Genomic DNA, 101,918 nt, shown 5'->3' on the forward strand with positions numbered 1-101,918 from the left:
TACAAAAGGAGAATTTGGCCCATATTGACTAATGGCTTGCTTTAATTCCTTTAACGACTTAAAAGGAAAGTTGGCCCAATTAACTATATTCTGTCCTCCTTGCTGGATTATAGTAATGGGAAATTGCCATGCTTCTAGGTCTCCTTCAGCTCTTACCTTCTGAATATAATTTTGTATAGCATCACCACTTCCTCCAGGTTTTAATGTTGCAGCTACCAGAGTGGTAAGTTTTGCAGCTAATTCATCTTCTTGCCCATTAGAGGGAGAGGAAGGAGATGGCCATTCACTTAATGTAGCAGGTGGAACCAACGGGCTACTAAAATATACCTGTTTTAGTTTCCTTTCTTTTCTTTTCTTTTTTTTTTTTTTTTATTGAGATGGAGTCTTGCTCTGTGGCCCAGGATGGAGTGCAGTGGCGCGATCTCGGCTCACTGCAAGCTCCACCTCCCGGATTTACGCCATTCTCCTGCCTCAGCCTCCCGAGTAGCTGGGACTACAGACGCCCACCACATCGCCCGGCTAATTTTTTGTATATTTAGTAGAGACGGGGTTTCACCGTGTTGGCCAGGATGGTCTCGATCGCCTGACCTCGTGATCCGCCCGTCTCAGCCTCCCAAAGTGCTGGGATTACAGGCTTGAGCCACCGCGCCCGGCCTCCTTTCTTTTCTTTAATTTCCTCTGGTCACTGTTCCTCACATTCAGAATCTGAAGTTAATTTTTCACACTTGTCTGCCTCTTCCTCATCTGAATCTGCCTCGTCATCTGTTTGAAATGGCTCAAGACCTGCCTTTATTAACGACAACACTGACCAAACAGAAACTGGAATTTTGGCTCCTTCTTTATGCACCTATTTTAGACCTCTGCCAATTCTTTCCTATTCATCTAACTCCATTGTCCCTTGTTCTGAGAACCATGGGCAAAACTGCTACACTGTATTAAAGAGTGTTAATAAATTCTGAGTACTAACTTTCACACCCCCTCTCAGTAATAAATGCCTTAGAAAGTTTAAATAAGCAGAATGTTTACTTTCTTTTTATCCCATTGTTACCCTGGTTCTTCAGAGTGCCCAGCTTACCCATGAAGCTTCTTTCAGTCATCCTTGGGTGTCCTTTGTTGATGTGTCCTCCACTTCCACACACTCTAGTGTTCCTTTACTGGGGTCTTCTTAGCCCCATGTTGGGTGCCAGAAATGTTGGGGTGATCAGGCCCAACACCAGGCTGTGGGGACTACAAAGTCCAGCGGGGTCAAAGAAATGAGAAAAGACAAGTTAAAAGTGCGTAAAGTGGGTCCAGGTGGCCAACGCTAGATTGGAGGCTGTCAAGGCCCCAAGCTCTGGGAGCCCACACTATTTATTGGTGACCAAGAAAAGAGGCAGGTGGTGAGGATGTGCGGATGTGGGAGTAAACAGGTGAGGGCATGAGGACATGGGGGTAGAAAGGTAGTGGTGCATTAAGCATAGCTGTGATGGTTTAGCATTTTCTTTGACACATATAGAATATGCTCTGCTGCTAGAGATAATGGAGGACATGTTTACAAGTAAGAAGCAAGGAACCAACAAGTCTGTGCACATTCCAGAGGCTACAAGGGGGTTTATGCCCTGAGCCCCGGATTCCATACAAGCCACAAGAGGTTTTATGCCCTGGGCTTAGAGTTTGGCATGTCAGGGCAGACTTCCACTCTTTGGCATAGAGCTTGGTGTTCCAAAGGCCACGAGGGGTTTTAGACCCCGGACCCCGGACATCTTCCAAGACTCTTTTCCGTTATGACAGACAAGTTAGTCCTGCTTCAGTCTGGTAATGTGATGCTTCCAGATTTCTTCTTTTCATTTAGTCTTGCTTTGGCTATGTAGGCTCATTTTTGGTTCCATGTGAATTTTAATATTTGTTTTAGTTCTGTGAAGAATGATGATGGTATTTTGATGGGAATTGCATTGAATTTGTAGATTGCTTTTGGTAGTATGCTCATTTTCATAATATTGTTTCTACCCATTTGTGAGCATAGAATATGTTTCCATTTGTTTGCGTCATCTATGATTTCTTTCAAGAGTTTTTTTGTAGTTTCCCTTGTAGAGATCTTCCACCTCCTTGGTTAGGTGTATTCCTAAGTATTTAATTTTGTTGCAGCTGTTGTAAAAGGGGTTGAGTTCTTTATTTGATTATTAGTTTGGTTGTTGGTGTTGTCTAGCAGTACTGCTGATTTGTATACATTGATTTTGTATCCTGAAACTTTACTGAATTCGTTTATCACATCTAGGAGCTTTACAGATGGGTCTTTAGGGTTTTCTAGGTATACAATTATGTCATCATATCATGTCATTATATCAGTGAATAGTGACAATTTGACTTTCTATTTTGCAATTTGGATGTCCTTTATTTCTTTCTCTTGTCTGATTACTCTGGCTAGGACTTCCAGTACAATACTGAATAGCATTGGTGAAAGTAGGCATCCTTTTCTTGTTCCAGTTCTTACAGGGAATGCTTTCAACTTTTCCTCATTCGCTGTAACATCAGCTGTGGGTTTTTCATAGATGGCTTTTATTGCCTTGAGTCATGTCCCTTCTATGCTGACTTTGCTGATGGTTTTCATCATAAAGTGATGCTGGATTTTGTCACATGCTTTTTCTGCATCCATTGAGATGATTATATAATTTTTGTTCTTAATTCTGCTTGTGTGATGTATTACATTTATTGACTTGTGTATGTTAAACCATCCCTGCATTCCTGGCACGAAACCCACTTGATCATGGTGTATTATCTTTTTGATATGTTGTTGGATTCAGTTAGCTAGTATTTTGTTGAGGATTTTCACATCTATGTTCATCAGGGATATTGGTCTGTAGTTTTCTTTTTTTGTTATGTCCTTTTCTTGTTTTGGTATTAGGGTGATACTGACTTCGTAGAACGATTTAGGAAGGATTCCGTCTTTCTCTATCTTATGGAATAGTTTCAGTAAGATTGGTACCAATTCTTCTTTGAATGCCTGATAGAATGCAGTTGTGAATCCATCTGATCCTGGGCTTTGTTTTGTTGGCAAATTTTTAATTACCATTTCAATCTCACTACTTGTTATTGGTCTGTTCAGAGTTTCTGTTTATTCCCAGTTTAACCTAGGAGGGTTGTATATTCCCAGGAATTTATCCATCTCCTCTAGATTTTCTAGTTTGTATGCATAAAAGTGTTCATAGTAGCCTTGAATGATCTTTTGTATTTCTATGGTATCAGTTGTAATATCTTCTGTTTCATTTCTAATTGAGCTTATTAGGATCTTCTCTCTATTCTTGGTTAATCTCACTAATGGTCTATCAATTTTGTTTATCTTTTCAAAGAGCCATCTTTTTGTTTCATTTATCTTTTGTATCTTTTTTGTTTGTTTGTTTCAATTTCATTTAGTTCTGCTCTGACTTTTGCTATTTCTTATCTTCTGCTGGGTTTGGGTTTGGTTTGTTCTTGTTTCTCTAGTTCCTTGAGGTGTAATCTTAGGTTGTCTATTTGTGTTCTTTCACATTTTTGATGTAGGCATTTAATGCTATGAACTTTCCTCTTAGAATCGCTTTTGCTGTATCCAAGAGGTTTTAACATGTTCTGTCACTCTTATCATTCAGTTCAAAGAATTTTTTAATTTCCATTTTTATTTCATTGTTGATCCAAAGATCATTCAGGAGCAGATTATTTAATTTCCACATATTTGTATAGTTTTGGGGGTTCCTTTTAGAGCTAATTTCCAATTTTATTCCATGTAGCCTGAGAGAGTATTTGATATAATTTTGACTTTCTTAAATTTATTGAGATTTGTTTTGTGGCCAATCAAATGGTGTATCTTGGAGAATGTTCCATGTGCTGATGAAAAAAAAATGTATATTCTGAATTGTTAGGTAGAATGGTCTGTAAACACCAGTTAAGTCCATTTATTCTAGGGTATACTTTAAGTTCATTGCACTCCAGGGTGGGTGAAAAGAGCAAAACTCCATCTCAAAAAAAAAAGACTCACTATTAAGATGGTCAATATCTCAAGCTCAGGCTTGGTCAGACCTATAACATGCTATCACAAGTATGTGTTAAAGGGCTATGCAGATGAGGGATGCATTAAATTTTGACCATAAGAGGCCTCATTAACCAAATTATATTAAATTATTATGTTAAATTAGTAGGCCCCATTAACCAAATTATATTTAAATATTATATTTAAAAATTCAGAGACATTTTTCATTTTAAAAACCCACACATCTACTGTATGTGTTACGTGAACATAAAGATTATTCTGTTTAGCACAAGGTCATACTTCTATGTGCAGGTATAGATGTTCCTAGGGTCAATTATTGAAGCGACCTTAGCTACGTAGGAGAAATAAATTTTATCTCTCTCTGGGCTTTTTGGAAGAATTCACATATACTTCTGTGGATACCCAAAAACTGAAGAAGAATATGGTTTTATCTTGTCACCTAGCTTATCTAGTTTACTGTCACTATACTTTTATTTTCCTATATTTATCTCCTATTTAGTAAAGACTTCCAGCCTTTCCAGCCTGGCCTCAGCTTGGCTACTGGGCATTAATCCCTGAGCCACTCATTTTTGTTTTTTCCTTCTTCTTCTTTTTTTTTTTTTTTTTTTTCAGAGACAAGGTCTTGAACTCTCACTTATGCTTGAGCACAGTGGCACATTCATAGCTCACTGTAGCCTTGAACTCCTGGACTCAAGTGATCCTCCCACCTCAGCCTCCTGTAACTAGGACTATAGGTGCGAGTGACCATGCATGGCTAATCCCAGAGCCATTTGTCTCAGGGTGTTAGAGAGGGGGCTACTTACTGCTCCTAGACCAGCGTCTCCCACCTCCAACAACTTCGGAGGGGTTGTTTTTAATTAGATTTAGGAAGGTAATCTCACTACTTTCCATGAGATTTTCACAAGGAGAGGGAGGAGTTCCAAGAATCCTTTTTTCCTCTGACCCATCCTTCCTCAGTTCTGTACTCAATGGGTGGTAGGGATGAGGGAAAAGGACTGATGTTATAGCTCAAAGTTGTTGACTGCCTAGAAGCCTAGAAATGTGTTAGTAATGAATCTGGAGTAGGGCTGAGTACATGGAGTGTATGTGTACAGGTGTGTGGGGGTGTGTAAGGAGGTAGGGGTAGGAGGAGCATGGAACATAGTTCTGGGCAGTTGCACAAGTAGAAGGAAACCCTAGTTCTACCTTTTGATGATTTAGCATTTATTGAATGACACATACGTAGGGCAAAGTTTGAGAGAGTTTCTACTCTCATGCAATGGCTGGATGAACTCTCAATCTTTGCCCTACATATGGTGGCTTAGTTTTTCCAAGAGCAAATCTACAGTCTCTACTCTGTCCATGGGAATTAGATTGTCCTCTGATCAGTCACAAAATGAACTCGTTATCACTTTGTAAAAGAACTGTGTCTCCATTGCTATTTCTACCACCCACCCTTTGCCCCTGATTCGCAGCTAACCTTTATAAATGTATTTTCCAAACTCAACCAGGGTTGTGGTATTGGACTTCTCAGAGCCAAAAGACACTGTTGGAATCTGGATGGCCCCTGTCAGAGTCAAATAGTGAGAGATGAAAGATTAAAAATGAATTGACCATTTTTTTCAACAGTTCTCTGTGCATAAAAAACTCTTTTGCATTTATTATCATATTGCAGAGGGCAAAACACTAATGTGAGGTAGGCGCTACTGTTTCCTCTAATTCGAAGATGAGGGAAAAGCTTGAGTCCAGGAGTTCAAGAGCAGCCTGGGCAAAATAATGAGACCCTATCTCTAAAAAATTAATAATAATTTTAAAAGATAATAAACACAAAAAAATAAAAAGTCTCTTTTTAAAAAATTTTAAAGTTTGGTAGAGATTAAGTTACTTTTTACTAAAAATTCATATATATATATATATATATATGACCTTGGACTAGATTTATTAAGATTTATTGAGCAAGAAAACATCACTAATTATAAAATAATGTAATAATAAATTCAACTATATTATTAAGACTTCAACTCATCAAAAGGCCATTAAAAAAGTAAAAACACAAGACACAAATGAAGAGAAATATTTGTAATTTAAATATAACTCACAAAATTTTAGTCTCCACAATATATAGAAACCCTTAAAATTCAGGAAGAAGACAACTCAAAACAAAAATGGGCAATGGATATGAACAGTCACTCTACTAGAGAAACATGAATGGCAAATAAGCATATTTAAAGATGTTTAGGCCTGGCATGGTGGGTCAGCCTGTCATGGAAGCACTTTGGGAGACCAAGGCAGGAGGATCACTTGAGGCCAGGAATTCAAGACCAATCTGGGCAACATAGAGAGACACTGTCTCTATAAAAAAAACTTCTAAAAATTAGCTGAAGGTGTTGGTGTGCACCTGCAGTCTTAGCTACTCTGAAGGCTGAGGCAAGAGGATTCTTTGAGTTCAGGAGTTGGAGGCTGCAGTGAACTACCCTTGGGCCACTGAACTCCAGCCTGGGTGACAGAGCAAGAGCCTATAATAAATAAATAAATAAATAAATAAATAAATAAATAAATAAATAAATAAAAATAAATAAATAAAGCTTAAACTTCTCAACAAGCTAGGGAGTAGAAAGTAATACCACAAGGAGATATTTTCCAGCCACTAAATGGGCAAAATGAAGATATTGGAAATGCCAATGCCAAGAGCTAGTGAGAAAGTGAAGCAACAGGAACTTATGTACTATGCACTTCCTTGCTGATTAGTATAAATTGTTCCAATCACTTTGGAAAGTAATTCAGCCCTCTCTTGTAAAATAGAACATACAGTACAACACAGCATTTTCACTCCTAGATATATATTCAAGAGAATCTCTTTTACCTGTGGCCCAGGAGACATGTACAATAACGTGAATAGACTGTAGCAAGATATAACAGCATGCATAAATCCCACAAACAGTGTTGGGTAAAAAGAGCAAATTGCAGAAGATCATACACAACATGATGTCATTTTTATAAAATATATACACACACTATACATAGATGTATATCATACATATGTTGTAGAACTATTTAACACACACAACATGATCATACAATCACCTTTGGCAGGGAGTTGGAAAATAAAGGCAATAGAACATATGCACCTTCAATGCTATTGATAATTTAGCATGATTGGCTAGATATGGGAATAGTGTGGGAATTAGACAGATTGCAAGAATTGGAGCAGTGACAGGAGAAAAAATGCAGTTTGGCCAGTTAGGTCTAAATTCCAAATCACAGGTGTTCCTGTTATTATTTACTTTACATACACATTTTACATACTCTTAATTATCAAATATTATGTGATAATTTAAAGAATATTTAAGGACCAGGAAGTGTTTATGACATAATGCTAAAGGAAAAAAGCAGAACATAGAAATTTGGATGCGGTATATGCATCTGTTTCATTTTAAAACAGGAACACACTTCATTTGTGGGTATCTGTGTGCAGAGAAAAAAGATTGGATAACATCAAAATATTATGAGCGAATGTCTCTGGATATTGGGATAGCATGTGATTTTTTTCTTTATACTTTTCTTAATATTTCAAATATTTCACAAGGGCATAAATATACATGAATTTTACAATCATAAAAATTGTGCTGGGTGTGGTGGCTCATTCCTGTAAACCTAGCACTTTGGGAGGCTTAAATGGAAGGGTTGCTTGAATACAGGAGTTCAAGAGCAGCCTGGGCAAAATAGTGAAACCCTATCTCTACAAAAATAATAATAATTTTTAAAAATAATAAATACATAAATAAAAAGTCTCTTTTAAAAAATTTTTAAAGTTTGGTAGAGATTAAGCTACTTTTTACTAAAAATTCTGTCAATGTTCATGTTTAAATTTCAACTCTATTTTTAACATTCTAAATCTTAAACTAGGTGGTGAATCCAGAAATGTTAATTATGTTATTCTTTATATCTTTATAATATGTGAAGTATTTAATGATACTATTTTAAAGTTGCTATTAAAAAGTAACTAGGCAGGGCGAGGTGGCTGACGCCTGTAATCCCAGCACTTTGGGAGGTCCAGGCGGGCAGATCACCTGAGGTCGGGAATCCCAGACCAGCCTGACCAACATGGAGAAACCCCATCTCTACTAAAAATACAAAATTAGCCAGGCGTGGTGGTGCATGCCTGTAATCCCAGCTACTCGGGAGCCTGAGGCCAGAGAATTGCTTGAAACTGGGAGGCGGAGGTTGCGGTGAGCCGAGATCGCCCCATTGCACTCCAGCCTGGGCAACAGGAGAGAAAACTCCGTCTCAAAAAAAAAAAAAAGAAAAGAAAAAAGAAAAGTAACTACATGGCTGAAGTTTTTTGTGTTTTAAGCAAATCTTAAATGAAATGCAAACGCCAGGAGTGTGAATTTGTAGCTTCGGTCACAGGTAGCAATACGACCTTACTGACTATATAGCACTTACTGTATTTTTCTTGAGAATTCTAAAATTTGAGAGTGGTGCCAGATAAAATTGCATCAAGAAATCTGGAAGGAACAGTTTCTTCTGGCTTCAAGAAATCTAATTTTATATTTCTGTGACATAAGACAGGTCTTCTTTTTTCCAGAAGGATCCTCCACTCCGAATAACCATAAAATTTCACTTGGTTGAATACATCAAAATTATTTATTCATCAAAATTCTCTTAAATATTTTATAGTAATCTTTCTAAAAAATCCTTCAGTCTTACTGTACCTGTTTAGAGTTGCAAAAATGTCATGTTAACATTAATATTAAAAGCACTTTCAATAAAATTTCTAAACAGGAGCCAACCCTCTGAGCTGGTATTTCAAAGCAGTATCCACAAACAGAGCAATTTGTTCCAATATGAGATGAAATCAAGCTGGGAACCTAGAGAGCTCCCCCCCAGAATCTAGGGAATGGTGGTCAGGTCCTAAGCTTCAGAAAAAGGGAGCGGCAGAGTATGGTCTGATAAGCTTCGTGCATTTTATTTTGCTTTTCCTTCTTTATTTGATTTGTTGTCATACAGGAAGGAATTTATGGGTGAGAGATCAAGTGCGGACCAGACCTGACTCTAGCCTGGAGCCCGACCTCACCTGTGCTCTACTGTATCTGCTGGCCTCAGCACGAAAAACCACAACCCCCGAAAGGCCTTAAGGGTCCTGGGCGGGGTCATTCTGTCGATGGGTGTTCCGCAGTCCTAGCGAATCGATGACTGGTCAGATCTGGAGATGGGGTGTGGCTAAGGCTGTTTGCGGGAATAAGAGCAGAACCAGGGCCAAGAAACGCTAGTCCGGGTGTTTAGGTCAGAACTCCTCCGGCAGCCTGACAGCAGGAGCTCGAGAGAAGCATGGCTCAGCGGTGCGTTTGCGTGCTGGCCCTGGCGGCTATGCTGCTCCTAGTTTTCGCCACCGTCTCCAGATCGATGGGCCTGAGGAGCGACGAGCATCAGAGGGCGTCGCGAATCCCTTCTGAGTTCAGCAAAGAGGAGCGCGTCGCGATGAAAGAGGCGCTGAAAGGTGAACCCTGCTCCCCTTCACCCATCTATACGCAGATGTCGGCCCCTCCCTCCCCAGGTCAACCCGTGACTCCCCGCTTCCGCCGCAAAGCATCCGCTACTGCAGCCGGAGCCCTGACACGCACCCCAGCCCGGTCCCAGCACCCTTCCCAGTACATCGTGCCCCGGCCTGGGGACGCCACACTTCCCCCATCCCTGCCTCCTGGAACTCTGGTGTGCCCTGCCTAACCTGGAAACTCCAACTTCACCCCTCTTGGGGTGACCACCATCCACTCTTTCCCCTGCTTGCCTCGAGTATTACACGAACTTTCATTTGTACATCACTTTTAACCTTTGAAAGTTTGCATGCCTGATAAATTACTGCGGTGTCGTAAAATAAGACAAATGATACTAGTCTTATCTACAAAGCAGAGAAATTGAGGCTTAGGTCAGCTAAATTATCTTCCCTAAGGCCCCACAGCAAAGAGTGGGCAGTGGGTCTCAGCATCTAGTGCCTATCGGACTCGCTGGGATCAGATGGCTCTAAAGAAAGGGAGTGGAGGCCGGGCGCGGTGGCTCAAGCCTGTAATCCCAGCACTTTGGGAGGCCGAGACGGGCGGATCACGAGGTCAGGAGATCGAGACCATCCTGGCGAACACGGTGAAACCCCGTCTCTACTAAAAAAATACAAAAAACTAACCGGGCGAGGTGGCGGGCGCCTGTAATCCCAGCTACTCGGGAGGCTGAGGCAGGAGAATGGCGTAAACCCGGGAGGCGGAGCTGGCAGTGAGCTGAGATCCGGCCACTGCACTCCAGCCTGGGCCACAGAGCGAGACTCCGTCTCAAAAAAAAAAAAAAGAAAGGGAGTGGAGTGTTCCTGGGGTGTGGGATGTTCCTAATTCTCAGTCCTAATTGAAGAATATGGCTCCCCTAGATCTCTAATCCAGACCAAAAACTCATTCCCATTCTGAATCTGCATTTTCCAGGAAACAGGAAACTCTGTTCAGAGTGCTAGATCCTATGGGATGAAATCGTTCTTTACCATTCAGCTTAGCTCCAGTCTTTTCCCTTTCATTAAGTAATGGATTAAGAGAGACTGCCTGCATAAACATATAGAAGCAGATGCAGGGACCAAAAGCTAACCCCAATGGTTGGACATAGATTGTTCATATGCTAGACTGACAGGCCTGGGAGGCAGAGCAGGGTTTTCCCAAAGCATAAATAGTCCTCTAAAAGGCATTAGACAGCCACTCCCAGTCTGCACAGAAGAGAACAAAAGCTATGTAAGAACCTAGAATAGGGACCTTATAGCAACACAGCTTAGAACTCTGAGCAGGGGACAGAACACCTGAGCTTAGATCCTTGAGTCTGCCCTTGAGTAGGCACTTGAATCTTTCTGAACCTCGGCTTCCCCAACTATCTGGTGGGCTGTGCTATTGTAGGGTTGATCCTTAGCAAAACTGATGAAGTTTGTCTTTCAGAGACCCTTCCTGCCTCAGGTGAATTTGTTCTCACTGTGTTCTTGGAGAGCAGTCTACTTCAATATTCTCATGACTCATGCTTTCCCTCCCAGTGGTGTTTGTCTTTGATCATGGAACTCTTTAAAACTGTAAAGCCTTGAAGACTCAAAGAGAGGAGCCCAGGGAAGGTTCAGGAATTGAGACAACTGAGTAAGGAGGATGAGATTATTTTAGGACTGAGGAGTTTGTTTGGGGGCTTCTAAATCCACCCCTTCCCGGGCATTATATGCCCAAAAAGCTGGTCTTGGTTGACAGACTAGTGAGACTCCATATTAGGAATAAGCCTTTACACACAAAAACAAAAACACACAAGCCTCATTGATATAGGGACCCAGGACAGTGGGTCCCTTGAGAACGATGAAAGCTTGGATTCATCAAAGGAAGCGGTGATTTCAGAGGTAGTGAGGCCTTAGAAAGCAATTTATAGTAGCTTCCCTTCAAGACCATGGTCCAAAAATCCACGTCCCCCCAATCTTAGACTGTATTTGCCTTTAAGAACCATATCAGCCTAACAAACCCAGAAGACATGGGTTTAAATCTCTAGTCTGCCTGTTGCTCATACAGCTCACCTAACCTCTCCAAGCTTTTTCCCTCATCTTCAAATTAAGGGAAACAATAGCGCCTACCTCACATTAGTGTTTTGCCCTCTGCAATATGATAATGAATGCAAAAGAACTTTTTGTGCACAGAGGATTGCAGGAAAAAAACAATGATTAATTCATTTTTAATCTTTCATCTCTCACTATTTGACTCTGACAGGTGCCATCCAGATTCCAACAGTGACTTTTAGCTATGAGAAGGCCAATACCACAGCCCTGGTTGAGTTTGGAAAATACATTTATAAAGGTCAGCTGCAAATCAGGGGCAAGAGGTGGGTGGTAGAAATAGCAATGGAGACACAATTCTTTTACAAAGTGATGACGAGTTTATTTTGTGACTGATCAGAGGACAATCTAATTCCCATGGACAGAGTAGAGACTGTAGATTTGCTCTTGGAAAAACTAAGCCACCATATGTAGGGCAAAGATTGAGAGTTCATCCAGCCATTGCATGAGAGTAGAAACTCTCTCAAACTTTGCCCTACGTATGTGTCATTCAATAAATGCTAAATCATCAAAAGGTAGAACTAGGGTTTCCTTCTACTTGTGCAACTGCCCAGAACTATGTTCCATGCTCCTCCTACCCCTACCTCCTTACACACCCCCACACACCTGTACACATACACTCCATGTACTCAGACCTACTCCAGATACATTACTAACACATTTCTAGGCTTCTAGGCAGTCAACTTTGAGCTATAACATCAGTCCTTTTCCCTCATCCCTACCACCCATTGCGTACAGAACTGAGGAAGGATGGGTCAGAGGAAAAAAGGATTCTTGGAACTCCTCCCTCTCCTTGTGAAAATCTCATGGAAAGTAGTGAGATTACCTTCCTAAATCTAATTAAAAACAACCCCTCTGAAGTTGTTGGAGGTGGGAGACGCTGGTCTAGGAGCAGCAAGTAGCCCCCTCTCTAACACCCTGAGACAAATGGCTCTGGGATTAGCCATGCATGGTCGCTCGCACCTGTAGTCCTAGTTACAGGAGGCTGAGGTGGGAGGATCGCTTGAGTCCAGGAGTTCAAGGCTACAGTGAGCTATGAATGTGCCACTGTGCTCAAGCATAAGTGAGAGTTCAAGACCTTGTCTCTGAAAAAAAAAAAAAGAAGAAGAAGAAGGAAAAAACAAAAATGAGTGGCTCAGGGATTAATGCCCAGTAGCCAAGCTGAGGCCAGGCTGGAAAGGCTGGAAGTCTTTACTAAATAGGAGATAAATATAGGAAAATAAAAGTATAGTGACAGTAAACTAGATAAGCTAGGTGACAAGATAAAACCATATTCTTCTTCAGTTTTTGGGTATCCACAGAAGTATATGTGAATTCTTCCAAAAAGCCCAGAGAGAGATAAAATTTATTTCTCCTATGTAGTTAAGGTCGCTTGAATAATTGACCCTAGGAACATCTATACCTGCACACAGAAGTATGACCTTGTGCTAAACAGAATAATCTTTATGTTCACATAACACATACACTAGATGTGTGACTTTTTAAAATGAAAAATGTCTCTGGATTTTTAATATAATATTTAAATATAATTTGGTTAATGGGGCCTACTAATTTAACATAATAATTTAATATAATTTGGTTAATGAGGCCTCTTATGGTCAAAATTTAATGCATCCCTCATCTGCATAGCCCTTTAACACATACTTGTGATAGCATGTTATAGCTCTGACCAAGCCTGAGCTTGAGATATTGACCATCTTAATAGTGAGTCTTTTTTTTTTTGAGATGGAGTCTTGCTGTGTCAGCTAGGCTGGAGTACAGTGGTGTGATCTCAGCTCACTGCAACCTCCACCTCCTGGATTCAAGCAGTTCTCCTGCCTCAGCCTACCAAGTTGCTGGGATTATGAGCAAGCGCCACCACGCCCGGCTATTTTTTGTATTTTTACAAAAAAACAGAGACAGAGTTTCACCATGTGGGCCAGGCTGGTTTCAAACTCCTGACCTCTAGTGATCCACCTGCCTCGGCCTCCCAAAGTGCTGGGATTAGGGGCATGAGCCACCAGGCCTGGCCGAGTCTCTTTTTTTTTTTTTTGAGATGGAGTTTTGCTCTTATCACCCACGCTGGAGTGCAATGGCGCAACCTCAGCTCACTGCAAACTCTGCCTCCCAGGTTCAAGTGATTCTCCTGTTTCAGCCTCCTGGGTAGCTGGGATTACAGGCATGAGCCACCACACCTGGCTGATTTTTGTATTTTTAGTAGAGACGGAGTTTTGCCATGTTGGCCAGGCCAATCTCAAACTCCTGACCTCAGGTGATCCACCTGCCTCGGCCTCCCAAAGTGCTGGGATTACAGACATGAGCCACCGCGCCTGGCCTTAATGGTGGGTCTTGATTTGCATGTTATTATATAGTAATAGCACATTGAAATATGGGGAAGATGAATTTCAAAGATTGTCCAGGTAGATCAGGAATCAGACTGGCTTTGTCCTAGAAGGCTTCCTAAAGAGGGATACATGTTTAAAAAAATAAGTAAATAAAGGAACAGACAGCACAACATGGTAGGAAAACCTAAGGAAACTGTTAACCCTGGTTCTCTCTCCCTGCCGTTTTGCCTCTAGTCTTTCCTACAGTGCTCAGCACCAGCTTTATCCAGCATGAAGTTGTGGAAGAGTATAGCCACCTGTTCACTATCCAAGGCTCAGACCCCAGCTTGCAGCCCTACCTGCTGATGGCTCACTTTGATGTGGTGCCTGCCCCTGAGGAAGGCTGGGAGGTGCCCCCATTCTCTGGGTTGGAGCGTGATGGTGCCATCTATGGTCGGGGCACACTGGACGACAAGAACTCTGTGATGGTCTGAGATGCAATGTTCCCTCTGCCTTGGGGCCCTAAAGATCAATTCAGGATGGGGGTGCTTGACTGACCCTGGGAAGTGGATGATAAAAAGAACCTTGGCTCCAGGAGACCTGGGTTCCAGCCATCAGTTTGTCACTTCCCTTCTCTGGGCCTTGATTTCTCAGCTGTAAATGGGATTAAATGGTCCCCAGGGACCCTTTCAGTCCTGTCATTGATATGTTTATGCTCTTCTCCAGGTGGTAAAGGTTATGTTTCTCCACATCAGGTCCCCTGTACTATTTGAATCTGTTCTCTTTCAAGAGAATCTGTCAGATCCTTATCCCACCATCCCTGATAACAGGCAACTGAGTGTCTCTGATACCCTGGTACTCCCACCTAAATAACGTCTTTTTCCTCTTCCATTGTGCTTCTGAACCCCAGGCATTACTGCAGGCTTTGGAGCTCCTGCTGATCAGGAAGTACATCCCCCGAAGATCTTTCTTCATTTCTCTGGGCCATGATGAGGAGGTAGAACCTCTTCATCTTATACCTATCTCTGTCCTCTGTTGAGGGTAGGGGAGTGGGCGCTTAACCCTAATCCAGTTTGGCCACAGTGGCAAGGTCTCCATGATATGGTAGTTTACCACCTTCTCTGTGTGTCTGTATGCCAGGACTATCTAAGGACCTTGACCAAAATTCAGATTCCTGGGCCTTGTGCCATAGATCTGAATTTTTAACAAACTCCTTCATAATATCTGAGGCAGGCAGGGGGTCCATCACCTATACCCTGAGAAACATAGGTGTGATGGAAAAAGAACTGAAAAGGGAGAGCGATAACTGCATTTTATTTCCAGTGATGCTACTTAATTAGACCCTGGGCAAGTCACTTCACTCTTTTGGCTCCAGTTTCTTCATTTGTGAAATAAGGGAGGGTGGACCTTTCCAGCTCTGACATTCCAGGATTCTGTGAGGCAGAATTCTCTAGGGCCCTGGCTCCCAAGAAGGAGACTAGGTAGAAAGGTTCTGGAACCCCTAGCTAGGCTGAATGGGTCCCCATTAGCTATGTCTGGAGGTCTGTCTCTGACTGAGAAGGACTATAGCTCTGTGTTCCATGTCTGCAGTCGTCAGGGACAGGGGCTCAGAGGGTCTCAGCCCTGCTACAGTCAAGGGGCGTCCAGCTGGCCTTTGTTGTGGATGAGGGGGGCTTCATCTTGGATGATGTAATTCCCGACTTCAAGAAGCCCATCGCCTTGTGAGTAAAGCACCCCACTCCCCACCTTGGAAGGAATTCTCACCCCATTTGAGATGACCCCAGCCTGGTATCTGTGAGCCATGCTGAGACAACTCTTTGTTGACACCTCTCGCATTAATAGCCCCGATCTTTAACCTCTCCTAGGCTTCCCCTTCCATTCTTCCTCCAGTATAAAATTTTTAAAACTGCATGAAGCTACCTCCTTGCCCACTAGACTATTGCACAGATGGATCTATGGGCCTATGGGAGAATTCAGAGAGGCAAGAAGTCAAGAGGGTAGTTTCCGATCCTCTTCTACAGAATTGGTGTCTCAGAGAAGGGTTCCATGAACCTCTTGCTGCAAGTAAACATGTCTTCAGGCCACTCTTCAGCTCCTCCAAAGGAGACAAGCATTGGCATCCTCGCAGCTGCTGTCAGCCGGTAAGCAACTCCTGGCTCTGCTCCCATGCCGGACTTGAGATGGAAGACCTGGCACTTTCCCACTTTAAATTTGAGGAGGCTCAGCTTCCTGCCCTAAAGTTGGGCTGGGAACCTATGCTTTAAAAAATCGACACTAGAGGAAGAACAGAAGGGGAAACCCAGGACAGACTAAAGATACAGGCGATTAATACAAGAGGTGTAAACAAAGAGTTATTTCAGCGTGGCTCACAGATACCAGACTGGGGTTATCTCAAATGGAGTGAGAATTCCTTCCAAGGTGGGGGTTGAGGGAGCCACAGGAGAGACAGAGCCACCAGTATCCTGCAAGGGCTGGAGTCAGAAGAGGATCTATCAGTATATACATATGGAAAGCAAGAACCTACAGGCAGAAGCTAGGTCAGACAGCTAGAGTAGTCCAGAGTCCAGACATTTAGAATCACAAATTGGCAATGACTGGTAGAGCTGTCGAAATTCTCCACCTGTCCTGGCAGGAGGACAAAAATAAGAGCCGCTGGCTATGAATGAGGACAGCAGAATCTGTAACAGCAGAACTTACCCCTGGCTGGGTTTTCTTAGCAAAGTGGGAAGGAGTGCTATATTCATTCAGACTGTCAGGAGACTGACAATTCTGCTGTAGTATGGGATGGACTATGAGAGTGGACACACAAGATTCTAGAGAACAGCAGAGGGAGGAAAGAAGGACCCTAATGCCGACTTGGTAGACAGGGAAAGCTTCTGCAGGTGTTTTGAGATCTTCAGAATGTTGAGTTGGTGGAGGTGGGAGGGAGGTGAACGGGAGACCTCTTGGCCAGGAGTGTTGAAACTTCCTCCTATTTCCCTTCTTCTCCTCTTCAAGCCACTGATTTTTGGCTGGGGTTCGCTAAGTCTTGAGGACTCTGTTTCTCTTCCAGACTGGAGCAGACACAAATGCCTATCATATTTGGAAGCGGGACACTGGTGACGGTATTGCGGCAACTGGCAGATGAGGTATAGGAAGAAGAATCACATACTACTGGTCAGCTAGGAAAAACAAAAAAGGTGACAGAAAAGTAACCTTCAGAGTAAGAAAAGGACCCTAGTGCTGCCCAGTGCTCTGGCTATTCTCATCTGTTCCCAGCCAGTGGCTGAGCCAAAACAGAGGGACCTGACTTGTTCTCTATGGCTGTTAGTGTGTTTCTGAGACCCTAAAACCTAATATACCTTTGGGAACTGGTTCTCACTTATCCTTGAGGCTGCTGAGCAATTGTTCTAACCAATCAGATAAGCCCAGCCAGAGGGTAATTGCCTCCCCATTCCTGACCCTCTAGCAGGGATTGAGCTAACTGAATTTAGCAGGCACTCCTGACTGCTAAGGGCTCCTGAGGCAGTTCTAAAGTAGAGAGAGATCCAGGTCTCAGAGACCCAGGCTAAAGTAGAGGTGACCCTGTGGTGCTGACCCCTCTGAAATCCTGCTGACCTTGTTCTTTCCCAGTTTCCCTTCCCTGTCGATAAAATCCTGAGCAACCCATGGCTATTTGAACCCCTTATAACCAGGTAAAGTATTATCTTTCCTTCTTTCATATCCCTCACCTCAAACCTACCCACCCCCCAGGCTCCTCTCTTTGGCTTAACTGGGCCTGACTAATCGTCCCTCGGCCACCAGACATTGCATCTCTAAGTATGTGTATTTAAGACATCTCTAAGATGTCTCTCTCAGTCTTAAAGATCTCCAAGGTTCAGGAAAGTGGGTAATGTTTCTGCCCTTTCCTTCACCCCATTGGTTCTTTCTAACATCTGACCTTGGTCCTTTTGTTTTAGGTTTATGGAGAGAAATCCCTTAACCAATGCAATAATCAGGACCACCAAGGCACTCACCATATTCGAAGCAGGGATCAAGGTAACATCTCTGGTTCCTCCCCATACAGCTTTTCCCTACCACCCTCCACTCCTCCCTTCCTTGGCTCTATCTACTGGCTCTTCCTTCCTTCTCTGTGTGTCAGCTGGATCCAAGCCTAGCCATGCAAAGACACAGGCCTTTCTGAAATCTTGAAGGGAGTTAGACCATTCTTGTAACTGCTGGTACCACCAGCACAACTTCAGGGGGCACCATTCACCTAGAGTACAATGTGACCTTGAAGCACTCTAGTAATCAGGTATATAAGTGAATGATGCCTCTGAATTAATTCCTGGCATAACTTACTGAAGTGCCCAGTGTGTCAGCTGTAGTGTTCATCAGAATAATAGCACTGTGTCCTGACATTTGAGTGGTGTTTTCATCCCCCCAGGATACTTTGTTACTCCATCTGACCCTTCTAAGAGCCCTATGAGTATTACCCCAATGACCAGTTGAGAAAACAGATGCACAAAGAAGTTGCAACAGCTAATTTTCAACAGCCCAGTTCTGTCCCTAACAACTTAGTGCTTTTTTGCACCATACGAGTTCAAAGAAACATATGCACTTGGGGAGTCTCCCGGCCTCCAAGGAACAATTCCTCCATAGCCTAATTATTTTCTCCAGTTAGTCCAGGATTCCTCCTGGTCAGGCAAAAAAGTCAGATTTTACAACAGGACCTGGGAAACCACCAATCCCTGCTAGAGGATCAGGAATGGGGAGGCAATTACTGCCTGACTGGCTTATCTGATTGGTTAGAACAATTGCTCAGGAGCCTCAAGGATAAGTGGGAACCAGCTCCCAAAGGGTATATTAGGTCTTAGGGTCTCAGAAACACACTAACAGCCCGAGAGAACAAGCCAGATCCCTCTGTCTTGGCTCAGCCACTGGCTGGGAATAGGTGAGAATAGGCAGAGCACTGGGCAGCACTAGGGTCCTTTTCTTACTCTGAAGGTTACTTTTCTGTCACTCTTTTGTTCCTGCCTGACCCGGAATATGTGAGGAGTATGTGTTCTTCTCATCCCCCTCAAGCATCAAACCTGATGTGAGCCCCGTGCTATGACATGATGGGGGCCAACAGAGGCTCTGGCTGCCCCATTGTGAGTAAGCACTAATGTTAACAGCTGCAGAAATGTCCTGGGTGTGCTGGGAAAGAAAGTGCATGCAGAAGGCTTCTAATGGCACAGCATGGGGCCAAGACAGAGATATCTGGGTGATCAGAGAAAGCAGCCTTGCTCTGAACATGTCTGTGACCCCCTCCAGCCCCAAGAAGCACGAAGGTCTGGCTTAAAGCAGAGATACCCCTTCAGCTCTGAATATAACCACATGTCACTTAGCTCAGAGAAGACAAGAGGCAAACTAGAAAAGCTAAGCCTTGGGTCCTTAAGTCAAATCAGCCAGCTCTGCCTGAGCTGAGGAAATTAGCATTTCCTGGGCAGGAAGATGTAGAAGATTTGAGGTTGACTTAGGCCAGGGTTTTGTGCTTCTCTCTCTAGGTGAATGTCATCCCCTCAGTGGCCAAGGCCACAGTCAACTTCCGGATTCACTCTGGACAGACAGTCCAAGAGGTATGTACCACATGTTCCAGACAGTTCATGCAGCATCAGGGAGATGTGGCCCTCAGGGCCCGGGTTTAACTACAGTCCTAGGGCTGGTCCAGTGTCCCATTTATTCAGCCAACATTTTTCAAAGACAACCTATGCACCAGTTACTTCGCTAGGATTGGAGATCCTGAGTTTGGATACACATGGGGTCTGGAGTGGAAGATAAGTATGAATAAATGATAGCAATACCTGTAGTAACAAACATTATATATATGTAGTAGGTTTGCTATGTATTTTTTTTTTTTTTTGAGTCGGACTCTCGCTCTGTGGCCCAGGCTGGAGTGCAGTGGCATGATCTTGGCTCACTGCAACCTCTGCCTCCCGGGTTCAAGCGATTCTCCTGTCTCAGACTCCTGAGTGGCTGGGACTACAGGCACATGTGCCTGGCTAATTTTTTGTATTTTTAGTAGAGACAGGGTTTCACCGTGTTAGCCAGAGTGGTCTTGGTCTTGTGATCCACTCGCCTTGGCCTTCCAAAGTGTTGGGATTACAGGTGTGAGCCACCACGCCCAGCCATATTTGGCACCTTTCTAAGGTATACCCGTACGTTTTAATCCTCACAACCACCCACCCTAAATCTGCATTTAACTGGTGAAAATTGAGGTACAGGGTACCACAGCAATCAAATAGCATACCCAAGATTATACATCTAGCTGTCTAGTTCCAGAGTTTGTGCTTTTAGCCACAACCCTAAACTATGATTATAAAAATTAGAGGTGAACAAATTGCCATAGGACCACTGCAAAGAAAGAAATTCATGCTACTTCTTAGGGTCATAAAAGTCTTTTCTGACTACTAAAATTTTGAACCAAGCCTTAGAGGACAAACAGAACTTGGCTAGAAGTAAGATATTCATTGTGGCTTAAGGAATAGGATAAATTGGGGACAAGTAATAGGAGATGAAAACTGATAGGAAATGAAGTTGTAGTTTAGAGATCTGGGCCTTGTATGCTATGCTGAGGAGTTTGGGGCCTAATCTGTGAAATCTGTGACAGGAGAGAACTTTTAGAGGTCTTCAATCAAATACTCAGATTTGCTTTTAGATTTTAGGTCATGCTAGCAGCATTGAAGAGGGAGTGCTGGAGGAGAAGGAGACAGGGAGCTATTGCAGCATCTTAGGTAGTGTATGTGAAGCTCTGGACTGAGGCCATGGTCATGGGGTGGAGAAGAGGGCACCCACCAGAGGTGGGAGAGAGGTGGGTTCAATAAGATGTGGTATGTATATGGGTGTGGAGTGAGAGAAAAGCAGGATGGCTCTAAGGTTTTTAACCTGGGTAGTTGACCAAGTAGTTAATGCCTTTCACTACGATTGGAAAGTCAGAAATAAAAACAAGTTCAAGAATATCATAGTTTGGAAGTTTGTGAAGCTTATAACATATGAAATAGGCAATTATAAATACTTCAGGTCTGGAGAGAGATATGAACTAGAGATATGGCTGGAGTGTCGCTAACATCACGGGAACCTCTAGATTGAATAAAAGCCCATGGGAAGAAGGTACAGAGAGCTAGGAGAGAAAAGAGCTGAGGCCAGAACCTTGCAATGGTCTGCTACAAACATCAATTTAAAAATGAATGTATAATTGCAAACCACGATGAGTGCTATAATGAAGAGGAACCTGGTGCTTGTTAGAGAATATAACAAGGAACCAGACCCCATCTGGGAATCAGGCAGGACTTCCTAAGGCAGTGATGTTTAAGCTGAAAGCCGAAGGGTGAGTAGAAGTTACACAGAATGGGCCGGGCGCGGTGGCTCAAGCCTGTAATCCCAGCACTTTGGGAGGCCGAGACGGGCGGATCATGAGGTCAGGAGATCGAGACCATCCTGGCTAATACGGTGAAAACCCCATCTCTACTAAAAAAAAATACAAAAAACTAGCCGGGCGACGAGGCGGGCGCCTGTAGTCCCAGCTACTCGGGAGGCTGAGACAGGAGAATGGCGTGAACCCGGGAGGCGGAGCTTGCAGTGAGCTGAGAGCCGGCCACAGCACTCCAGCCTGGGCGGCAGAGCAAGGCTCCGTCTCAAAAAAAAAAAAAAAAAAAAAAAAAAAGAAGTTACACAGAATGTCAGACATCCACAGTAAATGCCAGCTTATTTAAACATCAGACTGAGCAAAAGGAATTCAAAAGGTAAACCTGATGCTTCAAAAAAAAAAAAAAAAAAAAAAGATCCAAAAAGGCAACCCAGTGACTAGCAGATGAGTTATACATTCTAGACTATACCAGGGTTAGGGGCAGTTCTGTGGCACAGATCATCAAGGGTCAGTGGCACTTGGACTTCTATGGTCCTTTCTCCTAAGTTCTTCCCCAGAGAGGACTTTACTTGTCCTCATGCAAGGAGAGAGGCACACTCCCTATTGTAGAGCGGGGAGCAGGTTGACATCCTGCCCAGAGACACACACCATTGAAGGGGGTCGGGGGAGTGCGGGGGTGTTAAGACCAATGTGAGCCCTGGTTCTCCTGCCTTTTATCAGGTGCCAACCTTTGTCCTCTCCCTGGGGTCTCATGGGGCCAGGAAATCACTGAATTCCCCTCATTGAGCTTCTTTCCACCAGTTTTTTTTCCAGCCTCATTCCAACTCCATGCCCTTTCCAAGGGCTGTTTTCCACCCAGCTGGGGCTTTCATCTCCCCAGGTCCTGGCACTCTTCCCTCCTCTCTATTCCCCTGCCACAGTGACCTTCCTTCCGGTCTCTCTGATGACACCCCTGGAATCCCTAGGTCCATCCTGCCCACGTGCTGGAATGGAAAGCCTCCATATTCAGAAAGCTTGTGGGTGCATTTGTCCTGGTTACTCCTCTCCCTCGGGCCCCATTTCCATGCATCAGGAACACTCCCTGCTGCACTCCCTGTGCACAGAGCCTCGGGCTGCATCCAGCAGGAATACAGGCCGCTCCCAGAGTTCTCTTGCTCCATATTCAACTTCAGTTGTAGATAGGTCTCCAGCACCTAGCTGTGAGGAACAGAACCTTCAGAAATCCAAGAGGCTGCCTCGTGGAAAGGAAGGTGTATCCTGAATGGGCCTGAAGGAGTAGAGAGGCCAGTGGGAGATGTTTAAGAGAGTCTCCACTTGAGGGAGAGTTTTGGAATGTGCTATCTTGGACTGTAATTGTGCTCCTCATCACTAAAAGGGTGGAATAAGAGTGTTGTAGAGAAGATTCTTTCCTTTCTTCCTTCATTTATTCATTCAAGTGTCTATTGGTAGCTACTGTGGACTAGACATTCTTCTAAGCATTTGGGAGAATGGTGAACAAGACAGACAAGATTCCCATTCTAATGGTGCTTACGTTCTAGTGAAGAGACAGCAGTAAGCAAGGAGATTTTTTTTAAGTGGTAAATGCCACAAAGAAAATAATAGGATGCTGTGTCACAGAGTAATTTTGGGGCAGGGGTAGAGCAGTGAGCTCCTTTAAATGCAGTGGTCAGTGAAGCCCTCTCTGAGGAGGAGCAAAGACCTGGCAATAGCATCCAGGCAGCAAGAGCACAAAGTGGGGAACAGTACAGATGCCCTCTAATTTCGACAGGTAAGATTCTGCTGAGTGTTTATGATGAGTTTAGTACTATATTACTAGAGTATATTGAGACAGAGTCTCGCTCTGTCACCCAGGCTGGAGTGCAATGGCGTGATCTCGGCTCGCTGCAACCTCTGCCTCCTGGGTTCAGGTGATTCTCTTGCCTCAGTCTCCTGAGTAGTGGGATTACAGGTGCTCACCATGGAGCAAGAGAACTCTGGGGGGGGGCCTGTGTTCCTGCTGGATGCAGCCCGAGGCTCTGTGCACAGGGAGTGCAGCAGGGAGTGTTCCTGATGCATGGAAATGGGGCCCAAGGGAGAGGAGTAACCAGGACAAATGCACCCACAAGCTTTCTGAATATGGAGGCTTTCCATTCCAGCACGTGGGCAGGATGGACCTAGGGATTCCAGGGGTGTCATCAGAGAGACCGGAAGGAAGGTCACTGTGGCAGGGGAATAGAGAGGAGGGAAGAGTGCCAGGACCTGGGGAGATGAAAGCCCCAGCTGGGTGGAAAACAGCCCTTGGAAAGGGCATGGAGTTGGAATGAGGCTGGAGTATATTCATTACCAAAAAAAGGAGAGGCAGGGCCAGGCACAGTGGCTCATACCTGTAATCCCAGTGCTTTGGGAGGCTGAGGCCAGAGGATTGCTTGAGGCCAGGAGTTCAAGACCAGCCTGGACAACACAGCGAGACCCTATCTCTACAAATAAAAATAAATATTAAGCAGGCACACTCCTATACTCCCAGCTACTCACAGGAGGCTGAGGCAGGAGGATCTCTTGATCTCAGAAGTTGGAAGTTACAGTGAGCTATGATCACACCACGGCATTCCAACCTGGGTGACAGAGCAAGACCCTGTCTCAAAAAAGAAGGAGAGGGGTTAGATATTACAGGACACCGTATCTGAGTTCATTATAAGGAAGGCATTTGTAACTGAAATGCTCAAAAATGGAATGGTGTATAGCATGCAGTGACGAGGTTTCTGCCACTGGAAATATTCCAGCAGATGGGATGACAACCTGTCATGAGTTTTCTAATGAGCAGCCTTACAGCAGGACAGAAGCTGGACTTGCTAACTCTAAAGACCCTTACCTGTTTTTAAGTATCCATTGTCCTTGCCTTCAACAGCTGTACCGTTCACTTACAGGAAAACATCTTTACACATAAAACAGAGAGCAACATAAGGTTGTGGGAATGCACTGTAAGAACTACAGGAGATCTGGGCTGGGTACGGTGGCTCACGCCTGTACTCCCAGCACTTTGGGAGGCTGAGCCGGGCGGATCACAAGGTCAGGAGTTCGAGACCAGCCTGACCAACATGGTGAAACCCCATCTCTGCAAAAATACAAAAATTAGCTGGGCATGGTGGTGAGCACCTGTAATCCCGCTACTCAGGAGGCTGAGGCAGGAGAATCACCTGAACCCAGGAGGCGGAGGTTGCAGCGAGCCGAGATCACGTCATTGCACTCCAGCCTGGGTGACAGAGCGAGACTCTGTCTCAAAAGAAAAAAAAGAACTACAGGAGATCAGAGAAATGAGAGATTCGTGTGCTCTAAAGTCACCTTTGAGATCTCTCACTATTGACAAGTCTCACCTCCTAGTTCCATTCTTGTACCTCTGATTCTTGCCCAAGGTGGTCCCTCTATTCTAAACAAGCAAATAACAGCTAGCATTTTTTGAGTGTGCGAGGCACTGCCCTAAGCACATTACACATGTTAACTCCAGTAACGGTCACCACCACTTATGAGGTAGGTGCTACCATCATCTACATGTTAACAGATAGGCAGGCTGAGGCACAGAGAGGTTAAGAAGCTTGTCCAAGATCACACAACTGTGAGTGACTGTCCGAAGCACAAAGTTGGTTGTTACATCTCAATTTTTGTGCCTGCCCCTCTCCATGCTCAAACAATCTGTTTCCTCATCTCTGTCGGTTTCATATCCTTCCTTGAAACTTGGGCTAAACATTCATACCACTAAGGAGTCCATCTCAGATGAATGCCTCCTCTCAGGTTCTACTCCACACCACCTCTAACTGTATGTACTTAGGAAGCAGTAAAGCGTTATTCCCATAAAGTCAGACAGATACCCGACCTGACAAAACTGACTGTATAACCCATGGCAAGTTATTTAATGAATCAACACCTATTCTTATTTTTATTGGTTCACATCTTTTAAATTTTATGTATCCAAGATTTATTGCATGCCTTTTATGTGCTTGCTACTGGAAATGTGGAAATGAGATAGACAGTCCCTGCCCTTGAGTCAGACACAGTCCCTGCCTGGCCTAACAGCTAGTGGGAAACCTGAGCTCTTGCAGCCTCTTACTGAAGGGATCCATTCTGCATGCCTTCTTTGATTTCTGGAGGACCCTCTAAGGCATTTGGAGCAGTGGGCATAGTCCCAACCCACCTCATGGAGGCTGACTTCAGAAACTTGCCAATGGGCTGAGAATATGTCAAGGCTGTGCGCTAATTCTTGTATTAGAGTATTTGTATTATAAGTGCTGGAGTGAAAATATGCTCTGAGAAGTGAGAATACACTTTGATGACCCCTTTGCCCATCCAATAGCAGGATACTTGTTTTGATTCAAGTGGTGGTTTCTAAGCCAGAAGTGGGAACCTTCACTTCCTCTCCAGACTCAACTCCTAACATTCTTCTGGCATAAAAGAGGTACTCTTGGGACCAGCACGGTGGCTCACGCCTGTAATCCTAGCACTTTGGGAGACCAAGGCAGGTGGATCACCTGAGGTCAGAAGTTTCAAGACCAGCCTGGCCAACATGGCAAAACCCCATCTCTACTAAAAGTACAAAAATTAGCTGCACATTGTGGTGCATGCCTGTAGTCCCAGCTACTTGGGAGGCTGAGACAGAAGAATTGCTTGAATCCAGGAGGTAGAGAGTGCAGTGAGCCGAGATGGTGCCACTGCACTCCAGCCTGGGCGACACAGCGAGACTCTGTCTCAAAAAAAAAAAAAAAAAGAGCTACTCTTGGCCAGGCATGATGGCTCACGCCTGTAATCCCAACAGTTTGGGAGGCCAAGGTGGGCAGATCACTTGAGGTCAGGAGTTCAAGACCAGCCAGACCAACATGGTGAAACCCCAGTGTCTACTAAAAATACAAAAGTTAGCCAGACGTGATGATACATGCCTATAATCCCAGCTACTCAGGAGGCTGAGGCAGGAGAATCACTTGAACCTGGGAGGTGGAGGTTGCAGTGAGCCAAGACTGTGCCACTGCACTCTGGCCTGGGTGACAGAGTGAGATTCTGTGTCAAAAAAAAAAAAAGGAGGTACACTTAAGATAATATCCCGCTTTCAGGTGATCTGCAGCTATGGGACAACCCCCCTTTCTAGAGCAGAGGCAGTTTTAAAGCAACTACTGAACAAATGGGTTGGGACTAGTGCTGGAGCTTTGAAGAGCAAAGGTCCCTATAAGTCAGTCTCCTGGTCCATTCCCACATGGCTCTATGTGACCTAATCCTCAGGGTCTGGTCTACTTCCTGACTGGGGACAGGAATTTTTCTGGATTTACTCTATTCGTTTCAGACTGAATTTTCTAGGAGTTTCCTCAGGTTCTTTCCCGAGGAAAGGAGGCAAAGAGAAAACTTGAATACCAGTATCACAAATTCTGACTTTTTGTCTGTGTTGAGCTCATCTTCCTGGCTCCAGTGCAGCTGGTTACAAACAGGAAGCAGGAATGCCCAGAGAGGGGACAGAAAAGTGTGTGACCCTTTTATCACCCATCTGAGGTTCTCTGAGGCTGAAGCCAGGTCATCACATCTATTCCCCAGCCTCGAGATGATTGACATTCTGCTGTCTCTTCGACACTTTCAACCAGCCTGTGGCTCACCACCCAAGGGGAAAGATACATAACTTCCTGATTTTCCAATTCCCATCCAATTTTCCGTCCAAGGGATGTCTCACCAATGCCCTTCGAAGGAGATTCCATGCTCCTGGCTGAAATGGTGCTTTTTGTAAGGATAGCTATAGGCTTTCAAGAGAGCCCAGGCATTGCTCTGTAGTGACCCAGTAGTCCTAATTTTCCAGCCAGGCCACCCCCCTGCCACTTCGTTTGTTTGGTTGCTCATGTAAATTTGTTCCAATTCAAGATCTGATTCATGACTGTAAGACAAGTCTCCCAAAACATTTAACCTAAATCTATCATGCTGTAGATTGCTTTCCAGGAAGACCCAACTCTTACATCACCTTTAGCCAGTCAGCTGAAATTGAAGTCCCAATGTTTAAAAAAATGAGTCCTGTCTGTAAACCCCCAGGCTCTGCCTTGCTGGAAAGAAATCAGAATATTTAAGCTCATATTGTACATGTATAGAAATCAATAAGAAATCAAACCCCCTTTGTTTCTACCCTGGAGGTCCTAGAACTCACGAAGAACATTGTGGCTGATAACAGAGTCCAGTTCCATGTGATGACTGCCTTTGACCCCCTCCCCATCAGCCCTTATGATGACAAGGCCTTGGGCTACCAGCTGCTCCGCCAGACCATACAGTCCGTCTTCCCGGAAGTCAATATTACTATCCCAGGTAATGACTTCATCAGCTGTGGCTGGAGGGAGGAGGGGGCTGGAACTGTTTCCAATCCAATGTCTACTTCCCCACCCCTACCCCAGATGTTCAGCCTGTAAACAGCTGGCTGCTTCCCCTCCTGATGAGACTAGAACTATATTTTCCCTTCAGAGTGGAAGTGAAAACGCAAACAGGAAAGGAGCAGAAACAATAAATTAGGTCAGTCAAGCCTGGGTCCTTGCTTAACCTAAGCCAGCCACTCTGGCATAGAGGGGAGAAATGGCTTAGACTACTCCCTCCTCTCTAAGAGTCACAGAAGGGGCCCAGATCTTCCCAGAGTCTGGTTCTGATCCATTCTAGGATAACAGCTCAGCAGCAAAGCTCAGAATCTTTAGCTCAGAAAAGCCTCCCAGCCCATACCATTTGCCTTAACCTAATTTACGCTTCCCAGCCCAGATCAATCCCAGCAGCACCCCTCTGTACCCCTTCCGCAGCCTTCTAGCACACCATCCAAATCTATGCTTTGCAGACAGTGGTTCTCCAATCTAAGAGTGGAAGAGGTCTCCCCAGGGAACTATTAAAATGCAGATTACCTGGACTCACTGCAAAGATTTGGGTTAACAAAATCTGGAAGGGACCCTGGAATTTGCCTTTTTCACAAATACCCACAGGAGATTCTGACACAAGGTGATGACGAACCCTAGTTTGAAAATCTCTGGTCAATGGTTATTGCTCTAATATTAAGACATTGCTCGGCCGGGCGCGGTGGCTCACGCATGTAATCCCAGCACTTTGGGAGGCTGAGGCGGGTAGATCACAAGGTCAGGAGTTCGAGAACAGCCTGACCAATATGGTGAAACCTCGTCTCTACTAAAAATACAAAAATTAGCTGGGCCCGGTGGTGGGCACCTGTAGTCCCAGCTACTTGGGAGGATAAGGCAGGAGAATCACTTGAACCCAGGAGGCAGAGGTTCCAGTGAGCCGAGATAGCACCACTGCACTCCAGCCTGGGGGACAGAGCAAGACTCTGTCAAAAAAAAAAAAAAAAAAAAAAAAAAAGACATTGCTCAATAATAATGATATTGCTCAATTATTAATGTTCTAATATTAAGACCCGTGTCTAGTTTTCTTTTCTCTTGGTCTAATCTGAGATTCCTCCAAACATCCAGGAACCCGGCCCTCACAGTCCCAGATTCTCCTCCCTTGGCCCTTAAAGGCTACCTACTCTATTCTCTTGCTTCTGGAGCACTTACTGTAATCTGCCAATGGGGCCAGGCTTTTATAGAAAAAAGACAGGCAGAAATCAACCACAAAGCAAGGAACTGTGAAGGTCCTGGATGTCCATTTGAAACCAAGAGTGGAAGATGGAACAAAACACAAATTACCATCTCAAATCACCCCACACACTTGAATTGATCCTCCAGGGTGTCTTTTCCCAAAGAACACACCTATGGGCACAAGTCCCAGCCCCTGCCAGGTGACCTGCTACCACCTTCAGGAGAGTGGGAAACTGGAAAGAGTGTCCTGGCACTTTCCAGATCTAAGGTTTGACTCTAGGAAGACAGAGTCATCCTTCAGAGAATGAGAATAACAGGAAATTTTGTTCCAATTCAAGAGGGTTATATTTTATAGTAGTAAAGTTCTCCCAGAGGGTATTTATTTTTGACCTAGAGTGATACAGAATAAAGGTCAGGTGATAAAGAAGTGCTATCTAGTTTCTCATTTCTTAAATAGCAAATGGCCATGGCCTTGGGTATGAAATGAAGATATTGGCCTCCCTGGTCATCATGGGGAATAGCAAATGGCCATGGCCTTGGGTATGAAGATATTGGCCTCCCTGGTCATCACAGGGAGAGGACACTTCCAAGGGCATTGGTGAGACATCCCTTGAATGGTCCATCCAAGGGATGTCTCACCAATGCCCTTGGAAGGAGATTCCATGTTCCTGGCTGAAATGGTGCGTTTTGTAAGGATAGCTATAGGCTTTCAAGAGAGCCCAGGCATTGCTCTGTAGCGACCCAGTAATCCTAATTTTCCAGCCAGGCCACACCCCAGCCACTTCGTTGGTTTGGTTGCTCATGTAAAGCCCCTTTCCTGTTGATCTTCCCTCTCTAGGTACTTGTCTCGCCAACACAGACAGCCGATTCTTTACAAACCTCACCACTGGCATCTACAGGTTCAACCCCTACTATCTACAGCCTGAAGACTTAAAAAGGTGAGTGGAACAGGTTTGAGCAGCAGGTGGGAGAAAAGAAACACACTTGACGTGTCTCTTTCCCACCCCGTGCTCCTGACAGTCCACAGAATCGGGGCGGGGGAAGCCGGGATTTGGCAAAATGAAATGGAGACATTGTAGAACCTAACCCATCTACTGTCCTTATTGCCAGAGTCTCATTGTCACCCCCTAGAATTTATGGAAATTGGTCCCTCTTTTATAAAGATGGAGATAATTGGGTGACTGGGGAGAAGCTGGTGGAATCAGTACCCCTGGGTGCTAATCCCAGCTCTTCCTGTCTTTGGGAGAGGGCTTATCCTCTGGACCCCATTTTCTCCACTTACAAAACGGGGAAACTCCTCAGCATTTTGTGAAATGCAGACCACACATGAGGTCAAAGGTAGGTGCATGTTTTGATTTCTCAGAAGAAAGCACTATGGAAATCCAAGATGTGAGCACCAATTTTAACTGCTCTGTATGAATTACTATTTTTGTGGGTTCTTCAGCACATTTTTAATCCTGGGGTATGGGAGGACAATTTCCATTTACCTCTCTGCTACTTATCATGTCCAGACCTGATCTCCCCATCTTAAGTCCTCTGTAGACAGAGTGAAAATATTTGAATGGGAGCTTAAGAACAGCTTTCTTTTTTTGTTTTTTAAATGGGAGATGGATGGGTACTCTGTTTCCTTTCATCTTTGAGATTACATATGTAGTTTGGTTGTTGTTTGTTTTGTTTTGCTCTGTTTTGTTTCACTGTGGGGAGGCAGGTTGGTGGATGTAAGGTCTGGTAGTAAAGTTCCTAGGTGCCACAGAAAACTGGGTAGGGACCCTGGGCAGTCGCCTTCTCTACCCTCTAGTGGAAGAGTAAGGGACTGGCTTAGAGATAGTCTAGCTAGGTACTCTGTCGTAAGAGAAAGAGAATTGGAAAGATAGTTGTCAGTCAAGTGTGGTGACTCACACCTATAATTCCAATACTTTGGGAGGCTGAGGCAGGAGGATCACTTGAGCCCAGAAGTTTGAGACCAGCCTGGTCAACATAACAAGACTCCATCTCTTCAAAAAAAATTTAAAAAATAAAAAAATTAGCCACACACCTGTGGTCCCAGCTACTCAGGAGCTGAGGTGGGAGGATCACTGGAACCCAGGAGGTTGAGGCTGCAGTGGGCTGTGACTGTACCACTGCACTCTAGCCTGGGCTACAGAGCTACAGAGTGAGAACCTGTCTCAAGAAAAAAAAAAAGATAATTCTCCTGGAGGACAAATTATTGAGTGGATTTCACAGCAGGAGATTATTTTGGACTCCCCAAGAGTTTATTCCACACTGTTCTTTGTCATGAGCATGGATGGATCCCTGAGAAACAACCAATGTGTCATATGAAATCTCAGATGCCCCCTCCCTTTTCTAGCCCTGGAGGGCCAGTAGTTTCCGGGTTGGTGAGGGGAGTAAGGAAAGTGCTCTGTAATAACACTTGTGCTGTGGCACTTGGCCCTCCCCTCCTTCCCTAAATGCACCTTACTTTCCTCAGCTTCCATGGAGTCAATGAGAAAATCTCAGTCCAAGGCTATGAGAACCAAGTGAAATTCATCTTTGAGTTGATTCAGAATGCTGACACAGACCAGGAACCAGTTTCTCACCTGCACAAACCGTGAGGTCAAGGGGCCTGCTGGGTTAGGCATGCCCGACCCCGGGCCAGGACTAACCCAAGGGGGAAAGCCAGTGTTGATGAAACTTTTGATCAAAACCACATTGTAAAACATTGCCCACCTGTCTTGCTCACTCTTAAACTCACCCAAGAACAAGGCCAGGGGTAAGGTAAAGTCAGCAGAAATCTGGCTTCTCCCTTCCTCCTGATATCTGCATCCCTTGATCCACTGGCATTTGCTGCCTTCTTGTCCCTTATCTGTCTTATGCTGGTTATTTCACTGCTTCACCCTCCAGGCTTGGCTTAGCAAATGTAGATTTGAGAAATCTCAACCAGGTGTTACCTGATAGGAGTCTTTAATTTAGGGCACTGTTGCTGGGATGCTTTCTCCAGAGCTTATATATTTCTTCTTGCTAGAACTTTCTTTCCCCTTTTATTCCCCTCTCTTCTTGGACTTGTGAGCTGTATCTTCATCTCTCCTCTCTCCCCTGCATCTCTCCCCTTACTCTCCAATTTATGCTACTTCTGGACCTGGACTTACCCAAACTGTGATACTACCATAATTGTCACCACAATCAGTCAAATAAAGTGATCTGTCCATCACCAGCTGGTTACTGAGGGGTGAAACTGAGGCGGGGGCTTTGGAGAAACCCCAAACCTCCTGGTTCTGGAGGCCAGAGATTGGAAAAGAAAGCCTCTGTCCTTGGGCTCCTCCCAAGGGCTCCCTGGGCTTTGTTCCCTCCCTGCCCTGTTCCTGCCACCTGCTGCTACTGTCTCACCCCAGGAGGCACTAATCTGTGGAAACATTTCCCTGGCACATCCAATGGGCTAAGCTCCCAAGGGAAGGGCGCTCGGAGCTAAGGACCAGCAGGGCCGTGGCCCTGGCATCATGTCCTGGTTCAGGCAGATCAAGGGAAAGTGGAGGGCATTAGGGTGGAGGAGGAGGGGGAGGCTGGCTTGAGGGTCTCTGCGCTGTCTGGTAGGGTATGAGGAGGCACAAACTAGCCTCCACTGGGGACAGCAGAATTCCTATCTTTTTTCTCTGGGCTCCAACCCTGAGCATGTTTGAATCTGCTCAGTAGCTGCCAGATGGGGGGCATTGGAAGGCAGCATTTCTTGGCTCAAAGCTGGAAGCTGTGCTTTCTGGATGACAAGAGAGTCTGTGATCCTCTTGAGAGGGAGACACAGCAGGAGCTGGGACTCGAGGGACACCCTCTTCTTTTCCTCACCAGGCAAGGACCTTCCATGTCCTCCTGGGCTTTGATAGCAGTGGGCTCCTTCTCCCTCTCCTCATAACCCCCTTCCCCCTCGAGCCCCCAGTTTCTCACCTCCCTCCTGGATGTGTACTGTTCCTTGGAGCTCGGGCTTCATGAAAAGTGTTGGAAACACAGTGTGGGGATTATTCCAGCTTTTTTGCTACTCCCCCTAAGATTCACATTCCTTCCTTTGCCCTCCCTTTTTTGGCCAATTCAGTACTTATTCAGCCTTTGTTAGAGGGCGAGCTGAAGAACAAAAATAATCCTTCACATTTGTACAGAGCTGTACAGAGTGCTTTCATACATCTTATCTCAGCAGAGCCCCACAAGAACCCTGCGAAGAAGGCATTGTTACTCCTTACAGGGGAAGAATTGGTTCTCAGAGAGGCTATGCATCTAGCTGCAGGCAGTTGGCTCAAGTCTATGTCACCTGGCTCCAAACTCACTGTTATTCTGCAATCCTATGTAACCAATAGAATCTACTTCCCAAAAATTATCTTATTTACTCATCACAACAACTCTAAGGTGTTACTGTTCATTTTACAGATGAGGCCACTGAGACTCTTAGGTTAAATAACTTGTCCAAGGTCATGCAGGTGCCAGGAGCTGAGTCTATCTGAATCCAAAGCCTGTGCTAAAAGTACCGAAACTGAGACTCAGAGAAGTCATTTGACAGCGTTCTTATGGGGCAGCCCCAGAACTGAAATGCGGGTCAAAAATCCCAAGTCCAGTACTTCTTCAGTTGCACCGTGCTGCCTGCCTCAAGAACCTGTGGTATGTGGCTCATTCATTCTGACCCAGAGAGATGTCAAGGACAAAGGCTATTCTACTGTTGGACTTGGTTCTTAGCTCTAGCTCTCTGTATTCCTCTGGCTGAACTCTCCCTATTCACACCTCTCTCCCGCTGTCTGCCAGCATTTCTTACCAGCCCCACCCCCAGCTTCTGGGTTCAGCTCTTTTCCCTTTTCTCTGAGTTTGGGAACAACCAGGTCTCTAATGATCATACAGCAACTGGGAGAAGAGTGAACAGCAGACCCTCCCCTCCTCTAGTCTCACTACCCTCTTCCAGCTGTAGAAAAAAAAGCCCCAGAGCGGGTAGGAAGCCCATGAGAGGGAACTGCTACAAATCCTGGCTCTGCAAACGCATGCATTACAGCCCAGTGGTCCCTGAAGGCTTCTCAAGAGAGCAGTTCAAAGTCCCCAGCCTGGCTGGAACAACAGCAGCCTCGAGACTGGTTGGGGCTTGGCGCGGTAGCTCTCGCCTGTAATCCCAGTACTTTAGGAGGTGGAGGCAGGAGGATCGCTTGAGGGCAGGAGTTCAAGACTAGCCTGAGTGATAGGGTGAGACCACCAGCTCAAAAAACAAATGAAAAGACTCTGGATGGAATAAGGCAACAAATCGGTGACTTTCCACCACCCCATCCCCATCCATCTACCACTTTCCAAATCCCGCAATGAAAGAGCTCCAACAGATAATCATAGGTACATCCTACACCCTTATCAAGGACTTAGCTCAAGCTTTTTACACCTCACTGCCTGAAGTGAGAAGGAAGACAAAATATTCATATGCAAAGAGAATGGGAAAAGAAAGTTTGGCTGGAATCCTTTGATTGTGAATCTGGGTTGCTAAAAACATGGCCATCCTAAACCCGGTATTCCTTTTATCCAAGGGAGATAATAGGAGACAAAGTTCTTACTCGAGAGCTGAACATTTCATTAATTTTTTTTGAAAATTCAAATCTAATCAAAGAGGGTTGGTTTTTGTTGTTGTTGTTGTTTCTTGAGAGGGGGTCTTGCTCTGTCACCCAGGATGGAGTGCAGTGGCAAGATCATGACTCACTGCAGCCTCAACTTCCCAGGCTTAAGAGATCCTCCCACTTCAGCCCCCTGAATAGCTAGGACCACTGGTGCGTGTCACCACACCTGGCTTTTTTTTTTTTTTCTATTTTTTTGTAGAGATAGGGTCTCACTGTGTTGCTGAGACTAGTCTCAAACTCCTGGGCTCAAGCGATCATCCTACTTCAGGCCTTCCAAAGTGCTGGGATTACAGGTTTAGCCACTGCACCTGGCCTAATTAAATATTTTATAAAAACAAACCTACTTGCAATTCTAGCATTCAGTGTCCATCTAATGTCAAGAAAAAGAATCAGTATCATGTTTAACATGTTGTATCTAGAGGTACAAATATAAAAATTTAAGAATAATGTAAATTATTTATTACTACAAAATGTTTCTTAGCACCAACGTGCAATGTTGCAAACACTACACTAATTCATGGGTACCCCCAGAACCAGAAATTGGAACATAAAACAGAGCAAGAAAATGGACACTCAGCACTACTGGTAGATAATATGTCATACGAGAATTCACTACACAGCCAAGCGCGGTGGCTTATGCCTGTAATCCTAGCACTTTGGGAGGCCAAGGCAGGTGGATCTGACCTGAGGTCAGAGTTTGAGACCAGCCTCACCAACATGGCAAGACCCTGTCTCTACTAAAAATACAAAAATTAGCTGGGCGTGGTAGCAGGCGCCTTTAATTCCAGCTACTTGGGAGCCTGAGGCAGGAGAATCGCTTGAACCCAGGAGGCAGAGGTTGCAGTGAGCCGAGATGACCACTGTACTCCAGACTGGGCAACAGAGCAAGACTCTGTCTCAGAAAAAAAAGAAAAAAAAATCCACTACAGGCAGGGCGCAGTGACTCACGCTTGTAATCCCAGCACTTTGGGAGGTTGAGGTGGGTGAATCACTTGAAGTCAGGAGTTTGAGACCAGCCTGACCAACATGGTGAAACCCCATCTCTAATAAAAATACAAAAATTAGCTGGGTGTGGTGGCATGCGCCTGTAATCCCAGCTACTCAGGAGGCTGAGGCACGAGAATTGCGTGCACCGGGGAGGCAGACGTTCAAGCAGTGTGCAGTGTGCAGTGTGCAGTGTGCTGAGATCACACCACTGCACCCCAGGCTGGGCAATAGAGCGAGACTGTCTCAGAAAAAAGGAATCCACTACAGCCATGCTATCTAAGAGGAAGGATTTGACAAGTTAATTTTCTTTTCTCTTAGCTAAGCACTTGGACAGCTCAATTCCTGCCTACACTCCAAAACCACAGTGGCCTCCAAAGTTCACACTGATACAACCCACAAACCTTCAGGGCATCCAGACACAGTTACCTTTCTTTTTTAAAAGACATAGAGTGTGTTTGCTTAGGTAGCACATATACTAAAACTGGAACAATACAAATTTCCAATTAAAACAACACAACCACACAAGGATAGCACAAAAATATGTGAAGCACTCCATATTTTTAATGTATACATATTTCAAAATGTCAAGTACACAATAAATACATACAATGTTTATCTATCAACTTAAATGAATAAGACAGAGCAAGATATATAAAGAATTGACCCCCGGAGTCAGAACTGTATTAGACTCAGTGATGCGTGTTCAGTGTTACTGGTTGTTCTGTGCCAGTGCTGAGCACAGAATCCCAAGGGACAGAGGCACCTCTGTGTTTTTAATGGATTTATTTCCTTTGTGGTTATATTATATGATGCCTTCTATAGCATTAAGTTCGGGGCAGGGGTCTTTCTTGCCTGGGTCTGAGAGGTAAGGTGTTATTTTACATACCACATGGTGCCTGGTCTGGAAAATCAGGAAGGCCTCTGGTAAGGAAGTCATGATTGAAGCTGAGACTTCAAGGTTGAGTAAGAGTTAGCTAGGCAAAGCACAGAATGGGAAAAAATATTTGCAAACTTTGCATCCAACAAAAGTCTAATATTCAGAATCTATAAGGAACTGAAACAATTGAATAAGCAAAAAACAAATAACCCCATTAAAAAATGGGCAAAAGACATGAACAGACACTCCTCAAAACAGGATATACAAGCAGTCAACAAACTTATGAAAAAAATGCTCCACATCACTAATCATCAGAGAAATGCAGATCAAAACCACAGTGTGATACCATCTCATACCAATCAGAATGGAAGTTATTAAAAAGTCAAAAAACAACAGATGTTGACAAGGCTGCAGAGAAGGGAATACTTACACATTCTTGGTGGGAATGTAAATTAGTTCAGCCACTGTGGAAATCAGTTTGGAGATTTATCAAAGAACTTAAAACAGAACTACCATTTGACCCAGCAATCCCACTACTGGATATACATCCAAAAGAAAACAAATCATTCTGCCAAAAAGACACATACACTCACATGTTCGTAACAGCACTATTCACAATAGCAAAGACATGGAATTAACCTAGGTGCCCATCAATGGTGGTTTGGATAAAGAAAATGTACATATACACCATGTAATACTATACAGCCATAAAAAAGAACAAAATCGTGTCCTTTGTAGCAACATGGATGCAGCCAGAGGCTATTGTCTTAAGCAAGTTAACACAGGAACAGAAAACAAAATAGCATATGTGCTCACTTATAAGTTTGGGTACTCACAGACGTAAAGATGGCAACAATAGACACTGGGGACTGTTGTGGGGGAGCAAGGAAAGGGGGACAAGGTTGAAAAACTAACTATTGAATACTATGCTCAGTACCTGAGTAACAAGATCATTCATACCTCAAACGTCAGCATCACACAGTATACCCAGGTAACAAACCTGCACAGGTACCCCCTGAATCTAAAACAAAAGTTGAAAAACAAAAAGAAATGAAAATATATACCCCTAAAAAGGCTTGCACACATTGCATATAGCAGCCTTCTTTGTAATAGCCCCAAACTGGAAACCACTAAAATGTCCATCAACAGATGAATGAATAAGCAAACAGGTGCATCTATATGACGGAATACTACTCAACAGCAGAAAGGAACAACCTGTTGATACACATAACATGGATAAATCTCAGAATAAGTATGCTGAGTGAGAGAAATCAGACAAAAGAAAGATATCTACTACATGATTCCATTTATATGAAATTCTAGAAATGAAAAACATCTGTAGTGACAGACGGCAGGTGGCCCAAGGCATGGGTTGAGAGAGAAAGATGAAAAGAAGCAGGAAGAAATGCAGGGGGTTATGGATATACTCTTTATCTTGATTGTAGTGATGTTTCACTGATGTATACATATGTCAAAACATCAAATTGTACACCTTAAATCTGTGCTGTTTATTGCATATTATACCTCAAAAAAGCTCTTAAATTTAAAAACAAAACAAACAAAAAAACAGTGAGTTAGCTAGGCAAAGAGTTGGGGGGGCAAGGGAGAGAACTGTGCCAGACAGGCAAAGTTGTAAGCAAAAGCAAAATAGTAAGGCAAATGAGAACCTGAAACCTTCATGAAATGAAAGGAGTTGGCCAGCCACAGTGGCTCAAGCCTGTAATCCCAGCACTTTGGGAGGACAAGGCGGGGGATCACCTGAGGTTGGGAGTTCATGACCAGCCTGAACAACGTGGAGAAACCCCATCTCTACTAAACATACAAAATTAACCGGTCATGGTGGCGCATGCCTGTAATCCCAGCTACTCTGGAGGCTGAGGCAGGAGAATCACTTTTACCCAGGAGTCGGAGGTTGCGATGAGCCGAGATTGCGCCACTGTACTCCAGCCTGGGCAACGAGAGCAAAACTCTGGCTCCAAAAAAGAAAAGAAAAGAAAAGAAAGGAGTCCAGTTGGGGCCTTGTAAATTAGGAGTGGAATTGTGGGCTTTGACTTAGGACAATAGGAAAGGAAGTATAGCTAAGAGGTCCTTCTTTCCTTCTGTTCTTTTGTTCCTTTTTCTACTTTCTTTTTAATACTTATACATTATTTATTATATGCCAGGCACTGTTCTAAGTTATATGTACATATATATAATCATTTAATCCTAATAATTACCCTATGAAGTAGGCAAATTAGAAGGTTACTTAGGTTAGTCATTTGGGAAATGCAAATCAAAATCACAACGGGATACCACTTCATATCCACTAGGTTGGCCATAATCCAAAAATGCAAAATAATAAATGTTGGTGAGGATGTGGAGAAACTGGAACCCTTGTACCTTGCTGGTGGGAATGTAAAATGGTGCAGCAGCTATCGAAAGCAGTTTAGTGTTTCTTCAAAAAGTTAAACATAGGCTGGGCACAGTGGTGTGTACCTGTCGTCCGGGCTACTTGAGAGGCTGAGGCAGGATGGCTGGAGCTCAAGAGTTCAAATCCAACCTAGGTAGAAAAAAAAAAAAAAAAAAGGCCAGGCACAGTGGCTCACACCTGTAATACCAGCACTTTGGGAGGCCAAGGCAGGCAGATCACCTGAGGTCAGGAGTTGGAGGTCAGCCTAGCTAACATGGTGAAACCCTGTCTCCACTAAAAATACAAAAAATTAGCCAGACATGGTGGTGCGTGCCTGTAATCCTAGCTACTCAGGAGGCTGAGGCAGGAGAATTACTTGAACCCAGGAAGCAGAGGTTGCAGTGAGCTGAGATCATACCATTGCACCCCAGCTTGGGCAACAAGAGTGAAACTCTGTCTCTAAAATAAAATAAAATAAAAAGTTAAACAGAATTGCCATATCACCCAGCAATAGTATATACTCAAAAGAAATTAAAACAAAAGATATTCAAATGAAACTTATATATGAATGTTCACAGAGGACTATTCACAATCAAAAAAGGTGAAAACAACCCAAATGTCCATCCATGGATGAATGGATAAACAAAATATGTTGTATCCATACAGTGGAATATTATTTATCCATAAAAAGGAATGAAGTATTGATCCATGCTACAATGTGGTTGAACCTTGAAAACATTTGGATAGAATATTTGAGGGCAAAAAATAAAACAACAACATAATTATGTTAAGTAAAAAACCCATTTGCAGAAAGTTACATATTGCATGGTTCCATTTATATGACATATCCAAAATAGGGAAATCTATAGAGATGAAAAGTGACTAGTGGTTGACTAATCAGGGAGGGGAGGGGAAGGAAGGGGAGAGTGGGTACTGACTGCTAATGGATACAGGATTTCTTTTTGGGGTGATGAAAATGTCTTAAAACTAGGCAGAGGTGGCCGGGCGCGGTGGCTCAAGCCTGTAATCCCAGCACTTTGGGAGGCCGAGACGGGCGAATCACGAGGTCAGGAGTTCGAGACCATCCTGGCTAACACGGTGAAACCCCGTCTCTACTAAAAAATACAAAAAGCTAGCCAGGTGAGGTGGCTGGCGCCTGTAGTCCCAGCTACTCGGGAGGCTGAGGCAGGAGAATGGCGTAAACCCGGGAGGTGGAGCTTGCAGTGAGCTGAGATCCAGCCACTGCACTCCAGGCCGGGCGACAGAGCGAGACTCCGTCTCAAAAAAAAAAAAAAAAAAAAAAAAAACTAGGCAGAGGTGATGGTTGTCCAACACTGTGAATATAATAAACACCAATGAATTGTACATTTTAAATTTATGTTATGTGAATTTTACCTCAAAAAATAAATAAATCCAAAAAAAAGTTATTTAGGAGGTAGAGTCGATGCACGGCAAGTGGTGATTGATGGGTGGTGGGCGAGGAGGCAGGGAAGTAGAGGAAGGAGTCAAGAATGACTCCCAGATGGCTGACAAACAAATGAGAGGGGGAATCCTCTTTTTTGGGATGGAGAAGACAGAGTAAGAAATATACATCTGGAAGATAACTAGCACATTTTGGATATCACAAGTTGGAAGTGCTGAGACATCCAAGTTCAGAGCTCAGAAGAGAAGTCTAAGACAAAGCTATTTGGGCGTCATCAACAGAGCACCATAAATGGACACTATACAAGTGAATGAGACTCCATACGTAAGGGTCTGACAGAAAGAAGGCCCAGATGTGTAAATTACAAGGTGTCAGCAAACATCACAGAAATTTTTAAATATAAGGCATTTAGAAATTAATATAAAATTTAAAATATAAAGTCTCTGTGTTGAAGGACTTTGTGATCAAGCATAAAACAATAAGTTCATATTAAAGAAGACTTCAGCTGTGTAACATATCACCAAAGCCTATCATTTCATCTTTCATTTTACACGTCCCTACATGCATCAACCACATGTTGAAGAACCTGCTGTTCCTTGAAAATGCCAAATTCTCCCTTGCCTGCCTGCCATTTCACTCTGTTCTCTCTAACTGGAATAATTCTTCCCCATTTCCAATTCTTTTAGGCATATACTTAGGAGTGAAATTGCTCAGTGATGTGGTAATTCTGTGTTTAACCTTCTGAAGAAACATCAAACTGTTTCTTTTAGCAGCTGAACCACATTATATTCTCACCAGCAAATGGACAAGGTTCCAATTTCTCCACACTCTCACCAACACTTGTCGTTTTCTGTTATTTTCTCTTTTTTTTTTATTTTTATGGCCAGCCTACTGGATGTGAAGGGGTATCTCATTGTGGTTTTGATTTGCAATTCTCTAACAAGTAACCTAAATAACTTTTTAATCTATTTACCATTCTCCAACCCACTGACCTCATTTTCCACCTGATATATTGCAACAGCCTACCTCCTAGGGTAATTATTAGGATTAAATGAGTTCGCATATAAACCCACACAGTCAGAGTCAATCAAAGCACCTCCATGTCTTTGAAGACTTCCTAAGCCTTGCCTTCCTGTGACAAAATATACCTTTGTCACAGTGTTTCCTCCTGTGACAAAGGTATATTTTTGTTAAAGCTCCCCAGGAGATTCTAATATGCAGCCAAGACTGAGAACCACCAGACTGGGGCAATGCTTCCCAACCCGGTAGGATCATGGGAGTCACCTGGGGCACTTATTTAAAAGGGTAGGTTTCCTGGCCCAGCACCAGACGTTTGGAAACAGAATTTCCAGGAAAGAGGCCTGGAAATCTATATTTTAAAAGAAGTTCCCAACAGGTGATTCCTATGACCAGGCCAGTTTAGGAAACCCTGGTCTAGAGGATAATCGTAGAGCAGTAGGCAGTAAACACAGAGGGCAGTTTGAAACTAGGTAATCTGGATTACAAGGATACAGTCTTTTCCTGGCTCTTGCAAGATAAAGTTTGGTCATCTTTGGCTTGTGACCCACTGTGGGGATGCTGCCCCTATTAGCTCCCACCTGCATCTATGTAAGAGACTGTCCATCATTGACCCTTTCCAGGTAGGCGTGCCCTCACACTCTGGGAAGTCTAAAATTTCACGTGAGGCCCAGAGAGAGCCTGAGCTGCCCGTTCCAAATGCCTAATCCCTGTTTATGGCTCTTTCTCTTTGATGAAATCTTAACAGTCCTACTGCGTGCAGGGAATGTTCCAAATGCCATATTATCCTAATCCTCTCATCATCTGTGAAGGCCAATGCAACCCCATCCTGGATGCTAATCCACCATGTTGACTTCTGATTAACCCCAGTTCCGGAAATGCCTCTAAGATTTATATTTTATCTACTATTCCTTGGTTGGACCATGTACTTACCATAAATCCTGCTCTTAGGTTAAAACAATTGACCATAAATCCTGCCCTTAGGGAGCTTCACATAGCATTCTCGCCTTTCTCTACACATTCCTTCCCTGTAAGGTATAGGTATTCCTTCCTTACAAGATATACAAGCCCTGGTCTCACTGCTCCCCGAGATATAGACAGGGCTTCTGTTCACAAGTCCCTATTAAATGCTTCTTTCTAAGAAACAAGATTTGTCAGCCTCTTTGGCCTCTCAGCTTTCTCAGACTTTGGGGGTAGGTTTGCACAGAACTGCTCACCATGGAATATATGTTGCAGAAAGGGAATTATGTCTCCATTTGATAGACATGGCCCAAGGTCACGTACCTAATGAATAGCTGAGCCATTCATGGATTCAAATCCATGTGATTACAAAGCTTTGGCATATTCCACTCTGCAGCACTGCCTCTCAAAGATTGCATTTCTATCCCCAGTTATAGTTCACCAGACCATTTTGTTTGCTGTCAAGTCTTCCCAGCTATACTCAGTAAATTCAGAGCTGCAGCTCCAAAACACCTGGAACCATCTTACCTAAGGGAATCTCAGCGTGGGTATCCAGGGGGCTTTGGGGAAGGGGAGCTCAGTTTTAGAGAAGCAAAGGGAATGATGACAGTGCTGAGCACAGATGGCCACACTTCCCTATCCCACCCCCATCACTACATCCTCCTAAAACTGAATGAAGCCGGAAGGGGATGTCACCTCAGCTCTGGGCAGCAGGAAAGAAGTTGACCTCTGGGAGGGAGGGAGCAGCAGAGGGGTCACAGCAAGGGGAAAAATGGGAGGGGGCACCCTCCCCCACAGAACAAAACACAGAAAAGTTTCCAGCCATGTCAGGCTAGTCTTATGACTAGCCATGCTGGTTAGGGGGTCCAGGATCTATGGGGCTCTGGAATTTTATGATGTCTCAAGATGAGTGTTCAGGTAGTCTATGGAGAAGCCATTGGTAGACAGTACTTGGCCCAGAAGGAAGGTCATGGGGCTAAGAGAACCTCAGGATAGAGGCTAAATTACCCACATATTAGGACAAGTGCCAAGCAAGACTGAAGAATGCTGCCCCACAGAGGACCTTCCCACACAGGCCCCTTCACAGGCCCCTGCCAGTGATCAACAATTCCTTTTGCCACAACCCTCTTTCCCACCCCACACCCAACATATGCTCATATTCTAAGTGAAATCACTGTGCTTGTTATACAAATGCTGTTTCATGACAAGTCACCCAGCCTCTCTCCAACTAGATGGCATCCCCAAGCTCAGTTTATATAAAAATTTGGGGTGCTACTACTAGCTTCTAGGTAAATGCCACATTATATTCTGAAAGACATGAGAAAGGGATGCTGTGAGTTTGTTAGGGTGCTGCAAGGGGAAATTTCTGTCTCCCAGAGTAACAGGAATCAGTGAGAGACTCTTGACCAGACCTGGTCAAGGATGCTGGAGAGAAACACAGCAAGAGAAAAACGCTATAGAATGCAACAGGCCTATGAAAACAGTGCATGGAGAAGAGGCTGACTCAGTGGTCTTCCATATGCAGGATGGACATTACAGGCCATGAGGAAGTTAAGCTGATTTTGAAAAAAGAGTTGCCCAATGGGGGATAGGAATAAGACCCTCCAACCAAAGTTTCAGGGGACCTCCTTTGGAGAAAGAAATGTGTTTCTAGGTGTGGAAGAGCTCACTTGGCTAACCAGCTCTAAGATTGGGCATGTCTTGAGGCAAGAGAGAGTCCACACGACCTTTGGAGGTTCCTGTCATACAAAGGTCCACAGCGATGCTTAGAGACCCTCACTATCTTTCTGACACCCCCAACTGAGTCTCTCCTTCTGAAGTATCTGGCTGGCCTGCTACTTGCTGATAGTTCCTGTCTTTTCATCTGTGACCTCTGCTCCCTACATCTGTGCTCGTCATTTCACAGACTGTAGCTATTTCTGCTCTTTCAGTAGAGAAGGGCCAGGATGTCTTCCTCTTCCCAAGGTCACAGCTGGCTAAGCCAGAGGAAATCGGCTTCCCCCAGGTCCTCTTGGTGTTTGACTCTAAGGATCAGCACAACATAGAGCAAAGTACTACATCAGTCTTATCCACCTCATCCATCATTCATTCAACGTATTTATTAAGTACCTACTATGTGCCAGGAGCTGGGTTTACACTAGTGATCAAAATAGATATAGAGATTATATTCTTGTTCCAGTGGCCCTGACACTTCAGAAGACACCAAAACCAAGGGCTTTTATATTTATTTACTATAGAAATATTTGCAATACCTATAACCAACAAAGGACTCATGTCTGATATTCATGAAGAACTCCTACAAAGTAATAAGACAGGGCCAGGCTCAGTGGTTCACACCTGTAATCCCAGCACTTTGGGAGGCCAAGGCAGGCAGATCACTTGAGGTCAGGGGTTAGAGACCACCCTTTCCAACATAGAGAAACCCTGTCTCTATCAAAAATACAAAAATTAGCCAGTCATGATGGCATGTGCCTGTAGTCCCAGCTACTCGGGAGACTGAGGCAGGAGAATCACTTGAACCCAAGAGGTTCCAGCCTGGGCGACAGAGCGAGATGCCATCTCGCAAAAAAAAAAAAAAAAAAAAATGTGGTAGGACAGAAGGAACAGAATAATAGAAAATGGACATAATACTTGGACAGATATCCAAGGGTCAAATAAATGTATGGAAAGGTGGTCAACTTCATTGGTTATCAGGACAAAGTAAATTTAAATTGCAATACCACTATACACCCACCAGAATGGCTAAATTTTTTAATTTTTATAGATTGACAATGTCAAGTGTTAATGAGAATATAGAGCAACTGGAACACTAAGACGCTGCTGGCAGGAGTGTAAATTAATATGAGTACTTTGAAAAAATTGTTTAGTCGCATTTGCTAAAGTTAAAAATATGCCTATCCTTTTATGACCCAGTAATTCTACTCCTAGGTATATATCTAGTACAAATATGAACATAAGTGTACCAAAGGACATGAACAAAAACATTATCGCAGCCTTATTCATAATAACCCCAAAGTAGGAACAACCCAAATGTCCATCAACAGAATAACAGATAAATTGTGGTATATTTATTTAATGGCACACCGCACGGCAATGAAAACAAATAAGCTACTGCTACCACAATGTTTTTGATGAGTTTCACAAACGTAGTATTTAGTGAGAGAAGTCAGACACAAAATAAGACCTACTGAATGGTTCCATTTATATAAAGTTCAGAAGCAAAACCAACCTGTAGTGTTAGTAAGCGTTACTTTTGAGAAGAGGTGTGGCATAGTCACCAGGAGCAGATAGAAGGAGGGTATCTGGGATGCCAAGAATGATCTCATTCTAGATCTGGATGGTGGTCATAGGGGGATGTTCACTGTGTCATCATCTGTTGACCTGTACACTTAGGTTTCGTGTTCCTTTCCTAAATGCCTGGTATATTTCAATTAAAAAAAAAAATACACACAGGAGAGGGAAATTGTTTTCAAGTAAGTAAAAACATGGAAGGTAGAAAGGAAACAGGAGAGAGATCAAGGATTTATACACCGGTAGCTGAGCTGTGGCAAGATTAAATGGGGTAGTGGAGGGGAGGGAACTGTTGAATGAAACAGGGCAGAAGTTGCCTCCAGCCCAACTTAAGTTTCTCCAGATATATCAGCCTTAATTCCCCATCCAGCCCCACACCCCGTATTCACAAACCTCATCTTTCTGGACAAGGCCCAGCATTTCCCAGACTAGCAGCTACTTCTCCAGGCAGAGAAACCCAGTATTTGAGGCCAAAACTGGGGTCTGAGACACTGATATTTTGCTCTAGTAGGTCCTGTGAGTCTGCAGGCCCTTGATGCAAATACTCCAGAGCTGATCCGGAATCATCCAGGGGGTACTGGTTTGGGGTGGGTGAGGGGAACAGGGTTTGGTATGTGTATTTGTCATCCTTATCAAAAGGAATGACCTGTTCAGGTTGCTGTGTGCGCTCTTGTGTGCACGTGCCCAAAGTTTCATACACAGCACTGCGTTCTCCTCTCCCCAGGCACATCTTTGTTCCAAACCCTATTCAGGGGTCTAGAGCCATGTTCGAATGCCCCCGGGCCACTTTCAGGGAGGAAAAGGACAGGAAGGAACCGTTGGTCACAGGTTCCACTGACAAGAGGGGAAAACTTGCGGGTGGGAGTTCCTTTATGGGGGAGGTCACACCCCCTGCACAAAAACATCCCAAAGAGAACTGGCATTGAGTTTGTGTTGGAGAGGTGGAGATACCCCAGGGAGGAAGTGGCGAAAGGTGAGCATGGGAACACCCCTCTTTGATCCCACAAGGTGCGTCAGGGAAAGTTGGATTTCATTTAGCGCGGGATGGAGACATCTCTCCGCACGCTGCCACCAGGCTCAGTGGGTCAGAGGAAGTGAGGCTCCCCTCCGCTCCTACCTCAGGTGTTGCGTGTGCGACCCCAGCCGTGAGTCTGACCTCCTTTCCCTCCCGCCCACCAGTCTCCACCCCTTTCAAGGCTGGGACTTTTTTAAGGCCGGATTCGTCAGGGGTGAGCCATTTGCTCAAGGAACGCGGAATCTGGAGGCAGCTGAATGACGAGCTGGCGGGAGAGGAGCTGTGTCCAAGAGCAAGGTAGGGACTGTTCTGTCCGGGTACCGAGCGGGAGGAGGGAGCACGCGGATGGCTGCTTGAGCCCGGGGTCAGAGGTGGCTGGCTGGCTGGCTCCACAGGGACGTTTGCCGGTCTTCCCGAAGCCCAGAGGCTCCAAGGAAACATCCAGCTGCAGGAGAGGACGCGCACTGTCGCACACGCCTCTCAAAGGCCGCTGGGGCTCCGGCGCGGCGCAGCGGACCCGGGGGCGATAGCACCACGCAGTGAGCTCGGGCAGCGGGTCCCCCGGACCCCGGGCCGATGGGCGCTGGGACCCGCGCGCTCCAGGCGCGTAGAGCCGGCTCCCAGTTCCCGTCACTACTCGTACTGCGTTTCCCCGGCGCCCCGCCTCCTGGGCACCAAGCGAAGGAAAGGGGCCGGGCCGAGGGTGATCCCGCCCCCTCCCCAGTCCCTGATTGGCTGCTGCTGTTGTCCATCCGAGAATCTATTTTTGATGGAGGGGGGTTGCCACCCAGTCTGCCCCAGATCACGTTTGCCACCGGCAGCCAACCAGTTGGGCCCAAGTCCGCGGGCAAGAAGCGATTGGGGGCGAGTGAGCTCGGCCCCCCGGTCCCCAGTCCGGGTGCCCCCCCCGCCGGGCCTGAAGCGGTATATCCTGCCCTCCCCGGTCACCTCCCACGCGTGGAAGCGGAGCGGCGGCCTCGCTGTAACGCAGAAGCGAAATGTAGCCAGCCGGGTGTCGCGGCTGGACGCTCGCCTTGGCTGGGGGTGTAGGGGGGGCACGCCGGGGGCCAAGGAGGACTGCCGAGGAGGAGTGATGAGAAGAGGGTGTACCCTGCACCCCCCGAGACCACGGGCCCCGTTGCCACTCGCCAGGCGCCCCCCTTCCTCCCAAGCGAGGGGCAGGTCAGTCCTGTAGGGTCCTGGGGCGAGGAGGGGGTGGTGGAGGGCGGGAGTCCTGGCGCGCAGCGCATTTGCTGAATCTGAGTGGTGGAGAGACCGAGGAGGCCACCCAGTTACTTTCTCTCCCTCCTCGGGGTTGGGGATACTAAAATGGGTCTTTTTTGTCCCCGCCTGGGAGGAGGGGATAGGGCGTCCTGGTTCACTTTTGCTTCTTTCGTCCCAGGGCCTTAGGCCGGTCTGAAGTCTCTTTACTGGGGGAGTGGTGAGGGAGGACTGGCTTCCCCTCCTGCGAGCCCCCTCTCAGGTTCAGTGGCCTGCCAGGAACACAAGAGGGAGGCGGGGTGTCAGCTTTTAGCGGACTCAGAAACTTTTCTGGCATAGGGGCCCTAGGACTCAGAGGTTTCCTCCTGGATCTCTGGTGAGGGAGTTTGAAAGAACCACAGTACTGTGTTTAAGGAGATTGAAAAAGGGAGCCCTGGTGGGTGACTGAATTGATAGAGGAAACAGTTCTCCTGGGCCAGTTCCTGGGGTTTGATACCGCCTTTCCTAAACTGAAGTTGACTAATTATGTGTGTTTGGAATACTTAAGGACCTGTTCCTCTTAACCTGGTGGAACTCTCTTTAAATTTATTTTTTACTAATAAGAGTTCTTCTGGTGAAATGGAATAGGATGAGAGTCCATGAGGAATTAGGAAGCCTGGGGATTCCTTTAGGCAAAGAGAAGTGGAGCCATTACAGCTAAAGAGATGCATTTGGAGCAAGTGCATATTGGCTTACGGTGCTTTGGTTTTTGTTTGGGGTTTTTTTTATTGCTACTTTTGTTTTTTTGTTTTTGTTTCTAAGAATTCCACTATATCCAACTCTCAGTAACCCTGGGGAACAGGAGGAGCCTAATTAACTGAAATGCGTGGATAATAAGCAATCATTTTATGCTCTGTCCCTTCTAACTGAGATAACTCCGTTGTCCTATCTGACAAGCTCACAGGGCCAAGAGCAGGGGGAGAGGGGGAGAGACAGAGGCCTGGATCCGAGTCAGCTGTCTGAGCTCTTTGTAACACTGTTGACTCTCAAGGGCAGGAGTGGGTAGGCCTCTGGCTCTTGGCCTTGGTCTGGCAGGCTTGCCCCACTGCCCAGGGAGTCCTCCTAGCTTTGTTTTGTTTTCTCAGAAGCTAGAGCGTTCTGGGGTCTGGGGGACTTCACGCAGCAATCAGTTCCTCCCTGTTTCTTTGCCCTGTGTGACTGTCTTTCTGTTGCTGTCTTATGATGATAAGCGGTCACTTCATACAGGGGTGGCTGTGTGGCAGGGAGTTTGTGACTGAATTTGTAACTGAACCCCACTTAAATAATGGAGGGGCATTCAAGAAGGGGTCTTGCTGAGGACATACCTACCCACCCCCAGTTGCTGAGGAAACAATGCAGAGGGCACCTGCATGGCATCTTCCCAATCCCAGGCTGGTCATATCTCGTTGCTGGTGACCATGGTGGTGATTCCCCAGGAGGGTTGCTAGTGGGGAGGATGGCAGGGATAACTCCTGCTGAGCCTCCAGATGGAGCAGTGCAGGACTAAGTAATTTTTGCGGAAAAAGGGAGGCAAATAGCAAACTCTTTAACTATATGACGAACTCCTAACTGCCTTGGGGAGAAATTCTCCCAATAGGAGCTGTCCTTTGCTATAAGGTAATGTTCTTTTTCTTTTCTTTCTCCTTCCCATATAAGGTGTTCCACACTGATTCTCGTGACTTTAAGGACCAGGGATTTGAAGAGGTATTAGCTCTTCCCAGGAAGAGAGGAAGTTTCTGGAAGAGAAGGGAAAGACAGCAGACGCTGCACTGGGACCAGCAGAGCCTGAGGAGCTGTGGGAAGCTGACAGAGCCCAGCCAAAGCAGTGGGAAGAAGCCACAGCCCCAGGCCGGCACTGTGTTCTGAAAGATTTGAACTCAAGCTGCTTTTCAAGGAGGAGGGGCCATTTCAGAGACCACCCCAGACTTTGGTTGAGCTCTTCTACTCTGGATGCCCCCTACTCCGAGGAGCCTGCCGCTGAGAACCAAAGAAGATAAGAGAACAGATACATTTTCTTCAAGCACAGAGCTGGTGGGTTGGAGTCAGGCATCTGCACCCCTAGTGGCTGTCTGGTGAGGAGTTTCTTGTTTCTGCCCAGCTTGCGGCTTCAGTGCTTGATGGGGCTGCCTGTTGGTGGATCAGTTTTTGCAGTGCCTGGTAGGAGTGGAGAGCCGTGGGAAGAGGTCCCGCGGCGCCCAAGCCTGGGTTCACCCCAAGACTAAGTTCTTTCCCAAGTTAGAGAAGGAGAGAGAAAGCAAAAAGAAGAGAGGAAAGTTCTCCCTTCCCCTCCTCCCTGCCTGTCATGTCCTCTAAGCCAGAGCCGAAGGACGTCCACCAACTGAACGGGACTGGCCCTTCTGCCTCTCCCTGCTCTTCAGATGGCCCAGGGAGAGAGCCCTTGGCTGGGACCTCAGAGTTCCTGGGGCCTGATGGGGCTGGGGTAGAGGTGGTGATTGAGTCTCGGGCCAACGCCAAGGGGGTTCGGGAGGAGGACGCCCTGCTGGAGAACGGGAGCCAGAGCAACGAAAGTGACGACGTCAGCACAGACCGTGGCCCTGCGCCACCCTCCCCGCTCAAGGAGACCTCCTTTTCCATCGGGCTGCAAGTGCTGTTTCCATTCCTTCTGGCAGGCTTTGGGACCGTGGCTGCTGGCATGGTGTTGGACATTGTGCAGGTAGGACCTGAGTAGGGCAGCTCTTGACTGTGAGCCCAGGGCCACCTTTGCCTGCTGGGAAACTTGGAACTTCCTCTCTACCTCCCTGTCAGAAGTAGCTGCTGCTTCCTAGAATACTGTTTCCCTTTGGATCATGTCCTTGGTTTCTTCTTGGTCTAGTTCCTTCCTACAGAAGCCTCAAGGAAGCCGAGTAGCCCCGGGGAGGCAGTCAGGGCAGTATTGCTAAATAGAAACAGAATTGGCTCCAGAGCTCAGACTTGGGAGAGGACAGATGGAACAGGGTCGTTGCTTGCCATCTCTCCCAAGCATTCCTGCCGAGCCCAGCTCAGTAGGAGACATTTACAAGGGTCTCCTCTTTATGCCTTTTCTCCCCTGCATTTGTGGTTTCAAGGATACCCATAATAGAAAGCTCAGTTTCAAGCCTCTCCTCCATCCCCCTACTGGGCAGGAATTTGTTCAGCTGCCAAGAGGGTCTCAAATTAAGTGGGAAGGCTCTTGAAGGCATTTTGCGCTGCTTATCTTCCTGTAACCTTGGCATAATCCCCTTGGGGGGGTGGGGGTGGACACTTGCTGTCTGATGCATGATTTGGAGATTTGGTGTAACAAGACCCAAAAGCACTAATTATCTGCTGTAAATGGGGACAAAATGTAACTAGGCCTGGGCAGAACTGTCTCTCCTCTTTGCTCCTCACCTGTCATTCTGAACCTGCCCTGGGCAAAGAGGGTTCTTTCTGAGGACATTGGGTAGAATGAAGGGTGAGAGTCGGAGGGACCTGGAAGCTAAGAGCCAGAGACGTGCTATGTTAATTTATTGTGAGTCAGGACTTATAAAGAACCTCCAGGTCCAAGAGATAAAGTTTTGTTTTTAGATGAAAGTCTTTTAGGCACAGTGTGGCACACCAAACTTTTTGAAGGTGCTGGGTTTATCTAAGTAATTCAGCAATGTGTATCAAATTCCTGCTGAATGCTGGCCTCTGTCCTAGGTACTCAGAGAAATATTAATACTGAGGCAGGAGGAGATCTGGCTTTTGCTTTTTGGGACCCCCAGTGTTCCCTGACTATGATATCTCCCAGAAGTACACGAAGCTTAGCGTCACCTTCCCTGTGCCAAGCCAACCCTACAGACCACAGTGATATAGAGTCCTGCTGGTAGGTCTCGCCATGCCTGTGTCCCGGGAGACTGAAGATGGTTGGTTCTTGATAGTGTGTGCACATAGAGTACTTTGACTTGAGCCCTTCAGGGGAACCCTGAACCTTTGATTGCTCATGAGAATGATGTTTAAGTCATGCCGAAGTGCCTTGCACTGCCTCCCCTTTCCCCAAACCTGTTACCTTGAAGATTATTCCTACATGGAGGTTGGGAAGCCAGGCTGGAGCTTTGGGTTCCTCCCCCTAGTGGCTGCTCCTCCCCCTAGGGCAGTGACTGGGACAGTAGGAGGAGGAGAAAGAGACTAGGGTAACATTTTCCTCCACCTCTTCTATTCCTTTCCTGTGGCCTCAGTTCTCATTCTTGAAGTTTTTGCATTCTGGTTGGATACCTACAAAGGGGTGCAGAACCAGCATCCAGAGGTGAACTGAAGAGGGTTGTCTTATTTTCTGGATAATAATAATGGTAGTGGGGAAGCATTTGGGGGGCTCTTCTGAAGGCCCATGAGGTAGGATCCATAATCATCTCCATTTTGTAGGTAGGGAACCTGTAGCTTAGAGGGATTAGGTAACTTGTCCCTGGTCATCTGACCCTAGAGCCCACACCACTAACCCCTGTGGCCTTCACCATGGCCATGGTTCACCAGTTGGTTAAAAACTTGGAGAAGGGGCCAAGTGCAGTGGCTCATGCCTGTAATCCCAGCACTTCGGGAGGCCAAGGCAGACGGATCGCCTGAGGTCAGGAGTTTGAGACCAGCCTGGCCAATATGGTGAAACCCCATCTCTACTAAAAATACAAAAAATTAGCTGGGCACGGTGGCGGGCACCTGTAGTCCCAGCTACTCGGAAGCTGAGGCAAGAGAATCGTTTGAGCCCAAGACGTGGAGGCTGCAGTGAGCCAAGATCACGCCACTGCACTCCAGCCTGGATGACAGAGCAAGACTCCACTCAAAAAAAAAAAAAAAAAACTCTGGCTGGGCATGGTGGCTTATGCTTATAATTCCAGCACTTTTGGAGGCTGAGGCCGGAGGATCACTTGAAGCCAGGAGTTCAAGACCAGCCTGGGCAACAAAGTGAGACCTTATCTCCACCCCAAAAAAAAAAAAAAAAATAGTCAGACATGTTGACATTCTCTTATAATTCCAGCACTTTGACAGGCTGAGGTAGGAGTGATCACTTGAGCCCAGAAGTTTGAAGTTGCAATGAGCTATGATCGTATCACTGCACTCCAGCCTCAGCGACAGAGCCAAACTCTGTCTCAAAAAAAAAAAAAAAAGACTCTAGGAGGAGCCTATTTTCTTTGTCTTTTCTTGAGGAACTAGGTGGACTAGAATCTGGATTAATTAGTTATCTTCTGAAGTGAGCAAGAATACAAGTTCTTAGATGGGGTAGGGAGGGACCCCCACATACACACCCCACCCCTACCCATCCCACACACTTAGATTCCAAAGCTTCTGATGTGTTGCCCCACCCCCACTCCAGGCCCATGAGCTGGAGACATTGAGAGGCCTAGGTAGGGAACCTTTGGAGCTGCTGTCAGTGTGGCACCTCGGCTCACCCCAAGCTAGGGTCCACTTGGTGTGGATGACAATGGCAGGTTTGTCCATGTCCTCCTCCCCCAGTCTTCCTGCTACAGCTCTGGCTGGAGCAGGCCCTGCAGATGGCAACAGTGAGATGGCAGGAGGGGGTGAGTGCAGAGGGACCAAGACATGGGACCACAGAGAGATTCTTATTCCACATCCACGGGAATGAAGCAGGACTGACAATCTCAGATTCAGGAAGAGCAGGATGGTTTCTAAGGATTCACACCTATATTACCCCTTCATAAGCTAAGATGGCCTTCAGTAAGACAGAGTCTGAAAGTGCCCCAAGACCCTGGGGCCATCTGGAGAAGCTGGCTATGGAGTGTCCCCAGTGTCTTGGAGCAACTGAGCAGGAGTCCGTGTTGGCCATGGTTCAGATGTCTCCTTGGTCCAGGGCCCCCATCTTTCCTTGCTGCTATAGAAAACTTGCTTTCTTTTTCACCAACGCGATGCAAAAAAAAATTAAATTGTAATTTTAATTTAAAAGAAAAAGAAAACCCACTCTCTTCCTAGAAGGCTCATTTCTGCCTCCTCTTATCTGCCCTCTGGTAAATGTGCACAGCAGCATCTGCAGTGAAATAAGGGGCTGATGCTGGCCCAAAGTAGGAAAAGAATAAATGGATGTCCATCTGCTCTAACTTCCCAACCATGGCTGAAAGTTCCTGCAGCATCTGGAAGGGAAGCAGGGTGGGGCCTGGTGTTGGCTTCTGAAGGGGGTTGGGATATGGGAGCCTCCTCACTGCAGGAGCCTTGTGCCCATCTGCCCAGTTTGGTCCTAGGCTGCTCCGGATGTCTCACTCCCTTTATCTGTCAGCCTTTGTGAGGGTTGGGGTGGCAGGAAGTAGTGTGCCCATCTGCACTTTAATTCCCAGCTCGATTAAGATGGGTCCTTATTTTAGCTCACTACTCACCTGCTAAGGATCTCGAACAAAGCAGACCCTGCTGTGTATACAGAGTCTACAGCAATGAAAGTGGATGGCAAGCGTGGCCTTGGGGAAGTAGAGTGGGAAGGAAGTATTCCTCCTGGGCCTGGCCTGCTCATCCCTAGGCGGGACACTCATATCTGCTTCACTTGACCACCCCTTCTGCTTTTCCCATCTCTGTCCCCTGCCTGCTGTCAGGGACGCATTTGCTTTGCTCCTGCTTTGTACTGCACCATATATCCAGGTGTTGCCCTAAAGCCCTTTCCTGGACACCTAGAGGATGCCTCTTGGAAAAGCCTCAGACAGGTGAAGCCTAGGGTTACTGCAATCTCATCTGACCCAGTCCTTACTCTAAAAGATCAGCTCCAGCCCAGCTTCTCCCACAGGAGCCAATTCTCCCACAGCCTGGAGCCTAAAGCTTGTATCTGGGAATTTAAGTCTTCTTAATGTCTTGATTCCTGGCTCTGACTTTCTTCCCTGCTGCTACCCTCCTGAGGTGGTTCAGGCCAGAACCCTTGAAGGCAGTTCGGGGTCAGTGTATGAGCTTGGAGTAGGTGAGGGATGGAAGAAGCGCATTGGAAGGGCAAGGAAGAGGTACTGGCAGGACCACCGAGGATCGAGACTTGGGATTGCTGTGCCTCAGGATTCGTTTTGGCTATGGGGGAAGCAGTCTCTTCCCTCACCTCCAGAATACCAGGTATCCATGAGCCCCTTGCCCCAAGGTTAGAGAATGAAAGAGATGAGGGGCTGCATTTCTGGGAAGCAGTTAAAATTTAGATGTTCCCCTCACCCCCAAGCAGGGCAGCACTTCCCGGAACGTGCCCTTTTTCATCCCCGTCAGAGCAGGAAGGCGTGGGTGGCTGCTTGGTGGACGGGTGTGACTTCAGGGGCAGATACTCCCAGCCTGGATGAACAGGATGGGGCTGAATTTGGCCAAAGGAGGAAGAAGAGCTGCTTACTGTCTGCCCCTGCCACATCCTGCCTACTCCTAACCTCAGGGCCACCCTGATTCCTGGGCTGCTTCCACATCTCCAGCCTCCAACATCTCTTCCCAGGGTCCTATGCGTGCCCATGTGTCAGAGGCTTTCTGCCTGAGCTGCAGCTTTGAGAGGGTTTGTGGGTGAAGAAAGTATGTGTGTAGGAATTGGCTTCTCTGACCCAAGTGCCAACTCGGGGCTTTGCTGGCCCAGGGTCAGGTAGTGTGAGGTTCCAGGCTATATTCTGTAAGAGTCGGGAAGACTTGTGCACAGGGGCTCTTACTGTGACTGCTCCCTCTCCTTGCCTGTCTGTCTCTCATCCCATGCTCCTAAAACTCCATACTTTGTAGGTCCTCCTGTAGCTATAAGGAAAGGGTGCGTTGTGCTGGGAGGTGGAGAGATTTGGGGGTGCTTATGGTAGCAACCAGAGGAACTTAGCTGAGCTTTATACATTTTTTTGTTAAATAATAATAAAAGCAAGCAATATTAGTTACAAACAGCTCAGAAAACATTGCTTGCATACATGTGGAGTCGTCTTCTGGGTTTTTTCTTTCTACGAGTACATATACATTAAAAAATATACCTACCTGCAGAAGTGAGATTTTCATGGAGCTGGCAGCTTGGCAGCAGGGTGGAGCCGGTGTTTTGGAGTGAAGATGAGATCTGAGGCTGTGCTCTGAGAGGAGCTTTGAAAGCCCACAAGGAAGGGGAGAAGAGGGGGATTTTTCCCCTCTCTGGAGCTGGTTTGGGAGGAAGCAGGAGGCAAAGCAGAGCAAGGCCGGACTGCAGGGAGCTGGAGCCTCAGTGGTATGTACCAGCCGTGTTCAAGAGTAACAGTCCCCAAGTTGCTCCAAGGCAGATGGGGCTCACTGGGGCTGCCTTCACTCTGGGGGGTCTGAGGGTGGGAAGGGATTTACCTCCCTTCAGTGTTTGGAGGGGGCTGGCTCATCCTGTGACTGCCTGGAAGCCCAGTAACTGTTGTTGAGATGGGGGGCTGTCTCCTCCCCATTGTTAGTCCTTATGGTGGGGCTTCCCTAAGAAGAGTCCCAGGTCTTGGCCAGACCAGGAGCGCAGGCAAGCGTATGCTCCAGCCCCATTGAAATGAGCCCTTCCCCAGGGTCTTGTGAGGCCTCCCACCCCATCCACACAGAGAGAGCTCTGACAAGAAAAGAGAGGTTCTTGCCTTATAGGGCCACCCAGTACCCAGCCTCTCCTGGTCTCAAGCCCTAGCCCCACCCCCTCTGATAGCCTTGCTTTTTGGTTATTGTGGTAAAAAATATGTAACATAAAATTTACCGTCTTAACCCTTTTTAAGTGTGCTGTTCAATAGTACTAAGTATATTCACCTCGTACAACAGATCTCCAGAACTTCTCATTTTCCCCAGCTGAAGCTCTGTACCTATTAAACACTCACTCTTTTCCCTGCTACCCCAGCCCCTTGTTTCCACCATTCTTCTTTCTGCCTCTATGAATTTGACTACTTAGGCTGGGCACGGTGCCTCATACCTGTAGTCCCGACACTTTGGAGGTCTAGGAGAGAGGATCCTTTGAGCCGAGGAGTTCGAGACCAGCCTGGGCAATATAGTGAAACCCCTGTCTCTACAAAAAATATAAAAATTAACCAGGTGTGGTGGTGCATACCTGTAGTCCCAGCTACCCAAGAGACTGAGATGGGAGGATGGCTGGAGCCTGAAGCCATGATTGCGCCATTGCACTCCAGCCTGGGCCACAGAGTGAGACTGTGTCTCAAAAAAAAAGAAGTTGACTACTTTGGATACCTCAGATAAGTGGAATCATACAGTGTTTTTTATGACTAGAGTAATGTCCTCAAGGTTCATCCATGTTATGGCATATGACAGGATTTCCTTCCTTTTCAAGGCTGAGAAATATTCCATGGTATGTATGTACCACACTTTGCATATTTTGTTTATCTGTTCATTCCCTGATGGACATTTGGGTTGCTTCCACCTCTTGGTTATTGCATATATTGCATATAGTGCTACAATGAACATGGGCACACTAGTATATCTTCAAGACCTTGCTTTCTATTCTTTTGGATAAATATCCAGAAGTAGGATTGCTGAATCATGTGGTAGTTTTATTTTTAATTTTTTGAGGAACCACCATATTGTTTTTCATAGCAGTTGCACCATTTTATAGTCCCACCAAGAGTGCACAAGGGTTCCAATCTCCACGTGCTTTTTTTTTCTCTTGAGACAGAGTCTTGCTCTGTCACCCAGGCTGGAGTGCAGTGGCAGTCTCGGCTCACTGCAACCTCTGCCTCCCAGGTTCAAGCGATTCTCCTGCCTCAGCCTTTCCAGTAGCTGGGATTATAGGTGTGCGCACCACTCTCGGCTAATTTTTGTATTTTTAGTAGAAACAGGGTTTCACCATGTTTGCCAGGCTGGTCTCCAACTCCTGACCTCAAGTGATCCACTCGCCTTGGCCTCCCAAGGTGCTGGGATTACAGGCATGAGCCACTACGCCCAGCCCAATCTCTACATATTGCTAACACTGATTATTTTCTGGGTTTTTAAATAGTAACCATTCCTAATGGGCATGAGGTGATCTCTTGCTAATCTACAGTATTGCTCATCTTTATTTATTTTATTTTATTTTATTTTATTTTATTTTATTTTATTTTATTTTATTTTATTTTTGAGATAGAGTTTCACTCTTGTTGCCCAGGCTGGAGTGCAGTGGTGCAATCTTGGCTCACTGCAACCTCCACCTCTTGGGTTCAAGCAATTCTCCTGTCTCAGCCTCCCAAGTAGCTGGGACTACAGGCATGTGCCACCACGCCCAGCTAATTTTATATTTTTAGTAGAAACGGGGTTTCTCCATGTTGGTCAGGCTAGTCTCGAACTCCTGGCCTCAGGTGATCTGCCCGCCTCGGCCTCCCAAAGTGCTGGGATTACAGGCGTGAGCCACCGCACCTGGCCACTGCTCATCTTTCACGACAGAGTGTGGGTGTTGGAAATGCCTTGAGAGACCATCTGACTGGTCCCTGAATTGAACATTTTTCAAGAGCTTGAGGCCCTTGTAACTTGTCTAAGGTGTCCAGCTGGTCTACGTGAGGAGGCATATTGGGGAGATAAGCAGGAGGCCCGTCCCTGCTGACTCCTGTCGGAGACCCAAGGCTCTCAGTCCAGTGCCCTTGCCCAACATAGTCCTTGGCCTCCCAGCCATGATACCCAGACCAACCCATATATATCCGCCTGGCCTGCCTCCTCCTCCCTCTCCAAACCTGGAGGCTTTCCATTCTTAAAACAAATAAAGGAAACCACCTACCCGGTTAGGGCCAGGAAGGGAGACACAATCCTAACCTTTTTTGCAAGTCCTCAGTTTCAGTTGCAAGTAAGGTAGCTTTCAAATAGCCAGTCCCGGCTCCTGCAATCTTCTTAGCACTGACTAGTAGAATACACTCTGGACCTCAGTTTCCTCATTCACAAAATAAGAATAAAATAGCCCCTACCTTATTGGGTTGTTAAGATGATTAAAAGAGAAATACATGGAGATCACTTAGCCTAGCACATAATCAGTCCTTAATAGATGTTAACCAAAGACATTGGTAGGAGAACCAGGATTGATGGTCTTGGGACTAGAACTCAGGTCTCCTGACGCCCAGTCCAGGGCGCTTCCTACAGGAGTACACTTGCTTCTCCTAACTGAGAGACTGAGGAAGGTATGTGGGGTAAGGCAGTGCACAGAGGAATAAAAAGCCTCTTACAGGCCAGCATTCAGAGGTTTGGGGGCCACAACTTAATTCAGAGCCTGTTCAGAAGGAGAGTTGCTGTGGCTGAGGCCCAAAGCCGTTGGAGATAGAAACCAAACAAACTCTCTAATCTCCCCAGCCTCGGCCCCAGCCCCGTGGAGCCCAACTCTCCACAGCTGAGACAACAGAGAAACTGGACTGAAAGCAAAGGGGCCAGGGATTGCAATTTGAGGGGGGATTGCAAAGGATTTCTAGGGTGTCAGGCAGCCCAGGGCAGCTCAGCTGTGTGGGTCCCCATTACCCTTCCCCACCCACCTCCAGGAAAGCAGACAGAGGAGGCAGTGCCAGACTGAGAGTCTCCCAACCGGCAGAGACCCTCTCCATCTTCCTGGTTCTGGGTAGCAGGAAGGGGGGTTGTGTTGTTTGAAGAACCATGAGCTTGGTTTCGTTCCAGGGTTCTTGGAGGAAAGGTGGCTAGCGTGCTCACTCCCTGCTGATTCTATTTCCTTCTCGAACTCCTGATCTCAGACTACCTGTTGAACCTCAATGCCCACACTTTGGGGCACTGAAATTCCTGGGTTCTGTTTTCACCTTGTAGCACTGGGAAGTCTTCCAGAAGGTGACAGAAGTCTTCATCCTAGTGCCTGCGCTACTGGGGCTCAAAGGGAACCTGGAAATGACCCTGGCATCAAGGCTTTCCACTGCAGTGAGTGTCCTGGCTGGGAGGAGCGGGGCACAGAGAGGACTCTGGGCAGCACCGAGCCAGAGACTGGGAGAGGGCTATGGGCCCTTCTCCACTACCCAGGCCTGGAGTGTGGGACTGGGGTGGGAAGGGAGGGCCTGGCTGGGCAGGTGTAGGGAGATCCCAGGCTGGGTGTCCTGCTCCTGGGCAGGGGCTCCCTGCCCAAAGTGGTTCCCAGGCTTGGTTTCTGGATGTCCCAGCCACCCCTGGACTCCTGCCCCACCCCCTACCTCTCAACCACCTCGTGACTGTTTGTGCAGCTTTGACAGGCAGGCATCATGCTGGTTCCTCCACCCGCACAGATGGGGGCCTCCTCTGATCTCCAGCCCTGCTTTGCAGCTGGGCAGGAGCAGAGCCAGGCCCTCCCAGCACCCCCAGTCCCCTGGCCCTCCCATTCCCTTTACCCATGGCAGCTTGCTCTTCTTTAAGGGAACAGACAGAGAGGAACTACTCGTCACTCCTACCTCCCGCAGTCTTGAGCCATGACATTCCAGGCCTGAATAGATACAGGGCCCTGGGTTGGAGGTGGGAGATGATAAAACTCAGGGGGCCTGGGATGTCCCTGCACGGCCAAGAGTCTTGAGAAGGTGACAGAGAGAAGTGGCATCCAACTTAACCCACCCTGACTTGCCCTACCCAACTTCTGGCCCATGCCCCCCTCTCCTTCCCGAATACTCTTGGAGCCTCAGTCCTGCACCAGCAGCTGACCTTTCTTTCCTTGGGATAGCAGGCTGGCTTCAGAGTCAGGGACTGGGTTGTTCTGACCCATGCAGCAATGGGCTGCCCAGATAAGCAGGGCAAAGAATGGAATTTGCCTCTGCTCAGCTGGTGTCCTGAGAGGAAGAGAGGCGACTGCCTAGGGGACCCCCCTCCCATCCCCCACCCAGCTGCAGGAGCTCAGTTTTAGCTCCTTCCCTCTCACCTCAGTTTCTCTGATCCCGCTTCACCTTTCCAGGACTGTCAGGTCCTGTTCTCAGAGTCTTAGGCCACATGTACTGCCTTATGATCTAGGCAGGAGCCTAATGGATGGAACTTCAGGCCTTTTCCAGCCTGGAGCTCCAGCTCCTTGCCCTCCCTCTCCCAGGCCAACATCGGACACATGGACACACCCAAGGAGCTCTGGCGAATGATCACTGGGAACATGGCCCTCATCCAGGTAAGAAGGCAGGGACCAGAGAGGGTGGGCTAAGCCTCCCCTTAGTCAGGAATCTCTGAAAGGCTTAGGTCAGCCCCAGCAGGCTCCTGAGTAAATCTCCAGTATCCCACTGAGCTGGCTTCCCCCAGAGTAGCTCTAGGAGGTAACTAGGTTACCCAAGAAAACACCCAAGATGAGGAGAGCCCAGCATCACCCATTCCAGTTCTCAGTTTCTGGTGGTGCAGGTGCCTTTGAGTCCCAGCAGATCCTGGCAATATGAGCAGACTCAGGAGTGCCAAGATGTCCTGTGCCACTGCTGTTCCATCTCCCCATGAGACCACACAGGTTCAGACTGGGAGCCTTCCCCCTTGAGGCCCAGGTCTTGACTCTGGGTGGAAGGCTCCGACTCTATTGAACCTCACTCCCATCCCCAGAGGCACACTCCTTCAGCCAATAACATGTTCTGGGCTCCTGCAGAGTGCACTGCCCAGCACTAGTGTCTGGTGTGAACCTAAATAAATAAAGACATCCTTCCAGCCTGGGAGGACTGGACAGTGCAGTCCAGCCTGCCTCCTGGGGCTACTGCCAGCCAGGAAGAGGTCTGCCCAGATGCTCATGACCTCAGCTTAGGAAGCCCACTGCTCTCAGGGCTTTCCAAGTTACCACTCCTGTCCCCAGGTGCAGGCCACGGTGGTGGGCTTCCTGGCGTCCATTGCAGCTGTCGTCTTTGGCTGGATCCCTGATGGCCACTTCAGTATTCCGCATGCCTTCCTGCTCTGTGCTAGCAGCGTGGCCACAGCCTTCATTGCCTCCCTGGTACTGGGTAAGGAAGGGAGGGTGTAGAGGAGTAAGGAGTGCTACCCCAGAGGTGTTGGCTGCACCTGGCACTCCACTCTGTCTTTTTGTTTGTTGAGATTCCTTTATCTCTTCTCACCCTGCCTGCCCCTCCTCCCACTTCCTCACCAGGTATGATCATGATTGGGGTCATCATCGGCTCTCGCAAGATTGGGATCAACCCAGACAACGTGGCCACACCCATTGCTGCCAGCCTGGGCGACCTCATCACCTTGGCGCTGCTCTCAGGCATCAGCTGGGGACTCTACCTGGAACTGAGTGAGCCACCAAGAGGGTGGTTCGGGTGGAGTCCTGGGTGGGGTTGAGAGAGATGGTAGTTTGGAAATGTGCAAGACGTTTCTTCTGTGTTCTTAAACTATTTGGTTTGAACACAGGTTGTAATAATTCCTGATCTTAGAGATGTGAAGCTAAGTACTGATCTCAAATTCAAGCAGGCATCAGGGTCAGGGGAAAAGTGTCAGAAGTATATTCCTGTTTGGTCATGCATATTCTTACTTCTCTTGGAGGGATGAGGTAGAAAGAGTAAAGGAAAGGAACCAGAGGCTGGGATCTGCTTGCAAAATGAAGAAACGGGTGGGAGATGGTGATTTCTGGGATCTAATCAAGAGACCGAGAGTCTCTGTCCTCTGGTCTCTGTCCCTAATTGGTTCAGTGCCTGGCTAGCTCTCTACCTTGGTTTCCTCATCCATAAAATGAAAAAGGCTGGTACCACCTACCTCCTCAGCTACCAGTGAAGATCAAATGGGGTCATGTGTTTACTGGCATTTAGTATAATCTTGCTATTGATCTTTGGGACATTGTCAGACTGAGCCAGGGAGAAACTTGGAGTAGGGAACCACAGTGCTTATCTCCCTCTCACCTCTGCCCTCTCAGATCACTGGCGATACATCTACCCACTGGTATGTGCTTTCTTTGTGGCCCTGCTGCCTGTCTGGGTGGTGCTGGCCCGACGAAGCCCAGCCACGAGGGAGGTGTTGTACTCAGGCTGGGAGCCTGTTATCATTGCCATGGCCATCAGCAGGTAGGCTGGAGCCCTGAGTATCCACTCCTACCCCACTCCCACCCTGCCACAGACTTCTTTTTAAACCCTGGAGAGAGGGGGTGGGGGTCAGACCCTAGAAATGTGTTCATTAGTGTATCAGTCACATGTCCTTCTGTTGAAAATGACAGAAACCATCTGAACTGGGTTTCATTCCAAGGCAGAATGTATTGGCCTGGAGAACCAAAAAGGCACAGCTGAATTCAGGGACATACCTAAGATCAGGGCCCCAGTACTCTGTGATTCTCCACTCTGCTCTTCTCTGTCATGGCCTGCAGCCCAGGTTTATGCTTTTCTTATTCCTACCAATTCCAGTGGGAAGAGAGATTCTTTCTCCCACCAATGTCACAAAGTCCCAGTATAGAGTTCCACTGCTTCTCATCTGGTGACATGATTATCTCCAGACCAGTCAGCGTGGCCTCGGGGCTGCGATCCTCTGATTGGATGGACCTGGAGCCTAGCCATCATTGAGGCATTGTCACCTGAGCCACAGTCACTGAGCTTGAGAGAGGTGGTTCCCTGAGGAGGAGCCCAGTGCTATCACCAGAAAGGGAAGTAAATGCTGAGTGGGCAGAACAACAGAGGTCCTCAGCGGCAGATAGTCCCGCAGGCTGCTCCTCCAGCCAACTTAGAGGGCAGGTACAGGAGGTGGTTGCCTGACCCAGTACCACCAGCTTGTTCTGGAGTCACTGCCCAGTCAGAATGTTATGAGCAGCACCTAATCCTGTCAAGGGAGGCAAGGACTGGACGATGAGGAACTCCTGAGAGCCACAGTGCTTCCCTTCATCTCCAATGATAGGTGGGTCTGGACCTCTCATCCCAGAGACTAAGGCAGAACCCTTCAGTGGTCTTTGCATCATTTTGTCTTTATGTCTCTATAGTGTGGGAGGCCTCATCTTGGACAAGACTGTCTCAGACCCCAACTTTGCGGGAATGGCTGTCTTCACGCCTGTGATTAATGGTGAGGTCTGGGCATCAGCTGTCGGAGGGCAGGGCTGGGGAAAGGAAAGGGACAGGAGAAGAGGACTTAAGGGGTTGGTTTCTGTATCAGTCAGGGTTCCAGTAGACAAGAGAATCTTGCTCAGATGTTTCAAAACCTTAATGAAGGGACTGCTTACAGAGGTGGGAGCAGAGTAAAAGGACAGATAAGGGATGTTGAGGCACCCAGAGATTAGCAGCAATGGGAAGCCTCTAGTCCTAAAGGGTCAAGGGGAGTATCTTAGTCCATTATCTGTTGCTAGAACACAATACTTGAAACTGGCTAGTTTATAAAGAAAAGAGGTTTATTTAGCTTCCAGTTCTGGAAGCTGGGAAGTTCAAGATTGGGCAGCTGCTTCTAGTGAGGGCCTCATGCTGCATCCAAACATCCAAATGGAGAAACAGAAGGAAAACTGAGCATGTGCAAAATGGGCAAAACAAGAGAAGCAAACCTTGCTTTATGACAACTCACTCTCATGGGAACTATACCTTTCCCAAGAAAGACATTAATCCATCTTAATAACCTATTCAATCTTAAAGGCACCACCTCCCACCACCACATTTGGGGACCAAGCCTCAACATGAGTTTTGATGGGGACAAACTATATTCAAACCATAGTAAGGAGGGAACAGCATTCCAGGAGCCCAGTGAAAGTTCTGTCTTTGCCCCCAACGTGGGGAAGCCAATGCTGAAAAGCAGGGAGGGATTAGGAAAGAAATACCTGATCTCTCTCTCCACCTGCCCTCTGGTCGCCTGCTGTTGCCTCCCACTGAACAAACACAGTGGAAGCAGCCAGCAAGGGAGACTGGGTGATGCAGTCCATGGAGACCAGTCTCCCAGAGCTCAGAGCAAGACCGAGAAGAGCAGGGACCAGGTTGGGATGTGAGGGCAACAGAGAAATCAGCACAGGTCCTGGCAGAGATACCAGTTTCCAGAGTTTGGAGCTCAAACCTGATCCTTGAAACTGGTTACCAGAGCCAGCATATGACCATAGGGTGCCTGGGTCTGCTCAGAGCATTGGAGAGGGGGTGAGGCAAGGCAGGGCTTCATCCCCTCAGCTGTGTAGGAAGGCAGGTGCCCATGCTGCACTGGTGGAGAAGTCAGGCTCTCTTGAGTCTGCAGATCTGTACATATCCTTTCCAGCACTGTCACAGCTTTGCCAGGGGAACATGGAACTGCTGCATCTCCTTAGAGGGGAGGATGAAGGAGGCTGGAAGATGCCCTGGAAGCAGGGATCTTTGTCTGCCTTCTTAGTGTCTTACTCTTCTTTTGGGGACTGGTGAATGGGTGATGCCCATATAGACCCTAAATTAAGACAGAGGACAGTGCCTCTATAGATTAAAGACAAAGAATGAGAAGATCATTTTGTTCCCACTCCTCCCGCTGACCCCTATCTGTGTCTAAGCCCGTATCTGTCTCTGCAGGTGTTGGGGGCAATCTGGTGGCAGTGCAGGCCAGCCGCATCTCCACCTTCCTGCACATGAATGGAATGCCAGGAGAGAACTCTGAGCAAGCTCCTCGCCGCTGTCCCAGTCCTTGTACCACCTTCTTCAGCCCTGGTAACGGCAGATTCCCAGGCTCCCAGCCCTGGGGGGAGTGGGCCTACTGTTGATGAGCTTCACTTAAGAGACAGCTGGGGCCCAGATCCACAGGTTCTCCTTCTCTGCTGGGCTGTGCCAGCTGTTCTGAAGGGCAGAGCCCAGGCAGGAGGGCTGTCTTTTCCTAGAGCACCCTAGGGGTTGGAGACTACAGGATGGAGAAGTAGAGATACTCATCTGTCTGTTGCCCTGGGGTATGGTGCAATCCCTCCTGACTTTGAAAGACCTTCTGGGGCCAGGTCTTCTCCTCCCCTCCTCTTTACACCCCCTTTTCCCCAATTCCAGATGTGAATTCTCGCTCAGCCCGGGTCCTCTTCCTCCTCGTGGTCCCAGGACACCTGGTGTTCCTCTACACCATCAGCTGTATGCAGGGCGGGCACACCACCCTCACACTCATCTTCATCATCTTCTATATGACAGCTGCACTGCTCCAGGTACAAAGTGGCAAGAGCAGGGGCATGGGAAGGAACCAGGATGCCCTGCAGGAGTGGGAGAGGAGGCCAGACTTGGCCTCTTAGACACTCAACCTCCTCTTTCTCTGTGTCGGGGCAGCTGATAAACACCGGACAAAGGTGCAGGAGAACAGATGGTAGTTCCAGTAGAGTCACCAACATGCTGTGTGACTTTGACCCTGTTCTTTTAGTTCTCTGATCCTCAGCGATACCTTTGTAAATTGAGAGGAATGGACCGGGGGTGGTAGTTTTCATGCAGGTGGTTGTAGGATGCTGAGCATGTGCGATTTGCATGCTACCCTGACTGGCCACAGAGTTCCACGTCGCTCTGTTTTGCATGCTGCTCTTTTTTGAGAAATTCATTTGCATAAAGGGTCCCATAGCTTGAAAAACTGTCAAAACCACTGTACTAGATAATCTGTCGGATCCTGTCTAGCCTTGCCATTCCATGATACCATGACAGTTGCCATTCCATGATACCGTGACAGTTGCCATTCCATGATACCATGACAGTTGCCATTCCATGATACCATGACAGTTGCCATTCCATGATACCATGACAGTTGCCATTCCATGATACCGTGACAGTTGCCATTCCATGATACCGTGACAGTTGCCATTCCATGATACCATGACAGTTGCCATTCCATGATACCGTGACAGTTGCCATTCCATGATACCATGACAATTGCCATTCCATGATACCATGACAATTGCCATTCCATGATACCATGACACTTTCTCCCTTCTTGTATTATTACATTGTAAAAGCTTTTTATTTTGAAATCATTACAGATGTGTAAGAAGTTCTCAAACAAAGGTTCAGAAATCCCATATACCATTACCCAGTTTCTCTCCATGGGAAAATAACATTTTGAGTAACTTTAGGACAGTATCAAAATCAGGAAATTAGCATTGATATGATCCACAGTGCTTATTCAGATCGCACCGGTTTCACATGCACTCGTGTGTGTGTGTGTATGTGTGTGTGTGTGTTCTATGCAGTTTTTATCACAAGTGGAGATTTGTGTGGCCACCACTATAACCAAAACACAGAAAACTGTTTCATCACCACAAGGCTCCCTTATGCTATCCCTTTACAGCTAGGTCCACCCTTATTATTACCTTTTAAATTTTTATAAATTCGATTTTTGAACAGTCACATAGTTCAAAAATGTTTTAAGGTTCATAGTGAAACCTCAGTGAAAAGTCTTCTTTTCTGTCCTCTTCTTCACAGCCATCTGTTTTTCTCCTTCACAAACCATCAGTATTATCCCTTTCTTGTGTGTCCTTCAAACCTATTCTGTATTTATAAAAGTAAACGTATAGTTTTCTTATTTCCCTCTTTTTTACACACATGTGGTATACTGTACACACTGTCTGCACCCTGCATTTTTCACTTAAGTTTATCTTTGAGATCATTGCATATCAGTACATAAAGAGAACAACACCCTGATTTTCTTACAGCTCCATCATATTCTATGATACACAGACCATAATTTTATTTTGCCAGTGTATTGATTAACACCTGTCCCTCCAGCCCCCTCACCCCCAGCTTTAGAAAGGTTGTGTTTGGACATCTTGGCAGGGGCGGGGCTGAGAATCAGCCATATGCTGTTGCCCTGCAGCAGTTAGCCAAGCTGTGGCATTCCGTTGCTACTGGGTTCCAGTGCAGCACATGGTGGGAAGGTGGGGGTGGATATGCCAAGAGTCTGTGGTGGAGGTTTTCAGCTCATCTCTTGGCCTGGATTGGAAAGGATGAGCCTCGGTGCCATCACTCATGATGAATACCCTGGGAGACACTCTTGCCTCTGCTCTCCTCTCTAGATCTGTGGAGGGCCAGAGCGTGACACTTGATCCCCTGTAAAGGCTCTTATTGATCCCTTTGCCACCTCCTCCCAGCCGTGTGTCCTGGGGCCTGCTCGCGAGGCTGGAATGTGAGGACAGCTGCTACCATTCCCTTCCTAGGGCACGTCCCAAAGGCCTCCTGGCCATGCTCTTTATTTGGGACCCTTCTGCAGCTGCTGGAAAGGGTGTGAAGTTACGGAGGGCAGGGGAGCCAAGGCCGTGGTATCACAAGACAGCTGTGTGCAGGGCAGGCGAGAATGTGAAGAGTCACCTCTGGCTTCCTTGGAGAGAGGGCAGGATTCTCTCAGGCAGAGCCTAAAATTTTTAAAAAAGAGAGAGGACAGGAGAGCAACCAAGATTGCCTAAAGATAGGTATCACTTCTGGCTTCCGGATCCCTTAAGGGCTGTGGTTCCCGCATCTGGATCCCTTAGGGCAGAATTTTCATACCACAGTATTTACACAGTGTAGTCAAGGGTAAAACCTCCCAGATGACTGACTGTTTTGGAGCTTAACCATCAGAAACTCTTTCATTCTCACGCAGATGCAGTCATTTAGGGAGCCCAAATGTCAGGCACTGTGCAGATTCTAGGAGATTCAGGCCTGCCCCACCATGGTATTCTAGATCAAGGGCATCGCCAACTTAAAAGCACGTGTGAATCTTGTTAAATGCGGACTCTGACTCAGGAGGTCCAGAGATTCTGCATTTCTAACAAGCGCCCAGCTGTTGTTGATGCTGCTGGTCTTGGGCCCACTAGCAAGATTCTGGTCTGAGTCATTCTTAATTATCTGTATGAATAGAAGGTAAGCAAGAGCACAGATACAAATCAAAGCTGCAGATCATGTCAAATCTGTTTTGAATTGGTATGCATTGTCTGCTTTATATTAACATTGAGGTGACTTATTCACAATTCACCTTTATTAGGGCTAATGTTAAAATAAACTTGCATTCTTTGAGCCCAAAGAATGGAAAGGAAATGGAATGGAAAGCCACAACAACAGAATGAAAAGGGTCAGGAGGAAGCCAGCTTGGGATGATCGTCTGTTACTTAGACAACTGCCAGCAGCAGCTTCAAACACTGTCCTTATACCACTCTGCCCAGAGAAGGCATCCCTTTAGGAAAAGCTGACTCCAACAGCCAGCCCCGTGCGAGGCTCCTGGAAAGGCCAACATGGCAGGAATTGGAGTGACCCCAGAATAAGGTGACCCAGAGTTAGAGGCAAGAGGGCTGAGTTCCTGCAACAAATAGGATCTAGGTCAGGAAGCTCCTTGTTTGGTAAACTTGGGAGCAGAAGATAACGCTGATGTGGGTGACCCTGGGCCGTAGCAGCATCTTCCTTTCTAAAGAACTCTCATTGTGCCTGTTGTCTGCTCAAGGTGGTAATTGTTGGGTGGAGGAACACAGAGAGGTTGCTGGAGTGGAGAGAGGAAGATAAAAAGTAAAGACTGTGGCCAGCCAAGCCTTGTGAGGCACTAAATGGGTCTGATCGAGTGGCCTCTGGCTCCCCCTGGAGAGAGGGGATGGCTATAGGCTGGGCCCTTTTTGTCTCCCCAGGTGCTGATTCTCCTGTACATCGCAGACTGGATGGTGCACTGGATGTGGGGCCGGGGCCTGGACCCGGACAACTTCTCCATCCCATACTTGACTGCTCTGGGGGACCTGCTTGGCACTGGGCTCCTAGCACTCAGCTTCCATGTCCTCTGGCTCATAGGGGACCGAGACACGGATGTCGGGGACTAGCTTGGTCACTCAACCTTTTCCCCATCCCTCTGCACTTTCTATTTGAAATTTTTCTTTTGTTCCCCTGTCCCTGCTCCACCCTACACTCCCACCTCTTTCTAGGACTTCACTTTGATACCAAATTCTCATTATTTTCAATGGGAATTTTTATACATTGAGCCAAGTTTGTATAGCAAGAATCCAGGAAAGACAGACAGCCTGAGATAAGCAGTACAAGTAGGTTTTTGAGACAATCACCAAGTGCAATTTCATGGTGGGTGCCTCCAGGTGATGTGGACTGGGGCAAGGGAGTTTTGTCTGGAATCTGGGGACATGGGGTTTGGCTTTAGCAACCTGTCTTGGCCCTAATGAGAAACCCTTTGTGAGTGGGCTCTGGGTTTTTGGTTTTGTTTTCTTTTTATCTGTTTTGTTTTGTTTTTGGTTTTGGTTGAACAGAGGGACAGAAGAATAAGTAACACTCCCAAACACAGACATACTTTTGTAGAAGTGGACCAACTTCAAAGCTCTGGACAGGAGACAGCTGCTCCAGGCCCCTGTGATCCCAGCTCTATTCTCTTGCCCTCTGGACCTAAGCCCTCCCACTCAGAAAGAGTAAGGTGAACTGACTTTTCAATGTGTGCACATGCCTCTTGTTCATTTGCCTGATCAACATCAACAACCCCTCCCTCTGATCATTTCCAGTTGATTGTCATATTCAGGAAAAAATGGAACAGTGGACTCTTCTCTCTGTTGACCCATGTCTATCTATAGGTTCCCCAAAATCCACATTCTCCCTGGGCCCAGAGGACTGATTCTTTGTCTCTCTTCAACCTTCATCTCAAATTGTCTCTAAGCACTACCTTCCCCAGAGCTTTCCAGGTTGGGTTTTGAGATTAGGGACAGGTCATGGGTACGTGGAGAATGGTTTGGAGGTTGAGAACAACCACGGGTGTCTCATTGCTGCCGTTTCTCCTGAGAACATAATCACTTGATCACCTTGGACCCTGTCACTTCCTAAAATTACTCATTCTGTCATGCCATAGAGGTCAGTTTTCCTCTTTCTTGGCTTCTGCCCACAAACATTCACCAATCGTTCATTCGCTCATTCAGCAAATATGCAGCCTCTGCAAGATGAGCTCTCCTGCAGGCAAGCATGGTCTGAAACATTCTTTGAGCAGTATTTATTGAGTGCCTACTATGTGTTAGGTACTGTACCAGGCACTGACAAGCCAGTGGTAAGGGAAACACAGCTCTAACCTCACCTCATTCTCCAGGTTACAAAGGCCATGTGCCCCTTTCAATCTGGCAGAGAAAGTTTCCTCGTTGTAAGTATTTGCATCTACTTCAAGCCAGATTCTTCTGCCTCTTTCTCCTTATTAGACCCCAACTCTGTGCAATGCTGACCACAGCTAGAGCCACCGGCCCCATTGCTCAACCAGTGTTTATTTCCCTAAACGACGCTTCCTCACATTCCCTTCCCTCCACCTCTCCTCACCAAGCACCCAAAAGAGGATTTAGAACTAGCAGGGTGGACATCAACTGGTTGTTTCGACTTTTCTCTGCCTAGCACAAAATTGGGAGAAAACTGGAGCCTCCATCTGCAGTCACACGTGTACAGATCTGGGGATTTGGATGTAGGCTTTTTCTAACTTCTCTCTCAGAAACTTCCACAGAAACCTTCCATCTGTAGCCTAAAGGGCCCACCTTCAAGGGAAGGCTTAGGCAATGATCCTGTTTCTACCAACACCACACTTTATCCCAGGAACTTGCCCTAGACCTCCAGAGACCATATTTTCTCTCCCTCCATTTCTACCCAGACCTCCAGGCCTCCTTCTGGAATCACAGAACCGTAGAATTGGAAGGAATTTTAGAGGTTATCTAGTTGGAGTTGTATCCAACAGAGTTCATTAACACCAGCCTGGGCTTGTTTTTCCTCCTCCCTCTGGACTTTTTTCGTCTTTTCCTCCACCTCAAAAAACACTTGCACACAGATTCTTCTTGTACAGGCACCGAAACCAGCTCCTCTGCCCCTCAGGCTGTGTCCCTGTGATCTCCAGCCACCCCTGCCCCAGTCACTCGCCCCTTCCTCATCTCTGGAATTTGGCCAGGTAGTCCCAGAAGACTCTGGAGTGACCTCCTTTGCTTAAAAAGCAGACGGATAGGCATGCCCCAGGCCCTGAGTGTGTGAGCAGAGGAGGACTGGAGGGTGAGAGGGAAAGAAAATGAAGGTGACTTTCATGGAAGATTCATTTATTTTCCCCGATTGTACCAACTGCATGTATTTTTGGCCTGGCTGTAAGGAGCAATATTGGTTTACTCTCGTATCCTTAAAAAGTTACAGAACTGTGTCTTAAGAGAATTATTTATAGTTACTATAACTGAATTGACAAATGTCAACTTAACTGATAAATTATATTTGGTAAAATAAAGAGGATGTTTATTTAGATGGTTGGTGTTTCCTGTACGTCTCATCAAAAAGCAGCTTCAGCTATTGTCTTCCGCCCCACTATAGGCCTTACCCTCTCCTCACGTAGGAGTAGAAAGGGGCCAAAGTGTGACAAGAAATGAAACATCTCAGCCGGGTGCAGTGGCTCACACTTGTAACCCCAGTACTTTGGGAGGCCGAGGCGGGCAGATCACAAGCTCAAGAGATCCACACCGTCCTGGCCATCATAATGAAACCACGGCTCTACTAAAAATACAAAAATTAGCCAAGCATGGTGGCAGGTACCTATAGTCCCAGCTACCCAGGAGGCTGAGGCAGGAGAACCGCTTGAGCCCGGGAGGTGGAGGTTGCAGTGAGCCAAGATCACGCCACTGCACTCCAGCCTGGCGACAGAGCAAGACTCCATCTCAAAAAATAAATAAAATATCTCTAAAATGCAGAGATTGTGTGATAGAAAACACAGCATTGCCAGACACTGTGTCTCATGCCTGTAATCCCAGCACTTTGGGAGGCTGAGAGGTGGATCACCTGAGATCAGGAGTTCACAGCCACCCTGGCCAACATGGTGAAACCCCATCTCTACTAAAAATACAAAAATCACCTGGGCATGGTGGTGGGCGCCTGTAATCCCAGCTACTCGGGAGGCTGAGGCAGGAGAATCGCTTGAACCCAGGAGGTGGAGGTTGCAGTGAGCCGAGATCATGCCATTGCACTCCAGCCTGGGTGACAAGTGCAAAACTCCACCTCAAAAAAAAAAAAAAAAAAAAGTCATTTATTGAGAAATTGGTGCACGGGGACACACTCGAGACGCTAGATGCAGGGTCCTTGCTCTCAAGGAGGTTGTATTCTGGTCTCAGCGTGTTAACTCAGCCTCTGTTGGGGGATTGTGCTATGGGTCCAAGCATTTATGGGTTAAGATTCTCTCCCTACAGAGACTTACGATCTGGGTCAAAATAATGACAGCTATTATTGAGTATTTCCTGTGTGCCTTCACCGTGCACCTTGTAAGCCCTTAGAAACTTAAAATTGACTGACTGCAAAGGGTTTGGAGTCAGATGGGCCTGGGTTCAAATCCCAGCTCTTCTGCCCGTATTTGTATAACCCTAGGCAAATCATTCACCCTCTCTGAGCTTCAGTTTCCTCATCAGTACTAATACTTGTTTCATAGGATAGTTATGAGACCTCAGTGAGATAATAAACATAAAGCACTAAGCTCCATGCCCTGTATGTGCTAAACCAAAAATCCTAATCAACGCTACAGTGGGGGAGGGATGAAGGCCAGTGACTAGGTCTTGTCAGTACGCTGGCCATGGGATAAATTCAGGGTGGATAAGGGAGCGGGCCAATGAAAAGGGCACCTGATCAAGTCTTGGGAGTCAGGGACATCTTGGAGGAAGCTGAGAAGAATAGGAGTTAGCCTAGCAGAAAATAGGAGAAAGAGCCGTCCTGCAGAGGGAACAAGGAGCTGAGCAAGGAAGTGAGCCTGATGCCTTTGGGAACTGCAAATAGCTCTGTATGACTGGAGTTGGGAGCGCGGATGTTGATAGCACAACCTTATGAGACGCACGTATTTGTGACAAAGCAGTTTTTCTGAGATGGCAGATACAGAAAGGCAGAGTCAGAGCACAGCCCCACTGAGGTCTCGGACTACAAAGCCTGTGCCAGGAACCACTGGCCACCCAGGACATGCCCCCGTGGGATATGTCACAAAAGTATTGAGCAGATACTGGGTGCAGAACATTTGCCAGTCTCAAAAATCTGCCTTTTATCACAGCCTGTGCTCCAGTACTAACTCTTCAAAGCAATGTTAATAAGGCTATTAAAGGTTAATGGAAAGAGGATAATTGCTTGTTAATTGATATAGTGTTTCACTGTATAGTATACTATATATATACTTTTAAATGATAGACTCATTTGTAACAATATTATCTCTAATAACGCTATGAGATAGATATTATTGCAATTTTACAAGAGAAAAACTGAGGCTCAGAGAAAAGTTAAAGGTCTTGCCCAAGGTCATATATTCACACCCAGGTTTCTTAGCCCAGTGCCTGCCTTCTATGCCTGGAGCCAGATGAAATGACTGGCCATGGTGCCCCTTTATAAGGAACATAAAACATCACTAAAAAGATCAGAAAAATAGGTGCCTGTTACCTCAGTTTTGCATATGAGACACTATACATGACTGCAAAATGTTAATTTTTTACTGAAATAGTATCTTCCAATGGACATTTAAAGTCATGCCTCACAGGCGCCAGCCTATCTCTGATGGTATTTTTGTAACATAATTATAGGCAACACTACCAATTCAGAGGTCAGTCAGCTGACAGTCTCCTGAACTTAGTTGTCTCCTTTAGCTAAACTTCAGAAACCGAATAATGCATAGTATAATGCTGTTTACTGTATTTTTATTACATTATCTAAAAATGAAATATTTTAATATGGCACCCATGAAAATGTCCGGCTTGAATGATTAAAAACAAAAAAAAACAAATTCTAGAGCCAGGCATGGTGGTATGAGTCTATAGTCCCAGCTACCCAGGAGGCTGAGGCAGGAGGATCAGTTGAGCTCAGGAGTTCAAGTCCAACCTGGGCAATTTGGTGAGACTCTCGTTTCAAAAAAACAAAAATCTCAATAACTCAAGAAAAACAAAGAAATTGCAGAAAAGTGAAGACAGCTTGGCCAACCAAAAAAAGAATGTTTAAACATAATTTCAAAGACTTTACGGCCACATTTACGTTTAGTTAAGTGTGAATGACTAATATTATCTAGTCATTGGTGATTTTTTTAAGTTAAATGAAAAACACGTCCAAATAAGTTTAAATGTTATGTCCTATTCATATTTATATGATATACAGTCCTTGTTTTGAACATAAATATTTTTTACTATATTCAAATATTAAATGAAAGAAATGTTGAACAATTGTATAGAGAACATTACATTAGAAGAGCCCCGAATTGCAGCCTTCTTGGGATACCCACATGTTTATCTGTCTTTTGCTCTGCTACAGACTGTCATGCATATAACTTTCAATCATATTACCTAAATTGTTAACTACTTCACAAATTACTCAGAAATAAAGTATGTGGTTTTTAGGAATTCGAAATCCATGGAAACAGAGACTAAAGCTTTAAGAGGTTAACTTTAAGACCTGCCCCAGGTGTCAAAGATGGAATATTAACTACAGTCTCCTGATTGACAGACCACACACCAAACCACCCTTCAATACAGGCTCAAGAAGGTAGCGGGGGAAGATGTCACCATGGCCGGAAGTACTCTTGGGGGACTCACTTCCAAGCCAAAAACAAGACCATTGATCTCTTGCCCTCATAACTCCCATCCTGTGGAGCCAGAATAGTCCATCATGTACCCACTGATGCTTCTACTCATGCTTCTACATTCTATATCTCTCGTTTAGCTTAACATCTAGGTTATCTTTTTCTGTAGCAGGGTCAAAGCTGGCTGCCAGAATCCTCTGGGATGACCCAGGGCTTACCTAGAATTTCTCCTGCTTCTCCAACCAGACACAATTGCCAGGCTGCCTTCGCCAATCAGGGCAGATTCTTTTTTTCTTTTTTTTTTTTTTCTTCAGTAAGTAGGGGTCCTGTTTTCCACCTTTGGAATGAGGAAACTCAGAAAACACACTGAGGATGCTGTACTCTTCTGGGAAGGCTCCCTCGTCCCCACACCCAGCTTAATTTTTTAACATAGTTGTAATGAGAGGTAGACATAGTAATAGATTTGGATCCCAGCTCTCTCAGCTTGCAGCCATAATTAGCCTCTTTTGGTCCCCAAAATGGAACAATAATGCCATCTCTGTGGGGTTGCTAGGCACACAGAAGATTCGATAAACAGAAGCTTTTATGATGATGATGATGATGATAAAATATGGGTTGAATTAGTGGTAGTGATAATATGAAGGAACTGGTGAATGAAGAAGTGGATAGCTCTGGAGTGATGCTGGGTTTTTTTATGGGTTTTTTTGTTTTTGTTTTTGTTTTTGTTTTGAGATGGAGTCTTGCTCTGTCACCCAGGCTGGAGTGCAATGGCGTGATCTCAGCTTACCGCAACCTCCACCTTCCAAGTTCAAGCGATTCTCCTGCCTCAGCCTCCTGAGTAGCTGGGATTACAGGCATGCGCCACCACGCCTGGCTAATTTTTTTGTATTTTTAGTAGAGACAGGGTTTCTCCATGTTGGTCACATTGGTCTCGAACTCCCAACCTCAGGCGATCCGCTTGCCTCGGCCTCCCAAAGTGTTGGGATTGCAGGTGTGAGCCACCACGCCCAGCCAATGCTGGGTTTTATCCATCTGTGACATGGGTGCAGCTGAAGCTGGACAACGCTGAGCAGTGAGGAGGACCAGCCCGTTTCACAGCTAGGTTTCCACTGGCTATGACCCAGCTAAGCTAAGCCAACTGTGACCCTGAGCCCAGCCCCAACCTCAGAGGCTCAGAAACCGAGTCCCATTCAGACATCATCCCACTCAGGAAGGCTGACAGACCCACAGGCCCCAGAGGGGCCTATGCATAAGACCAGATGCCAATTGGTCAGTGGACTGGACAGACACATCAGCCTGACCAGCACATTCACTCCTGGAAGCCAGCCACATGAGAAGGCAGATGATCAGAAAGTACCTGGAAAGTCAGGAATCCTAATAGAGAAGTTAGTTTTAAAACTCAAAAGTCCAGCAGGCACCAGGCCTTGTTATATTTGGCTGCATGAGTCCGCACAATAGGGATACCTGACAGAGGGCCAGATATTCTCGTAAGACTCTGGTCCCTCTGCCAGACAGCCCAAAGAAGTGAAGCCAGAATTCTTGCAGAGTTTCCTTTCTTTGCCTCTAAGACCTTTCTCTGGATCAGTGCATTCCTTCTTTAGGTGTGTTTATACCTTCTGTCAGTGTCCCCTCCTGCCTGGGCACCTCTCATTACGTGTGGATTTCACAGTTTATCTCTGAGAGGGGTGGGAGGACAATGCTACTTTCAAGTTCTTGGCAAGGAGAGGCAGGTTATCAGTGGGTAACTAAGGATGGCCTATGGGTGCAATAATTTCTGCTTTCCTCACCTCCTAGAGAGTTGAAATAACATAGGAAATTAGAACAGTCATGTCCGTGTTGGAAGGGAACTTTATTCTGTTTCACAGATGATACTTTCCTATGCCATACTGACAGTTGGGAACCACACAATCAGTTCTTTAAAGCAAAATTTTCTCTTTAGTTTTCACTTTTTTCCTGTCTTCTCTCCCTGGCCTTTATTTGGGGTGAAAGGAGGGTAGCCACAGAACGAGGTAAATGTGGCAACCAAGGCAGTGAAAACTATATTTTGATGTTTTCCCTATATACTCCCAGGCCCAAAACTGGCCTAGACCCTTGGCACGGGCCAGCAGAGGAATGATTGGCAGGCTGCCCTTTGAACTTGCCAGCCTTTCTGTCCCGAGGGTTTCCTTGGGCACCTTGCTGCAAAGTCTTCCGGTTGAATGCTTAGCTGGGTCACAGGCATTTCACCAAGCTGCCTGCCCCTCCCCAAAGCAATCGCCAAAAAGTTATGATCATCGAAGTGAGTCTGGAGGTTGGGGCTGAGGAACAGCTGTAACCTCTTGGCCTCACCCTTCTCTGGGTCTGCCCTCTCCTCCATGCTGCTGCTGGGCCATTTGCTGTGACACTGCAGTCTTCCTTTCATGTTACAAAGCATTTTTCCACTCTGCTCCTAGGACAATGGTGGAGGCTCTGGAGATTATATAAGCTGTCTCTCTCCTATTTGAAGTCAAGCTCCAAAGTCCTTAGGAGATTGCCTGGCACCAGATCATTTCTTCAACAAGTGTTCATTGAATTCATAGTGTAGGCATCACCAATAGCTACCTGACATCAGCAACATTCTAAGATGCTCACCATATCCTCTGTGTGGGGCTCTTGCCCAAAATGTTTCTTAAATCTAATCTTGAGGAAACAAACAAGACAATCCAGGATATGAGACTTTCTATAAGGCAACTGGCATGGACTCTAAAAAGAAAGTCAATGTTATAGAAAGTTAAAAAAAAAAAAAGGCAAGGGATTATTATAGACAGTACTGTCCAATAGGCCTTTCTGTGATGATGGAACTAGTTTATGTCTGTGTTGTTCAATATAGTAACTGCTAGCCAAATATGGCTACTAAGCACTTGAAGTGTGACTAGGCAACTGATGATGTCCCATTCAGACATCATTCCACTCAAGAAGGCTGACAGACCCACACAGCCCCAGAGGCCTGTGCATAAGACTGGATGCCAGCTGGTCAGTGGACTGGATGGACACGTCAGCCTGACCAGCACATTCACTCCTGGAAGCAAGCCACATGGGAAGGCAGATGATCAGAAAGTACCTGGAAACTCAGGAATCCTAATAGAGATTAGATCTCTAAATGTATTTATTTTAATTAATTACTTAAAAATTTTTTTTTTTAGAGATGAGATCTTGCTATGTTGCCCAGACTGGTCTCAAACTCCTAACCTCAAGCCATCCTCCTGCCTCAGCCTCCTGAGTAGCTGAGATTGCAGGCAGGAACCACCAAGCCCAGCTAATTTTGTATAATTTAAATGTAAATAACCACACATGGCTACTGGCTCCTATATTGGACACAGCATGTTCCTAAGATTGAAAGAGACTAAAGAAATAGAATAACCAAATTCCATGCGTGAAACTTCATTGTATTCTGGATGAGAGGTGAGGAGAAAATGAGAAAAAAAATATTGGGGAACTATAGAGAGATGTAAATGTAAACTGTTTATTAGATGATATTATTGGATTAAGGTTAATTTTCGTAGGTGTGACAATGGTATTTTGGGCTGGGCGAGGTGGCTCACTCCTGTAATCCCAGCACTTTGGGAGACCGAGGCAGGCAAATCACTTGAGGCCAGGAATGTGAGACCAGCCTGGCCAACATGGCAAACTCTATCTCTATTAAAAATACAAAAAATTAGCTCCGTGAGGTAGCGTGCACCTGTAGTCCCAGCTGCTTGGGAGACTGAGGCAGAAGAATTACTTGAACCCGGGAGGCAGAGGTTGCAGTGAGCCAAAATGGTGCCACTGCACTCCAGCCTGGGTGTCAGAATGAGACTCTGTCAAAAAAAAAAAAAAAAAAATTGGTATTTTGGCTTTGTAGGATAATTTTGTTATTAGGAGCTGTATGTTGAAGTATTTAAGCTTGAAGTGTCTTTGAAGTGTCTGCTACTTACTTTCAAACAGTTCAACACACACACAAAGAGACAAAGCAGATATGGCAAAATGTTAGTAACTGGCAAATCTCGATTAAGGACATATTAGTATGCATTGTACTCTTAACTTTTCTATGGGTTTGAAATTTTTCAAAACAAAAAGTGGAAAGTAAAAAGTACAAAAGAGAGAGGCAGACACATACAGGAAGTGTGATAGGAACAGAGCAAGGCTGATCCCTTTCCCCAGCTTCCAAACTATGTGTTCCAAACATATACCAGTTGACCCTTGAACAACACGGGTTGGAACTGCACAGATCCACTTACACAGGGCTTTGCTTCCTCTTCTGCCACCCCTGAGACAGCAAGACCAAACCCTCCCCTTTCTTCCCCTCCTCCTTGGTTTATTCAACATGAAAATGCCAAGGGTAAAGACCTTTATGATGAACCGCTTCCACTGAATGAATAGTAAATATATTTTCTCTTCCTTATGATTTTCTTAACACATTTTCTTTCCTCTAACTTACTTTATTGTAAGAATATAGTATATGATACATATAACATATAAAATATGTGTTAATCGGCTGTTTATGTTATTGGTAAGACTCCCAGTCAACAGTAGGCTATTAGTAATTAAGTTCTCGGGGAGTGAAAAGTGACATACGAATTTTTGACTGGAGGGTAGGTAGGCGCTCGTAACCCCTGAGTGGTTCAAGGGCCTACTATATGTGCAAATCAATTGTTTGGCACCTTGAATGTATGTTCTCTTTCTCTTATAACCATCTGTCTTTAAAACTGCGAGCAGAACTGCAATTTAGTGTTAAAGAAATACACCTTTCTGCTGGGTGCTGTGGCTCATGCCTGTAATCCCAGCACTTTGGGAGGCTAAGGCAGAGAGATCACTTAAAGTCAGGAGTTCAAGACCAGCCTGGCCAACATGGTGAAACCCCATCTCTACTAAAAATACAAAAAAAATTAGCTGGGCATGGTGGCAGCCACCTGTAATCCAAGCTACTCGGGAGGCTGAGGCAGGAGAATCGCTTAAACCCAGGAAGTGGAGGTTGCAGTGAGCCGAGATTGCGCCACTGAACTCCAGCCTGGGCAGCAGAGCGAAACTGTGTCTCAAAAAAATCAGAAGAGAAGAGAAGAGAAGAGAAGAAAAGAAAGGAAGGGAAAAAAAGAAATACTCCTCTCATTCCCATCAAAGAAATGATTACTACTTTGAGAACTGTGACTTTCAGGAATTTGCTAATCTTCCCTCTTAAATCTTAACTCCCCACCTTTCTGATTTTGGAAGCTAAGTAGTTCCTTTCACAGATGATCAGGAGCAAAGTCAAAATTTTGAAGGAAAAATTTATTTTTTCTGTTTTCTTCTAGACTAGACATGCTGGTTGCTTATATAAGTTAAATAATTATAAATTGGTCACATAGTTAAGTGACCAAAGTGCAAATATAATATAAATGCTACAGGCCAGGTGCGGTGGCTCACACCTATAATCCCAGCACTTTGGGAGGCCAAGGCGGGTGGATCACAAGATCAGGAGTTTGAGACCAGCCTGGCCAACACGGTGAAACCCTGTCTCTACTAAAAATACAAAACTTAGCCAGGTGTAGTGGCACACACCTGTAATCCCAGTTACTTGGGAGGCTGAGGCAGGAGAATCACTTGAACCCGGGAGGCAGAAGTCACAGTGAACCAAAATCGCACCATTGCACTCCAGCCTGGGTGTCAAGAGCAAGACTCCATCTAAAAAAAAAAAAAGAATATAAATGCTACAGGTGACCAATAAAGGCTGTAATAATAAGGGAAATGTTTATAAATAAGTAGATATTTAAGTCAGGCCTTGAAGCACCATTTCTCAAAGTACCATTTCTCAAAGTAGAATCTGGCCTAGCAATCACATAGGTACTTGTTAAAAAGCAGATTCACCTGGGTCCTCCCCAGCCCTACAGAATCAAAATGTCAGTATTTAACAAGTACCCCAGGTAGATGATTCTTATGAACACTAAAATTTTAGAACTTACAGTGACCTTTATGACAATCTACTCCCACGTAGTGAATAATATAGTTTCTCTTCCTTTTGATTTTCTTAATAATATTTAAGTAAGATTTAGCTTTTTTTTTTTTTTTTTTTTTTTTTGTATTTTTAGTAGAGATAGGGTTTCACCATGTTGGCCAGGTTGGTCTTGAACTCCTGACTTCAAGTGATCCCCCTGCCTTAGCCTCCCAAAGTGCTGGGATTACAGGCATGAGCCACAGCACCCAGCCGAAAGGTGTATTAGAAGATATTTAAGTAAGATTTCAAAACCTGAAGAGTATTCTGAAAGGTGATGCATCCTGGACAAAAATAGAAAACCAAAAATGACATTGGGCTTTAAAAGAGCATAAGGAACCTCACCTTGTTGGAGGGAGGAAACTCCCGTTTGAAGTCGGGTGAGATAAAATTGGTTAGGTAGGCTGGGGCAGGTGCATAGAAAGCTTTGGACACCAGCTTCAGGGAGGTTGGCCTTTTTGTTGAAAGACAGTTGGTAGATAAGAAAGAACAAACAATGGTGTTTTAGGAAAACCATCCTGTGCAGTTGTAGAGGGTGACTTAAAAAGAAAATAAACTCAGGGAAACCAGTGAACAGGTTACTGCGGTAATGCAGATGTGAGATGGTGAAAGCCTGAACTAGGAAAGTGTTATTTGTTGATTACCTGGGTGACAAAATTATCTGTACGCCAAACTCGCGCAACATGCAGTTTACTGGTGTAACAAACCTGCACATGTACCCCTTGAACCTAAAATAAAAGTTAGAGGAAAAAAAAAAAAAAGAAAAGTGTTACTGGATATGAAGCAGAGAGGATGAGTGGGAGAAACCTCTTACTGAAGAAACAATCAATCAGATATGGTAACTGACTTTTTTTTTTTAAAGGGTATAGGCCAGGTGCGGTGGCTCACATCTGTAATCCCAGCACTTTGGGAGGCTGAGGCGGGCAGATCACTTGAGGTCAGGAGTTCAAGACCAGCCTGGCCAACATGATAAAACCCTGTCTCTACAAAAAATACAAAAATTAGCCAGGCTTGGTGGCATGTACCTGTAGTCCCAGCTACGCAGGAGGCTGAGGCACAAGAATCACTTGAGCCCAGGAAGCAGAGGTTGCAGTGAGCCAAGATAATGCCACTGCACTCCAGACTGGGCAACAGAGTGAGACTCCATCTCAATAAATAAATAAACAAATAAATAAATAGGTATAAAGGGACATGTGTAAAGGAAATAATAATTCTCAGAATCTGAAGTCTACATGGAGGGAAGAAATAATGACACCAGTGACAGAAATAGGGAAGCTGAGAAAAGGAGCTATTTTTGTGGCAATGTAGTAAGAGGAAGAATGTGGCAGGACATCCAAGTGGAGGCACCTTTTGGGCAGCTGAATATCACTGATCAGAGATAAAGAACAAACAAAGTGAAGACAGATCTTTGACACCAAGGACAATTCATTGAAGAGTTTATAGAATGATTGACTCAAAGACCAAGAATCTAGCCTTAGGAAATACTTAGAGGGAAATGGGATGGAGAGAAACCTGAAAGAAAAGGATAATCATCGGAGAAGTAGGGGGATGACAAAGAAAGAGCAGTGTCATAGAAGGCATAAGGGAAACAAATGTCAAGGAGTGGTCAACTATGTCAAAACGAATAGGAACAGAGAAAATTGGATCCTTAAGGGTGAGTAGCCTGGCCTAACCTCCTCTACCTGAGTAACAAACATTCTGGGCAAAATATATTGTGAACCACGCTGATGTTCTTTCCCCACAAAACATAAGTGATAGCCTCTCTATCAAGAGACCTACGCAAGATTTCATAGTGTCTGGTCCTGGGCTGTTTTCCCATGGCCCTGCTGGTTCTCTTCCTCTGTTTCTAGAAAAAGTCTAGAAAATGGAGCTCTCTTTGCTTGCCATTGAGCTCATGTCCTGCCAACTCCTACCTAAGTGGCAGGCAGGTCAGTAAAGTTTCAGGCTGAGAAATTAAAATTATTTGCCAAACACTAGTTTTATGATTATCTATTAACAACAGCCACTACGAATCGAGAAGGATTCCCAGTATGTTTCAGTTAGCCTCTACCTCAAGTGATACATGAGTAGTATGGTTAGAATAGGCATTGTAGAAGTATGAATGGGGAACTGTCTCTTGTTTTCTGTCTATCTTTATTGTTATTGCTGGATATTAAATGCTGTAACTTTTGGCATATGTTTTTTCCAAAGAATGGTCTCTTGGGTCAAGTTTTCCTGAACTTGCCTGGTATTGGGCAAGTTCATACAGAAAATATGAGTCATTTCACAAAGTCCTGGGCTTGTCTATCTATTTGAAGGAACAGGAAACGGACTTCACTTGGAGCATTATGGATGAGGCTTGGACTTTTACTAACGAAATAAGTTTTCATCTTAACTCCGTTAAACCTTTAAAGACAGAAGACTGGGGATGGATTCAGGCCAGTGAGATCACGTTGCACAAATCTCCTCTTAAGGGATCTTTACTGACCCAGAATTGTTTCAAAATAAGATTCCGAACTGTTGAAGGAGTTTTGAAGCCTTGAAACTTTGTGTAGGTTGGCTTAAAACGAAAAAAAGAATACACTACATTTCCCAGGAGGCTTCGCGGGTGAGCCTCCGCACTTGGCTGGTTCTCTTTACCGTGAGGAAAGCTGGGAAATGTAGTGCTCCAGGCAACCCTGCACGTGACGCTGGCGGAGGAAGGCGAGAGAGAGGCGCGGGACGGCGTCTAGGGAATAGAAAGGTACCGGCTGCTCCTTCCTCACAATTTGGTATGTGCTGCAAGGGGAGGGTCCTCATCATCTGGCCCCAGTGGTGTAATGAGCTGACTGGGATTCAGTCACTGACTCGGAACAGCTCCGGGAAAGTCTTGGTGGGGAGGTTCCGAGGCGCCTGGTCCCGTTTCTCGGCAGTCAGGCCAGGAGGGGGTGGGGAAGGTGCGAACAGCCGGGGGCTCGGAGCTTGCGCCCTGCGCCCCACCCAGGTTGCGGCCGCCCGGGGAGGAAGCACGTATAGGTTGAGTGCAAAGTTTCCTTTTTTGTTTTCTCGTCAGAGCAGCCCACACAGGCGGTGGGTGGGAATGCCTCACTTCAGTTTGAAGAGGGTCCGGAGCCAAAGGGGTTAAAACAAGCGACGCCCCCACTTCCCGCCTCCCTAAAACGCACCCCCCGCTAGCCATGGGCAGCCGCGACCACCTGTTCAAAGTTCTGGTGGTGGGGGACGCCGCAGTGGGCAAGACGTCGCTGGTGCAGCGATATTCCCAGGACAGCTTCAGCAAACACTACAAGTCCACGGTGGGAGGTGAGACGTCTCTCGGGGGACGGGGAGGAGGAGGCCTCGACCGCGTACTCGAGCTGGGGACCCAAGTGGGATCCGGATTTGCTGTCGGTTGTTGGGTCCTTCTTCGGGTCAGGAAGTACTGTCTGGGAACCCAAGTGGGATCGGGATTTGCTGTCGATTGTTGGGTCCTTCTTCGGGTTAGGAAGTACTGTCTGGGAACCTAGATGGTGTAATTGCCGGGTGTTTCGTTTACACGCCTCTCTTGAGTTTCCCCAGTTAGATTTTTCCCAACCTGACCCCACTGCCAGGAGAAAGGTAAGAGCAAAGGCGTGAAGATGAGAAATAGGGAAGGGAGGATGAGGATAAGCAATTGCTGTTTATTGCAGGCGCACTGTGAACTCAAGTCTCCAGCCTTTCAGCTGTCTGGCATCTCTCCAATCAGCAGAAGCAGCTGAGATCCTCTGGGGGCCTCCTGGTTAGGTGCCGGCTGGGGCTGTAGTTCTGCCCCTCTGTTGAGGAAGGAACCGCAAGGTGTTTAACCTGGCTTCAGTGGGAGAACGCAGGAAGCGGAACTGGTCTGAAGGACTCTAGCTTTGTTGTGGGGCTGTGGGTGGGATGGAAAACACAAAATCCCCAAACGAGCCCCTTGGCTACGCAGTCAGATGCCCATGAGGGCTGATGAGCTGTGTTTTTGTCCATTGATTGCTTAAATAAAGGTAACCTAGGAATTCTTCGAAGAACGTGAAATATACCACTTCTCTGACCTATCTACCCACCACTTTTTTCCTCAAACTGAAGAAGGTAGGGAGGAAGGGAACACTGAGTGCATTCATTTCTTTCCCGGGTGTGGCCTTTGGACTCAACTTGATATTTTTTCAGAGGTAGAAATGCCTTATTGTTAATTAGAAGGTATTTAGGAAGAGCTGGTGATGGGGGAGAGTAACTTAAAATTTTCTCTCTTAAAAGAACTTGCTTTAAGGGGAGAAAAACGTACCAATGGAAAAAGTGAAAATGTGTGCTCCTGTTCATATGGAAGTTTAAAAAGAAATTAAGCATTTACATTGCAATTGAAACATTCTCCTTAAGAACCCCCAGTAGGGCCCAGTACAGTGGTTCATACTTGCAATCCCAGCACTTTAGGAGGCTGAGGCAGGAGGATTGCTTGAGCCCAGGAGTTCGAGAGCAGCCATGGGAAACATGGCAAGACCCCACCTTTACAAAAATTAAAGAAAAAACTAGCCGTGGTTCCGGCTACTCCGGAAACTCAGACTAGAAGATTGCTTGAACTCGGGAGGTCAAGGCTTTAGTAAGCCCCATTCACACCACTCACTGCACTGTAGCCTGGGCAACAGAGTGAGACCCTGTCTCAAAAACAAAGGAACAAAAAATTTAAGTCTGGCAAAATTAAAGGTTCAAAGTTTCAGACACACTATCCTGACCTCTCTGCCCTTCCACTCCTAAATAATATAAGGGTCCCTATTTCACGGATTTGGGTTAAAATTGGCCTGCTATTAATAGTTAATTTTTGGCCGGGCGCGGTGGCTCAAGCCTGTAATCCCAGCACTTTGGGAGGCCGAGACGGGCGGATCATGAGGTCAGGAGATCGAGACCATCCTGGCTAATACGATGAAACCCCGTCTCTACTAAAAAATACAAAAAACTAGCCGGGCGACGAGGCGGGCGCCTGTAGTCCCAGCTACTCGGGAGGCTGAGACAGGAGAATGGCGTGAACCCGGGAGGCGGAGCTTGCAGTGAGCTGAGAGCCGGCCACTGCACTCCAGCCTGGGCGGCAGAGCAAGACTCTGTCTCAAAAAAAAAAAAAAAAAAAAAAAATAGTTAATTTTTAACAATTGCTGTAGTTTTCCTTTAGCAAAGAATATAATTGACTCTGGCTAATTTTTTTTTCAGTGTTTCGTCTAAATTTCCCTTAGCTGTGAATCCTGTTACACATGTGAAAGATAGTATTTCCAAACCTCAGAAATTACTGTGTTTCTCTCCTTAGCCAAAAGCTTTTCCCCATGGAATGCTTAGCCTTAAGGAGTCTCAGCATCTGCAGACTTTGTGGTAGATTCCAGCAGGACTCTTCAGCAACATCCACGCAGTGTCTTCTTGGGACTCCTCTGGGACCTTTTCCGTTTATTCCATTCTTGCCCAAGATAATACCTGCAACCTTATGGTGGATGTAGAGTTCCCCAGGGTGTGTTGTTTTCATAATACAATTTGATTAGAAACCAGCAGTGAAATTGAATGTGGAAGATACAAAAACAACCACACTTGTCTCATTTCCCCCTTCTCCCCCATCACCCCTTCCCTGAGAAAACCCCCTAAATCTCCCAGAAACTCTTTAACCTGAGAATGAGAGTTGTTTTCATAGTTACTCCCACCCCCAGTCTTGGAGACAAGTAGTAGCAAACAAATGAGCTTGACAGGAGAGTAAAAGCTGGAAACTCCTTTGGAGAGTGAGTATGAACCATCCATCTCACACTTAATGCACACGTGTGGACTCATCTCAGTGAATTGAGGGCTTAAAGATAAACATGGGATTCGAGTTGTGTGTCCATCGGGTTGTCACTGCCTATTTGATTTGAGTTTATCCCTATTCATTTTTTACAGTGAAATTTTATTAAGGTATAATGTACATATATTTTCAGTGGATTTTGCTCTGAAGGTTCTCCAGTGGTCTGACTCCGAGATAGTGCGACTTCAGCTGTGGGATATTGCAGGTAAAGTGGGAGGGCTGGATAGGAACGAGGGAAGAAATTTTGATTTAACCAGGAAACTCTGAGGAAAAAAAAAAATGGGGCAGCAAAACCAGAAATTGTTTTTCTGAAGCTGGAATGATTGAGCTGCTCTGAGGACACACGAGCTGAATAGGTGCAGAGCTTTTGTAGATGTTTTGCCCTGAATAGATCTAGAGCAGTCTCTATGGGGATGGAGGGGCTGGCAAGGTGGTGGATTGTCCAGACTATAGTGCACACTCCCACAGCAGGGGAGGGTACTTTTTCTAGGTTTAAGGCTGACCTTAGTGAAAAACAAGATCCCCAGAAAATAGATACAGTAAAAATAATGAATCCTTATTATGTGCCAAGCATTCTTCTAAGCATTTTAAATTCACTGACTCATTAATCCTCACACCAACCCTATCATAAAAGCTACTGCTTTTGGAGAATCACTTGAACCTGGGAGGCGGAGGTTGCAGTGAGCCTAGATGGCACCATTGCACTCCAGTCTGGGCAACAGGAGTGAAACTCTTTAAAAAAAAGAAAAAAGCTACTGCTTTTATCTTTACTTTACAAATGAGAAATCTGAAGCACTGAGAGCTTAATTTGCCTGAAGTCAAATAGTATGCAGCAGAGCAGGGATATGGACTGGAGCAATCAGGGTGCGGAATCTGCCTTGGAAATAATCAAGCTTCATTATCCCTTTACGGGATAGATAGAAAACCAAGAGTCAGAGGGGTAAAGTGAGTGACTCCCTCTGCCACATATGCTTACTGCCCCCCTCCACAAGGAATGGGGAGAGGCTGAGGTGTTAGAGAGGATGTGGAGGCTGGCTCTTGGGTCACCTTCTTGAGAACTCTCCCTTTTCTCCCCAGGGCAGGAGCGCTTCACCTCTATGACACGACTGTATTATCGGGATGCCTCTGCCTGTGTTATTATGTTTGACGTTACCAATGCCACTACCTTCAGCAACAGCCAGAGGTGGAAACAGGACCTAGACAGCAAGCTCACACTACCCAATGGAGAGCCAGTGCCCTGCCTGCTCTTGGCCAACAAGGTATGTGGCCAATCTCAGAAAATGGTCCCTAGCCTGCCACGCGCCGTGGCTCATGCCTGTAATCCTAGCATTTTGGGAGGCCGAGGCAGGCGGACCGCAAGGTCAGGAGATCGAGACCATCCTGGCTAACATGGTGAAACCCCATCTCTACTAAAAATACAAAAATTTAGCTGGGTGTTGTGGCGGGCACCTGTAGTCCCAGCTACTTGGGAGGCCGAGGCAGGAGAATGGCGTGAAACTGGGAGGCGGAGCTTGCACTGAGCCGAGATCGTGCCACTGCACTCCAGCCTGGGTGACAGTGCGAGACTCTGTCTCAAAAAAAAAAAAAAAGAAAATGATCCCTAGCCTTTATCTGTGGTTAAAAAGGAAGTAAAATCTCTGATTCTGGGCATCCATTTCCCCTTCTTAAGTTGGCAGAATCATCTCTACCTCCTTTCAAAGGATGTTGAGGGTGAGACTTTCCTTTTTTTTTTTTTTCCCGAGACGGAGTCTCGCTCTGTCGCCCAGGCTGGAGTGCAGTGGCGCGATCTCGGCTCACTGCAAGCTCCACCTCCCGGGTTCACGTCATTCTCCTGCCTCAGCCACCTGAGTAGCTGGGACTACAGGTGCCTGCCACCACATCTGGCTAATTTTTTGTATTTTTAGTAGAGACGGGATTTCATCGTGTTAGCCAGGATGGTCTCAATCTCCTGACCTCATGATCTGCCCGCCTCGGCCTCCCAAAGTGCTGGGATTACAGGTGTGAGCCACCGCGCCCGGCCAAGGGTGAGACTTTCTTTGGGAAGAATGTCAACTGTAAATTTCCAATGCTGGTGTTCTTATCCATTGGTGGAAAAATATTTAAAATCCACAGTATCTAGCCATATTCTTATTCCCAGGAAGTTTATGATATTGCCTTTTATTTTTTTCTCTTTACCAGTGTGATCTGTCCCCTTGGGCAGTGAGCCGGGACCAGATTGACCGTTTCAGTAAAGAGAATGGTTTCACAGGTTGGACAGAAACATCAGTCAAGGAGAACAAAAATATTAATGAGGCTATGAGGTAAGTAGCTCATGCTGATAGGTATGCAGAGGTATCCATCTTCCACCGTGGCCCTGTGGACCCTCTTTTCTTGTTTCTGAGCCAACAGTGACAGACTGAGCCACTGGAATGCCAGTCCCTAAAGGTCAGGGATACTGTCTTCTCTCCTGAGATAACTGGGGACAAAGGGGCATGTAAACCTTCTGGCTTTACCAAATAGTCTCTGATGATAAACCAGACTACATCTGCCATTTCTACTTTTCCTCCAAAATAAGCTTCTCAGGCTTATTTTTTGTTTTTTAGAGTCCTCATTGAAAAGATGATGAGAAATTCCAGAGAAGATATCATGTCTTTGTCTACCCAAGGAGACTACATCAATCTACAAACCAAGTCCTCCAGCTGGTCCTGCTGCTAGTAGTGTTTGGCTTGTTTTCCATCCCAGTTCTGGGAGGTCTTTTAAGTCTCTTCCCTTTGGTTGCCCACTTGACAGTTTTAAGTACATTTGAATTGTCTCCTGACTACTGTCCAGTAAGGAGGCCCATTGTCATTTAGAAAAGACACCTGGGACCTTTGTGCATTTCTGCATCTCCTGGATTAGTCTTTGACGTGTTGCTGGCTCATGTTAGTGCCAGTTAGTGCCTTCTGTGTAAGATCATCTCATCAGCCCTCGATTTGTGATTCGGAATTTTGTGAGAAGGATTAGAAATCAGCACCTGTGTTTTAGAGATCATGATTCTCACCTACTTTTGAGCTTATTTTTCCATTTGATATTCATTGATATCATGACCTCCAATTGAGAGGAAAATGAGATCAAATGTCATTCCCCAAATTTCTTGTAGGCCATTGTTTCAGATTCTTTCTGTCTTGGAATGTAAACATCTGATTCTGGAATGCAGAAGGAGGGGGTCTGGACATCTACGGATTTTTGGCTATTAGAAGTGACCCAGAAGTCACTGTATTTTTGAAACTTCTAAAGTCATAATTAAGTTTCTCTTGTCTTGGCATCAAGAATAGTCAAGTTTTTTGGCCGGGCATGGTGGCTCATGCCTGTAATCCCAGCATTTGGGGAGGCCAAGACAGATCACTTGAGTCCAGGAGTTTGAGACCAACCTGGCCAGCATGGCAAAACCCCATCTCTACTAAAAGTACAAAAATTAGCTGGGCGTGATGGCACGTGTCTGTAATCCCTGTGCCTACTCTGGAGACTGAGGTGGGAGAATCGTTTGAGACTGGGAGACAGAGGTTGCAGTGAACCGAGATCATGCCACTGCACTTCAGCCTGGGTGACAGAGCAAGACTCCATCTCAAAAAACAAAAAACAAAAAAAAGTCATTTTTAAACTACCTATTTCATGCAATGAGAGCATTTTCTTCCACAAAAAGCTTAATCCTCATGATAGGGTTGTCTAGTGTCTCCAGTTTGCAGGTTTCTGGGTTGATGTCTTAATGGATAATACTGCAAGTGACATCAGTTGGCTGTGATGCTTCAAAATAGGTCTGCTCCTCACAGCTTTGGGAATCTAAATGGAAGAAGAAAAGGGAGAAGTTAACAGCCTCCACTGGGGCAACTTTGTGAGCACATAGGCACTTAGTCATAGGAAACATATTACATGCAGGCCCTAGCCTGGGGGAGGAAAGTGGATAGACAGAAAATCATTAGGTAATTTAAGTACTAAATTGGGCAGGGCTTTTTAGTATCAAATCACTACCAGACCGTTTAATTTGTTAAATTCTCTCTAGGATGGTGGTTTATAACCTAACCAAAGTTATCGATATTCTTAGTAAACTCAGAGGCCTGAAGTTCTTTGATAGACCTGAAATAAGTTTGCTAAGTCAGTAGTTCCCAAATCTGGCTGATCAGGAATACCTGGGAAGTTTGTTAAAATTTTTTAAATGTTTTAAGATTTTTGGGTCCTGAGCCGCATGTAGCAACTCATGCCTGTAATCCCAGCATTTTGGGAGGCTGAGGCAGGTGGATTGCCTGAGGTCAGGAGTTCAAGACCAACCTGGCCAACATACTGAAACCCCGTCTCTACTAAAAATACAAAAAATTAGCTGGGCATGGTGGGGCATGCCTGTAATCCCAGCTACTTGGGTGGCTGAGGCAGGAGAATTGCTTGAACCCGGGAGGTAGAGGTTGCAGTGAGCTGAGATCGCACCATTACACTCCAGCCTGGGCAGCAAGAGTGAAACTCCATCTCAAAAAAAAAAAAAAAAAGATTTTTGGGTCCCATCCTCAAACCTACTGAATCAGAATTTCTAGGAATGAAGCCTAGGAATGTGTTGTTTTCAAAGCTTCCCTGGTGATTGTGATTAGCCTGGTTTGAAAACCATTCCTGGAGAACTTGGTAAAGATACAGAGACCCAGGCCTTTTGTATTTACATTTAAATACAAATCCTGGGTTTCTATATGTTCTGTTAGCTTTTCGGGTGATTCTGCTACACAGACGTTGAAAACCACTGCCCTAAGAGATCAGAGGCCACATATCAGAGAGAGAAAAGGGGCCAAACCCTTTGGTGGTTTGTTGTGTGTTTTTTGAATGCCAATTATTTTAACTTGCACAGTCTTCTGGAACCTTGTATTAATAGTTCTCTTTTGTATTACCATTTTCAGGTAGCATTTTGATTACTATGATTCTGAAGATAATAGTGGAGTAGCAAATTTCATTGATATGAAGAGATCATTGATTTTCATTCATTGGTTTGAACACCTGCAAAATCACAAATAAATGAGAACTAAGTCTTGTATTCATGGTAGTTATTGGCCTTTAATGTGAGTTTGTCAAAGTGCTGTTTTATACGGATAGCTCAAGAGGATTGCGGAAATGGAGACTTTATTTTTTAAATACCTGTTTATTTTTTAAATACCTTTTCATTTTTTAAATTTTATTTTTTAAATTTTTGATTCAAAGGATACGTGTGCAAGTTTGTTACATGGATATATTGTGTGATGCTAAAGCTTGGGTTTCTGCTTAGCCTGTCTCCCAAGTAGTGAACATAGCATCCAGTAGGCAGTTTTTCAACTCTTTTGGGAGTTTTCTCTCCCCACTTTTGGGAGTCCCCAGTGTCTGTTGTTCTCATCTTTATGTGTGTGTCCAATGTTTACCTCCCACTTACAAGTGAGAAATGCAGTTAAATACCTTCTTTTAAAATGAAGGTAAATATTATTCTGTTTACCTGTTAACTTACTAATACCAATTGCTTAGATCCATCTGCCTAGTACCAATTCAGTACTTGATGTAACATGCCAAATACTGCTTGAAAATGTGACCTTGTTGAAAAACTGAATGTGCTTTCTTTTCCCATTTGCTGACTCAGGATTTACCTGCCTTTTCAAGCATTGCTAGAGGCTGGCCAGCCAGCCAGCCCTTCTGGATATTCTCTCCCAACTGGTGAACATTACAGGCCTAAACTAATTAAAGAAAGAACTGAAATGTAACTAATTCTTCTTCATGCCCCTATCCATAAAAGAAAAGCAATTATGATTAGGAAAATAAAATATTTACATGAATGGAAATGTGATGCTACTAAAAATAATTAGGTCTTATCATTCAGATGCTCCCTCTTTGGTGCATTCAAAAGGGGTAGCGTCCAAAATTGTTTGGAACATAGATATTGTAGCCCCTCCCTAGAGACGGACCTATATTTGAGACAAGATGCCTCTCCAACCACTCAGGTGGCTTTTGGCTGAAAAGAAAATGTAGTTCCCCAAGAGTGTTCTCAGAAACCCTAAGGGAGGGCTGAGAACACAGCTGTGGGGGTAGTGTCTGCCCTGGCTTTCTTATTTGAATAGAAGAAATTTGGTCACTTAGCTGAGTGACCATATAAGCGGGGCAGAGGAGATTGTAGGTCAGGGAAGGTCCTTTAGCAGTAAAGAAGGGTTTGCTGCTTTATCACTGCTATTGAGCCAGAATTACCCCACAATGTTTCCCTGATTGACTTTCTCCAGCTGGGGTCCCTCACTGTTTCCTAGTTATCTCCAGATTTAACTTTTTCTGTAGGTGGTCTCTCTTCGGTCCTCAGGATACTATCTCATCTAATGTGAGGCCTTTCTTGAGCCTGATACTTTTGTAGGCAGTGGCTAAGGCCGTGGTTAGAGGATGTAAAAATTTCCATAGAATTCTGTAAAATCTAGTAACCAGGTTGCTCAAGGAAACAAAACTCAATGCACTTTTCCCCTCCACCCTTCTTGGTTCACTGTGTATAGGAAGATTTCCTCAGCTGTGTAAGTGACTCATCTGTTAAAGCCAAATAACCCCCAAAGCTGCAGGTTAGGATAGGCAGGAAGTCACTAGAAAATGAGGTATTCTGGAAAGAACTCTACATGTAATTATATATATGATATATATATATATGATATATATATATAGTTGGGCTTTTTTTGTTTGTTTTGAGAGGGGGTCTCACTGTCACTGAAGCTGGAGTGCAGTGGCACAATATCAGCTTACTGCAGCCTTGACCTCCTGGATGCAAGCCATCCTCCCACCTCAACCTCGAGTAGCTGGGACTATATGTCCCAGCATGCCACCACACCTGGCCAATTTTTGTATTTTTGTAAAGACAGGGTTTCACCATTTTGCCCAGGCTAGTCTTGAACTCCTGAACTCAGGTGATCTTCCTGCCTCTGCCTCCCACAGTGCTGGGATTATAGGAGACATGAGCCATCACACACCCAGCCTCGCATTATGTCTTTTTTTTTTTTTTGAGATAGGGTCTCACTCTGTCACCCCGGCTGGAGTGTAGTGGTGCAATCTTGGCTTGCTACAGCCTCAACCTCCTGGACTCAAGCAATCCTCCAACCTCCCCACCTCGGCCTCATGAGTAATTAAGACTACAGGCTCATGCCCCTGCACCCAGCTGATTTTTGTATTTGTTGTAGAGACAGGGTTTTGCCATATTTCTACATTTTTTTTTATTCTGCCATACATACCAGAGACTTCAGGATATGGTCAGAATATATGACCTTTTTTTGTTTGTTTGTTTTTTGTTTTTGTTTTTGTTTTTGAGACGGAGCCTTGTTCTGTCGCCCAGGCTGGAGTGCAGTGGCCGGATCTCAGTTCACTGCAAGCTCCGCCTCCCGGGTTTACACCATTCTCCTGCCTCAGCCTCCCGAGTAGCTGGGACTACAGGCGCCCGCCACCTCGCCTGGCTAGTTTTTTGTATTTTTTAGTAGAGACGGGGTTCCACCGTGTTAGCCAGGATGGTCTCGATCTCCTGACCTCGTGATCCGCCCGTCTGGGCCTCCCAAAGTGCTGGGATTACAGGCTTGAGCCACCACACCCGGCCAATGACCTCTGTTGTTAGAAAACCCCTGCCTGCCTTTAGTTTTCCAGCATGACCTGAATTCTCTGAAGTTTTAGCTGCAGTTTTGGTATAATGGTATTTATTGTTCTATATTAGAGTTCTCCAGGGAAACAGAACCAATAAGAGAGATTGGTAAATATTGTAAGTAAAAGATATATAGAAATAAACATATAGGGAGATATAGATATCTAAATTTATGTGTGTTTATTACAAGGAGTTGGCTTACACAATTATGGAGGCTGGCAAATCCAAAATCTGCAGAGATTGGCTGGGGGCAGTGGCTCACGCCTGTAGTCCCAACACTTTGGGAGACTGAGGTGAGCGGATCCTTTGAGGTTGGGAGTTCAAGATAACCCTGGCCAACATGATGAAACCCCATCTCTACTAGAAAATACAAAAATTAGCCAGGCATGGTGGTGGGGACCTGTAGTCCCAGCTATTCGGGAGGCTGAGGCAGGAGAATCGCTTGAACATGGGAGACAGGTTGCAGTGAGCCAAAATCATGCCACTGCACTCCAGTCTGGGTGACAAAGTAAGACACTGTCTCAAAAAAAAAAAAACATCTGCAGAGCTGATGTTCAGCGGGCTGGAAGAGCCAATGATCCAGTTCAAAGCCTGTCAGGAAGGAGAATTCTCTTTTACTTGGGGGAAGATAGTATTTTGTTCTACTCAGACCTTCAACTGATTGGATGAGGCCCACCTACATTGAGAAGAGCAATCTGCTTTACTCTGTCTGCCAATTTAAATGTTAATCTCATCCAAAACACCCTCACAGAAATACCCAAAATAATGTCTGGCCAAGTATTTGGGCACCCTGTGGTCCAGTCAAGTTGACACATAAAATTAACCATCACATCATGATAGGTACTGTTTTGATTCCTTTTTTATAGTCTAATTTAATTTGCAATCAAGTTAAAGTTCATCTGATTAAGAATGAATTATATGTTAATGGGAAAAAAGCAGACAGGAAGAGGAAAGAGATATTTTATGATTTATTTCATATAGAATTCTTCCCACAGATCTGTGAGTTGTATATGCCTCTTACACTATCTTTGAAATAAGAAAGTAAGCAATTCCTCCCATTCTGTGTTTCAGGGAACAAATGTCTTGAAATTTGACTGAAAGGCAGCTGGTTGAATTTGTAATACAGCCAAGGCATAACTGCAAGTCTTCTCATTCTCTGTCTCCATTCTGTCATGTAGGTTTCTGGGAAACATTTGGCCTGAAAAACCTATTTTAGAAAATAAGCCCAGACATTTAGAGAAACAGAACTGAGCCCTTTGGGGTTTGAAACTCTTGGTTTGTGTTAGATATCTTTTGAGAACATGCTCATGTGTGAAATAGATACATGCATGTAATTAAATTTGGGGCCAAATTAGGTGCAGTTAGAATAGCATGCAGTGCAGACATATCCCAAGCTGTTTAATTGACAAGTTCCACTTACTAAGATATGTCACCTCAGTGACTGTCATTTAATTTTGAATATCCCCTTTTTGTTTGCAAGTGCAGAGATTTTGACAACCATTCCAGCTTCAACTGTTGCGGCCATGTTCATCCGAGTGTTTGTTATAAACCAAGTTCTCACCTAAGTACTTCACATGGATTATTTTTATTTTCACAATGACCCTATGAGATAAATATGTAAGGAAACTGAGGAACAAAAAATTTAGACTTTGCTCAAAGATTAAACAGCCAACAAGTGGCAAAACTGTGATTTTTTTTTTAACCTTAAGTGGTGTTACTCCAGAAACTGGGCACTGTACTGTACTACACTGCTTCCTTGAAATTTTTCCATTTAACAAGTGTTCAATATGGTGGAAACCGTAAGGTATTAAAGGGGTATATAATTTTTCCAATACTTTTGTAATGAAATGTGAAAAACCTACTCATTAAAGAAAATAGGCCAGGCACAGTGGCTCATGCCTATAATTCCAGCACTTTGGGAGGCCAAGGCGGGCGGATTACCTGAGGTCAGGAGTTCGAGATCAGCCCTACCAACATGGAGAAACCCCATCTCTACTAAAAATACAAAATTAGTCGGGCGTGGTGGCACAGGCCTGTAATCCCAGCTACTCGAGAGGCTGAGGCAGGAGAATTGCTTGAACCCGGGAGGCAGAGGTTGCAATGAGTTGGATTGCGCCATGGCACACCAGCCTGGGCAACAAGAGTGAAACTCCATCTCAAAAAAAAAAAAAAAAATCCAAACCTCCTAGGGCCCAGCAACCCAAACAGAACCTCTATTTCCATTTCGATAAATTTGCTTTCAATCAACTTTTATGCAAATATTTTTTCACATAATTGTATTCATATTTAAACAAAACTTTTTTTTTTTTTTGGTAGAGACAGGGGCTTGCTATGTTACCCAGGCTGATCTCAAGCTCCTAGCCTCAAACAATCCTCTCACCTCGGCATCCCAAAATGTTGGGATTACAGACATGAGCCACTGCACCTAGCCTAAACAAAATATTTTTTATTACACACCTTTTATGTGTCCATGATTACGGGAGGAGTTATAGGGGATATAAAGGCCCATGCTATTGAAGTCCAAAGAAGAAGGAGGTCAAGAAAGAGTTTTTGAAGTAGCATTTAAGATGGATAAAAATCAAGAGGTGAGATAGGATTTCAGGTTGGGACAAAAGTTTAGAATTCTTATGCAGGTTTGGGAAGTAGCCAGTAGAACCCAGCATTTATGTTTACAGCAGTGGGAAATAAGCTTAGATTATTGGCAGATTGTTTAGGTCATTAATTTAAGCAATAATGGTGTACCTACCATGTGCCAGGTACTTCATTGGGTATGTAGGATGCAGGGCTGGGGAAAAGAAGGTTCCTGTCTAGGAAGGGCAGTCCAGAAAGCAGATGGACATGTGTAAAGAATTGTATCTCAGTGCAGAGAGCACCAAGTCTTTACTTCTTGTAGTGATGGAGGGCAAGGATGAGGTCAAGGAAAGCCTTGTAAAAGAAAGGGTGCTCAAGCTGGGCAAGAGGTTGCCAAATGGAAGACTACAGGAAATTTGGAGAATAGTGGATATTCATTATAGCTGGAGCTGGCAGGAGGACTGTAGCATTCTCTTTGTTTAGGCTGCTATAACAAAATGCCTTAGATTTGGGTAATCTATAAACAACAGAAATGTATTGCTCACAATTCTGGAGGCTGGAAGTCCAAGATCAATGTGCCAGCAGATTTTGTGTCTGGGGAGGGCACTCCTGTTCATAGGTGGCACCTTCTTGCTGCTTCCTCACATGGCAGAAAGGGCAAACAAGTTCCCTGTGCCCTCTTTCCTAAGGCAGTAATCCCACTCAGGAGCCTTCCACCTTCATGACCTAGTCACCTCCCAAAGGCCCCATCTACTACTACCAACATACTGGGAAATAGATGGTTTTTGTTTTTTCTTTTTTGTTTTTTTGAAATAGAGTTTCGCTCTTACTGCCCAGGTTAGAGTGTAGTGGTGCAATCTTGGCTCATTGCAACCTCCGCCTCCCGGGTTCAAGCGATTCTCCTTCCTCAGTCTCCCAAGTAGCTGGGATTACAGGCACATGCCACCATGGCTGGCTAATTTTTGTATTTTTCAGAGAGATGGGGTTTCACTATGTTGGCTAGGCTGGTCTCAAATGCCTGACTTCAAGTGATCCACCCACCTTGGCCTCCCAAAGTGCTGGGATTACATGCGTGAGCCACCGTGCTTGGCTGGGAAATAGATTTTAACATATGAATTTTTAGGCTGGGCATAATGACTCACATTTCTAATCCCAGCACCCTGGGTGGCAGAGGTAGGAGGACTGCCTGAAGCTAGGAGTTTGAGACCAGCCTGGGCAACAAAGTGAGACCCTATCTCTACAAAAAATACAAAAATGAGGCCAGACGCGGTGGCTCATGCCTGTAATCCCAGCACTTTAGGAGGACAAGACAGAAGATGGCTTGAGCCTAGGAGTTTGAGGCTGCAGTACGCTATGATTGGACCACTACACTCCAGCCTGGGCAACAGAGCAAGACCCTGCCTCAAAAAAACAAATGAATTTTGGAAGGACACAAAACATACAGACCATAGCAAAGGCAGAGGTGAGAAAATGAGATTGGAGTTTGGGTCAAATTAATGAGAGTTTGTATGCCATGCTGAAGTGTTTAGGCTTCATCTTTTTCTTTTTTTTTTTTTTTTTTTTTTTTTTTTTAAGTCAGGGTCTTGCTCTGTTACCCAGGCTGGGGTGTAGTAATGTGGTCATAGCTCAGTGCAGCCTCAAACTCCTGGCTTCAAGCTATCCTCTAACCTTGGCCTCCCAAAGTGCTGGGATTACAAATGTGAGCCACCACATCTGGCCTGGATTTCACCTGTAGCAGAGAACTATTGAAAGGGCATTTTTAATCTTTTTTTTTTTTCTTACTGAAAAACATAAACATTACTTCTTTTATAAGTGGCTTAAAACAACACAAATTAATGTATCTTACAGCTCTAGAGGTCAGAAGTCCAAAATGGGTCTCTCTGGGGTAAAATTGGTGTTGGCAGGGCTGCATTCCTCTCTAGCAGCTATTTTAGGGAAGAATCATTTTTCTTGCTTTTTCTGGCTTCTAGAGGCTGCCCACATTCCTTGGCTCATGGCTCCCTTTCTTCATCTTCAAAAGCCAGCTATAGCTGATGAAACCTTTCCTATATCTCATCACTCTGACCTTTTCTGCCTCCCACTTCCACTTGTTTGTTTGTTTTATTTTGCTTTTGAGACAGGGTCTTAGTCTGTTGCTCAGGATGGAGTGCAGTGGCACGACCACAGCTCACTGCAGCCTGGACTTCCCAAGCTCAAACAATCCTCCCACCTCAGCGTCCTTAGTAGCTAAGATCACAGGCCCACACCAACACACATGACTAATCTATTTTTTCCTAATTTTTTGTAGAGATAGGCACTTTGGGGGGCCAAGGCAGAGGATGCTATGTTACCCAGGCGGGTCTCAAACTCCTGGGCCCAAACTATCCTCCTGCCTTAGCCTCCCAAAATGCTGGAATTACAGGCATGAGCCATCATGTCTGTCTGTTCCTCTTCCACTTTCAGTTTTTTTTGTTGTTGTTGTTGTTTTGTTTTGTTTTGGCAAGGGGCGGTGCGGGAAATAACCTTGTTCTATCACCCAGTTTGGAGTGCAGTGGCACTACTTGGCCTACTGCAATCTCCGCCTCCCGGGTTCAAGGAATTCTCATGCCTCAGCCTCCTGAGTAGCTGGGACCTCCTGAGTAGCTGGGATTACAGGCATGCATCACCACACCCAGCTAATTTTTGTGTTTTTAGTAGATAGGGTTTTGCCATTTGGCCAGGCTGGTCCCAAACATCTGGCCTCAAGCAATCCACCTGCCTCGGCCTCCCAAAGTGCTAAGATCACAGGCATGAGCCACCATGCCTCATTCCTCTTCCACTTTTAAGGACCCTTGTGATTACATTGGGCCCACTGCGATAATCGAGGTTAATTATCCCACCTCAAGATCAGCTGATTAGCAACATTACTCCCTGCTCACATAGTCACGGATTCCAGGAATTAGGACATGGACATTTTGGGGTAGTCATTATTGTGCCTACCAAAGATGGGAAAACCAAGTAGTAAAAGGGTTAAGGAACTTGCCCGAGGTCACACAGCTAGTTGGTAGTAGGGCCAAGAATAAGCACTGTTTTTTAAAATTCAAATTATAGACATTTTTAAAAAGGAACCAGGCACAGTGACTCACACCTGTAATCCCAGAACTTTGGGAGGTCAAGGTGGGTGGATCACTTGAGGTCAAGAGTTCAAGACTAGCCAGGCCAACATGGCGAAACCCTGTCTCTACTAAAAATACAAAAATTAGCCAGGCTTGGCAGTGCATGCCTGTAATCCCAGCTACTAGGGAGGCTGAGGCAAGAGAATTGCTTGAACCCAGGAGGTGGAGGTTGCAGTGGGCCAAGATCGTGCCACAGCACTCCATCCTGGGCAACAGAGCAAGACTCTGTCTCAAAAAATAAAAATAAAAAGTAAGCCGGGTGCGGTGGCTCACACCTATAATCCCAGCACTTTGGGAGGCCAAGGCGGGTGGATCACGAGGTCAAGAGATCAAGACCATCCCGGCCAACATGGTGAAACCCTGTCTCTACTAAAAATACCAAAATTAGCTGGGCTTGGTGGCGCATGCCTATAGTCCCAGCTACTGGGGAGACTGAAGCTGGAGAATTGCTTGAACCCAGAAGGCAGAGGTTGCAGTGAGCCAAGATCGGACTACTGCCCTCCAGCTTGGACAACAAAGCAAGACTCTATCTCCAAACAAACAAACAAACAGATAAGAAAGAGAGAGAAATTTCCTCTTATTTCATCACTGAAAGATAACTCAATTAAGAGTTTGAGCCGGGCGAGGTGGCTCAAGCCTGTAATCCCAGCGCTTTGGGAGGCCGAGACGGGCGGATCACAAGGTCAGGAGATCGAGACCATCCTGGCTAACCTGGCAAAACCCTGTCTCTACTAAAAAATACAAAAAACTAGCCTGGCACGGTGGCGGGCGCCTGTAGTCCCAGCTACTTGGGAGGCTGAGGCAGGAGAATGGCGTAAACCCGGGAGGCAGAGCTTGCAGTGAGCTGAGATGCGGCCACTGCACTCCAGCCTGGGCGACAGAGTGAGACTCCGTCTCAAAAAAAAAAAAAAAAAGAGTTTGAGTATCCTTTCAGGTTTTTCTCTACATGTACAGTACTAGCTGCAAACCATTCCCCTTAAGAAAAAAAAAGAATAAATAGGCTCATATTTGGCTTTCTATAGTTTGCTTTTTTCTTTTTAATGTATCTTGGCTATGTTCCCATGTAAGAACATACAGTTCTAGCTCATTCCTTTTCATTGTTGCACAGGACTATATGGATATATTAATAATTTATGTTGCCAGTTATCTTTTTTTTTTTTTTGAGACAGAGTCTCACTCTGTTGCCCAGGTTGGAGTACAGTGGCATGATCTCAGCTCACTGCAACTTCCGCCTTCCGGGTTTAAGCAATTCTGCCTCAGCCTCTGCAGTAGCTGGGATTACAGGCACTTGCCACCAGGAGCCTGGCTAATTTTTTGTATTTTTAGTAGAGATGGGGTTTCACTATGTTGGCCAGGCTGGTCTCGAACTCCTGCAGGTGATCCATCCACCTCGGCCTCCTAAAGTGCTGGGATTACAGGCGTGAGCCACCAGGCCTGGCCCTTGCCAATTATCTATTGATGGATATTTGAGGTATTCCTTTTTCCTCTATTATAAAGGGTGCTACAAACTAATATAATTACATATTTATAAATTTATGTGAAACTTCTTTAGGAACTCCTAGAAATGGGTCAGAGTATACGCACTTTGATATAAACTCCCACCAGTAGGGTCTGAGAGGCCAGTTTCCCCATATCCTTAATAAGACAGTTTTCAACCTTTACCAATCTAAGAAATGAAATACTTTTAAAATTTTCTTAAAATAATGTACCTTTTCTAATCCTGCAGTGTGCATACTAGAAAAATTTTTTAATTCGTTTTTTGTTACAAGTGATCATATTTTTAAATGTATGTCATTTTTATTGTATGAGTCACCTATTTGTGTCCTATGTCTGTTTTCATTTTGTCTTGTGACTTTGAAAAAACTCTTTTTATATTGTGAACATTAACCTTTTGTCACACATATTGCAAATATTTTCCCCAGTTCATGGAGGGATTTTATTTATTTTTTATTGAAATGGAGTCTCGCTCTGTCTCACAGGCTGGAGTGCAGTGGCGCCATCTCAGCTCACTGCAGCCTCCACCTCCAGGGTTCAAGCGATTTGATTCTCGTGCTTCAGCCTCCACAGTAGCTGGGATTACAGGCGCACACCACCATGCCCAGCTAATTTTTTTTTTTTTTTTGTATTTTTAGTAGAGACGGGGTTTCACCCTGTTG

At 45.7% G+C, this 101,918-nt stretch overlaps 4 protein-coding genes across 13 annotated transcripts; 3 read left to right on the forward strand and 1 right to left on the reverse strand.

Annotated features, from left to right (window-relative positions):
- Window positions 1-9,229: 9,229 nt before the first annotated feature.
- Window positions 9,230-31,997, forward strand: PM20D1 (peptidase M20 domain containing 1). Of its 2 annotated transcripts, XM_010362482.2 has the most exons (13): window positions 9,251-9,479; window positions 11,737-11,823; window positions 14,141-14,373; window positions 14,796-14,882; window positions 15,476-15,606; window positions 15,907-16,026; window positions 16,938-17,013; window positions 17,498-17,559; window positions 17,824-17,902; window positions 19,393-19,464; window positions 27,380-27,548; window positions 29,646-29,745; window positions 31,275-31,997. In XM_010362482.2, the coding sequence occupies exons 1-13, from the start codon at window positions 9,311-9,313 to the stop codon at window positions 31,396-31,398; spliced, it is 1,509 nt and encodes a 502-aa protein (XP_010360784.1). In that variant the 5' UTR covers window positions 9,251-9,310; the 3' UTR covers window positions 31,399-31,997. The 2 variants fall into 2 exon arrangements, with proteins under 2 accessions (XP_030790810.1, XP_010360784.1); XM_030934950.1 differs by lacking the exon at window positions 11,737-11,823 and having other exon boundaries at window positions 9,230-9,479.
- A 13,113-nt stretch (window positions 31,998-45,110) lies between these two features.
- On the reverse strand, window positions 45,111-47,921 carry LOC104661743 (translation initiation factor IF-2). Its single transcript, XM_030934935.1, has 3 exons — window positions 47,795-47,921; window positions 47,190-47,440; window positions 45,111-47,030 (listed from the first exon to the last, which is right to left on the reverse strand). The coding sequence occupies exons 1-3, from the start codon at window positions 47,919-47,921 to the stop codon at window positions 46,572-46,574; spliced, it is 837 nt and encodes a 278-aa protein (XP_030790795.1). The 3' UTR covers window positions 45,111-46,571.
- On the forward strand, window positions 46,563-71,431 carry SLC41A1 (solute carrier family 41 member 1). Of its 2 annotated transcripts, none has more exons than XM_030936588.1 (11): window positions 46,563-46,660; window positions 49,259-50,276; window positions 59,219-59,326; window positions 60,447-60,518; window positions 61,176-61,320; window positions 61,464-61,610; window positions 62,226-62,373; window positions 63,273-63,352; window positions 64,795-64,929; window positions 65,254-65,402; window positions 68,823-71,431. In XM_030936588.1, exons 2-11 carry the CDS (start codon window positions 49,905-49,907, stop codon window positions 69,006-69,008), a joined length of 1,542 nt encoding a protein of 513 aa, XP_030792448.1. In that variant the 5' UTR covers window positions 46,563-46,660; window positions 49,259-49,904; the 3' UTR covers window positions 69,009-71,431. The 2 variants fall into 2 exon arrangements, with proteins under 2 accessions (XP_030792448.1, XP_010360785.1); XM_010362483.2 differs by lacking the exon at window positions 46,563-46,660 and adding an exon at window positions 47,151-47,545.
- An 11,885-nt stretch (window positions 71,432-83,316) lies between these two features.
- RAB29 (RAB29, member RAS oncogene family) lies at window positions 83,317-91,477 on the forward strand. Of its 8 annotated transcripts, XM_010362478.2 has the most exons (7): window positions 83,317-83,425; window positions 83,712-83,954; window positions 86,585-86,656; window positions 87,529-87,710; window positions 88,630-88,751; window positions 89,034-89,181; window positions 91,344-91,477. In XM_010362478.2, the coding sequence occupies exons 2-6, from the start codon at window positions 83,831-83,833 to the stop codon at window positions 89,143-89,145; spliced, it is 612 nt and encodes a 203-aa protein (XP_010360780.1). In that variant the 5' UTR covers window positions 83,317-83,425; window positions 83,712-83,830; the 3' UTR covers window positions 89,146-89,181; window positions 91,344-91,477. The 8 variants fall into 8 exon arrangements, with proteins under 8 accessions (XP_010360780.1, XP_010360779.1, XP_030792449.1 ...); XM_010362477.1 differs by having other exon boundaries at window positions 89,034-91,477; XM_030936589.1 differs by having other exon boundaries at window positions 83,324-83,425; window positions 83,707-83,954; window positions 89,034-91,477.
- The last annotated feature ends 10,441 nt before the right edge of the window (window positions 91,478-101,918 follow it).

Source organism: Rhinopithecus roxellana, chromosome 8 (genome assembly GCF_007565055.1).
Source record: "Rhinopithecus roxellana isolate Shanxi Qingling chromosome 8, ASM756505v1, whole genome shotgun sequence".
Classification (NCBI taxonomy): Eukaryota; Metazoa; Chordata; class Mammalia; order Primates; family Cercopithecidae; genus Rhinopithecus; species Rhinopithecus roxellana.

Bases quoted from the DNA above. Each gene is read 5' to 3' on its own strand.
- PM20D1 (XM_010362482.2), top strand. From the start codon at position 9,311: ATGGCTCAGCGGTGCGTTTGCGTGCTGGCCCTGGCGGCTATGCTGCTC. The intron at 11,824-14,140 runs GTCAGCTGCAAA...TTTTGCCTCTAG, and splicing joins TGGAAAATACATTTATAAAG to TCTTTCCTACAGTGCTCAGC. The intron at 16,027-16,937 runs GTAAGCAACTCC...TTTCTCTTCCAG, and splicing joins CTCGCAGCTGCTGTCAGCCG to ACTGGAGCAGACACAAATGC.
- LOC104661743 (XM_030934935.1), bottom strand. From the start codon at position 47,921: ATGCCAGAAAAGTTTCTGAGTCCGCTAAAAGCTGACACCCCGCCTCCC. The intron at 47,441-47,794 runs GTAAAGAGACTT...CCTCCTCGGCAG, and splicing joins CCTCCCTCACCACTCCCCCA to TCCTCCTTGGCCCCCGGCGT. The intron at 47,031-47,189 runs GTTGGCTGCCGG...CTTGGTGCCCAG, and splicing joins CGCGGACTTGGGCCCAACTG to GAGGCGGGGCGCCGGGGAAA.
- SLC41A1 (XM_030936588.1), top strand. From the start codon at position 49,905: ATGTCCTCTAAGCCAGAGCCGAAGGACGTCCACCAACTGAACGGGACT. The intron at 60,519-61,175 runs GTAAGAAGGCAG...TCCTGTCCCCAG, and splicing joins GGAACATGGCCCTCATCCAG to GTGCAGGCCACGGTGGTGGG. The intron at 61,611-62,225 runs GTGAGCCACCAA...CTGCCCTCTCAG, and splicing joins GGGACTCTACCTGGAACTGA to ATCACTGGCGATACATCTAC.
- RAB29 (XM_010362477.1), top strand. From the start codon at position 83,831: ATGGGCAGCCGCGACCACCTGTTCAAAGTTCTGGTGGTGGGGGACGCC. The intron at 83,955-86,584 runs GTGAGACGTCTC...ATATATTTTCAG, and splicing joins CTACAAGTCCACGGTGGGAG to TGGATTTTGCTCTGAAGGTT. The intron at 87,711-88,629 runs GTATGTGGCCAA...TCTCTTTACCAG, and splicing joins GCCTGCTCTTGGCCAACAAG to TGTGATCTGTCCCCTTGGGC.